This window comes from Trachypithecus francoisi, unplaced genomic scaffold, assembly GCF_009764315.1.
Source record: "Trachypithecus francoisi isolate TF-2019V2 unplaced genomic scaffold, Tfra_2.0 Lachesis_group9, whole genome shotgun sequence".
In the NCBI taxonomy this organism is placed as follows: Eukaryota; Metazoa; Chordata; class Mammalia; order Primates; family Cercopithecidae; genus Trachypithecus; species Trachypithecus francoisi.
The window spans coordinates 58,059,978-58,202,999 of record NW_022681474.1 but is presented as its reverse complement, the minus strand read 5'-3'; the positions used below and the strand labels follow the sequence as shown (position 1 = coordinate 58,202,999).

Sequence of the window (143,022 nt, the reverse complement as noted above, 5' to 3'; positions counted from 1 at the left end):
CACGAATCTTAATTGTACAGCTCAATGAATTTTTACTTACTTATTACCCTGTGGAACCACTAGATATATCAAATTATAACCGTAGAACATTTCCATCATCCTGTTTGCCTGTGCTTCTTCCAAGTCAGTTATATCCTTGTTTTCCCATCTGTATTCTAACTTCTCTTGTCAGCTTTTAGTTTTCTCTGTTTTGAGCTTCATGTTAATGGATTGCATAGTATTCTTGGCATACTGTTTGTGAGACACACCCATGCTATTTCATGGTATTATATTATTATTGTGTAATAGTCCATTGAATAATATGTGACTACTCTTCAGTTGATGGACATTTTTGTTCCCAATTTTTGTATGTGATGTATTTTGGATATTAAGAATACTGTGGGCCGGCATGGTGGCTGAGGCCTGTTATCCCAGAGCTTGCAGAGGCCAAGCGGGTGGATCACTTGGTCAGGAGTTCACGACCAGCCTGGCAAATATGGTGAAACCCCATCTCTACTAAAAATACGAAAATTAGCCAGGCGTGGTGGTGGATGCCTGTAAGCCCAGCTACTGGGGAGGCTGAGGCAGGAGGTGGAGGTTACAGTGAGCCAAGATCGTGCCTCTACACTCCAGCCTGGGCGACAGAGCCTGACTCAGTCTCAAAAAGAAAAAAAAAAAGAATACTGTGGACATCCTTGTAAATTAAATGTCTTGGTGAGCATCTGTATGCATTTCTGTCAGCTATAGAATGACTGAGTCATGACATAGGCAGAAAATTACCAACATGGAGTCATTACCAACCATACTATCATGAACCAAAGGCAGAAAATTTAACCAACATGGAGTCATCTTTTTTTTTAATGTAATAGAATTAGTTATTTTAACTAATATAACATTCAAGATTGGTTTAAAAAAAGCATAACTATTAAGAGTTCAAGATGTAAGTGATTCATTCATTACCACGTTATTATTTACCCGTTGGATTGCACATTTATGACCGTCTTCTGTCGGACTGTCATTGTTTGTTTAACTGTTAGACAAGTCTGTTAGAGCTGGTGAGGATCTGACTCTGAAGTTTAGCATAACATTTACGTAAGAACTGTGTTACTCAAGTTAGTGGTTTTTTAGAGGAAATGAAATACCAAAAGGATATGACTGAAAGTGGATTGAAGAAGCGTGGGACTGCAAGTCAAAGAACTTAACATTGTTATTGTCATGCTACACAAGCACTAGGTATAAGTGTAAAATTGAATTATAAGGCTAGTTACAAATGTGAATTTACAGCAGGAGTACAGTGATTTTCATATGGACTGAGATATTTACTAGCATATTTATAATGTGAACACACAACAAAAATCACTAAAAATTTGTGGGAAATCAGTAGCATCTAAGAGAAGCTTCAGACCAAACAAATACAAGAACTAGGCACTGAAGCAGTGGAGCTAATATAAGACAAAAGAAAACTTTAAAATAAGTATTAGTATCTTCAAATTTGTTAAGGTATTATGCCTACTGAACACATACAGGGTGACATGAAAAAAGCAATCAATTCTTGAATATTTAAACACGGAAAGTAGGAAAGAGCCAGGTGTGGTGGCTCATGCCTGTAATTCCAACACTTTAGAAGGCCGAGGCAGGAGGATTGCTGGATCCCAGGAGTTTGAGACCAGCCTAGGCAACATAGTGAGATCCTGTCTCTACAAATAATTTTTTTTTTTTTTTGAGACAGAGTCTGGCTCTGTTGCCCAGGCTGGAGTTCAGTGGCATGATCTCGGCTCACTGCAAGCTCCGCTTCCCAGGTTCACGCTATTCTCCTGCCTCAGTCTCCTGAGTAGCTGGAACTACAGGCACCCGCCACCACGCCCGGCTAATTTTTGTGTTTTTAGTAGAGATGCGGTTTCACTGTGTTAGCCAGGATGGTCTTGATCTCCTGACCTCATGATCTACCCACCTCGGCCTCCCAAAGTGCTGGGACTACAGGCGTGAGCCACCACACCTGGCTACAAATAATTTTTAAAATTAGCAGTATGGTAGTGCACACCTGTCATCCCAGCTGTTCAGGCAGTGAAGGCTGCCACTGCACTTCAGCCTGACAGTGAAACTGTCTCAAAAAAAAAGGTAAGAAAGAAAGAAAAAGAAAGTGGGAAAGACTAGCCATGACATGCAAAGTAGATCTAGAAGAGCCAATATACATCTAATAGGAGTTCCAGGAGGCGTTAGAAATCGGAAAAGAAGAAATAACCACAGAGATAACAGAGATCCTGAAGGTAGGAGTGTCCAGGCAGAGTCTTGGGCAGCCTGAGCCAGGGAGAAATAAGTATCAGGACAAAGGACTGGCAAATATAGATCAACCCTTCCCTCTCTGGTCTTCTTCATCTATACAGTGGGGATGATCAAAAAGTATGCATTTTTCTGAGAGCTTATGGAAGGATGTGTTAGGTTTGCTGACTGTTCCCCACTCTTCTTCCCTACCAGCTCACAGCAGGGATTGGGGTTGTGTGTCCTTATATGATGTTTAACCTTTTTATCACATGTATTAATTTTGTGAAATTTTTAAAGTGTAACAATTTTTTAGAAGTTAAAGCAGGGATTGCCAGTATGGCTGGCTACCTATTTTAGTATAGCCTGTGATCTAAGACTGGTTTTACACTTTTTATTTTTTTTATTTTGTATTTATTTATTCATTTATTTTTGAGACAGAGTCTTGCTCTGTCGCCCAGGCTGGAGTGCAGTGGCGCCATCTCAGCTTACTGCAACCTCTGTTTCCTGGGTTCAAGTGATTCTCCTGCCTCAGCCTCCTGAGTAGCTGGGTTTACAGGTGCACTCCACCATGCCCAGCTAATTTTTGTATTTTTAGTAGAGACAGGGTTTCATCATGTTCCTCAGGCTGGTCTTGAACTCCTGACCTCGTGATCCGCCTGCCTTAGCCTCCCAAAGTGCTGGGATTACACGCGTGAGCCACCATGCCCAAGCCCTACACTTTTTAATGCTTTGGGGAGAAAAAGAAAATGCTTCATGACCCATGAAAATTATATGAAGTTCAAATTTCAGTGTCCCTTGGAACACAACTATACTCATTCACTTACATATCATCTGTGACTGCTTTTTTGCCACAAAAGCAGAATCAACTGGTTGTGACATTTACTGTCTGACCTAAAATATTTGCTGATTCCTGGTTTACAGGTCAGAAATGGACTTATGCATATATAGGAATTTTGCTAATGATAAAGGTGGCATTTCAAACTAGTGACAAGAGCATGGATTACATGATAAATGGCAAGAATTAGCTGTCTATTTGAGGGAAAATTTACTTTTATTAGGATTACTTCGAGTAGGGAAGCTAAAATCAAGAAGTAGGAAAAGATTGATAGATTTGAGTCTATTACCACTACCACCACCAACAACAAAACTTTGCTTAATAGGAAATAATACCTAACACTTACTGAGCACTTATGCTTGTCATGTTTTACTTGAATAAGTGTTATAATTATACTCTAAGGTAGGTTCTGTAATTATTCCCACTTAACAGAGGAGGAAACTGAAGTTTACATATATTATGGAATTTGTCTGTAGTGAACAGTAGGAAACCATGATGCAGATCTTTGAATTCAGACCATCTGGCTCCCAAGCCTATTGTAGACAAGACAAACTGAGAAAAAATATTTGCAACATGTTAACACCATTTTGTAGGTATTATCTACATCAGCACATAAAGATGTATCTAATTCCTTTAAAATATTCTGTTGTATAAATGTCTTCAGTTAATTTAACCTTTCCTCTATTGATGAACTTTAAGTTGCTTCTGTTTTTATTTTGCTCTTACATATAACACTGATAAACATCCTATGTATGTGACCTTATATAGTAGTATGGATACTTCTGTAGTATAGAATCAGGAAAGTGGAATTGTGAATTGCTGGATTAAATGGCCTGTGCATTTAAATCAAGTTTTCTCTACAAAAATTGTGTGTGTGTTGGCGGGGGGGGGGAGGGGAGGGGGGGTGTTTAACTAAAGGAATCATAATATCTTGGAAGGAACATTGACTGTTCAGGCAAAACTGCCTCATTTTTTAAAGGAAGCCCCGAGAGGTAAAGTGTTATGCCTAAGGTTACATAGCTATTAAGTAGCTGTTAACACTTGACTCTTTTAAGTTGTTTTTACTGTGCCACAGTTTGGCACCTTTTTCTCCTTTGTCTTGCTGAAATCCAGGTGCCATGAGTATAGTTTTCTCCAGAAACACGCTGTCAAAAGGATCGATTTGATATTACTTCTCCTTGGTACTCAGCACAGTGCCTGACACACAGTAGGTAATCAAGTATTTGTTGAATAAGTGCTGCTTTCAGATGATCGGTACTTACAGATCACTTATTCAGTAACATATTGACAACCCATGCATCACTGTAATACTCATCAAGTAATCAAGAACTTACCAAGAAATAAAACATTCTAATCTCCTTCTTCCTAGATATTTACATTTCATAATGGTTTAGTTTTCTGACTGGTTTATGTTTTCCAAATAATTGTGTGACTTTGTTTTTGCTTTGTAAAAAATGAACTCAAAATTATAAATTTAGTTTTTGAAAACTTTAATGAGAAATTGTTCTTTGCAGAAAATTTGGGAAGATTATACAGAATATGTTTTATAATAGACTCAAATGGATTGTATCCTTCAGAGGGCAGTAGATTAGTCTTGCAGGTTAGCTTGACATACTGCAATGTACATGTCCTGGAAAAGATGCGTAACATTTGTGTTCGTAGTACCAAAAATTGTGTATAATCAAGATTGAGTAGAAACTCCTTAAGGGTCATATTATTATGTAAGGGACTAGTGCTGTAGAATTAACTATCTTTAACACTTCTCTTGTCTCCAAGTCACAAGGCAAAGAGAAAAGATATGGTAAGACCTTTGGAGAAATATGTAGTACTCTACTTTTGGGGAGATGAGGGGCTTAGTTTTGTTTTTTAAATGCAAACTTGTAATCAGTAGATCTTTATACCTCAGTAAACAAACTGGAGGATTTTTTTTTTAATTTTTTTTTACAAATGCCTTGTTGGCACTACTACTAAATCTGACTTGGCTTTATTTTTTAAACAGCTTCATTGAGGTATAATTGACATAAACTACACATATTTAAAGTGTGCAATTTGATAAGTTTTAACATATGTGTACTCCTGTGAAATCATCACTACAACCAAAGTAATGAACAAATCTATTACTCCCAAAAGGTTTTCCATCCCTTTTTATAATTCCTTCTGGTACCACCTCCCACAGGAAATCATTGACTGATTTACCTTCAGTTAACCACAAATTACCTTGCATTTTCTAAAATTTTATATAAATAGAATCATATAGTAAGTAACTTCTGTTGCCTGGCTCCTATTACTCAGAGTAGTTGTTGATATTTATCCATGGTGAAGCATGTGTCAGAGTTTATTCCTTTTTATTGCTAAGCAGTGTTCCATTGTGTGTCTGTTTTACATTTTGTCCATTTACCTGTTGATGGACACTGGATTGTTTCTGCTTTTGGGCTCTACACATATAAGTTGCTATGAACATTTGTGTACAGGTTTTGGTATGGTTAAAATATAAACTGAGGCAGAATAAAATTTTAAAGAGTTTTATCTGAGCAAACAGCAATTCATGAATCAGGCAACAACAAATCAAAAGTGATTTGGGACTCCACCGAAGGAATGTGAGCGGAAGACTTCTATAGGATGAACAAGGAAGCAAGGCAAAGACAATATTTGATTAAAAGGAAGCAAAGCAAAGACAATATTTGATTAATTGCATTTATATAGTTGCCTTGTTTAGTCCATCCTATTGTAAAGGCCCTAGTTATATAAGTTAGTTGATGGCTTCTAATTGGCATAACATAAGTTTGTTTGTTTCTTTTTCTTTTTTTTTTTTTAAGAGACAGGGCTAGAGTGCTTTGGTGTGATCATAGCTCACTGCAGCTTTGAAATCCTGGGCTCAAGTGATCCTCCCACCTCAGCCTCAAGTAACCAGGACAACAGGAACTACAGACATGCACTGCCACGCCTGGCTAATTTTTTAAATTTCTTATAGAAGCAGGGTCTCGCTAGCTATATTGCCGAGGATGATCTCAAATTCTGGTCTCAAGTGATCCTCCTGTTTCAGCCTCCCAAGGTGCTTACAGGCATGAGCCACCATGCCCAGCCTAATGTTTCTTTAATATAGGCACAGCAAAAAATAACCAAAGTTTACATTTGCAAACAGCCCAAATTAAGTTTTGCTTCTATTGCTTATATTTGCAAGGTCAGGGTTGTTTTAATGGCTTAACTGGCTTTGTCTGTTCAGGAGATTTACAGACCTAATCTCCATCTTATTTTAATAGTATGAATATGTGCTTTCATTTCTTTTGGGTAAATATCTAGGAATGGAATGGCTGGGTCATATGAGTAGGCTTATTAACTTATTAAGAAACTTGGCCTGGACTACATAGCAAGACTCTCTCTCTAAAAAAAAAATTTTTTTTTAAATTAGCAAAGTGTTTTAGGGTTCTCTAGAGGGACAGAACTAAGAGGATATATGTATATATGAAAGGGAGTTTATTAAGGAGAATTGACTCATTCCATCACAAGGTGAAGTCCCATGATAGGCCATCTACAAGTTGAGGAGCAAAGAGGCCAGTGGTGGATCAGTCTGAGTCCCAGAAGTAGGGAAGCTAACAGTGCAGCCTTCAGTCTGTGCAGCCAAAGGCCCAAGAGCCCCTGGAAAACCACTGGTGTAAGTCCAAGAATCCAAAAGCTGAAGAACTTGGAGTCTGATGTGCCAGGGCAGGAAGCATCCAGCATGGGAGAAAGATGAAGTCTGTAAGACTCAGCAAGTCAGCTCTTCCATCTTCTGCCTGCTTTATTCTACCCCCACTGGCAGCTGATTAGATGGTGCCCACCCAGATTGAGGGTGGGTCTACCCCTCCCAGTCCACTGACTCAAATGTTAATTTCCTTTGGCAACACCCTCAGAGACACACCCATGACCAATACTTTGTATCCTTCAGTCCAGTCAAGTTGACACTCAATATTAGCCATCACACCAGATGTAGTGGCTCCCACCTGTAATCCCAGATACTCGGGAGGCTGAGGCAGGAGGATCACTTGAGCCTAGGAGTTAGGCTGCATTGAGTTATAATATGATAGAGCCACTGCACTACAGCTCTGGTAACAAAGCAAGGTCCTGTCTTTTTTTTTTTTTTTTTAATAAGAAAGAAAATAATCTAACTTGTTAAGTTCATAACTTATTAACAAAACTATTTTATATTCCCATCAGCAGTGTATGAAAGTTCTAGTCCTTCCACGTTAACAACACTTGGTATAGTCATTCTTTTTAATGTTAGCTATTCTGTTTTTAGCCCTTGTGTGTAGTGGTGTCTCATTATGATTTGATTTGCATTTCCCTAGTGACTAACAATGTTGAGCATCTTTTTCAAGTGTATATTTGAAGTGTTCAGGCCTTTTCCCACATTTTAATTGAGTTTGGTTTATTATTTCATTTTGATCATTTTAAAATATATTCTTGGTACAAGTCCTTTATAAGATGCATGCTTTGCCCATATTTTCTCCAGGTCTATGACTTGTCTTTTCATTCTCTTAACAGTGTCTTTGAAAGAGCACAGATTACTAATTTTGATGAAATTCAATTTATCATTTATGCTGTTAAATATCATATCTAAGAAATATTTGGCTAACTCAGAATGACAAAGATTTTATCCTATGTTTGCTTTTAGTTTTATAGTTTTAGGTTTTCCATTTAGGTCTAAGATTCACTTTGAATTACATGCTAGTGAATGTGGAGTGGTATCTAATTGTGCTTTTGATTTGCATTTCCTTTTTGGCTAATGGTGTTGAGCATCTTTCATGTACTCATATGGGCTGTTTATTTATCTTTACAGAAATGTCTGTTCAGATCTTTTGCTTGTCGAGTTATCTTTTTTTTTTTCGCTTTAAAGTAGGACAGACAAATGATTTACAAATGTCCTCTAAGTCTGTGTGTTATTTCTTCACTTTCTTGATGATGTCTTTTGCAACACAAGTTTTTTTATTTTGATGAAGTCCGATTAATGTTTGTTTTGACTTTGGTGTCGTATGTAAGAAGCTGTTGCCTGATCCAAGGTCACAAATATTTACACATAGGTTTTATTCTAAGAGTTTTATAACTTTGACTCTTACATTCAGATCTTTGACCCATTTTGAGATAATTTTTGAATGTGGTGTGAAGTAGGAGTCTAGTTTCATTCTTTTGCCTGTAAATACCCAGTTGTCCCAGTACTATTTATTGAAAAAACTATTCTTTCACCCATTGAACTGTCTTGCCACTCTTGTTGAAAATCAACTAACCATAAATGTGATGATTTATTTTTGGGCTTTAAGTTCCATTCCATTGACTATATGTCTATTTTTATGCCATACCACATTGTCTTAATTACCTGTGGCTCTGTATTAATTTTTGGAATTGGGAGGTGTTTTCCTCCAATTTCATTTTTCTTGTTCAATATTGTTTGGGTTATTCTGTGTTTCTTGAATTTGTATAAATGTTAAGATCAGCTTGCCAATTTCTGCAAGAAGTCCACTAGGATTCTTGAAGAGGATTGTGTTTAATCTGTATATTAATTGGGGAACATTACCCTTTTAGCAATATTAAGCCTTCCAATCATGAGTGTGGTGTCTTTCTGTTTATTTAAATCTTAAATGTCTTCCAACAACGTTTTGTAGTTTCTGTGAATACAAGTCTTGCAGTTCTTTTGTTAAAATTATTACTATTTTATTCTTTTCAGTGCCATATTGTATACAGAATTGTTTTTGTTAATTTCTTTTTCAGATTGCTTATTGCTAATATGTAGAAATACAATTGATTTTTGTAGAGTGATATTGTATCCTACAACCTGGCTGAACTCATTTATTAGTTATAATAGATTTTTAGTGAATTCCTTAGGATTTTGTGCATACAGATCATATCATCTGCAGATAAGGATAGTTTTACTTCTTCCTTTCCAATCTGGATGCCTTTTATTTCATTTTCTTGCCTACTTGCTTTGGCTAGAACAATGTAAATAGAAGTGACAAGAGCAGACATGCTTGTCTTATTCCTGATCTTGGGGAAAGGCATGCAGTCTTTCATCATTAAATACAATGTTAGCTATGGGGTTTTTGTAAGACCCTTTTCTTATATTAAGGTCTCTTCTGGTTTATTGAATGGTGTTTGGTTTGGTTTGGTTTGGTTTGGTTTGGTTTTTTGAGATGGTGTCTCGCTGTGTTGCCCAGGCTGGAGTACAGTGGCGCAATCTCGGCTCACTGCAACCTCTGCCTCCCAGGTTCATGTGATTCTCCTGACTCAGCCTCCTGAGTAGCTGGGACTACAGGTGCATGCCACCACCACACCCGGCTAATTTTTTTGTATTTTTAGTAGAGGCGGGATTTCATTGTGCTAGCCAGAATGGTCTTTATCTCTTGACCTCATGATCCGCCCACCTCGGCCTTCCAAAGTGCTGGAATTACAGGTGTGAGCCACTGCACCCAGCCCCTATTGAATGCTTTTTATTAGGAAATGGTGTTTTTGTCCAATGCTTTTTCCATGTCTGTTGAGATGATCAAGTGAATTTTGTCTTCTATTGATATGGTATATTGTATTAATTGATTTTCAGATGTTAAACCAACCTTGCAGTCCTGGGACAAATCTTAGTCATGATGTATGATTCCTTTTATATAATGCTGGGTTCGTTTTGCTAGTATTTTGTTGAGGATTTTTGTATTTATATTCATATAGGATATTGGCCGATGGTTTTCTTTTAATGTCTTTGGATTTGGTAGTAGGATGATACTGACCTTATAGAATGCTTCCTCCTCTTCTGTTTTTTGGAAGAGTCTGTGAAGATAATTCTTATTTAATAATAATAATTCTTATTTAAATGTTTACTAGGCTGGGCGTGGTGGCTCATGCCTGTGATCCCAGCACTTTGGGAGGCTGAGGCGGGTGTATCCCCTGAGGTCAGGAGTTCGAGACCAGCCTGACCAACATGGAGAAACCCCATCTCTATTAAAAATACAGAATTAGCCAGGCATGGTGGCGCATGCCTATAAGCCCAGCTACTTGGGAGGCTAAGGCAGGAGAATCCCTTGAACCTGGGAGACAGAGATTGCGGTGAGCTGAGATTGTGCCATTGCACTCCAGCCTGGGCAACAAGAGCACAACTCCGTCTCAAAAAAATAAGAAGAATAATAAATAAATGTTTGGTAGATTCCACCAGTGAAGCCTCTGAGCCTGGACTTTTCATTGTGAGTAGTTTTTTTTTATTATTATTAATTCAATCTTTTGTCATGTAAGTCTATTCATATCCGGTATTTCCTCTTAAATCAGTTTTGTTTCTATCTTTCTAGGATTTTTGTCTATTTTATTCAGTTATCTTTTGAAGAGATTTAGATAATAATGAGCAAAAATCTTATGTTACCAATGTAGTTTAACATTAATGATGTTTTCCATTGCTTTGTATAAATCCATATTCCCTTCTGGTATTATGTTCCTGTGCCTAAAAGACTTACAGTACAGGTGTGATGGTGGTGAATTCCTTTAGCTTTTTATGTAGGGAAAGTATTTTGCCTTTTTCAAAGATAATTTTTCTGGGTATAGAATTGTAGGCTGGTATATTTTTCTTTTCAGTTCTTTAAAGATAATTGTTCCACTGTCTAATTACTTGCAGCTTTTAAGGAGTAATCTGTCATTATCTTTTGTTCCTTGTCTGTGATGTGCATTTTTCATGTGGCCAGTTTAAAGATTTTTCTCTTTACATTGGATTTGAGCAATTTGATTATCATGTGCCTTGCTACAATTTTCTTTATGGCTATTTGGGATTGGTTGAGTTTCTTATGTGTGTTTATAGTTTCCATCAAATTTGGGAAATTTTCAGCCTTGTTTATTTATTTCTCCTGACTCCTTCCCCCTTCTTTGGGGACTCCAATTACATGTATATTAGGCTGTTTGAAGTTGTCACAGAGCTTATCAATGCTCTGTTTAAATTTTTCATTCTTTTTTCTTTCTGTATTTTGCATAGCTTCTGTTGCTATATCTTTAGTTTACTAATATTTTCTTCTAAAATATCTAATCTGCCACTAATCCCATTCAGTGTATTTTTCATCTCAGACACTGAAATTTTCATCTCTTGAAGTTTAACTTGGATCTCTTTTATGTCATTCATACCTCTACTGAAATTTTTGAACATAAACGTCATTTTAAAAATACAGTTATGATAGCTGTTTTGGTGTGCTTTTTCTGCAGACTCCCACATCTGTCAGTTCTAATCATTGGTCAGTTTTAATCATTGATTTTTCTCATTATGGATCATATTTTTTTGTGCGTGGTAATTTTTGTTGAGATGCCAGATACTGTGAATTTTATTTTGTTGAGTACTGGATATTTCTATATTCTTATTAATATTCTTAAGGCTTGTTGTGCTATTACTTGGAAATAATGTGATCCTTTCAAGTCTTGCTTTTAAGATGTATTGGCAGGATTAGTGCCATGTTTAGTCTGGAGCTAATTATTTCCCACTACTGAGACAAGACTTTCTTGAGTGCTAGTCTACCCAGTGTGCCCTGGGAATTTTGAGGTTTTCCAGTCTGTCTGGTGGGAACATGCACTAATCCTGGCCCTGTATGAATGCTGGGTTCTGTGTCCTCTAATTTTGTGTGTGGTCCTTTTCTTAGCCCGTTAGTTGCCTCATAAGCCTTTACTGATCAGTGCTCTGCCAAATACCCATGGGATATCCTATTCAGATTTCTGGAGTTTTCTCTCTCTGCAGCTGTATCCACTCTGGTACTATTTGCTTTAATCCTAGATATCTTGGTCTCCTCAGACTGTGAGCTGCATCCCATCAACTCAGGGAATCTGCTGGGCTCTGCTTAGGTTCCCCTCCTTGTGTGGCTCAGAAACTAAAGCAGTAAGCTGGCAACCACTTGTTACTTGTTTCTCTGGGGATCACTATCCATTGTTACCTGATGTTAAATATCTTGAAAATCATTGTTTCATATTTTGGGTTTTTTGGCAGGAAGGGCTGTTTGTTTTTGGTTGTTTCAAGACAACCAAAGAGAGCAAATCTGAGAGTAAATCTGGCCCATTACTTCATCTTGGTTGTAAGAGGAAGTCAGTTTTTTAGTCAGTTTTAGAGAGTTAGAATTGATGGCTTGTAAGGTTTCTTTCAATCCTGAGATCTTTGGTTTCATGTTACATACCTTTAACAGCTTATTTTCCCATCTTCACGTTCGTTATCCTTTTCTCTCCTCAAAACACTTAACTATCTGCATTTGTGCTTAGAAGGCTTGTTGGGATTAACTCTGGGCTGTGAATGAACCGTATTCATGATACAAACACATTTCATAGAATGATGACAATCAAGATGTAACAACAGAAAAATGTTTCCTATAATATTCTTAACATAATTTATATGATAGAACAGTTATAATGTAATCTTCTAGATTATGGCCATAGAGTTCCTTTCAGGAACTAGGCAAATAAAATTTTGATTGAAATCTTTCATTTTTAATAACCACAGAATTATGCAACTAGCATTTACATTCTGAAGTAATTACAGTATCCTTTCATTTTATCGGAAAATATTCAACTGTAATATTAAGTAGGATATCTCAAAACCTGTATTTCCCTTAAAGGGAAGAGGAAGAAAGATGACCTTAGCTTTAACACTGCCACTGATATTTTCCATTCTATTTTATTGAAAAGTAAACCTTCAGTAGTGACCCATTGTCTGAGTTATAGCTCATTGTCTAAAATACATTGTGTATATAAAGAAAACGTATGAGGTACCATATTAATAAAAGATAGTGGTAGTTCTGTTCTAGTTTCACTTCAGTTTTGAGTATAGTATGCTTAAGTATGTGTATCTTTATTAATTAAAGTATGTATATCTTTATTATACAACATTATGTCTCCACATTTTCAGTTCTTTTTCCTAATAAATGGACTAGTAATAATAGTTAAAACAGATACTGCTAGGTTTTGAAATTCAAGTGTTTTCTTATGCTAGGGATTATGGTTTTGAGGTATGGTTAAGTCCTGGAAATAATATTAGTTTCGTGTTCTTATTTTTTAATTAGATAGTATTTCTTAAAGCCAACTATTTTTTTCTGTTTTTCTCTACATCACTCAAACAAGATTTATAATCAGTAAGAGAGATGCTGTCATAGTAAAAGACTCCATTTGGCCGGGCGCTGTGGCTCATGCCTGTAATCCCAGCACTTTGGGAGGCCGAGGCAGGCGGATCACGAGGTCACGAGATCGAGACCACGGTGAAACCCCGTCTCTACTAAAAATACAAAAATTAGGCGGGCGTGGTGGCGGGCACCTGTAGTCCCAGCTATTCGGGAGGCTGAGGCAGGAGAATGGCATGAACCCGGGAGGCGGAGCTTGCAGTGAGCTGAGATCGCGCCACTGCTTTCCAGCCTGGACGACAGAGCCAGACTCCGTCTCAAAAAAAAAAAAAAAACAGGCCGGGCGCGGTGGCTCAAGCCTGTAATCCCAGCACTTTGGGAGGCAGAGACGGGCGGATCACTAGGTCAGGAGATCGAGACCATCCTGGCTAACACGGTGAAACCCTGTCTCTACTAAAAAAATACAAAAAACTAGCCGGGCGAGGTGGCAGGCGCCTGTAGTCCCAGCTACTCGGGAGGCTGAGGCAGGAGAATGGCGTAAACCCGGGAGGCGGAGCTTGCAGTGAGCTGAGATCCGGCCACTGCACTCCAGCCTGGGCGACAGAGCCAGACTGCGTCTCAAAAAAAAAAAAAAAACAAAAACTCCCTTGTAGTGAACTAAATTTTCCAAGATACTTGGTTATCATTTGGTTTACTAAAATAATAAATGACTAAGGAGAGTTAAGACCATTATTTGTGGTATATTGGCCATAAGAAGTTTTCATCTGTCTTATGTTTTATACAGACATGTTACCAAAAAAAAACAATAACAACAACAAAAACATATTGCAGCATTTGCCACAGAAAGCATCCAGGTTTTTCTACTCATTAAAAAAGTGGCTAGGACTGATAATCTGTAGTGATCGTCCAGGTTTTGCTGCAGTGAGAAAACCATTACTGTTAAAAGCCTGCTGTCATATCACAGTATCCTTCTCAACAAGCACTTTGTTAGGATGGAAGTTCTCTTTGCAGTGGAGGCCTCCTTGCCTCCCTTGTCCTAAGTTAAACCTCTATTTCTAGAGTTAAGAATCATTAAAGACATGGAGGAGTTTGCACAACTGGTTGTGGCATGAACGATGGCATGTAATTTTATAAATGTATAAATGGTTTTTGAATTTTTTTCTCTGCTGCTAAGGATGATTAAATTCTTCATGTTTTTTCTTTGTATAGACTCCAAACCTTTCTAGACTTGTAGGAAATCTGTTGATGCATAATACAGTGGAAAGAATTATGTGATCTAATGTGCAAATAATCTACTGGAGGACATTGGATATAAAAATGTTTTCTTAATGTGTTTTTCAGATGTCTGTGAGCTTATGAAATTGTTCTTTCCCCCACTTAATTTTAAGGCTTCTAGATTGGCTGAGCTGAGCAGTAGAAATTAGTGAGGTAGAATGTTTGAGTTGAATAAACTGGAAGAAAATATCTCTCCCCAGTAAATCATTATTACTATAACAGAAACAATTTCTATAAACTCAGTTCCCAAATGGTCATAAGCTTTAGTTGGGAAATGGTGCGGTAATTGAAATACTATGTTAATAAAGAGTTATAGGCAATATAATTTTCAAAAAATTAGAGAATAGTAGAATATATGTAATACAGACTATGCTGAACGTAATTTTAATGTTTCTTTGACTCAAGTTATAGCCGTGTAGACATACTAGTTAAAAGTATTATACATAATGTATTGTTTTGTAATTTTTTTTTTTTTTTTTTTTTTTGAGGTGGAGTCTCGCTCTGTCGCCCAGGCTGGAGTGCAGTGGCGGAATCTCAGCTCACTGCAAGCTCCGCCTCCCGGGTTTACACCATTCTCCTGCCTCAACCTCCCGAGTAGCTGCGACTACAGGCGCCTGCCACCTCGCCCTGCTAGTTTTTTGTATTTTTTAGTAGAGACGGGGTTTCACCGTGTTAGCCAGGATGGTCTTGATCTCCTGACCTTGTGATCCGCCCATCTCGGCCTCCCAAAGTGCTGGGATTACAGGCTTGAGCCACCGCGCCCGGCCAGGTATTTTTAAAAATTCTCCCAGGCCAGGCTTAGTGGCTCACACCTGTAATCCCAGCACTTTGGGAGGCCAAGACAGGCAGATCACCTGAGGTCAGGACCAGTCTGGCTAACATGGTGGAACCTCGTCTCTACTAAAAATACAAAAATTAGCTGGGTGTGGTGGGCAGGTAGGTACCTGTAGTACCAGCTACTTGGGAAGCTGAGATGGAAGGATCACTTGCACCCAGGAGCCAGAGGTTGCAGTCAGCCAAGATCGTGCCACTGCACTTCAGCCTGGGTGACAGAGTGAGACTCCATCTCAAAAAAAAAAAAAAAAATTCTCCCAGTGTTTACTGAATATGCTAAATTATATTAGTACCTCTCATAGTTCTCTGCATGTAGTAGTCACGTAGCTAAGTTCACTGAAGCCACAAACAAATTTGATATCCTTAAGGGAACAAAATTCTGATTGATTCTGATCTGTGTCTTTCAGAAAAATCACTACCAATATAATGGATTTTATATGTCAGATTGCTTTATTCTGGATATCATGGTAACAATACATAAAGTATACATAACTTCCCATTTCTGCAAGTAGTCATGACTGCTGAAGAAAGAAAAACTTAAAGCTACGGCAGAATTATTTGGGTACCTTTTATGGAAATTCTGATTTTGTTTTTAATTTTTGATGACTTTTTACTAAAGGTATGAACACACAAAGAGCTTATTTTGTTAGGCAAATACACGTTAATAAGAATGCCTAGAAGAGGACTGATTCTTCACACCCGGACCCACTGGTTGCTGTTGGGCCTCGCTTTGCTCTGCAGTTTGGTATTATTTATGTACCTCCTGGAATGTGCCCCCCAGACTGATGGAAATGCATCTCTTCCTGGTGTTGTTGGGGAAAATTATGGTAAAGAGTATTATCAAGCCCTCCTACAGGAACAAGAAGAACATTATCAGACCAGGGCAACCAGTCTGAAACGCCAAATTGCTCAACTAAAACAAGAATTACAAGAAATGAGTGAAAAGATGAGGTCACTGCAAGAAAGAAAGAATGTAGGGGCTAATGGTATAGGCTATCAGAGCAACAAAGAGCAAGCACCTAGTGATCTTTTAGAGTTTCTTCATTCCCAAATTGACAAAGCTGAAGTTAGCATAGGGGCCAAACTACCCAGTGAGTATGGGGTCATTCCCTTTGAAAGTTTTACCTTAATGAAAGTATTTCAATTGGAAATGGGTCTCACTCGCCATCCTGAAGAAAAGCCAGTTAGAAAAGACAAACGAGATGAATTGGTGGAAGTTATTGAAGCTGGCTTGGAGGTCATTAATAATCCTGATGAAGATGATGAACAAGATGATGAGGAGGGTCCACTTGGAGAGAAACTGATATTTAATGAAAATGACTTCGTAGAAGGTAATGTGAAAAATACGTTGGTCAATATTATGTTAGTAAGACAAATGCTAGTATTGTATGCTGGTAACATAAGTCAGTCGTTATCCACAGTATTAAAACACTTAAAAGTTTTCGCACTTTATTCCACCAAGAATTTTAAGTGGCCTTTTGGAAAAAGGTATAATGAGATCATAATAAAATTGGAGAATAAGGACTAGGGAAATAGAATAAAACAGCTCTTGTTGCATGTGTATGATTTATATTACACACTTATCTGATCTTGGTTTTTTTAATGTTTTTAAAAATGTGTAAACTAAGACTCAAAACTTGAAAACCGTTTGATAAAGAAAATATTAGTAGACTCTTAGCTATTTTTCGTATTGGAGGAAGGAGAAGTGCCTGTCTGAACAAGGGGTCATACATAGTTTAAAAAGCATATTTGGCATTTGGAAAAGTAAGGAAATATCTCTTTTCCTCATACATATTTCAGAAAGGGTATGGGATTTTTATGTGTCAAGATGGGATATGACTCAGAGGTTGAAGAACACTGCTATAAAATTTAAGATACTTATTGGTTGATATTAACAGTAATAATTCTGTATCCCTACCCATCTCCTTTACACCTTTACACTCACTGCTAGACATTTAATTGCTGACTTAAACCATTTTGAAAATAAATGTTTCTTGAAAGTTCTCTTTGCTTGATTCTATAGACTGTGTATCACAGTGGTCCCCAGCCTTTTTGGCAACAGGGACTGGTTTCATTGGTGACAATTTTTCCATGGGATGGTGAGGATGGTTTTGGGGTGAAACTGTTCCACCTCAGATCATCTGGCATTAGTTAGAGTCTCATAAAGAGCGTGCAGTGTAGATTCTTTGCATGCGCAGTTCACAACAGAATTTGTGCTCCTTTGAGAATCCAGTGCAGCCGCTGATCTGACAGGAGGCGGAACTCGGGTGGTAATGCTTGCCAGGCTCCCGTCACTCACCTCTTGCTGTGCCGCCTAGTTCCCATCAGGCCGCGGACCAGTAGCGGTCTGTGGCCTGGGGGTTAGGGACCCCTGGTATAGCACATGTAGACTTTTTGACTCCAAATCATCGTGGCCATCACTTGCTGCACTGTAGCATTACTATAATACACCGAGGCCTTTGGAGGCCATCAGGGAGGGCATTATGGTTTGCAGTGGCATTGCAGCTGCCTTTCCTTGTGGCTTCCTCTTTTTTCTGCTGTCACTTCCTGCCATTTTTGATGGATTATTTTTCTCAAAACTCTTCTGATTTTTCTGCAAGCTCAGCTTTTTGTCTTCTCACTGTATGTTTGTAGCTTATGGCAGAATTGGAAGCTGCGGAGGAAATAAGATAACTAAGTAACATGCGTAAAATGTCCTCACATCAGCTCTACCTAAAAAGAAAGGGAGCTGTGCCAGTTTTATATTCTGCAGCTCCTGCTTTTGTCTTATAACTCTCCTTGGATTCTGATACTTCAGGATTTTTCTCTACATGGAACATATTCTGTTCCTCACATTTCCTCTACTGTGCCACTGTCTGCCCACTGCAGGGAGAGTAATTACTAATAATTAGTAATGACAACTAATTCCTATCCCTCTTCTAGACTTTAGCTCAGATATCACTCTTCTGAGAAGTCAACTGCAACCTCAAGTCTAAGACAGCAGTACTTCTGTGTGCTCTTCTCACCTGTACATTCATACTGCTTGTCACAGTATGTGGCGTTGCCCATTTCCTGGCTTGTGCTTCCTACTAAACTGTAAGCCTCAGGAGGGTTGGGACCAAGTCTAATTTATTCACCTTTTTATACCCAGATATGGACTGAGTGACTCACACATCTGTAAGTCTAACCTTCTCTCTCCTGAGTGCCACACTTAAAAATCAGATTGCGACTGGGCACGGTGGCTCACGCCTGTAATTCCAGCCCTTTGGGAGGCCCAGGCGGGCAGATTATGAGGTCAAGAGATCAAGACCATCCTGGCCAACATGATGAAACCCCGTCTCTACTAAAAATACAAAAATTAGCTAGGCCACGTGGTGGCGCATGCCTGTAGTCCCAGCTACTCAGGAGGCTGAGGCAGAAGAATTGTTTGAACCTGGGAGGCGGAGGTTGCAGTGAGCCAAGATTGCACCACTGCACTCCAGCCTGGTGACAGAGTGAGACTCCGTCTAAAAAAAAAAACAATCAGACTGCCTTGTAGATACTCATGCTTTTCTCTCAAAGACATCTCAAATCACTGTGTTTATGTCTGTACCAATTTTTCTTTGTCTGACTTCACTGTAGTCAGTGATTTTATATGTGTGTATGTATAGACACATATATATACAGATATATATATCACATAGTACTCTATTGTTATTATTTGTCTATTTTTCTATCTCCTTCACTAGACTGGCCCTGTCCTCAAAATTGAGACCACATGGCACTCTTTATATCACGTAACTGACAAGAAGGCACTAGATTTCTTTTAGTTGACCTAAACCAATAGAGATTTTGACTCTTGGGTCTAGATTTTAATATTGCTAGAAGTAATGTCTTTCATGGTTACCATATTGATAGGCTTTAGTATTTTTAAAAAGTCATATGTAAAAAGAAATAATTGTCATTTGTAGTATATTTTATAGATTGAATAAAAGAACAGAACAGTGAACTTTTTTTTTTAACCTTTCCTTTTCTTTTAAGGGAGTAATTGTTACTGACTGTGCAGTGGGGATAAATATTTTCACAAATAGGTGAAAATCCTGCAGGTCTGGTTTAATAATCTTGATGTTTAAGTGAGTAAAATCTGTCTTCCCATTGAATTTGTAAACTTTGACATGGAGATGTCTTTGTTCCTAACCTTTAGGTTATTATCGCACCGAGAGAGATAAGGGCACGCAGTATGAACTCTTTTTTAAGAAAACAGACCTTATGGAATATAGACATGTGACCCTCTTCCGCCCTTTTGGACCTCTCATGAAAGTGAAGAGTGAGATGATTGACATCACTAGATCAGTTATTAATATCATTGTGCCACTTGCTGAAAGAACTGAAGCATTTGTACAGTTTATGCAGAACTTCAGGTAACTGTCAGGGCTTAATGATTCAGCTACATTCTCCTAAAAAAATCACATTTTACTCAGATTTCCTTAATTTATCTTCACTGATTATAATTACTTAGAATAATTTTATAGGCTTTAGGGGAACTTTATTTTTTTATATTCTCTCTTTTTTTAAAGCATGTGTAGTGTATTGTGTTACAGACAATTTGAACTATGAAATAAACTGAGTGACACCTATTAGAAACTAAATTTGATGGCCTTGATAATTGTGAATTCATTTTAAGACAAGTTGAATTTTTAAAAAATCAACTTTACTAAGGTATAATTTACATGCAGTAAAATCCACATATTTTAAGGATATAGGTATCATGACTCTTTTTTTTTTTTTTTTTTTTTTGAGACAGGGTCTCACTCTGTCACCCAGGCTAGGATGCAGTGGAGTGAGCATAGTTCACTGCAGCCTCAACCTCCTGGGCTCAAGTGATCCTCTGCCTCAGCCTCCCAAGTAGCTGGGACCACAGGTGCATGCCATCTTTTTTATTCTGTACAACTTTGTAGAGAGGGGGTCTTGCCATGTTGTCCAGGCTGGGATTTAATGTCTTTTGACAAATGTACACACTTGCGAACCACCACTCCAATCAAGATATAGAATACTGGTGTCTCACAAGAAAATCCCCTTGAGAATGATTTCAGTTTTTTAACTGAAATACATTTAGAAATACAAACATTAAACTAAAAGTTGGAGAAAGTTATTTCATCTTGCAAAGCAGAGAATTTGTAAAGGTTTTTTTATGTTATCAAATTTGGATATTTTAAAATGCTGAAGGGTTAAATAATTATCTACACATGATGAAAACTGTTTGTGGAAAATGCTGCTTTTTGATTTAACAGTTTCCATGTTTTTAATACTTTAATATTTTTAATGTTTTAGATACTTTGATATACTAGTTTTAATGCTTTGTGATCCTAGTCTTTTTTCTCATATTGAAATTGTTGGATTTAAAGGTTAATTAAAACTGTTCTGCAACTGAATGTCTGGCAGTCATACTTCCAAGTGAGATTTACTGTTCCAAATAGCTCACATGAGATCTGATTTCCTAAAGCATTTTTTTATTGCCTTTCTTGGAATTACTTTCAAAGGCCACATTATTCTTTACAGTAAGTAATCTCAGTCATGGCAAATATTATTCCTTAATGATAGTTATAATTTTTGGAATTAGCCAGTCTGAAGACAAAATGACTCTTAATCCAAAAGGTCACTATTTATTTATTTGGTTTTGAACCAATTGAGTTTATTTCCTTGGACAGCTTGTGATTTGCTTCTGAAAGCAATCTAAAAGCAAAAGTTCAAAAAATGTTTTGAAATATGGCAACAATGTCAGACTGCTTCCATGGCCCTCCAAGGGGTGCACCCATTCAGGCATAGATCTTGTGCCTTCCATAATTCATCAGTATTGCCACTTTTATGTTTACTACTGTGTCAGTAATGTCTCGTTTTCTTGTTAAAGCTTCATGTGGTTGCTTTCTGAATAAATAGTGCCTCATGTTTTCTTGAATAAACTTTATTTTTCACTTCTGTTAGGGATGTTTGTATTCATCAAGACAAGAAGATTCATCTCACAGTGGTATATTTTGGCAAAGAAGGACTGTCTAAAGTCAAGTCTATCCTAGAATCTGTCACAAGGTTGGTGAACCACATCCACAGCGAAGTCCTTGATATATAATATTGCTAAAAGAGAATTTCAGATATGTAATGAGTTAATAATTTTTAGTAACTATTATTTAAAAGTTGGCTGAGCATGTGGGTGGTTGTGGTGATGATAAGTTCCTCATTTCACATGCAACCCTACATGACTCAACTTCCCTTCACTGCTTACAGGCAGCTTGGCATGATCAGGATGCTCTCTCTGGCCCACTCACCTTCTGTGTATTTGCTGCTGCTTTCCCTTTGTTTAAATCTAATTCCTTCACTTTGACATAATCATCTTCTGAACTTGTCTCTTTTTTTGTCACCTTTCTTTCCTTCCATTTCTTCAGGCTCCTTCTTCTCCCCCTGCTAACAGTGCCAAGGTCTCCCATATCCTTAAGAAACTCCCACTCAACTCTGAAGTGCTCAGCCGCTACCATTACATTTCTGTCCTTTCACAGCTCAACATCACAAGACAGTAGTTCATAACTAAGCAAGTCATATAGTACCTGGCACATAGTAGATGCTCAGAGGTTTGAATGGATGAATTAGTAATCCCTTAGTACTTAATTATTATTTAGCTTCTCAGTCTTTTTCTTTCTAAATCATGGGCCCAAAAATACGACTTAACGGCCAAATTCTTTTCTGTTATTCTTTTTCATTGCTTTTTTACCTTTGACAACCTAACCAGTATTTCCATCTTAAAATGTTCTTCTTATGTTTGTAAAATGTAACTATTTTGTAAATGTAAGTATGATGTAATGTAAACTATTAGGTTGATCATCATCTCTAACCGGTAACACCAGCTCTATATCCTTTACTTGCTTCTTTACCTTTCTGCCAGTTATGGCCATTTGCCAAGAGCCCAGATTTGATCAGCCATTCTTCTCAAATCATTCAACTAACATTCATTGAGTCCTACCTACTGTGTTCCAGGTACACTGCTTGGGAGTCTGGGGTAGTTGGAAGAAGAGTGGGCATAGATGGGTGAATCTGAGTCCCTGACCTGCAGGGATTCTCAGAGCCTTGATATATATAGACACGACTCACTGTCTTCCCCTTCCATACACCAGCTCCTCCTCCTGATGGCCCTCTTTCAGTTCAGAGTAAAACCATTTTCACCATCCCCTGGGCATGACTTCTGAGAGCCACAGTCTTTTACTTATTCTTTGCCTCCAGTTACCTCTAATTAGTTAGTTCCTACTTACTTCATAGGACCTCTTCTGTATCTCTTCCTTGCTACTGCCACCACCCTAACCCTGGTTCCCCATTCCTCCATTTCTTCCCTTCCTCTCCCTCCTTAGTGTTTTTAGATCACCTACTAAGTGCCACGAGCTCACACTGGTAATACTGAAGTATTGTCAAGACACTTCTGTGGCAAATGGTGTAAACCTACCTTGAGCTCACTTAAGGAAAATAGGAGCAGTATTGAAGAATCTTGCATACCTCCCAGAAATAAAGGGATTATTACAACCAAATTTGGGGAAGAAAATCAAAATAACTCTGGTTTCTCAGGGATTGGAACCAGAGACTTGAATACCATCAAAATTCTCTTGTCTCCTTGTCTGTTTTTCTCTGCATGTTGACTTCATTCTCCTGTTGCAGATTGGCTTCTTCCACATGGTGAGGGATATGACTGTTGGCGGCTCTGGGCTCACATCTTCTCAGCTTTGCCATCAGAGAGGAAAGAGCTTTCTCCCAGCTCCAGTTGAGAAAATCCCAGGGAAGAACGTTTTGCCCACTCTTGAGCCAATCACTATGGCCAGGTGGGGTGGGGGTATTGGGACTGGCCCAGCTTAAGCCTGGTCCCCACCCCTAGGAAATTACTGTGGTTGGGGTGGGCAGAGAGTGAGGAGTATTCTGTGATCAGTGCCTCCACTTGATGCTGAGTATGTGGGGTGGCAGTGGGCAGTTTTCACCCAACAGAGAAGAGATTTATAATCCTTAAGATGGGGGAAAGAGTCTTAGGCACTCAGAGCACTTGGAGTCCACTCTATGTACTATTTGAGCCTTTTTTCCATCTCTCCATTACCCATTCTGTACTGTTGTAAGCATAATCCTCCTAAAATGTTACTTTTTTGATTAGGCTGCAGTAAGTGGTTCTCCAACTTCAGTGCCAGAGTTACCAGGAGGACTTGTGAAAATGTAGAGGCTTGGCTCCAGCCCTAGCATCTGATTCAGTGGGTCTGGGTGTAGTCTAAGAGTTTGCTTCTCTAGCATGTTGCCACGGGAAGCTGATGCTGGGTTTGGGGGCCTCACTGTGAGAACCACTGCCCTAGCAGAAAAGCCCTGCTGATTCTCTTTACCTTTAGGATACTGACCGATTTCTTTAACCTTGCATGGGAGGTACTCTTCTGTCTGACTCTTCTCTCATTGTTCCCATTTTAAGATTCCTTTGACCCTTATCTCACTGTTCCCATTTTAGGGTCCCTTTGTACCAATCTGATTTGTCTGATCCCTTTTCTCTAAAATGCTTTCTACATTCTTACCTCTTTGCCTTTGGGAATAATTTTCTTGAATGACCTTTACACTCACCACTGAATTCAACATTTTAACCAAGGCATAACTCACGTTCCACTTCTAACATCTTTTCTAACTACTCCAGACATGAGCGATGTATTTTTTAGAACTGCTGTTCATTCATTCATTCAGCAACTATTTATTGAACTCCTACTCTATCAGGGGACACTGGGTCCGTAGTATCGAACAAAACAAAATCCCTGCTCCCATAGAGTGGAAGAGACACTGGAACAAACATGTCTAACAATATAAAGGAAAACAGCTGAGGAAGAGGATGGAGATGAAGGACGGGGAGGTCGGAGTTGCTTCTCAAGTAGTATTAGGGAGGATCCCTCTGATAAGGGGACATGTGGGCAAAGACCCAACAGATGCATGAGGAGAGTGATCTTTGTGTGTGTTATCCAATTAGAATGCATTATTTATTAACAGACATTACAGCTATTTTTCCATTTGTGTATTTTTCATCTCCCCAGAAGGTGTTTAAGATTCCAAAGGGCAGTGGCCACTTTAACACTTTTGGAGCCTCATACCACCAAAATGTGCCTCAAATGTGGGCATTTGGTGAATATCTCTCCCTGATGATAATCATGCACATGAAGCTGGGATTTTCTTTCCCTGTGTGAATGTAGAACCAATATAATCAAATATTTGAAGTGTAAAACATATTTTGTAAGCTGTGTTGAAGGAAGAAAGTTGGTAACTTTAAGTGGGACTTATCATTTGTTGTGTGTGCTTTCCTCATAGTGAGTCTAATTTTCACAATTACACCTTGGTCTCATTGAATGAAGAATTTAATCGTGGACGAGGACTAAATGTGGGTGCCCGAGCTTGGGACAAGGGAGAGGTCTTGATGTTTTTCTGTGATGTTGATATCTATTTCTCAGCCGAATTCCTTAACAGCTGCCGGTTAAATGCTGAGCCAGGTGCGTAAAATGTTGGTAGATGAGCTGACTATAGAATTTAGAACAGTGTCAGCATGTCCTGTAGTTTGAATCAAGTGATTTTGAGGGAGAAGTTTCAGTTAACCCCAGTTTTTTTTTTAAGTTACATTAGGCATAATTTAACTGGAATACTAAATAGGAAATTGAAAATCTGACCCTTTGAAATTCATATCTTTTGTTCTCTTGGGTCCAACTTCCAGTGACTACATTTGAAGCCAAATAAAGAAATGCAGAGGAACAGGATATCTACAAATTGATGAGGCAGGAGCAGTGCAGGTTGAAAAAGAGCTAAGCAGATGGTATGGAGATGTGTGTGAGAGTCTGAAGCACTCAACTTTGGGCATATAGTGTCCACACATGCAAACATACCCCCATGCATGTGCGCACACACACTCACATGGAAGTCTAGATGCAGATAGTGCTTGGTCTCCAGACTGCATTTTGAGGTGTTTTACTATATTTTGCTTTAAGTTGTAGATATTTTTTGAAAATGAGATAGCCAGGTGCAGTGGCTCTTGCCTGTAATCCCAGCACTTCGGGAGGCTGAGGCAGGTGGATCATGAGGTCAAGAGATTGAGACCATCCTGGCCAACATGGTGAAACCCTGTCTCTACTAAAAATACAAAAATTAGCTAGGCATGGTGGCACACGCCTGTAGTCCCAGCTACTCAGGAGGTTGAGGCAGAAGAATTGCTTGAACCTAGGAGGCGGAGGTTGCAGTAAGCCAAGATCGCGCCACTGCACTCCAGCCTGGTGACACAGTGAGACTCCGTCTCAAAAAAAAAAAAAAATTAATGAGAAGATGACATTTTTTTAAATCAAATTTTAAATGCTTTTTAGTTCATTTTAAAAAATTTAAAGTATTGCCGGGCGCGGTGGCTCAAGCCTGTAATCCCAGCACTTTGGGAGGCCGAGACGGGCGGATCACGAGGTCAGGAGATCGAGACCATCCTGGCGAACACGGTGAAACCCCGTCTCTACTAAAAATACAAAAAAAAACTAGCTGGGCAAGGTGGCGGGCGCCTGTAGTCCCAGCTACTCGGGAGGCTGAGGCAGGAGAATGGCGTAAACCTGGGAGACGGAGCTTGCAATGAGCTGAGATCCGGCCACTGCACTCCAGTCCGGGCGACAGAGCGAGACTCCGCCTCAAAAAAAAAACAAAAAAAAACAAAAAAAAAATTTAAAGTATTAAAGAGGCCAGGCGCTGTGGCTCACGCCTGTAATCCTGCCACTTTGGAAGGCTGAGGTGGGCGGATCATGAGGTCAGGAGATCGAGACCATCCTGGCTAACACGGTGAAACCCCGTCTCTACTAAAAATACAAAAAAAGTTAGCCGGGCGTGGTGGTGGGCTCCTGTAGTCCCAGCTACTCAGGAGGCTGAGGCAGGAAAATGGCGTGAGCTGAGGGAACAGAGCTTGCAGTGAGCCGAGATCGCACCACTGCACTCCAGCCTGGATGACAGGGCGACACTCCATCTCAAAAAAAAAAAAAAAAAAGCATTAAAGAATCTCAGCAGGATGAGTAAGTTTAGGAAATCTATTATACAAACGTGACTGTAGTTAATAATAATATATTGTATACTTACAAATTGCTAAGCCAGTAGCATTAAAAAAATGTTCTTACCACCAAAAAAAAATGTTAATTGTGTGAGGTGATGGATATGGTTATTAGCTTGATTTAGTCATTTCACAATATATGAATGTAGCAAAACATCATGTTGTACACCATTTTTATTAGTCAATTAGAAAAACATTGTGGGGGCGCTGTTGAGCACAGTAGCTCACACCTTAATCCCAGCACCTTGGCAGTCTGAGACAGGAGGAGCACTTGTGCGCAGGAGTTCAAGACCAGCCTGGGCAACATAGCGAGACCTCATCTTTAAAAATAAAATTTTTGGCTGGGCACAGTGGCTAAATGCTTTTTAGCTCATTTAAAAGAATTAAAAGTATTAAAGAGGCCGGGTGTGGTGGCTCATGTCTATAATCCCAGCACTTTGGGAGGCCGAGGCAGGCGGATCAGCTGAGGTCAGGAGTTCGAGACCAGCCTGGCCAACATGGTGAAACCCCGTCTCTGTTAAAAATACACAATTTGCTGAGCATGGTGGCTTGCTCCTGTAATCCCAGCTACTCGCGAGGCTGAGGCAGAAGAACTGCTTGAACCTGGGAGGCGGAGGTTGCAATGAGCTGAGATCGCCAGCCTGGGCAACAGAGCAAGACTCCATCCCAAAAAATAAAAATAAAAAAAATTTTTAAAATCTAATAGCAAATTTTTTTTTAATGTGGAACTATTCATATGCAAATGATTGCCTTCTTATTAATTAGATTAGAGAGAGTTTTCAGGAACTCTCTGAACCTAATGAATAAATGAAGGTTAGGTTTATTTTACAGCATGAAATGCAAAATGTGAAAGTTGAAGGAGACATATTTGCTTAGTTTAAAAGAAATATTTTATATCCAGAAATAGATTTGCCTCTGGAAAATTGAGCTACCCATCCCTAAATGTATTTGAACAATGGTAGAATGAACATCTGCTAGGGATCTTGTAATAAAAAGATCCCATGTTACTCCCACACTTCCTGACAATCACTGAACACTTCATGTGATCACATGTGATTGAAGCCAGCCATACTCTACTGAGGGAGATGGTCTAGTTAGCCTTTATGGTCCTTTTAGATCAGTCAGTTTGAATGCTGATGACAGGGTCTTCTCAAGGGCTATTATATCAAGTAATTTTATTCCTTGTCTTCTTGACTGTTCCAGATTTTGGTTCAGATTTTTTCTATATTTTAATTATTCTCTGCATGTCTATTCATTGTACAGTTTTTTTTGAATTTACTCTTTCTAATGATTCATTTTTGAAGGGTGGATTTAACAGACATTTCTAAGTTTCATAGTGATTATCAGAGGTTAATCTACATTTATTACTACTGATTAGATGAAATAATGAGTAATAAATGACTCAGGTAATGAATACACATCTCCCCAAAGTCAAAGGGAATAAATGTGAAGCACCCTTTAGTTTGTTTTTTCCTCTGTTCTTTTGTAAGGTTGTAGTGAACCTACTGATATGTTACAAAATCATCATGATATTCATCAAATTAACATGATGTTCTGTAGCCTGAATATTTAAAAATATAGATAAAATCATCTTCTATGATAAGAAAGACTTTGATAAAGCTTAATATATATTGCAACAAGGAACAGTTCTTCATAACTTCTTTGTATGTTACAAACCTATATTTTAATTTGTAGGTAAGAAGGTGTTTTACCCTGTGGTGTTCAGTCTTTACAATCCTGCCATTGTTTATGCCAACCAGGAAGTGCCACCACCTGTGGAGCAGCAGCTGGTGAGACTTTCACATTTTCAGTTATGAAAGACTCTAAGATCTTTTCTAGATGTTTGTTGTGTAAGTAGAAAACAAAGTTTCAGTAAAAAACTGTATTCCCATGAGCAAAGTGTTAAAGAAAAACTGTAGTTATTGTAAACACATTTCCATAGTTCCTCTTTATACCCCCAATAAAATGCTTTTCACATTTATTGCTTCAGAATTAAGTGTAAGGGGAGCAGAGTTTAGGTCATAAAGGAAAACCTCATGTCCCAGAATGTGGAAATTGTACAGTCATTTCTGCCAGCTTATTTTTACTAATACTAAAAATTTGATTTTAAAAACTCTACTAACTAGAAATATAAATCTACTCTGCTAAATAAGAGAGAATAGTATACTCTGGTAAATTACTTGGAAAGTCATGGAATATAAATGCCATATATCAAAACTTACAGTTATTGCCAAAGCTAATCTTATGTAAGCTTTTTTAAATGTTTAAACATTATTTTGTAATAATTTAGATTTAGAGAAGTTGCAAAGATAGTATAGAGAGTTCCATACTTCACCCAGTTTCCTCTAATGCTAACATCTTATGTAACCATGGTGCATTTGTCAAAGTGAAGAAATTAATATTGGTAAGTTACTGCTAAGTACTTAGGATTACACCAGTTTTTCTACTAACGTCCTTTTCTGTTTCAGAATCGAGTCCAGAATACCAAATTGCTTTTAGCGTAATCCTTTATTGTTAATACTAAGAAAAAGTAGAAATGATTAAGAAGTCACTTTAAGATGTTTAAAAAAAACGAAAAATAACTTCAAGGAAAGCAATAAAGATAAAGCAGAAGTTAATAAAACAAAAATAGATTGAGAAATATAGAAGCTTATGTTTATGTACAAAAAATACAATCATAAGGTAGACACATTTTGGGTAAAAAGGAAAACATTGGAAATTAGAATGTGAAAACATTGAGATAAATCAATTTTATAGGGTAAGTTTTCTAAATTCTAAATAAAATGAAAGATTTGAAAATTTATAAAATATGAACACAGGCTAAGTTCATGTTAGTATTTTATGAATAAAAGAGGTGGAAGTGGGCCGGGCATGGTGGCTCACGCCTATAATCCCAGCACTTTGGGAGGCCAAGGCAGGCAGATCACAAGGTCAGGAGTTCGAGACCAGCCTGACCAATATGGTGAAACCCCGTCTCTATTAAAAATACAAAAATTAGCCAGGCGTGGTAGCACAAGCCTGTAGTCCCACCTACTCGGGAGACTGAAGCAAAAGAATCGCTTGAACCTGGGAGGCGGAGGTTGCAGTGAGCCAAGATCACACCATTGCACTCCAGCCTGGGCGACAGAGCGAGACTCCGTCTCAAAAAAACAAAACCAAAGAGGTGGAAGCTCTGAAGAAATTAAGAGCCATTTAAAAAACAGTTATCAAAAAGTTACCCTGTAGGTACATAAATACAATGTTTTAATTTATGAGCTTTTCCAAACTCTCAAAGAGCAGGTAATATTAGCACCATATGATGTACTTAACATATTTTATGAGGCCACCATTATCTTGATAGCAACACTTGGCATAGTACACACAGACACACACACACACACACCCCTCTATCTTATCTGTAGGCCAGTATTATGAATATAAATATAAATAGGTTCAAAATGGCAAACAGCAACCACATGTGCCGTATCTGACAGTGAATTATTCTGAAGAAAAGAGTACATTAGTACTGGAAAATGAGAGAAGGTGTTAGCAGCCATAAGTTTTGAGAACTTTCTGTAAGACGATAGCAGCATAAGATTTCTGGAGGAGAGAACAGACTAGAACGTGTTCAAGAGAACAGTGAGTGAAGATGGGGCTGCTTTGTATCCTCTGAGCTCATGGCAGACAGAATGGAGGGAGCCTGGAGTAAACATGCTTCTCTAGGTGTGCTGAGAAGCAGACATCACAGGGATTGACCCTCAGTCAAAGACAGTGCGTGTGGTCCCTGGAGCTGGAGAGGCTGGTCGGGGTGGCTAGGGAGCCCCTAGACTACAAAAGTGAGCTACTGTTAGCACCTTCCCCCTGAGACCCTGTTCTGCCTTCCTTGACTGTGATTGGAGATAGGCCATTTAATCTTAGCTAACAGCCGTGGACTTCCGAACAATACTTGAAACAAAAATGAGTAGCAATTAACCAAGACTAACCAAACATTTGAGGAAAAACAATAGTGTGAAAGAGGGACCAAGTGTTAATACACAGAAAAATTAACACATGAGTATATGAATACAAACAGAAAGCAATTTTAAAATATATCTTTAGGGAGATTAGAGAAAATGTTAAGTTCATAAAACAGGATTTGTTGCTTTAAAAAATCAGAATTTGGGAATTGTGAAAATATTTTAAAAATCAGTAAATGGTCTGAATAGCAGAATGGTTACAGGTGAGCCAAATTTGTAAACTGGAAGACAAGCCAACTGAACACGTAAAGTTCACGAGACAACATGAGAGAAAAATTGAGACAAGGAGAATCAAGCCAGAAGCTCCCAAATTATTAATAGGAGTTCAGAAAAGGGAGAATATTGAGTGGAGGAAATGGAAGAAAAGTTTCCAGAGCTAAGCAGAAACAAATCTTCTGGTGTTTGGAGAACAACAGTAAAGGGACAATTCTAATAGCTTCCAGAGACACTAAAAATATCTAAACCCAGCTTGTTCACAAAGGAGTAACAATCAGATTGACATTCGCCTTCTTTTTGACAACACTGGTGTTAGAAAACAATAAAGCAATACTATGAAAATCCTGAGGAAAAGTAACTTTGATTCTAGAATTAATATTTGACCTACTATTTTAGGACAAAATAGACATTTTTGAGCTTTCAAGGACTCAGAATTTATTTCTCACAGATCTTTTTAATCAAGTCCAGCAAAATGATAAATGTATACATTGAGAGAGGAGGACTTGAGAATAAATAGTGGTGAACAACAAAAAAATTAAGTCTAAACATTTGTTGATGTAATAGTGTAAATAGTTATGTTGACATAATAAAAAGGCAATTAATAGCAATTTGGGATTAAGATGTCAGAGGGTTATGTGCATGGTATACTTATGTGTGTATTACCTGGCTGTCAGCTGAAAGGGCCTAGAACCAGTGACACCCTAATAGTAACAAGCACACTCAGCTTCCAGATCTTAGTTTCTAATACTGTTCTCCAATCAAAGGAGCCAGAGGTCCACGGAGAAATGGTTGATTCCAGGGCAGGGGCAAAAAATATACAGGAAGACCCTGGAGCATCTTACAGCGCCAGAAAGTAAGAAAGCACTCAACAAAAAGATGGGAGTGTGTCAAAGGGATACAGGAGCCAACAGAAAGAGCTCCCAGTGCCCAAACTGGAACAACCTGAATAATGACCTGGATTATAACCCAAAGCATCAAATAAATAGCCATGAGTCTATACAGATATAAATGAGTAAGTGAATGAGCAGATAAATATTAAATGACTAGACTAGATAGGAAAGAAAAGATAAATCTTCCTTACAGAATTCCATTTAACTTCCACCTCTTCCAGTAGGTGGAACTAGGGGACTCACTTTCAAAGAATATAGTATGGAAAGAAAAAACAAACTTTTCAAAGGAGAAACCCAGCAGACACCTTAACCAAGTGATACCATGTACCCCTGACATGATATAATGAGAACACTTTAGCTCGCAGTCCTCTTCCAAAAACGTAGAACCCCAGTCCAGTCACAGGGAAAGCTACAGCAAGCCCACATTGAGGAGCATTGTACAAAATACCTGACCATTCTTCCTCAAAACTGTCAGGGTCATCAAAAACAAGGAAGACGGAGGAACCATCATAGCCAAGAGGAGACTAAGGAGACATGACAACCAAATGCAATGTGGTGCCCTGGACTACGTCCTGGAATAGAAAAAAAGAGGGAAAGCTGGTGAAATCCAAATAAAGTCTGGAGTTGAGTTAAATAGTTAATATAGCAATGATGGTTCCTTAGTTTTGACAAATGTACCACAACAGTGTAAGATAATAACATTAGGGGAAGCTAAAACTGGATTGGGGTATACGGAAACTCTCTTTACTGTTTTCCAGCTTCTCTGTAAATCTAAAATTATTCCAAAATAAAAGGTTACATATTAATTGAAAGCAAACAAGAAGAGGTAAATAAAGTCAACATATAAGTGTGAAGGGAATGTAAAAGCTTGCTAATACTTTTTTTTTGGAGACGGAGTTTCGCTCTTGTTGCCCAGCCTGGAGTGCAGTGGTGCGATCTCAGCTCACTGCAAACTCTGCCTTCCAGTTTCTCCTGCCTCAGCCTCCCAAGTAGCTGGGATTATATTCGCACACCACCACGCCCGGCTAATTTTTGCTTTTTTAGTAGAGACGGGGTTTCACCATGTTGGCCAGACTGGTCTCTAACTCCTGACCTTGTGCTCTGCTGGCCTCTGCCTCCCAAAGTGTTGGGATTATAGGCATGAGCCACCCCACCCGGCCAAAGCATGCTAATATTCTTGCCTGGCTTGGAGGGTTGTAGGAGAAGAATGATTTGAATGCCAATTCATTCTAGGTGTTGCATAGCAACTTAAGTTTAAGCACTTCAAGTTCTAGTTTCACCACATTTAAATAGTCAGCCTTACTAGGAATAAATTAAAACAGCAGTATAATGCTTTTTTTCTGCTGTTAGGTCACTGCTTTTAAAAAGGAACGCCATGCGAGCAAGGCTGGGGGATGGGAGCTCCTCCATCGCTCCTGTTGGGGATTCAGGCCAGTTCTCTGGGTCGAGTTCTAAACAGATTCATCCCTCCAATCCAGTAATTTCCACTCCCAGCAATCTCTCGTGGGGAAATAATCAAGCTACACGATAGTAATATGCATAAATTGATAACATTAAAAGCAAGCAAAACTAATAATAAAAGGATAAATTGAATTCTGGTGCATTCTGTGGTGGATATTGCATATCGAGGAAAATGTGAAATGTAAATACAGCAATGTAAATGTAGAGGAAACTGTAAAGCTAAAAAGTGGGAAATAGCTTATCTATATTTTAGGTAACATTTGAATGATGATAATAGCTAATATTTTTATGAACCCCTTACTATGTGCAGGGTACTTGTTCTGTTTTGCCTACACATTAATCATTTAATCCTCCTAACAACCTCTGAGGTATGTACTATTACTGCCCCCTTTGTCACAGCTGTGCTGCAGTCGAGTGCCTGTCCCAAGTGCACACTGACCTGGGTAGGCCCAGGAGCCCGGGTGATATGGCTCCACAGCCTCCACTCCTGTCCACTGCACACACTGCCTCTGTTATATTAATTCATCAAATATTGAGGGTCCCTTTGATGCCAGGCGTTATCCACCACTGGCACCCTGACATCTAGACCCTAACAGATACGGCTATTGCTCATGAGGACCTTTATTTATTAGGAGGTGACAGAAAGTAAAATCAGATAATACGTGCCATATGGATCATTAAAACAGACTGAGTTGCCAAGACTGACTCCGTGGTTTCTGTGACTTGTTTGGTCAGAAAGACATTTCTGAGATGAAGCTGAGCAGAGCTGTCCAAAGAACAGGAAAGAACCAGCTAGGCTGTGATTGGAGGATAGTGGTTTCAGGCAGAAAGAACAGCTACTGGGTTTCCTAGGGTGTTTGGAGCACAGCCGGTGAGGGGCATATAGCTGGGCCAGAGCATGTAGAGCTTGTTAAGCCTCTAGAAGGCGTTGGGATTTTATGCTAAGTGTATTGGAAAGCCTTTGCAGGGAGAATGGATTGTGTGTTGCTCTGGCTGGAGATGATTGTGGCTTGGGCGACAGTGTATTACAATTACGGAGAAAGGTTTGGATATGATTCAGAGACAGGGCTGACAGAGCTTGCTGTTGGATTAGATGTAGGAAATGAGTAAAGGCAAGGAATGGGAGAGGAGAGATCAGGATTCAACTGGAGCCATAGTAGGCATGTGTTGTTTATCAAACATCCAAGGGGAGGTGCCAAGTGGCTAGTTGGCTTCAGGGATCTGGCATTCTGTGAGAGGCCAAGGCTTAGGTATCTAGGTTATGTGTGGATAACTGCATCTCCCACATGCTTAGGAGGCCAGATAAAACAGTGCAAGAAAATATTAACAATGAGGATTATGGACAATTTGAGTTTCCTTATACTTTCCTCTGTGAAAATGTGTTACTTTAAAAATCAAACAAAACCAATGATTCCTTTCTCCAAGTCTGATAATATTTGAAGAATTTTTAGAGAAACTAAGTTACAAAGTTATAGTACTTATAAAATCAGAATTGGCATGATGTAGAGATGTCAAAGTAGGTGTTTTGCTTTTTAATACTTTGTATCACAGTTATATTTTAACAAAGAGATAAGAATATTAGAGACAGGAGTGGTGGCTTACATGTGTAATCCCAGCAATTTGGGAAGCCGAGGCGGGTGGATCACCAGAGGGCAAGAGTTCGATACCAGCCTGGCCAACATAGTGAAACCCCGTCACTACTATAAATACCAAAATTAGCCAGGTGTGGTGGCGCACACCTGTAATCCCAGCTGTTCAGCAGACTGAGGCACGGAAATCGCTTGAACCCAGGAGGTGGAGGTTGTAGTGAGCCAAGATTGTGCCACTGCAATCCAGTCTGGGCAACAGAGTGAGACTCTATCTCAAAATAATAATAATAGAGTCTAGTCATAATTTTGCCACTAAAGTTTTGTCTCTCTCTATATTTATTTATTCAACATGTATTTATTGAAAGCTTGCCATGTGCCTTGCATTGTTCTAGGTGCTAGGGATACAGCAATGAACAGAATCCACAAGTCCTCCCCTCAGGGAGCTTTGCATTCTAGAAGGGGAAGAAGTTCTCCCCCTCAGCTCAAAGAAAAACAAATGGAAAAGAAAAATGCCAACCTCATCCATCAGCTCCAGTCTGAACTGAGCCCTCAGGGCTGCCTGGTTCATTCTATGTTTTCCTGTTGAGTCTCCTATTCTGTACAGCAGCAGTTTCAGGCTGTGCCCACTCTTCTCAAAATTTGTCCCCTCTACAGACCTTGATATTCCTGCTATCTGTGGGAATTTCTGTGTAGGGGACATACAGATCACTCAGATTCATTATGGCCAGAACCAACTCCATGTTGTTCCTCCTCTCTGGGCTGCCCCTTCCCCTGGGCTTCATCTTGGTGATGGCACCACCGTTCAGGACAGAAACCTGCTGTCATCTTGGTTGATCCTTCTCCTTCACTCCCCACTCCTGCCCATTCAATCACTTGGGGACTTCTGTGAAGTCTCTGACCTAAATCTTTTCCACATTCCACATCCATACACTATTTTGCTTTCTGTACATACCACAGTAGCATACACTAGCAACTTTCCATCCCTAGTTATAGCTGTTGCCTCTTTTCTTTGTAGCATGTATCACCACCTAAAATGTATATTTATTTATTTACTATTTTTCCACCCAAACAAAGGTGCTTTGATGGCAGGGACTTTGTCACCTCTGTTCACTGCTAAGCCCCAGTTACTAGAACCATATCCAAAAGATTAAACACTTGTTGAAAGTATGAATAAAATAAAAGAGGTTTATCAGGTTTCAACTTGTAAGTAGAAGTGATTCCAAGGACTCAGTGTCATCAATGCCCTGGTTTTATATTTCTTTCTCTACTTAGACTTCAGTGGTGACAGCTTCATATTAAAGCTGGTTTCTCGCATGGTAGAAAAGGACTTTGGCAGTTCCAAGCTTCATAGCTGCATCCTGCACTAGAGGTCAACAAACGTTTTCTGTAGAGAGCCAGATAAGAAATATTTTAATCTTTATAGGCCATACAGTTCTGCTGCAACTATTCAGCTCTGCCACTGCACTGTGAAAGCACCCATAGACAATTTGTAAACAGATCAGCACAACTACGTTCCGCTAAAATTATTTACAAAAGCAGGCAGCAGGCCAGATTTAGCCAGAGGACATCGTTTGCTGACCCTGCCCTACGACCAAGTGTCCTTTCTAGGGAGCTTTGTTTTCCAAAGTTCCCAACAACCCCCCTGGTTTACCTACTTGGCCTGATTTTTTTCAAGTACCTATTAGTGAGCCAGTTCCTATGGTAAGTGGGGAAGACTGTCTCACTAGTAGTATAGAGACTCATGGCCCACTGTGAATCTACTGGTGACAGCAGCTTCCCAGAATTCATGGGCTGCCCAGGGCCAGGTAATTACCAGAACAAAACTATACCAATCAGGAAGGGGGCTGGGGGAATGGATGCTGGGTAGGCACCAGAAAAGGTCTACTGTGTAAGGCTGATCATGTATGTTACAATTTGTTTATACAACTGTTGTCCTAGAATGTAAGCCCCTTGAAGTCAGGCACTGCACTAATTATTAGTAACCTCAGCTTGCACCTTGTACAGGCTTTGAGTTCTATTTTTATTTGTTTTGTAAAGATTTAATAACATAAGTGCATGTGATCCTTAATCAGTCACATAAATGACAGGAAAAAAGTATACATTAGAAAATAATTTGTTTCATCATTGATTAAAACTTCTGCTTATGGAATTAAATTGATTTTTTTTTTTTTTAACTAAGGTTCATAAAAAGGATTCTGGCTTTTGGCGAGATTTTGGCTTTGGAATGACTTGTCAGTATCGATCAGATTTCCTGACCATTGGTAAGTATACTTTACATTTAAGGATAGGACTTTATTTATTCCAGACTTAATGGTATTTTGCTAAAAGTTCTCAGATCTGAGTGTTTTCCTACTAAATTATGAGTGTCTAAGGTTAGCTGAAAAGAGAAACTGGATATACAAAAGGCAAAGTAAGTTTATAATTAATGTTTTGACTAGGAAAAAAGGTCATAAAGTATAATACTGTGCTTTTAAAATCAAAACACTTGTTTTTAAAAATATCTGTTTAACTTGTTACCTGTATTTGCAGTTGTTTAGGGTACTCTTACAAAAGCTTTCTCTATAACTTTACTGTTCTGCCCGTGGGTTGTTACAGTTGGAAGTAATCTTGGTTGTCTAAACCAAGGACTTTCACAGTTTTTTGAGATGAAACCTCCTTTACTTGTCTAGTGAACTGTTACACAAAATCCCAGTATTTAATACAAATGAAAGAAGACCTGCTCTCTCTAGCACTGATTGGAGTTAGCGTCTTGGAATCACACCTTAGTCGTGCATTCCCCTAAGTCTAAAGATGGCCCATGAATCATTTGTTCCAACCATCCTCCACGCCAGCTTCAGTCTTTCTTTCTTTCTTTTTTTTTTTTTTTTTGAGACGGGGTGCTCCTCTGTTGTCCAGGTTGAAGTGCAGTGGCGCGATCTTGGCTCACTGCAGCCTCTGTCTCCCAGGCTCAAGCGATCCTCTCACCTCAATCCCTAAGTAGCTGTGACCACAGGCATGCACCGCCACACCCAGTTAATTTTTGTATTTGTTTTGTAGAGGTGGAGTTTCATTATATTGCCTAGGCTGGTCTTGAACTCCTGGGCTCAAGCGATCTGCCCACCTTGCCCTCCCAAAGTGCTGGGATTACAGGCATGAGCCACCATGCCCAGCCCCCAGCTTCAGTCTTACCCATCAAAAAATAAAGTGTCAAAGAATAGTTTAATAAAGCAGGCTGAAACCTAATTCCATGTCTTCTGATTCATTTAGGGCTAGCTACCTTTCTACAGCATAGAAGTCATAGAATGTATTTTATATACATTCTAGGTCCATATCACATTCGTTTTTATAATCAACCTTTTGTTTTGGAAATTCCCCCCACCTTGTCTCCTTATCACTGTAACACGTGAATAATGGAAAATCAGGAAATAACAATAAAAGGGGCATTAAATTAAACTGATGCTTTTTTCCTTGATTTCTTGCTTAGTTAAGCAAGAAGCATTTCACTATTCCTCAAAAATAGATTTGTGTACATTTTTTTCAGCAGTATCTTAAATGCTTTGAGTTTCGTATCTCTTTTATGACAGTTTTATTGAGATATAATTTACATATCATAAAATTTACCAATTTAAAATGTACAGTTAACCAAGTCATGTAGCTATCACCACCATCAAATTTAGAGCATTATAACCCCAAAAAGAAACCCCATACCCATTAACAATCACTCCTCATATCCCACCAACCCTCTTTTCCCCCAAACCTAGGCATCTACAAGTCTACTTCCTATAGATTTGCCTCTTCTGGGAATTTAATAGAAAGCAAATTATACAATATATGGCCTTTTATGACTGGCTTCTTTCACTCACATGATGTTTTCAAAGTTCTTCCATGTTGTGACGTGTGTTAGGTACTTCATTCCTTTTTATAGAAAATGTTCTATTGTGTGGTTATACCACATTTTGTTTCTCCATTTGTCAGTTTATATGCATTTGAGTTGTTTCTGCTTTTTGGCTATTATAAATACTGCTGCTGTGAACATTTGTGTTTAACTTTTTGAGTGGACATAGATTTTCAATTCTCTTGGACATATATCTAGGAGTAGAGTTGCTGAGTAATACGGTAACCCTGTGTTTGACCTTTTGAGAAATTGCCACACCGTTTTCCAAAGTGGCTACGTCATTTTACATTCCCACCAGCAGTGTTTTAAGAGTTCCAGTTTCCCCACATCCTCATTAATACATGTTGTTATCTGTCTTTTTGTTTCTGGTATCACCCATGATAGTGGATGTGGTATTGGTTGTGACTCTGATTATAATTTTTCTTATGATTAATGTTGTTGAGCATCTCTATCACTCCTATCAGACTCCACTGACTGTTCACTAAGTGCTGTCTTGTTTTTGACAATGGGGTCATAAATTGCTCCATAATCTACCCCTACTAAATTGGGCCCTCTTGCAGGGATAGTTTTTGCAGCAAGTCTTTGATTTGTTCAGACCCTGGGAGGTATATTCTTACTGTCTCTCTCTGTGGTTCTCTCTAGTAAATTAGCTGGCCTACAGTTTAGCTGTTGCCCTCCTGGAGTTACCAGCCTCCTCTTAATTGCTTACTACCAAAATCTCCATTATTTTCAAGAGGCTGGAACTTCTCTAAACTCTGAACTTCTCTACATTCTATTTTAAATAAAGTCAATTCCTTAGGGAAGAACTTTGGAGCAGTTTGTTCTCACGGACTGCCTCTCCCCCTGGGAAAAAAATCCATGAGGTTTTGCCCTGAGGATGGGGACAGTGACATACTTATCATTAAGCAGAGTGGCCACCTGTGTCCTAATGAGCAGGACACTGGGTAGGGGCAGAAGGACCCCCAGTATTCTCAGCTGGCCACACCTGGAAGTGGAGCCTCCACCCTGTTGCTGTGGGCTGGGTGAAAAAGAGCTGTACCTGTTTGGAACTTAGACTCTTTATTTGGAGCTTCTGTTCCTTTCTCTGTTTCCTTTCCTCCTGGTATTCCCATTATGTGTATGTTACATCTTTTGTAGTTGTCCCACAGTTCTTGGATATTTTGTTCATTTTAGTTGCAGTCTTTTTCTTTGATTTTCTGTTTTGAAAATTTTTATTGTTATATCCTCAAGCTCAGAGATTGTTTCTTCAGCTAAGTCTGGTCTACTAATAACCCATCTAAGGCATTCATTTATTTTGCAGTGTTTTTGATCTCTAGCATTTTTTAAAATTCCTTCTTAGAATTTCCATCTCACTGCTTATATTACGCATCTTGTGTGTTATCTGCTCTTTCCATTAGAGCCCTTAGCGTATTAATCATAATTGTTGTAAATTCCCAGCCTGATAATTCTAACATCCCTGCTGTATCTGAATCTGGATCTGGTACATGCTCTGTCTGTTCATACTGTGTTTTTCTTATCTTTTAGTATACCTTGTCATGTTTTCTGTTGAAAGTTGGACTTGATATACTGGGTAAAAGGAACTGCAATAAATAGGCCTTTGATGATGTGGTGGTGAAGTATGGAGGGAGCGGAAGTGTTCTGTAGTCCCATGAGTCTCGGTCTCTTAGGGATCCTGTATCCCAAACTCGGAACTTCACACATGCTTCTCAATCTCCCCTCCTCTCCTGGACAGGATGACTAGAAGGGGCTGGAGTTGGGTATATTTCTTCCTCCAAGTCAGTTAGGCACTGATAAAACCCCAGCAGGTTAGGCTCTAGTTAAATAACTTCTCCTAAGGACAGGCCTTGTTAATATGACAACATGCTGTGGCATACTTTAAAATGATTACCTTTTCCCCTTCCCCACTGCTGGACGCATTAAGAGATTTTTCTCTGATCTTCACCATCGAGGACCTGGCAGAGCTCCTAGAGGTAAAACTCACATGAATATGGGGGTCCCAATATGACTGGGTCCCCCTGGAGTTTTTAACTCTCAGACTTGCCTCCCCTGAGCCTCCAGCAATTTGTCAATTACAGTTCGGGTCTTCCTACTTGGGTACTGGTTCCCACAGAGATTTCTGCTCCAGTAAGTTGGCATTCTTTGTATCTGCCTGTCTCACCAGTTTTGAGGGCAGCGGTTTACCCTGTGACCTCACTTCTTTGTGAGAGACCTAAGAGGAGTTGTTGATTTTTCAGTGTTCAGCTTTTGACTTGTTAGGATGGAGTGATGACTTCTTAGCCCCAGACATACCAGACCAGAAACTGGGAATGCCCCATTTGTTTTAAGTATATGTACCATCTCTAATATTCTAAGAGCTTATATCTACAAGGAAGAAAAGCTGATATGTCTCAGACATAGCATTTAGTAAAGCTCTGATTGTTTAATACTTTTCAGAGATCTCCGGATTATTGTCCATCCTGTTGATGTGAAATTAAGCGGGATAGAATTATTTGACAGGAGCCAGGCATGGTGGCTCGAACTTGTGGTCCCACTTACTAAGGAGCTGAGGCAGAAGGATCACTTGAGCCCAGGAGTTGGAGGCTGTAGTAAGCTATGATTATACCTCTGTACTCCAGCCTGGGCAACAGAGTGAGACCACATCTCTGAAAAATAAAAATTATTTGACGGGCCAGGCACAGTGACTCACACCTGTAATCCCAGCACTTTGGGAGGCCAAAGTGGGTGGATCACCTGAGGTCAGGAGTTCAAGACCAGCCTGACCAACATGGTGAAAACCCATCTCTACTAAAAATACAAAAATTAGCTGAGCGTGGTGGTGCATGCCTGTAATCCCAGCTACTTGGGAGGCTCAAAAAAAAAAAGTTGTTTAACAGATGGCAGGGCATAGTGACTAACACTTGTAGTCTTAATGTTTTCAGAGGCCAAGACAGAAGGGCTTAAGGCCAGGAGTTTGAGACCATCGTGGGCAACATCGTGCAAGCCTGTCTCTACAAAATTTTTTTGTAATTGGCCAGGTGTGGTGGCACACACCTGTAGTTCTAGGTACTCAGGAGGCTGAGGCAGGAAGATTGCTTAAACCCAGGAATTTGAGGTTACAGTGAGCTCTAATCATCCTACTTAACTCCAGCCTGGGTGACAGAGACCTTGTCTCTAAAAAAATAGAATTAATTTGGAAGTCTCACTCTTAAAGAATTTTTTTCTAGGTTTTTAAGAATCAGTTTTCTAGCTCTTCAAAAAACTATGGTTTGCATTCTCCCTGCATCTTTAAAACGTTAGTCGTTTAGCTTGAACCTGGCTTGAAAATAGTCTCAACTTTGTCTCCCGTTTTATGGGTCTGCCCACTCCAGTTAGCCTTCTGCCCCATCCACTCTATCAAAATTGTTCTGGGTAAATTTGTAAGTAACATTTAGGCTGCCAGGTCCAGTCAGTTCTTTTTAAATTCTTCACTGAATAGCACACACTTGACAACTTCTTCCTCAAGACACTTTCTTCACATGGCTACTCCAATGGCACCTTTTCCAGAATTTTCTCCCTCACCTGGGGCCACTTCTCAATCTCTTTTCCTGACTTTCTCTACCTCTATTTAATCTCTAGAAATTGGCATTTCTTAGTGTATTGACCTAGGCCGTGTTTTCCTTCCCAATTCCTTCAGTAATTTCATTCATTCCTATAGCTTTAAATAATCTATGGACCCATTCTCAAATTTCTATCTCCAGCTTGGCCCTTTCTTCTTTTTCCCCTCTGGGGAGTTTTTCTATAGCCCAGAAAAGCATGTGTCTCAAAGGATAGAAAATGTGGCTGGTCTCAGTGGCTAAAGCCTGTAATCTAGCACTTTGGGAGGCCAAGTGGGTAGATCACTTGAACCCAGAGTTTGAGACCAGCCTGGGCAACATGGTGATACATCCCCACAAAAAAAAAAAAAAAAACCAGCCGAGTATGGTGGCATGCTCCTGTGGTTCCAGCTGCTTAGGGGGCTGAGACGGGAGGATCACCTGAGCCACGGAGGTTGATGCTGCAGTGAGCCATGATCACACTACTGCACTCCAGTCTGGGTGACAGAGTAAGACCCTGTCTCAAAAAAAAAACAAAAGAAAACATAAAAATTTAATGGTGGTGAGATTATAGGTGACTTGTATTTTCTTCTCCTCTGACTTTCTGTAGATTTTCTACAGGACTGTGAAATTTACAAAGTGTTCTTATATATTTAACCCCATTTTGATACTCTCAACAACCAATCTTGAACTCCTTGAGTCCAAGTGTCAGCTCAAAACTGAACTTCCAGTGATTGGAAGTCACTCCTCCATGCCAGGTGTCTCATGCTATCTTTGTGCCAAACGATCCCATCCCTTTTGAAGCAGAACATTTAAACATTTATATATATATCCTTGTGCTCTGGCTAATAATAGGCAGATATTTATAGTGTCAGTTTTGATCTTACAGGTGGATTTGACATGGAAGTGAAAGGTTGGGGTGGAGAAGATGTTCATCTTTATCGAAAATACTTACATGGTGACCTCATTGTGATTCGGACTCCGGTTCCTGGTCTTTTCCACCTCTGGCATGAAAAACGCTGTGCTGATGAGCTGCCCCCCGAGCAGTACCGCATGTGCATCCAGTCTAAAGCCATGAATGAGGCCTCTCACTCCCACCTGGGAATGCTGGTCTTCAGGGAGGAAATAGAGACGCATCTTCATAAACAGGCATACAGGACAAACAGCGAAGCTGTTGGTTGAAATCATAATTAATGTGTTACTGTGTGAACCACAAACCAGCACTATTTATTTAGCCTTACTTCTACTTCCAGATGCAGTGCCTCTTTTGGAAAAGACTTGTTTACATTTTCATATTCTTTCTGACATTACTTTAGCAATTCAACTTGATGTAAGAAGAAAAAGCAAATGTTTCAACACAAAATCTCTGTTTTGTGAGAATACTGCACTATGGAATAATTGACAAATTGAAATCTCACATTTGTCCCAAAAGTTGTTTTGAGTTAGTTCTACCTGGTGCCCATGTTCTGACTGTGTGTGGGATTGCATGGTGTCCTGATTGCATCTAGGTGGAGCGGATGGAATGTGCTGGGCCGCTGTTGGGTGGAGAGCAGCACATTCTTACAGAGGAGATGGAGCATAGTGTGTGGACAGGTATCTTCACCTGCCACCCCTGAGTCAGCCTGCTTGATTTGATAGCTCGAAGAATCCTTTTCCACTGAAGTAGAGGATAATTAATTGACACATCTGAAATCCCCAATCAGTCAATCAAGAGAAAGGTAGAAATAAAAACTCCTTAACTTACTGTTGCTTACACCCCTGAAAGTCTGTTTTTAAGCAAATGGGTAATAGTAGAAAATAGGTTAGAATCTATGGCTTGATTTAAAATATAATGTTATTACATTATCATTTTCAGGATTAGTAGTCAGAGTTGCTGTAAACTATTTTGAACAAACAGAAAAGAACATGGAAACATTTTTAACAGAGCATTTAATTATGTTGGAGTACAGGATCCTAGCTGTGTCTGGGAACATTAGTTTATGTTAGCCATCTACATCAGGGTCTTCCCATGGTGGGTCAGAATAGATGAGCATAGCATGGTTTTGTTTGTTTTTGCTTTCAATTTTCTCATTTGGCATGGATCCATATGTATTTACTATCCTTTTTTCTAATGTATTAATATATGCTACATTTGTATTTGCATTACTATAATACTTTGAGTTGAAAAAGAGTTTCATTGTGGAGAGAAAAAGCAAATGTATGCCACCAGATCACTCTGATTTGAGAAAAGGGAGGAGGGGAAGATAGTCTGAATGGAAATCTGAAATATGGAATGTTTTAGAGAAATATATCACTTGTATATAGAATGTTTTAACTGAAGTATAAATTAATGAGACAAAGTGAAGAATAAATTATATTCACATAGGACTGCACTACATTATTTGTCACACATGGATCTGTTACCATTAGGTCAATTCCTAGTATGCATAAATTTTTTAACCTTTGACTTTTAAAAGAGACCTATGTTGAAAACCCCTGAAAATTCACTGAAGAAAAATCATTATTCTTTTTCTCAGTAAACCATATAATCTGAAATATTACAAATTTCAAAATTCTAGGTGCTATATTAATTCAATATTACAATAACTCTTACCCATTTATTCTTACAGATTTTAAGTTGTGGTAGTTTAGTGATTTTTTTTTTTTTTTTTTTTTTTTTGATACGAAGTCTTGCTCTGTCACCCAGGCTGGAGCGCAGTGGGGCGATCTCGGCTCACTGCAAGCTCTGCCTCCCAGGTTCACACCATTCTCCTGCCTCAGCCTCCCGAGTAGCTGGGACTACAGGCGCCCGCCACCTTGCCCGGCTGGTTTTTGTATTTTTTAGTAGAGACGGGGTTTCACCGTGTTAGCCAGGATGGTCTCAATCTCCTGACCTTGTGATCTGCCCATCTCAGCCTCCCAAAGTGCTGGGATTACAGGCTTGAGCCACCGCGCCCGGCCCGTGATTTTTTTAAAGATATGTGAAATGTTCTCTGCAAAATAATTCAGGCCACTGTCTCCTTTTATGTATTATTATAATTATTTATTATGAAAACCATTGAATTATGATATTTAAAGTGAGAGAACTTAATTATTTGCAAAGGTAAGTTACAGCTTGTTTTTTGAGAGAATCAAATGAGTTTACTTTCGTTCCTGTTGTTTTTAAACTAGCTTGTAGTTTAAAGATGGAAGCTAAGCAATGGAAATGTTATATGTTTTTGACATTTATTAAATGGTACCAATAAAGTATTTTATTATCAAAAGTTAAATGAAAATGTGATAAATTTATTTCTGTTGTAAAGTATAAAGACAGAACATTACACATAACATGTAATTGTGTACTTTAAAAATAAACAGCAGTGCCGCAGCTATTCAGGTTAAAATATGGGGCATTACCAGGGGACAGGTCCCTTGTGCCCCTTCTTGATCACCTGCACTCACCCTCTCCATAATAGTCATGCTCTGATTTTTGTGATAGTTTTTACTTGCTTTTCTTCATAGTTTTCCCAGTTACGTATCTCCCAACAGACTGTTTTGCCTGGTTTTGAATTTATATACATTATTACTTCATTATATATTCTCTTTCATTCAGTGTTTCTGAGGTTCACTCATGTTATTCTCAGAATTAGTTAATTTTTATTATTGAATAGTATTTCATTGTACTGTAGGGAGGGGGAAAACTCCTTCCCATCTTCTCAGGGTCCCAGCTGGGCTTGAAGATTAAATTGGCATAGGATAGATTAACAAGAGAAAAGCATATAAATCTATGTAATACAAATTTTATGTGGCGCAGGAGCCCTCATAAAGAAATAAAAAACAAAAGAAGTAGAGTCAGTTACTTAAATACTGAATTGGGACAAAGACTAGTAAACTGTGAAAATGTGACTATATTTTGTGGGAGGCTTAAAAAATAGTTATTCTAACAAGGTCTATACAATATTCTCCTGGTCTCAAACTTCTTGTCATTGAAGATAAAGATATCTGATGCCTTTCCTTCTAGTATAGTGTCTTTCACACTGGAATCCATCTCCTGCTCTTAAACAGCACGAAGGTCAGTCACCTTTTTGTACCTGCTGTTTTTCATGTGTCTTTAATTTAAATAGTATGCCAGAATGGCATATTTTAACCCCTTCAGTATGAATGTACTACTATACTAAGATACTTCGGTTGTTTCCAGTTTGTTTTTATATTCTCTTGTTGGTAACTCTTTGGGTTCTGTGTAGATTTTTGTGGTTTGCTTTTGCTGTTAACATGAGTGTTATCGTGAACATCTCTTTTAAGTGTACCAGAATTTCTCCAGGAGTAAAAATGCTGAGCCATTGGTTGTGTGCATGTTTAACTTTCCAAAGTGAACCACCTTCCAGCACTGGGTGAGTTCATTTTGCATCCTTGACAGTACTTAATTTTGTTGGGCTTATTAATTCTTGCCAATTTAGTGGGCTTTAGGCATGAACTGTAGTTACGATTTATCTCTAGTCTTTTTGTTCATTTTTACCAGTTCCTAGGGATTCTTCACGTATTCTGGATACCAGTTCTTGTTGGTTTAATGTTTGCAGATACCTTCTCCCATCAAGACCAATGTGGTTTGTCTTTTCCCATTTTTGGTGGTACTTTTTGATGAATAAAAACCTAACTTTATTGTGACTATCTTTTTTCTTTATGATTTCTGCTTTTTTCAATAGAATTTATTTTTTAGAGCAATTTTAGGTTCACAGAAAAATTGAACAGAAAGTACGTGGAGTTTCCTTACGTCCCCCTGCCCACACACATGCACAGTTTTTTCCATTATCTACATCTGCCACCACAGTGGTACATTTGTTACAACCAGTGAACCCACATTGCCACAAAATAATCACCTAAAGTCCATAGTTTACGTTAGGGTTCATTCTTGTACATTCTATGAGTTTAGACAAATGTATGGTGACATCCAGTGTTACAGTATGATACAGAACAGTCTCACTGCCCCAAAAATCCTCTAGGCTGACTATTCATCTCTGCTTACCCTCTAACCCCTAGCAACCACTGATGTTTTCACTGTCTCCATAGTTTTGCTTTTTCCAGAATGTCATATAGTTGGAATCATACAGCATGTAGCCTTTTCAGATTGACTTCTTTGACTTAGTAGTATGCATTTAAGTTTCTTCCATGCCTTTTTATGGCTTGACAGCTCATTTCTTTTTAGTAATGAATAATATTTCATTGGATGTAACCACAGTTTATCCATACACTATTGAAGGGCATCTGGGTTGCTTCCAAATTTTGGCAATTATTAATAAAACTGCCATAAACATCCATGTGCAGGTTTTTGTGTGGACATGTTTTCAACCTTTAAACATAACAAGGAACACAGTTGCTGAATCATATGGTAAGAGTATGTTTAGCTTATTAGCTTTGTAGAAACCTGCCAAACTGTCTTCCAATGTGGCTGCACCATTTTGCATTCCCACCAGCAATGAATGCGAGTCCTGTTGCTCCACATTCTCGCCACCATATGGTGGTGTCAGTGTTTCAATTTTGGCCTTTCTAATAGGTGCATAGTAGTATCTCGTTGTTTTACTTTACATTTATCTGATGACATATGATGTGGAGCATCTCTTCATGTGCTTATTTTCCATCTGTATATCTTTTTTTTTTTTTTTTTTTTTTGAGACGAGGTCTCACACTTGCCCAGGAGGCTAGAGGCTGGAATGCAGTGGTGCTGTCATGGCTCACTGCAGCCTCAACCTCCTGGGCTCAGGCAATCCTCCTGCCTCACCTCCTGAGTAGCTGAGACCACAGGCATGCACCACCTCCCCTGACTAGTTTTTTTTTTTTTTTTAATAGGAACAGGGGTCCCCCTATTTACCCAGGCTGATCTCAAACTCCTAGGCTCAAGCGATGTGTATCTTCTCAAGTGATGTGTATTTTCTTTAGTGAGGAATTGGTTTCTACTTTTCATTGATTTATGACCTCATAATAGGGAAGGATTTCTTTAAAAATACTGTTGTATATTCTCAGTATCTCCCATGTAATTTCGCTTTTCTCAGTTCTTTAACCTAAGTGGAAGAGATTTTTGTGTATGATGTAAGGATTGCATTTCACTTATTTCCAGCACTACGTACTTTACCTGCTGATCTGCAAAACCATTCTTATATCCCATCAGATGTCCCTGTATGCATGAGTCTGATTCTATGCTCTCTTCTGTTCTGTTAGGCTACCACTCTATCACTGACCATTAGCATTGCATGGTATAAGTTATTGTAATTTTATGCTAGTCAATATTTGGGACATGTAGTCCACTCAACTTGTTCTTAAAGATTGTCACGGCTATCACAGCCTTTGTAATTTCATATAAATTTTAGAATATACTTATTAGGTTTCATGAAAATGTATGCATTTGATTAGAATTTCATTGAATCTATAAGATCACTTTGGGGAGTCTTTATGACACGAAGTCTTCCAATCTATTCTATTTGGCTTTATTGTCTTTCAATTACGTTTTATAATTTTTCACACTGTGGACTTAAATGTGCTGTTTTTCAGATTCTTCCTAGTTACTCTGCATTTTTGATACCATTGTACCTTATCTTTTGTGTTACTGGTGTTTAGAAATCATTGATTTTGCATGTTAATTTTTGTGTTCAGAAACTTTGCCAAAAACTCTTAATTCTAGTAATTAGAATTCTTTTGCATTTTTCGTGTTTTACATCATATCATACATATGAATAGTGAGTTTTGTTTCCTTTCCATTTTTAGGTCTTTAGTTCTTTTTCTTGTCCTCCTATGCTTGGTAGGATTTGTTGTGCAATGCTGATGGAAGTGGTAATAGTGGGCTCCCTGCCTGTTTCTAATTTCAAGGGCACTGCTTTCAGGGTTTCATCAGTAAGTGTGATGTTTGTTGGAGGTGTTTTCGTAGATAACCCCATCAACTTGAAAAACTTCCCTTCTGTTATTACTTAGTGAGTTTTTATCCACCTAAGAGCATTTATCAGATACTTTTACTACATCTGTTGAGATGTTAATATAATTTTTCCGCTCCTTTAAAGTATTAAATTGATGAATTAATAGATTTTCTCAAGTACTTTTGCATTCTTGGGACGAATTTCAGTCGTGATGTGTTATTTTTATTTTACATTGTTTGATTTGGTTTGCTTACATATACACACATGTAAGTATTCACATTTACACATCTCATATGTATTCATGTCGGGGGTGTGAGTATGTATATACTTCAGGTATTTTTAATCTATGTTCATGAATGAGATTGCCTATGACTTCCCTTTCTCTTCCTTGTTGGGCATTTTTGTTTATTTGTTGTTTTAATTGACAGGATCTTGCTCTGTCTCCAAGGCTGGAGTGCAGTGGGGCGATCATGGCTCATTGCAGCCTCAACCTCCGGGCTTAAGTGATCCCCCTACCTCAGCCTCTCAAGTAGCTGGGACCACAGGCACACACCCCTGCACCTGACTCATTTTTGTTGTTGTTGTTGTTGTTTGTTTGTTTGTGTGTGCAGACAGGGTCTTGGTTTGTTGTCCAGGCTGGTCTCAAGCTCCTGATTTCAAGTGATCTTCCCACCTTGACCTCCCAAAGTGCAGAGATTACAGGTGTGAGCCACCATGCCTGGCCCTCGTTAGGCTTTTCTGTTGAGGTTATACTAGCTTATAAACTAAGTTACAAGTGTTCCTTCTTACTCTGTTTCTAAAAAAGTTTTGTAAAACTAGAATTCATTTCTTCCTTGAATATTTGGGACTGCCTGGAAGAACTGCCTGAAAGCCACTTGGGCATGAACTTTTCTATCTGGGAAGATTTTTGATCAGTTGTTCAATTTATTTAGTAATTATATAACTATTCAGACTTTCTATTTTTTGTAGAATAAGCTTTCATTGAGTTATTTTGGGTAAATCATAATTTTCTAGGAATTTATACTGATAAATTTGAAAATTCAGATGAAATCAATATCCTCCTATTATCTCTGTGATATGTATAAGATCTATAGTGATATCCTTTTTTTCTCATTCCTGATATATTTATGCCTTCTATTTTTTCTTGATCAGCTTTGCCAGGACTGGGCAGATTTTTTTCCATCCTTTTAAATAACCCTTACCAGCCATGTATGAGAGATCAGTTGCTTTACATCCTCCCCAACACAGTATTTCCAGTGTTTTTAATTTAAACTCTTTAATTATTTCTAATGGGTATGTACAGTTCTTTTCATCTTAGTTTATAATCAGGGAATGATATCAAGTACCTTAGCATATACTTATTGGCCATTTAGATATCTTCTTTTGTGAAATGCCTGTTGAAGTTTTTCTGCCTTTTAAAAAAAAAAAAAGGTTGATTTTTTTTTTTTTTAGTTGATTTGTGGGGGTTAATTCTGAATTTTGAATTTGAGTCCTTTGTCAGATTTGCATATTACACATACCTTCTCCTAGCAATGGCCTCTCTTTCACTATGTTAATGTTATCTGTCAGTAAACAAAAGTTCTTAATTTCAATAAAAACCAATTTTATTTTATGGCTAGTGATTTTGGTGTCCAATTTAAGAAACCTTTCCTACTCTAGAATTTTTTAAATTCTTTTTTTGACACTTCATTGCATTGCCTTTCATATTTAGGTCTGTGATCCATCTGGAAATCGTTTTGTATATGGGTTGCAGTAAGAGTCAAGATCCATCCTTTAGTTTTTCTTTTAGGGAAGGTCTGTGGATAGCAAACGCCATTGAGTTTGTCTGTAAATATCTTTATTATCTCTCATTTAATAAATAGTTTTAAAAAGTAGAGAATTCTAAATTGGCCATTATTCGTCTTTTTAGCACGTTGGAGTTACTACTCCACTGTCTCTTGGCTTCAGTTATTTCTGCTGTGAATCATCAGTGTAACAGCCATCATCCATTGAAAGTAATCCACTCTCTTCTTTTCTGTTCTGTGTCACTATGATACATCTGTGTGTGGGTTTGTTTTTTTTCTGGTCCTGCTTGAGATTCTTTGGGTTCCTTGGATTGTTACTCTGAAAAATTCTCAGCTGTTTTCTTTTCAAAAATGATTTCTGTCTCATTCTCTCTTTGCTTCTCTAACTCTGGTAACATGTTAAAACCGTTGTGCCCTCCATGTCTCAACCTGTTTCTTGTTTTCCAATGCTTTATGTGTTAGATTCTGGTAATTTCTTCAGAATTATGATCAGATTTGGAAAAGGACCAAATAGAGCATCTAGAAATGAAAACTACAATAATTGAATTTTTTAAATACAACAGATGGGTTGAACAAAATTAGACACAGCTAAGGAGATTTGTTTTAAAAAACTGGAATATAGGTCAGAATGTTTGTTTCTACTGGATGTTTAGGGGCAGTACAGGTTCAGGACCAGTTCAAAGAATTCTCAGCTTAAAGTTTGTTGGACCAGGGTTGATTTGTGCTGCAAAATTTTGTGAAGCTCACTGATTCATCGTTATCAATTATCAAGGTAAAATTTCCCTGCCTCCATTCAGTGCTGAGGTTCAAATCAGGGAGCTTTTCCTAGCTCCCTCGGTGGGGTTTGGATGGAGCGCCTTACGGCTGCACTGAGGGGTGGCTCTTTGAGATGCCAGCTTTATGGGCTGAGGTCTCCTATTTGGTTCTTCATCTTGAAGCAGGCCCTGGACGTTTTTCTCTACCCCTGTGGACCTGAAAACAGAAGTTCATGGTCCTTACCCTCAGGCAAAGCAGGCTCCAGAGCTTCCCTGACTTCTCTGGCTTCCTGCCTTCACTTGGATTTTTAAATTTGGTACAACTTTATCTATCATTTTCAGTGGGCACACACTTCATCTCTCACACTGCCAGAAATGGACAAGTGGTGCAGTTTACTTTCTTACACTCTTCCCTGCACTGTTGCTGAACCACTCAGCCCTGCTGCTGTAGAGTCGTACCTGAGCGTCTGCACCTGAGCATCCCGGTGCTGTGGGGTAGATACTTGTGAGGTGTTCGTCAGCCCCTCACCTTCCTCACAGTATCCTGACTTCCTTGCTGGGAGTAAAGATTGAAATTGTGTTAACATCATCTAAACTGGCCTGCAGTTTAGTTTTGCCTCTTGAAGTTTTGAATGCAAATTGGTGGGAATTCTTTCCCATTTATATTTCTGTGCCAGTTGGATTGAACAGTGACTATGGTGAATGCTAACATGCTTCGTATTGACCAGGACCCCAGGTGTTCTTTGAGAAGGGAGCCTTTGCTTCACTTTTCCCAAACGGTGCTGTGGCCTTTTGCAGAAGTGCTGCTTGGCGTCCCGAGCACCGGGGCCAGTCCACAGCAAGCACCAACTGTGCTGACAGTGGACCAGGTGCCCGTTCTGTCTGCCTTTGCTTCTTAGAAGACTTTGCTTCACTTTTCCCAAAAGGTGCTGTGTCCTTTTGCAGAAGTGCTGCTTGACGTCCCTAGCACCAGGGCCAGTACACAGACAGCACTGACTGTGCTGACAATGAACCGGGTGCCTGCTCTGTCTGCCACCACAGCCCTGCAAGGGAGATCAAATGAGAACATGGAGGCTATAAGGTGAACAGTTTGTCCAAGCTTCCCCAGCTGGGGGCTGAAGACCAGCGCTCACTCCAGGTTCCCCAGCTCCTTGCTCCCTCCCTGCTGCCTTGTGCCTCCCTGAGTAGCAGGGCCTATGTTCACGTATGGGCATAGCAGGTGTGTGTCATAAGCAACATGTGTCACAGAAGTCTCCATGGCTTAGTACGGATCTTTAGCTTATTCTGCTACATCTGACACTCTGACATCCATTTGTTCCTGAAACGTGTGTGAAGGGTGACATTCAGCCATCACACAGGGATGTGCTGGTCACAATGCATATAGACTGTCACCCACTGAGTGCTTCTCGCACGTACTGTGCAGCCCAGGGCTTGGACTAGGCCCCCACCATGTTGCCAGTTCAGGAGGTGTGTGGAGGGGCCTAAGAATGGACATTCAAACAGGTTCCCAGGGACCCACGCTTGAGAGCCACTGCCCATGGCAGAGGATGGCCCGCCCAGCTTGAGGCTGTATCCAAGGCCAGGGCAAATGATGCACTCCCCCTTCTTCAGCTGAGGCAGATGAACACCCAAAAATAACTTCACCAGGAAATTAGGGATGCCATTGGATTTAAAGACCTAAAAAATATCATTCACTAAAAGCTCAAGCATCATCTCCATGTCCCCATTTCCTCCACAGACACCTGAGCACCTGTCCTGTACTGCCCACTGCATGGGGTGGCAAGGCCCCAAGGCCCAGCTTCCATCCAACACAGGGGCCTCTGGCTGTCCAAATTCACATCCCAAATTCAGCCCCTGGGTCACACTGGCCACATCCCAGTGGATAGGACCCACATGTGATTGGCAGCTGCTGTACTGGACAGCACAGATACAGGACATGCCCGTACCCCAGAAAGGTTTCTGTGGGATGGCGCTCAGCTCGTGGGAATGATGACAGTCAGCGCATAGTGAAAGATGAGCTGAGTTATCCCTGGGGTGCAGTCCCCACCTAGTCCGGGCCTGAGAACCATGGGAATGGGCAGGTTGGAGGAGCAGATGGGAGTACCATGTCCTGGTTCTGGAGCCTTAGTTCTTTTTCTTCAATTCTTGAGCTCTCATGTGCCCCCCAAAGAACCCCTCTTCTCTGTTACTCTTGAGTATAACTCATGACACCAGAAGCAGCCCCTCCAGACCTGCTTTCTGCAGGCTGCCCTGCAGGATTGTGTCCAGGGGTTCCCCAACCTCCCCTGCCCCAGAGAGGCCATCTGACTCCTCTGCAGTAACACAGCCCATACAGCCTGGCTTAACTAGGTATCCTGAACTTACATGACCATGTGACCATGCAATACAGCAGCCAGTGACATCTTTTTGGAGCTCACATTGAGGAAAGTAGGACTAAACATGCCTCCTATAGCTTTTTTCGAGTCTTGCCTTATTCAGTGGAAAGCCCATTGTCAGAAAGTGTTGCCAACTGGAGACAAAAGTCCCTTGCCCAGTCCCTCCTGGGAAGGCCACAGCAGGCCTGGCAGCCTCACCCTCCTCCCTGCCCCAGAGGACCCACGTCTCCAGCCAGCAGCAGGGCTGCCCCCTCACCGTACACACATAGCAGGCAAGGGAGGGGAGTGACGTGTTCTTTTATTGAAGCAAGTATGTCCAGTCACACCAAAACTGACATCCTGCATTATGGTACAGCTTCATACTCAGAGTTCATCTTAAATACCAAAACATCAGATCAGGGTATGTATCAAATTGGGAAAATAAAGTAGCAAACATAGACACTGTTTCAAGTAGGTACTAGAACTGATCACCCGTGAAGTGCACGTGGATGTGTACAGAAACCGTTCTAAGGCTGTATTCCAAATATATATTCTCAAGTTTTAAGCCTGTCTCATCTCAAAGACATAAACAAAGCAATATGTACTATCAATATGCAATCTGTACTAGCTAGAACCTCAGAAAGTGCAAACACACTGTGACAATACAGTGGAACTATTCCTGCTCCACCCAGGACCAGAGGCATGGGCAGCGGGCCTAGGGCTGCCTCCTCCCCAGGCCCAGCCTCTCCCAGTGTCTTCAGGCTCTCCCAGGAGCTTTGGGAATTGGGACCTGGCCCATCCTCACCCAGGCTTCCCCATTAATCAAGGCTCCTGCAGAAGCCGGGAATGCAGAGAGCCGGGAATGCAGAGAGGGACGAGGGTGCGGAATTCCTGCAAGGGAGACGGTCTGCGTGGATGGACCTCACGCTTTCTGAAGGACAGCTGTCCTGCGCCATGGTCAGTAGGGCCCAGGGCTCACACCAGGAAGTCAGACATGGGAAAATGGAGTGCGCTCCTCTAGCTGGGTGTAGAAAACACCTCTTAGTATTGGGCAGTTTTATCTGAATGGGCTCCAGCAGTATGGCCTGGCGAATTTTGTTTCCAATTCCAATTAGGGGCGCTGCCCACCCAGGTGGGAGGAGGGCTGTTGGCTCCCTCCCCTCTGTAGGTAGGTTTCAAGACTAGCTCTAAATGTCACCACCCTGGAGTCAGCCGTGTATTTTTTTCATCACAGCTCAGTATGTCTTCCAGTCGCAGCCCAAAAAACTGACAACTCCATGCTTCCCTCCCTTATTTTAGATTTCCTGCTTTCTAAAATGTAGTTGAAGAATGATTTGCTGGACACATTGTCACAGAAAATATGCTGCCAGGTGCCCCCTGCCCCTCCCTGACCCCACAAATCCCTGAAAGGAAAATGAAAATGTAAACTTTGGACAGCTTGTACTCAAAGGCTCACTTCCAGAAGTGTGCGGACATGACCTCCCAGCCACAAGCCCTCCTGAGGGCAGGCGCCCAGATGGAGTGGGACTCACCACAGCCCGAACCACAGAGCAGGAAGACCAGACCCCAGTACCCTCTAAGGCACTAACCCCGACGTCAGAGACACTGTCTGGAAAGGCGTCCGAGCAGGCAGGGCTCACGTTGGTTTTGGTTGGGTTTTTTAAAATATTTTTTTCATAAGATGTTAATAATCAAAAGTAGAAAATAAAAATCTACATTTCATTAGAATAAGATGTTATCATGGATGCCATCTCCCATGATACTCTCCCCTCTCCCTCCCCAAAGCAGGGCCCTGCCCTGTTATTTAAAATAAACAAAAAAAACTTTGTAAGTGCCAAAGGTTGATGCATGAAATAATTACCATTTTTTTTCTCATAAAAGTTATATACAAAATGGACCCCAACCAGTGAGGCCTCCTCATCTCAACCCACATCAGTCGAAATTTAAACCCAGTTAGTGCGCGTGCTTCCTCTGGCGTCGCGGGCTGCATCCGCCTCAGGCTCTGTTCAGGAGGGTGGTCCTAGAGGGGGACAGGGGACAGGCAGCACTCAGGCCCGAGCAGGGCAGCAGGTCTAAGCCATCCTCAGCCTCCCACCAAACATGTCCGGCAGCCCTGCACCAGGGACGCGGCAGTGCCCAGGCCCCCTTTCCAGGAGGGTGACCCTTGTGCCCACCCTGAGTCCTCCCCCTTCCTCACAGACTCCCATGTCCCTGGCACTCTCCTACCTGAGGGTCTTCCAGCTGTCTTTTTCCATGTGGTTCTCAGGACCCTCACTTTCAAAGGAGGCGACGAAGAGAGCTGAGAGACAGGAAAGTCCCTCAGAGCCTGTGTCCCCATGCAGTGTCTGTCTGAACCCAGCTGTCCCTTCAAGGGTGCAGCCCAGGACAAGGGGACAGTGACCTCTGGCTGGGCTGAACACAGTTCTCTGCTGTGTGGGGCTCTCAGGCTGCCTGTTGGGGACTCTAGGAAGGTTCCTCGTGTTGCAGCTCCTGCCCTAACCCCATGTGACCCTCTCCAGTGGCCACTGGAAACTGAGTCTCTTGTCCTTCTCTTCCATCCATCCCACGACCCACCCTCATGCACACTCGCCCGTGCGAGCAGAGCCTGCCCTGTGTGGCATGGAGCAGCCAGCAGGCCACCTCCCAGGGCAACCCCAAAGGACACCGGGCCTGGACAAGGAGTCAGGTGGGGAGAGAGGCATGCTGCATTGGGAGGCAGCCCTCACCTTCCTCGCTGTAGATGGGCGCTGTGAGCAGGTAACTCTGAATCTTCTTGTCCTTCTCGAAGGGACACTCTACCTGTGTCCATGTCATGAACTCATGGATCTGTCTGGAGATCTCCCAAAATTTCTGAAGGGAACAAAACCAACTGATGTTCATCTGTCACCTTAAGCACCAAACACTCGGTCAGGGCAGGGGACGCAGGTTTTGGCCTCAGTCTCCTGCCCACTTCACTGGTCCCAGCGAGATGGGACAGTGGCCCTGCACGCTGACTCTGTGGCCATGGTGGCATGCCATGCAGCCTCAGCGCCAGCAGGTGTCCCCCAAGGCCACTCTATCTAGCCCTCCACCTGGGCCATCAGGCCGGCAGCAGGTTCTCTGCCTCTCTGTGCAGGGACCCAAAGAAGGCCCTACTGATGACTCCAGCCTGAGGTAGGCACCCCATCCACACCCAGCCCAGTGGCGCCAACCAGAACGTGTCATGATGTCCCTTCTCTGGGACCTTCGGACGGATCCCTGCTCCTGCCCACCCCTCACCTGTGTGAGGTAGGCATCCGGCAGCCCAGAGCCGCCTACACCTGCCCTGCCACCTATGTCCCACCCTCCCATCCTCACCAGGTGCCTTCAGGCCCACCAGGTAGGCTCTTCACTTCCATCTGGAATTCTCTGCCGCCTCCTCCCTACTCAAGTCCCTTCCTACCTAAACCCCTCCTGACCTCCAATCCCACAGGGGTGGACAGGGCTGTCTCCCTGTTGGGGCCAGGCTGGAACCACGGTCCTGGATAAATACAATTCCCTGTGACTCCAAGCTCTGCAACTAGGCCATCCATCCAGAAGTATAGACGGGTACACCTCAAACCTTGCAGTCAAACAGCACCTCTGACCCACCATAAGGCTTTCAGTCTTGAAAGCCCTTGTGAACCTCAGGCAGTGCTCAGGAAACCCACAGACCCTGACCCAGGGCTACTGCCTGGCAGCTCCAGTAGCTCAAGACAGTTTCCACCTGGCCTGCCCTGTGCTGGGACCCCACGGGGCTGAGCTCACCTTGAAGTTAATGTGCCCGTTGGGTAGGTGGTTGGTGTGGATTTTGTGCAAGAAGTAGATGTCCTTAACGAAGAGGTTGAACACAGGGATGACAATCTTCTCACGGCTGCTGTTGGCCATCTGGGACCTCTGCGTGGCCCCCTGCAGGGCTGTGCGGTAGTTGCAGAAGTTGCTAGACGGGTCCATGTGATGCTGTGGGCACAGGGAGACCTGGTGAGCATCACAGCCCCATGCCCCTCTGACCTGCTCAGGATACCCCTCTGCAGAGCAGGAGGCAGCAGACAGAGAAGGCACCTGGCCCCTGGGCAGCCTGGGAGTTAGCACAGGAGAGGGGACGCCCAAGGTTGCCTGGCTGAGCTCTGGGGCCAGGGCTTCTGAGTTCAGGTCCCGGCGTCCTCTGGAAAGCCATAAAGAAGTGTCATTGCCCTGCCTGCCAGGCCTGACCCCCTCGCCCTCCTTCCTTTGAGACTTCCCTTTGCTCCTCTACTTAGATCAACATCTCCCAGACCTGATCAGCTCTACAAGACACATGCTTTGCAAAAATGGACTCTGTCATCACACACATCTGAGGAAGGCTGCAGGTGATCCTGTCTGCCGGCCTCTGGGGCATCTAGACAAGGCAGGACCTGGAGACACTGACCAAGGAAAAGGCAGTGTCTTCCAACAAAACCCCACTCTTGTCAAATTCTTGCTTAACCGCCTTCCACTCTGGAACTCGCCTTAGGCGATGCCAGGTCCGCTTGAAGTAACCGAGGACACCTTAAGTCCCCACTGCTGGAGGACAAACACGCCAGGCCAACTCAGCCAGCAGGTAGGTGCTGACCCCAGGGAGAGGGCAGCAGCTCCCCACCCCCACTGTCAGGGCCCCCTTCAAGCCGTTGCGGGACAAAGTGGGTGCAGCTCGCAGCTGTGACAGGGACTCAGGTGCCTACCTCCAAGACATCAAACTTGGCTGTCTTGACCTTGGACCAAGTTTTCTTCAGCCTCGCCACAGGACTGAGGTTCATGCCAGCTGCAGAGGACAGCAGGTAGGGTCAGGGCTGGGGGGCGGGCCATGCAGCAGCCCCACCCTGGGTGCCCAGTCACTCACAGATGATGGCCATCATGGAGTTGAAGTTCCCGATGTTGAAGCACTCCCGGGCCACATCAATGAAAAACTCCAACATGCGGGTCCGGTGTTTCTTCTTCACCACCTGGAAGGTGGCAGGTGACCTCAGCACGGCGCTGCCAGGGGACAGCAGGAGCTGGGGCCACCGGGCAGAGGAACAGAGGGGCAGGGAGGACCTTGGGACTTAGCTTCTGGCCACAGTGGGCTGGTCCAGGTCTATGGCTGTGTCTGGGAGGCCCAGACATGCGCACAGCCTATGCTCAGGCTCCTCAGTCATCAAAGGGAGGGCACCATCTGCCCCAGGGGGCTGTGAGGGCCGGCAAAGCCTCACACAGGCGAGAAAAATGGTGCTGGGCATGGGGAGCACTCCATGGACAGGGTGTCTGTTGTCACTGAAGGAATCGCTGTATGTTGGGACTGGGGGACCACCAAGGCCCTGACAATGCAACAGGGACTTCATGCGTTCACTCTTAAAGTTCCATCATCTAACTTCTGGGGCAGGATCAAGGCCTCGCTGGGCGTGGGCACTTACCCGGCACACCTCAGTGGCCACCAGCATGCTCAGGCAGTTGAACCAGTTGTCGTAGGCCTCCAGGCTGTAGGTCTTGGTCAGGTCCCCTCGGCACTGAAAAGGACACAGCAGGTCATAGGGGGCCTGGAGGACCCTGGCTGGACAACTCAGTCCCCACAGCTGGCCCTGGTCCCCAGCCATGGCTCAGCCTACACTGCAGCAGCCTTGATCATGCCTGCCTGCTCCTTGCTGCCCAGTGCAGAGCTGGCAGGCCAGGCTGGCTCCCCGGCCCAAGTCTGTGACCTTTCCCAGCACTCATCATCCATGACCAGCACAGCCATCTAAGGCCTCTTGGAGCAGGTGCTAGGAGGGCCAGTGCCATATCCATCAGGGCTCATGGCCCAGCACTCCAGAGGCGCTCGGGGCATGCTAAGTGAGGCCCACACCCACGCTGCATGGAATGCAAGTGCCAGGCAGACAGGGCTGGCAGGGGTGCCACGGGCCTTGGCCCACTTACCCTGTGGTTGTCCAAGGAGTCCATGTGGCTGACGATCTGCATCAAGTCCTCAGGGTAAATGCTGCTGACCCTGTCCTGGGGTGGAAGACAGCAAAGGGAAGGTGACAAGCCTCCCCTGGAGAAGGGACAGCACTGCAAAGGCATGGGCACAGGGAGAGGAGGAGCTGCCCAGGGCATAGGACCTTCACCTCCTCCCAGGACAGTCCTCCATCCTAGGGCCACTGCAGTCCCCACTGCAGGACGATGCTGCTCCAGCTCCTCCCACTGACACAGCACTGCTGTGCTCCTGAGGACGTGAATGCCAGGCACAGAGGTGCCTGCCACTCAGATAGACACACACCTGGCATGAAGTGTAGCAGTTGGGACTGGCAAGCGGGCTTCCCTGATGGCTCAGTGTGACTAGCAGGGGCCTGCAGTGCTGTGCTGAAAGAGGCACTGTGGTCCCGCAGCCCCCGCCCCCCAGTCAGGGCATGAAGCAGCACTGACCAGCTCAATGTGAGTCAGCTGCTGGGCCAGCACCAGGGGGTCGCAGCACACGCCCAGGATGTCCTTCTGGGCGGCTGGTGGCTTGGTCTTGAGGACGGGCCCCTTGTCTACAGCCGGTGGCCGGAGCTTCTCGCGCAGTTCCTGGAGCTGGCTCCGGGCAGCCAGGGACAGCAACAGGCTCTGCGTCATCTGGGCAATGGCCTTCTTCACTGTGCCATTCTCCTGTGGGGTTGAGGGCAATAAGGGTGCCAGCATGGGCTGGCAGCAAGGCCACCACCACTGTGGGTAGGATCCATCTCACCTCCAGGGATGTGCCTGACCAACGTGAGCCCACAGCTCTTATCTAAACCTCAGCCTTCAGGCCTTCAAGGACAAAGTGGGGCGCAGTGTGGGCTCCTCTGAGGACTGCTGGGGAGGGGTCTCAGTGGGCTGTCCTGCTGCAGAACAAGGCCAAGGGCAGAGACAGGCTCAACGCTGAGCTTTTGGGTCTGAAAAGCATGACTTTTTCAGAGGCGGCCCACTGAGGTGCTTCCTGCAGCAGGAGCGGCCCATAGAACAGTTCAAGGCATGGGAAAGGCTTCTGCCAAAGCCAGGAGTCTCTGCCCTCTAGGTGGGGGCAGCCTGGGATCCCTGGCTCCTCCTGGAGTACTCTGGGTGAATAGGAGCTGCTAAGCATAGGGAATGCTTCTACTGTGGAGGCCCAGTTGGTCCAGGCATCTCCAGTTCTCTCTCCACCAAAGGCAAGGGTGAAGACATTTGAAAAATGGGAGGCCTATTTAAAGCCTTACCCCCACCTCCTCTCACTAATCCAGGACAGGCAGAATCTTACAAACTCTCAATAGGCTCCCACTCCAGGGACAAGAACAGCAAGGGCCAGGAGAGGGTTGAGGCAATGATCGCCAGGCCTGCAACTGGGCTGCAAGGTCCCTGTGTGCAGTATCATGAGTGACCCTGGCCCACTGCTGGCCTGCTGAGCTGTCATCTGGGGTAAGGGAGGTTGAATGTGGCCACCCAGCATCTCTCCTGCAGGAGTAACATGGAAGGGGACCACATACAGAATTATCCCCGAAGCCCCCACCCTCCCAAGAGCAGACCCTGACACACACCCAAGGACCCTGACCAGAGCCCAGGGAGCACTCACCTCGTCGCACTGGGTGACACGGTGTGTGATGGCTTTCAGCTCGGCCATGGCCTTCTCATCCTGGAAGTCATAGGGGAAGGCCTCCGTCCACTCCTTCAGGAGCTGCACGATCTTGGCTGAGAAGGACTTCAGCTTGGCCTGGGGCAGCAGAGGATACAGAGTGAGGCCCCACAGGGCAGAGCAGAGGACAAGATGGCAAATTGTGCAAGCTCCCCACATCCCCGAGCCACACCCCAGGCCCTGTGCTGGGCACAGCCCCCAACTGCGTGCCACCTGCAGTTTGGCCAGACCTGCACCACCACACGACTCCTGTTTGGTTCCTTCTTTCTTCCCCTTAAGTTGGCTTTCTTTTTCACTTAAATAAACTTATATTCAAAAAACCTACCTCATCTCTAAGGTGACAAAAAACTAATTCCATTTGCTATAATTAGAAGTCACCCATAAAAACAACACAGTAAAATAACCCAAGCCAAGCCATCTAGTTAGAGGAGAGCTCCCGTCTGCCCCCCGCGGTTGAAAGCAGGGCGACAGCGCTGAAAGGGGTGTGACCCTGAGGAGAGGCGACGCGCCCCCGCGCCCTAGTCCACAGGCACGCACGACCCAACCCCAGCCATGACCCCACCCCCTGGTACCACCCTGGACCCCACCCTACAACCCCAGCTAGGCCACGCCCAACTCTAGCCCTGGCCCCGCCCCCCCGACTCCACCCGGAACCCCGCCCCATGCCTCCAGCCCCTAGCCTTGACCTCACCTCCCGCCCCCTGCCCCGACCCGTGCCCCGGCCAGGCCCCGGATCACCTTTTCAGGCCCGGCCTCCAGCTGCTGCTTCTGCTCTACACAGATCTGTCCCACACGGGCCAGCAGGTCATGAGGGGGCATAAAGACCCGGGAGCTCAGGAGAAAGGTGAAGATGTACGTCCTCTGAAGGCAGGAGACGGAGAGAGGGCGGAGGGAGGGTAAGGCTTGGCGGAAGCAGGCCCCCCGGGGGCTCACCGCGCTGCTTCACCTGGCCCGGCTGCTTCCCAGGCCCAGCACCTCCCGTCCGGCGGCCATGCCTTCGCCTGCCCGGTTCCCTTCGCCTTGCAGGCCCTTCCTCCTCTTACTGCTACCTCGGCCCTGCCTACCTAGGAGGCACAGCTCGAGCCCCGCCTCCCAGCAGCTCTCCAAGGGCTCCTAGTAGCCTTCCTCCACTGGGATTCTCCCCCTCTCTGCCCCAAGCCACCATAGGGCTAACCCCACCCTGGGACGTTGGTAGGGCTCCATGGGGCTCACTGCGCCAGGATGCAAGCCAGCTGCTTCTTCAGATCCTCGCGGGCCGGGCTGGAGGTCAGCGGTGGGGAGGGTGGGGGATGCAGGGAGGTTGGCACAGGAGCGGGGCCTATCGGGAGCAGGGCTGATCCATGGGGCGGGGCCTCATCAGCAGGGCCGAGGCCCCATCAGCAGGGGCGGGGCCTGAGAAGCAATGGTGGTGGGGGTCCCTGCACTCTCTGACCAGCTCTGGGCCTAGACCCTGACTGCCAGAGCAGGGCCCCTCCATACCACATCCACATGCCCTCCATGGAGATCCTCATGGGCTGGGTTCTTGGGCCTTTTGTCTAATGAGGGTCAGTGTCTGTGGGAACTTCACTTTGGCTCCTGCTTGTGGACAGGGTAGACTTGCAGGTCAGGGAGACTGCCTGGGACTCCCTAGAGGGACTCTGCCCCACGTGGCTGCTGCAGGTGAGCTGGGCTGCCCAGGAGCCTCTGCCCCTACTCCCAGCCCAAATAACCCGGTTTTTCTTGCCCTAGCCAGAAGCAAGCCAGGTTGTATTTGCTGGGAGTACAGGCCTCCTGGAGCAGGACTCAGGGGCCTGGGCTGGCACTGCCCACCGCAGCCCTCCCTGGAGCACCGGGGACTCCTCTAACATCCTGTAAACTTCCCACGCCCTGCCCCAGGCTGTGCAGCATGGGGACTTGGGGGGTCAGAGCCAGCACATCTCTCAGGGTCCACCTTCTAAGGAGACAACCAAGTGATGTGGAGGAAAGGCCCGCCATGGAGCTCTTGGCCAAGGGCAGGGCACCCAAGGGGAGAGCCTGTGCATCTCCAAGGAGGAGCACAGAGACTGTGTGTGTGTGTGTTTGTGTGCATATGTGAGTGTGTTCAGCTACCCGTGCACATGCGGAATGGTGGGGTGGCGGGGGAGGGGTAGATGCTCAGCAGAGGAGCCAATGCCCAACTGGACTCTCCTGCCCCTACCATCCCTCTGTCCTCTCCTGGGAAGCTGGTCAGATCCCAGGGCACAGGGACCACACTGGGTGACTGCCAAGTTGGCTCCTCTGGGGTAGGCCTCTGAGAGGGGCGGCTTCTCCAGCTGCGGCATGAGGCCCATGTCCCACAGATGGTCCTGCCCTGGACTACTTCAGGGCCTTGGGCCTCTCCCCTGGCTCTGCCCTGTGAGCACTCACCAGCCTGTCTGCACTGCCATCTCCGGCCCCAGCCAAACCCTGACAGGGCTTACGGGACGGACAGAAGGACAGATGGAGGAGGAGGAGGAGTGGGCAACAGAAAGGCAAGGCCCCCTCACCCAAAGCCCAGAAGGCAGAGGAAGCCTGGCAGGTGGTGAAGCCAGGCTGACTGCAGCCCCGTTCATTGGAAGCTAGAGGGCAGCATCCCTCCTGCCCACCTCCCTGCAAGCTGACTCCCAGGCTGACAAGCAGGGCAGGGAGGGAGAGGGGGTAGCATGACGTGGGCAGGACTGGCCCTCCCAGAGGGTAAATGCTCAGCTCACAAGAGGGAGCTGGCAGGCCCAGTGCCACTGCTGCTAAGAGACATCACCCTCCAGGGGGAGGGAAGCCACACTTGACAAGGGAACGCTTTCTCTGTTCCAAGACTGTATCATGCCACCTTGAGGTGAAAAGGGAGGATTAGGGTTGTTGCCTAGGAACAGTCCCCGAGTCAGCCTGAACAGTGCTCTGCTGACAGGGCAGGGCAAGCCGGGCCATCTCCTCTTCATTCTGGACCACCAGGGTTTATGTACAAACCAGCTTCCCAGCTCAGCCCTGGGCTCCAGGACCTGGGCTGGGCGTGCCCTCGCCAGGACCCCAAGTGCTGGCTTTGCCCTTTAAAACTCCTCTTCCTCCTTGGAGGCCCTGCTCAGAACTCAGGGCCTTGCTCGGCCCTTGTGTGTTTCTGCTTCCTGTGTCCCCAGGATCATCTCCTCCTGCCTGGGGCAGCAGCAGGGAAGTCACAGCAGGTTCCCCCAGGCCCCCTGCTAGCTGGGGGTGTATGCAGAGCAGAAGGCAGAGAAGGCCCTGGAGGTGGGCCTGGGCCCTCCACTGCCCTGCCCCTCCTGCAGCCCCGTCCAGCTCTACCACTCTGGGGCCCTCCCTCCCACACCTGACATCTGCTGGAGCCCAGGTCGCCCCATTAGTCTCACTCCACAAGACCCCACGTACTCACATCGGGGTAATAATCCACTGTGGGAACAAGGTGCTCCATCAGGGCCTCCAGGGACCCAGAGATGAGGCGTCCATCTTGGAAGATGAGGTCCCCAGAGCCACCACCAGCCCCACCTCCACGCTCCCCCATGCCAGGCTGCACCTGTCCACTACAGCTGGGCCCAAGGATGCTGGAGAAGACAACGGACGTCTGGGGCATAGTTTCCTGGGAGAAAAGAGCAAGGACATGAGGCATCAAAGGCGCCTCCACAGCTCCACAGACCCTCCTCCCAGGCAGCCTGCAGCCTGCATGCATGTGCACAGGGGTGCGTGGCAGGGGCACAGCAGTACTGGCAGAGGGCACCCGCATCCCAGGGCAGGGGCAGGCGGGCTCCTCAGTGGTCCCCCAGCTGCTGCACATCTGATCACCGTGTCTGCAGCTCCCTGTGGGCCAGGCCTCATTCCAGGGCCCTGGACACTCAGAGCCAGCAGAGAAGAGAAACTCTGGAGAAATCGTCGGAGGAGGGACAGGGAGCCTGAGGTGGGCAGTCAGGGCCGCCTGGGGTGAGAGGGCTGTGAACAACTGATGGGGCTGGCCACGCAGCTCCCAGGATAAGAAAGGAACACCCTAGGCATGAGGGACAGCGGGTGCTGAGGTCCTGACCCAGAGATGTGTGCAGCCAGGAGCTGGGAGGGCAGTCTGAGAACTCCGGGCCGGACACACAGGCTGCATGTGCTGCTTCGTGAGGTGGGAGCCTGGGGCTGTGAGCACAGTAGTCTGACTTGTGGTGGCTGCTGCGTGAACGGTGGGTCTTGCCACAGCCCAGGGAGAGCTTGCTCAGGCAGGTGGTAGCAGGAGTGGTGAGCAGGGCCATTCCACACGGTGAAGGTCTGGGGCCGAGCGGCTGACCAATATGAGGTGGGCGGGGCTGAAGAGAGATATGGAACTGGCTTTGAGTGAATCTGAGTGCTCCTGAGATGCAGATATCTGAGCAGCGGGGCCTCCTGGCGGGCTCGGTGCCCACACTGGGACTGTCCTCCATGGCATGGCCCACTGTGACGGGGCTCAAGGTCTCACCACACCCTGCAGCTAGGAGTTCTTGTGAAGCCTAAGGGAGTCTGAAGCCCTCTGGGCCTGTTTCCCCAGTGCCCCAGACAGCCAACCATGCCTGGGAGGAGCCAAGTGGAGACTGGGCAATGCAGCATTTGCCAGCCTGAGAGCCAGGGGTGGCCTGCCTATGGCCTTGTCTGCACACAGAGCCAGCCTCACCCTCCTGGCCCTCAAGGGAAAGCAGCACAGGTGCCAGCAGCTGAGGTCAGGTGGAGGAGCCAGGCCCTCCTGCCATTTTGGCCTTAGTTTCCCCTCTGGGCAGAGCATGTTGCCATGATTACTTCAGTGCCATGACAGGACCATGGGCCCCTGCCCTGCAGGGGCCTTACAAGCAGAGAGCGGACCACCTGCCCACCGCCCGCCCCCCCATACACACACACACAGCACATCCCTGTCCCTGCCACCAGGGAAAAAAGGGCATCCGGCCCAGATGACACTGGTTTTCCCACCAAACGCCTAAAGGTTTCCTTGGAATTCTTAGAAAATCCTTAGCAAGGAGAGCAAGAACGCAACCAAAGGCCCCACAATGAGGCTGGGTGGAATCTCTAGGCCCCCAGGCTCAGTGCTGTCCCCATTCCAGGGCAGGGAGGTCATGGCTCAGACTCACACAATGCTCCCCTCAAACTCAGGCCAGCAGTGGTGCCTCACACAAGTTAGAATGCACATTCTCAGGCCTAGCCCCAGACCTGCTGGTCAGAAACTCGGGGTGGCTGCTTCTGTACTCCAACACACCCTCTACTCCAGCCCAAGAACCACTGGTGTGAGCCAATCCTTCATTTTTCAGATGGTGAAACTGAAGCACAGTGGGAAGGAACTCAATTAAGGAAATTCCAGGAGTTCCAAGTCCAGCCTAGGTGTCACCACCTCCAGGAAGCCTCCCTGGGTTTAACCTAGACTGTTGACCCACAAAGCCAGAAGTGGATATATCATTCACCTGTGTGTCCTATTGCTGGCCCAGGGTGGCACTCAGTGACCATTTGTGCAATGAAGTCATGAAGGTGGGCTCACAGACCTTTTGTTGCCCACAGCTGCTCAGCACTGTCTCAGGCATCTTACCTGAGGCCAATGCACTCTGAGACAACTTCCCCAAGATCACAGTTCTGGGTTCAAAAGGTGACCAGCAGGTGGTAACCTTGGTCAGTTGGGCCTCCTCACCCCAAGCTCTTGGGGTCATCAGAGAGGGCATTTGCCATGCCACTGGCCTCTCCCACTGCAGGCTGGTCTGATCAGGAGGTAGTATGTGGGGGATGCACTCTGACACCCCACAAACTCAGCCCCAGCCGATCCCCCACAGGGCAAGGCCACTCCACATCCAGCCTTCAGAGAGGCCTGCCTCAGGGCCAGGAGGCCTGCCTAGGAGCTGAGGAGCCAGCCTGGGGACCCAGCCCACTGGTCAGCAGCCAGAGAGGGGCTGGGAAGGCCACGTGGGAGCTGGTCACCTTTGAGGGTGGGGGCCTGGACGAGGAGCACGCAGGGATGTCCCAGGCAAGCAGGGGTTCTGCACATGCTCACAATCCTTTCGGGGAGTCAGCAGAGCCTGAGGGGGGCCGTGTGGAGCCTCACTGACCTGAGAGGTGGGGTGCTCTGGGTTCCTTCTGTCCTGCCTACCTGGAGACCCACCTGGGGACATGGCCCAGTGCTAGGTCTCCTGCATTCAACAGTTTTAAACCAAGACCTTGCAGGTCTGGGGGATGCCCCATGAGCCTCTACCCCCGAAAGCTCAAGCCTAGCAGGGCCCACCCTGCCCAGCCATGGAGCACTTCAAGGAGGGTCTCCAGGGCTCAGTGCCAAGTGGAGAGGTAGGTTCACTACATGGCTTTTCCCGGGCAGGAATCCTGGCCCCGCAGCAGGCCCACTCCTTGTTCCTGGGTGCTTCTGGCTAGCCCTCGACCTTCCCAGCTGTGAAATGGTGATGATGACAGCACTTCCCCTGCGGGGTCCCCTGCCGGCCACCCCCACCCAGCCCTGAGGTCACTTGTTCTTGCATCTGCTTCCTCCTCGCCCCAACAGCAGGGACAGGCACTTCAACATGCAACTGCAAACCTGTGTATCTGAACAGCTGTGTCTACCCCTAGGCAGCCCCTTCCTAGGGAAGAACTGCACACTGGGCCCTTGGCTCCAGTCACAGCAATAGCGATCACGATACAGTGATGGCCAGGGTGCTGAACACTGAAAACGGCAATGCTAGAGTTGAAGAATCCCAGTTACTCCTCCCAATCACCCCCTATGCTCCCAGAGAACCCTTTATTCCCTTATGCAGACGAGGGCTGAGTAACTGCCCCAGGTCACAGCCAGAGGGCAGCAGTGCCAGGATTCACACCGAGCAAGCAGCAGGGGCAGGCAGGGAGCCCAAGTCTGAGCCTGGCTCCACCACCTGTCTTGGCTGTATCAAGATCCTCAAACCCTCGGAGCCTTAATTTGTCTATAAAATGGGCACAGGGAGCACTACTTTAGGGGTTTGCAGGGAGGATCAGAGGAGCCCCTGTGTAAGGTGCTGGGCACCAGGTGCCTCCTCACCCCCAGGAGCTGACTCCCACCAGCATGATTGCTCAGCACCTCTCCAGCCCACACAGGAGGCACTGCTTATTCTAGACACACTGGCCCTTTGTGTCTGGGCACTGTGGAGAGCTCAGGAAGCCCCCCCAGGGCTAGGCAGAGACAGGGCTGTGGCGGGCCAGCTTGCTCAACCAGCATTTGTGGGAACCATCACTTCCACCCCAAGTCCAGCTGGGGCTGGCCTGGACAGAGCAGGCCACCCGGACCCCAGAGAACCAGACCCTGCATGGATGCTCTAAGGCCAAGTGTGGTCCCCAAAGCAGGAGCAGCACCTTCTCCTGAGCCAGAAACTGGTGGAATTGGGCCCAGTGCTCCCCCTTCAGGTAGATCATCTGCACACTAGAGTTCTAGACCCTTCCCCTACAGCCTCTCAGTTCCAAGTGTGGCCGCTGGACCTGCAGCTACAGCATGACCTGTCGCTTGTCAAAGTGCAGATCTCAAGTTCCAGGCCAGGCCTGCTGGGTCACATCTGCTGCTGAGCAAGACACCAGATGAATCATGTACAGGTGAATAGAAGGCCTGGGAAGCCACCTGTGTGAGAGCCTCAGCCTCCAGGTAAGCTGCACTGGCTAACCCAGGGCAGGGGCCGGGTACAGAGGCTCATGCCTGTAATCCCAGCACTTTGGGAGGCCGAGGTGGGTGGATCGCTTGAACCCAAGAGTTGGAGACAAGCCTGGGTAACATAGAGACCCCTGTCTCTACTAAAATTGAAAAAAAAAAAAAATAGCTAGGTGTGGTGGCATATGTCTGTGGTTCCAGCTACTTGGGGAACTGAGTCAGGAGGATCACTTGAGCCCAGGAGGTTGAGGCTACAGTGAGCCATGATCATACCACTGCACTCCAGCCTGGGCAACAGAACCAGACCTGCCTCAATCAATCAATCAATAAACAAACCAGGGCAGGCCCTCAGCTGTAGTACGTGCACACCAGCACCACGTGGCGACTTTTCAAAGACACCGTGCCTGACCCCCACCCCAACAACTCTAATTTAACTGGTCTCGGGGGCAGAAGAGGCACTGGCATCTTCCACAGACTTCCAGGAAGCACGGGGAGCCTCTCTCCTGCCTCAGCTGCTGCTGGCTGCATCAGACCCATCTCGAGGCAGCAGACCCTGTGAAGGGCTCAGGAAGCACCCTCCCCCTTCGCCTGGGATGTAGGCACAGATGGGGCCGGAGCCAGCCAGTGTGCCAGACCAATGTCTGTGGCAACCCTCACCTGGAAGAGCAGCAGCCCCTTGCAGGGAGTTGGGGACAGGCTTGCACCCTACACTAGCCCCTCTGACTCCCTGGAGCAGCAGGCCCTTGCAGGGACTGGGGGACAGGTTTTCACCCAGCAGTCCCTCTGGCTCCTTGCAGCCCCTCCTCTGTTCAGGCAGGAAGGAAAGCGCCTCCTAATTATAGAGCTAATCAACGCAGAAGAAACGTGCTCACAGTGAGGCGGGGGAAGAGTGACTCACTGTCTCCTGGAGGACGCGCCTCACTCCCTTCTCACCTCCCACGCAGGGCCGGTGGGCAGAAGGGCAGTTCAGAGGCCCAGCCTCCTGGTGAGAGGGGGGTCCTCTTCCATCTCGGGAGAGAGCCAGTTTCCATACTTGGCTTTACTTGGCTCTGTGGGAGCAACATTTGAGAAGCGGGTCCTCCCTGTATCTGAGCCCAAGTCGTCCTGACTGGGCCTTGAGGGTCACACCCTTGCCCTGCACAGCCTCAGCAGCACTGTGGGAGGCCTGGAGTGGAGGCTGCCTGAGAGAGGCTGAACCTAGAGGCCCCTTGCCACCTGCCTGCCGGGATGTGCTGCAGCAGGCCAGAGGGGAGGTGACAGACAACAAGGCACAGGGATCTCCCCAGGCCTCCACTACTCCGCCTGACTGTGGCTGTCCCAGCCTTTTCAGGCTTGACCCAAGGTGCCCCACCTGGCACATGTGCTGCTGTCCCCCAGAGGATGAAGTGACTCATGGGGTCCTGCTGCTGTCCCGCCTTGGTCTGCCACAGGTGATACTATCCTGAGAGGCCCCCACAGCGCACCCCGGTCTCTCATGCCCTTGTCTGCAGCCCTGCACACCTGAGTCCGTTCCCGCAGTTGCAGATCCTGGGCCTGGGACTGCAGAGCACACCAGAGAACAGGCTCTGTCCCCACACCTGCGGGAAGCCTCTGGGTGGCCCTGAGCCTGCTTCCTTGGCTGGACACTGGGTGTGGAACGTCTTGTCCCTCTTCCCTGCAGGGTTGCAGTGAGGTTGAAGTGAGAGACGGAAGCTAGTGCGGTTGTGTGCCTGGAGCGGAACCAGATATGTGGTTCTGTGCCACCCACATCTAGGCCTTGCCTCAATGGTGCCCAGTGGCCCAGCACTGGATGCCACTGCTTCTGACCTGTGGCCTCTGACCTAGGCCCTTAGGACCATGGGCACACACGACACTGCCAGCCCTGGGAAAGGCTGGGGCTGGGGCAGGTTAACACCTTGTAGGAATCCTCACCCCAGAGGCACTGTTTTGAGACACAGAAGTTTCACAGAGCCTCCCCAGAGATGACTGGGACGCCACCTGATGTTGGAACACATCCCGGCATCTCTCCACTCGCTCCCGGCCTCCTGCTGCCCGAGACTGTGCTTCCCAATAAAGCGAGCACAGCCAACATTTCCCTGAGCTCTGATCTCAGGTCTAAGATGGGCTCTGAGACCTTGCACACCACCCCGTAGAGTGAGTAGGGTAGAGGAAGGGCTGTCATCTGGTTTCTCAATCCCCTCTGACTCTAGAACAGCCACGTGCTGATGGCACCAAAGTGCCAAGAGGGGAGAGGCCAGGAGCCTGCATCCACATGTGGGCCAGGCCTCCCATCGGCGGTCAGCCTGGGGCAGTTCCGCCGTCTGTGTGAGCCTTAGTGGCACTCGCACCTGAACCTCATGGTGGCTGTGGGGAGGGCGGGGGTGGCAGGGAGACACGTGGAATGTGGCTTCCAGCCTAGCACGAGTGCTCATACACGGGGCGTGCTTCAGTGCAAGTGAACGCTGCTCTCGGGGCTCTGCTCAGCCTGGGTGAGGGACTGCGGGAACACAGCCCTAGATCTCTGGGACCTTTTGCAGTGGGTATGTTCTGGACTCGGCCTCAGTACAACTCAGGGGAGAGGCACTTTTAGGGGACATAGCCTAAAACTTTAGCTTCTGAATATTCACAGCTCCCCCCACAACACTCACACACACAGGTTCACACATGCACACAAAGATGCACACGCCCCTTCACACCAAGGAATAGACTGTGCCAAGCACGCAGCACTCAGAGTGGAGGGCACTATGTTAAGTGGAGCAAGCCAGGTACGGAAAGACTAATGCTGCATGTTCCCACTCAGGTGGGAGCTGAAAACCTTGCTCTCATGGAGGTAGACAGTAGAATAATGGCTACTAGAGGGCAGGAGCAGGAAACAAAGATAGCTTAGGCAATCAGTACAGACTCACGTTTAGATAGAATAAATAAGTTCTAATATTCCATAACAGACTCAGGTGGCTATAGTTTGCAGCAATGTACTATATACTTCCAAAGAGATAGAAGGCTTGAAATGTTCCCAACACATAGAAATGATAAATGCTCGAGATTATGGACACCCCAAATACCCTTCCTTGATCATCACACACCTCGTGCATGTAAAAAATACATGTACCCCATAACTATGTAAAATACTACATATGAATAAAAGAAAAGAATAGCCTGGGGAGAGGAAAAAAGCATAGAGAGCAAGAATGGAAGCGGCTAGACTAAGGGTCCAGGGTGAGAAGAGGGGAGGGGGCAGCTAGGATCTGAGAAACTCCAGCCTTTTAAGAAAGTAAGAGGAGGGACCCTATGCAGCCCCAGTGCCATGAGAGATCCTGGGAGAGAGAGGAAAAGAGGGATGTTTTTCCCAAAGAGTATGAATGACATTCATTTTTGCAGCCTCTTCAAGAGATGTTGGAGAGTTTTTTGTTGTTTTTTTTGTTTTGAGACAGAGTTTCGCTCTGTGACTCAAGCTTGGAGTGCAGTGGCACGATTTTGGCTCACTGCAACCTCCACCTCACAGGTTCAAGCAATTCTCCTGCCTCAGCCTCCTGAGTAGCTGGAATTACAGGTGTACACCACCATGCCCAGTTAATGTTTGTATTTTCAGTAGAGACGGAGTTTCACGATGTTGGCCAGGCTGGTCTTGAACTCCTGGCCAGTCTCAACTGATCTGCATGCCTCATCGTCTCAAAGTGCTGGGATTACAGGGTTTAACCACCGCACCCAGCCTGCTATCCAGTTTTCTAATGTGGCCCATGCCCGCCCCCCAGGCAGCACACAGAGAGAGGCCATCTGCCTCTGGCCTCATGTGTGCAAAAGCTGGATGCACTCCTCAGGAGGGGCAGCCACACAGCATGTACACCTTTCCTGAGCTGATGCACAGTCCTTCCCTCCACTCAAACTCCAGCCATGGGCTCTGAGACCTTGCACCCTGCCCCATCACCCAGGAGCCCCTGAGAGCTGCAGCTACGATGGAGTCCCAGTGGCTCCCAGCCCAAACCTGTGGCCTCACTGCAGCCAGGCCCTGATGTGTGTGTCGTCTTCCTGTGCACCCATTCATGTGTCCAGGCCTGGGCAGCAGCTGGGTCCCTTCCCACTCCCAAGTGTTCTTTCTGTGTCCTGCACTGAGGATGCCCAGCAATGAGGAGACCCAACAGAGCCACGGGAGGCCTGACACCACTGTGGCCTCATAAAAGACCCCCGGGGAAGGGGGATGCAGGGGTCAATGAGTATTGACCCACCCCGCCCCCCTTCAGGGGTGTGTGCACAGAGTACGTCTGTCCAGCTCCCCAAAAGGGACTATGGGAGGAGCATCAGAAGGTGGCCCCATGGGGTAACTGGCCATCCTCCAACACCGCCAGCCCCACCACAGCAGAGAGTGGGGACAACAGGGCAGGAGGGGACAAAGTCTCCTGCACAGCCGGATAGGAACAGGGTCAGGCCTCCATTTAATTTCAAAGGGAAGAGCGGTCTAGGGCAGGATTCTAGCACACTGTCGGAATTCTAGGACCCCTTCTGGATCCTGGAGTCTGCAGTTCTGGAAACTTCCAAAGCAGGGATTAGCCTTCACTTGACTAACCTTGCTTTGCTTTAAGTGTGCATCATTAGGAGTTAGAGTGAGCCATGTGCTGCCATTCCATGACTCATCTTAATGCAATTCTCCCTCATCCAGGGAGGCAGCCCGGAGAGGCCCGTTTTTCAGATGGGAACACTGAGGCTCAGCTCACAGGACCCATGAGGCCATAATGTGCAGGTCTGCCCAGGTCTGCCCTGCTGTTCAGCATTGCCCCTGAGAGCGCCTGGCGGGGGCATGGCCCCCTGAGCATCAAGTGCAGGCTGAAGCCCTGGCCCAGACATGTGGACAAGCACACATTCCCATGACCTTCTGCAGATGATTCTGGGGACCGATGAGCTCTCAGAAGCTCATCCGTGGACCTCAAATTAAGAAACTCAGCTTCCTGGAAAACTGGGACAAAAACAGCCCTCAGGGCCCATCATGCACGAGTCCCAGGGATCTGCCAGGAGGTGGAGGAGGGGCTCGAGCCAGCCCCCTGCCTCTGCCAGCCTTGGCAGGGGGGCTTCTTTCTGAGGCAGCACGTGGGCTTCTATTTTTTAACCTACTCAACAAAAACGGAGACTATTTTTAGCTCAGCAAGCTGCAGGGCATCACAATTAGCAACTGAAAATTACACATCTCGCCTGTCTCCCTCTCTTGGCTGGCGGAGAAAGCGTGCTCCTGGAGGGAGCTGGGGGCAGCCCTGTGCCATGACACTGGTGGGCCTCAGGAGGGGAGGGACCCACGCACCTACCTGGGCTGGGCTGGATGCATGCCATGGACCCAACAGAATGGGCCCTTTGCCCTTCAAGGGATAACCGGCCAGTTCTCCGAAATTATCGGCACTGGGCTGGGGAAGGAGGTGGGTGTTCCCGGAGCCCTATTCTTTGCCCATTCATTCATTCATTCATTCACAAGTGCTAATGATCCCTACTGGAGATACACCAGGGGAAAAAAAACAGGGCTCTCTGGCCCCAGAGAGCACCCCACAGAGCCTGTATGGTGCCACACATAATGGCCACAGATGGCAACATGATATTACGGGTTAGGAGAGAATCAGTGCTCCAACCCAGGAGAGAGAAGGTCAGGAATATGAGTGGGAAAGCAGTAACCTCTGCCTGGGCTGTGAGGTTGGCCTCCCTGCGGAGGTGAGGCCTCAGCCGACTGGAAGGAGCTTCTGGGAAAGGACTAGCGGAGTGAGTGGACAGAAAGGCTGGCGCCAAGGCCTAGGAGCTTTGGCCCATTAGTTCTCTGGCAAACCCTCCCTGGGGCACCTCCTGGCTGGCTCACTCGCTCCAAAACGTGCACTGACTGATGATGTGTGTGTCGGCCCTGCTAAACCTGGACCTGTGATGTGCCAGGGTCAGGGTCCCCAGCAGTGCCAGGCTGCCCCCCAACCTGGCCTGGTCCCCACCCTGCCAGGAGCAGGGGCGCTGGAGCCACCAGCACCCTGGGCACATTCCACCGCCACCACCATTGTCATCGGTACTCGGGGTCTATGCCTACAGTGGGTGGGCCGCCTGCCCCACTCTGCGAGGGTCTGGGCTCTTCCCACCAGGACATCGGGAATGAGGCTTTCCTCCCCAGGAGGCTCTCCCAGGATGCAACAGGTGATTCCTGATTCTCTTGGTGGACCATCTTGTGGCGGTCCTCACCTTACATAGCAGGGAGGGCTCAGCAGGGAGTCAGCTGCAATTTGTAAGTGAAGTGCTTGTTTGAGTGTATGGGAGGCAGACACCACGGTTACAAGATTCATCGTGCAAATGCACATCTTTTGCTAAACCTTCAATGGGCCCTTTGCCTCAGTGAGGATTTGACCCCCTCCTGGATAGGAGACAGTGCTAGGTAGCTGGCCCAGGGGCTGCCCCCACCTAGAGAAGGCCGTCGGGATGTGGCAGTGGGCCACATCACAGGGAAGAAACTGCCCGCCTTGAGGAAGGTAGAGGGCTGAATGTGCCCACTTGGCTTGAAGGCTCAGCCACCCTCGGGGAGGAAAGAAAGCGGGGCACTGCTCCTGATGGGATAGGAACCTGCATGGGGTGGCAGAGGAGGGGGAAGGAGGTAAGGGGCCTCCTCCCTTCCACGCAGCATGCAGCAAGGACAGACTTCACCCCATCTCCCTCCTGAGCTCCATCAGCACTGGTCAGATGGCGGAGGCAGCTGCACCTCCTTTGCCGCTCACCTTTCCCATCTTACACACCCTTCCCCATCCTCTGACCCTGCCAGTCCAGAGCTGCGTTCCCAGACCAGTAAAAAGAGGCCTCTGGGGTCCCACCTGCACTGAGAGGCACGGTGGAGGGAGAGAAATGAGGTAGGGGCCACTCTCACCTCCTGGATGTCACTCACCGGCAGGAGAGCCCAAGTGAGGAGAGCCGATGGCCCACAGACCCAGTGGGGCTGCTGCACCCTCAGCTGGCGGAGGGCGCTGGGAACCGGCCCATCCCAGCATGAGGCTGGGGGACCCGCATGGAGCTGAGAGGAGGGGTACCTGCCCCAGGCAGCTCCCAGCCCTTCCATCCCCCTTTGGCTCCCACTTCTCTATCACCCCTGTCCTGGTGACCTGTGTTCCTCGCTCATGCTCCCCCTTCCCACGCCAGGGCTACGGTGCTCTCTCCAAACTGGTGCTGCAGTCCCAGGCGCTGGACAACCCATATCAGCGCCTCCATCCCCACTGCACCTAGGCCCTCCCGGCTCTGTGGAAGAAGGCTGGGTGACCAGCCACAGACCAGCCCCTCCACCACACCCAGGTCCTCCCAGCTCTGTGGAAGAAGGCCAGGTGACCGGCCATTGCCCAACCCTTCTGGACATCATCTATCCACAATGCGCAGGTGAGTGACACCTGCCTGGGAGAGTCTGGGGCTTTGTCTCCACCATTTCTGAGATTCTAGTGCCTGCTAGAGGGACTAAAGCCAGGACTCTAGAAGCCACACCCTGACTCTGCCCAGGTTGGCCCCAGGCCTGCCCTCAACAGCAGGTGGGTCACATCAGAGCCCCTTCCCTCAAGCGGGATGCATCCACCTCCTACTCCCTGACCCAGGGCAGGAAGGGATCTCCCCCAACCACCCAGCCAACACTCATATGTCCTCCCCACCCCCAAACCCCAGCTCTCAGCCCGTCCTGACTGAGCTGAAACGTGTCTCCCTTGACTCCAGGGAGCCCTTGTCCCATCTGCTGAGGCCATGCACAGCAGATGGGCAGGGGCTGGCTGCAGGCCCAGGCTGGATCTAGGCATGGGCTGGGTGTCCAGTGGTAAGGGAGTGGGCCCCACTCCAGATGGGAGCCGGCACCCTCCTCTGTGAGATGCCACCTCCAGCACCTTCTTTCCAGGTGACCGTGAGCACTAAGTGAAGCCACGAAGCTCAGGACAGGCTCAATGCCTGGTGGGCTCTGATGGCATCGGCACTGCAGAGCACTAGCGACCCTATAGGTTATCCAGCTGCCTCCCTATACACACAGCTCTTGGGAGCTGGTGCCGCCCCCTCCCTCATCCCACTTCTGAGTCCTTCTCACCTCCCATGCAAGGGACAGCCAGTGCACCTGCTGCAGACAGCAACAAGCGAGGAGAAGCTGCCTCCTGCTTCTAGGCAGGTGGACCCATTGACCTGGTTGCACTGTCCTGTCCCAGGCATGGGGGACTCAGAGCTGGCTCTGGTCTAGGGGTGGGTGGCATCGGGGGTGACACTCGCCTGCAAGTCACCTCTCCAGTCCTCACCCTCCTCTCTCTCAACCCCTGTGGCCTCTGCAGCAGCACAGTCCTTGGGAGCACATGCTGGTCCCATTCCTGCAGCAGGGCAGGGAGCTCCCTACAGCCCCTGCCTCTCCATCCTCCAGGCCAGGCAGGCATCAGAGGGCAGGGGCCACACTGTTTCACATAAGCCAAACTTCAAGTACTGCGAAGAAGGGCTGGATTTACCTTGGTGAACCTTCCAGGCTGGCCAGGGCAGTCCCGGGACCTGGCCAAGGGCTGCCGGCCGGACTCCAATAAGGAGGCGGCTGCCATGGGAACCAACACGACAGCCCCTCGCAAGGGCACCCGCTCCAGAGGCCTGGCCACAGGCGGGACTCAGATGATTAAAGCTTTGTTACAGACACATGATTCATTTTTTCCTTCTGAATTCCCTTCTATTACCCAATACAATTTGAATTGACTGAAGGAATCTGGCTGTCTCCTCTTCACACTCCTCAGATTCTGCCCAGTCTGGGTTTCTGCCTCTCCCTTTTCCCTTTCTGTCTAGTCAGCTTCTTCTGGGCCTGCTCAGGGCACAGAACGTCATTGTCCACCAAGAACCATTCCATTCTTGAGACTCAATAGGCCCACGGATGTAGCAGGTGGGACTTCAGAGAACCCCTGCCCTTTCCCGGCAGGCGCTGGCAGCCTGGCTTCCCACTCTGGCTGCCTGGGGGTCCCTGTACCCCCTCCCCTTGGCCTCGCTCCCTCTTGGGGCAATACCATCAGATTCTGCAGGGGTAACAAGAGCCTCCTGCAGATGGGTGGGCAGCCCTGGGCCTCCCAGGGGCAGAGCTGGGCACAGGCTTGGATGGGGTCATGTGCAAACTCAGGCAACCTTGGTGGCCAGTTCTGTCCTTTCCAGGGAGACCCTCAGGGTGCCATGGAGGAGGGGGCTGGGAAGCAGCGTGCAGATTCCACCCCAAGTGAAATCAGCCCTCTGAGGTCCCTGTCCTAGATGGGTTGTCCACTGACGATGGCAAGACAGAGTAGGGTGTCCTGCTGCTCATCAGTTCTGGGCAGTGGCCAGGGCACCTGCCGGCTCCAGTAGGAAGGCACCAGCAACCTGTCCTGCCCAGGCCCACCGGGGCACACTGCCCACATCCAGCCAGCCCTGGGGTCAGCCCCAAAGCAGCAGCCCATGACCAAGAGAGAGGGACAGTGAGCGGGCAGGGTCAGGGCTGGGGGCCTCCAGAGGCGGGAAGGGATGGACAGCCGCGCAGGCCACACACAGACCTGTTCCAGGTGAACCACAGCCTCTGCCCTCCACAGCCACCTAGGGTGCTGGGATATAAAATAAAAACCATATGGTTCTTTTAAATGATAACTAATTAGGCTGAGCAAAGATCTTTCCTTTGTGTTTCAAAACAAATAAAAATCCATTTCCCTCACTTAAATTGTCATCCTCCTGGCAGATGACTGTGGGAGCAGGGAGCTCTCTCTGGGCCAGTCATGGGGGTAGGGGCAGGGGCACCCAGCTCCCTCCTGGGTCACAGAGCTATGGGGATGCTCAGCCCAGCAGCCTCTGGGAAACAGCACCCAGACACACGTCCTGACTGCCACCCCCATGCTGTGGACACAGGCAGCTCTCCTGTCACACGCTGTGTGTCTGTCCCCTGGCCCTGGGGGCTGGTAACCAGTGGTTAGACACTGGCCAGACCAGTACACAGGAATGTGTAATAATGTGTTGTGGTCCTTAGGGTCTCAAAATAAACGGCCAGGCACAATGGCTCACACTTGTAATCCCGGCACTTTAGGAAGTCGAGGCGGGAGGATTGCTTGAGCCCAGGAATTCAAGACCAGCCTGGGCAACACAGGGAGATCCCTGTCTCTACAAAAAAATTAACCAGGGGCAGTGGCATGCACCTGTAGTCCCAGCTACTCAGGAGGCTGAGGTAGGAGGATTGCTTGAGCCCAGGAGGTAAAGGATGCAGTGTGCCAAGATCGTACCACTGCACCCCTGGGTGACAGAGCCTGGGCAACAGAGCAAGACCTTATCTCACCAGGTGTGGTGGCTCACTCCTGTAATCCCAACACGATGGGAGGCCGAGGCAGGTAGATCACTTGAGGTCAGGAGTTCGAGACCAGCCTAACCAACATGTTGAAACCCCATCGCTATTAAAAGTACAAAAAATTAGCCAGGCGTGGTGGTGCATGCCTGTAATCTCAGCTACTCCAGAGGCTGAGGCATGAGAATTGCTTGAACCCGGGAGGTGGAGGTTGCAGTGAGCTGAGATCACACCACTGCACTGCAGCCTAGATGACACAACAAGACTCTGTCTTAAAAAAAGAAAGAAAGAAAAGGAGTACTTATGACAAGCAACTCAGCTTAGAGTGAAGTTACTGAGCCCTCAGAGTGCAGAGTGACAAGCACAGGTGTGGTGGACTGCAATGATCAGGTGATATCTGCTGTGGCCAGGCACCCCTTTGCCAGACCCAACAAGAAAGTGATGCCAAAAGCCAAAAGGCAGCTGAAGATGATGGCCAGGGACACTCCTGCAGAGGGCCATAAATACAAAGAAGCTGCTCATGACCAACTCCTTTCTGGGGAGACCCTCAGGGTGCCATAGAGGAGGGGGCTGGGAAGCAGTGTGCAGCCCTGCGGAAGCACTGCCCTCGAGAACTCTGAGGCCTCTTTTCCTTTGGAGGCCACCAGATGCCCTGCTGGGAGAAGACTAGAGATCCCATCCCTCCACCCGGGGGTCTACGTTCCCTCTGCTCTGAGGGAACATGGACCTCGGGCAGTCAGCAGCTGGTCTCCCCCTCCCCTGACACTGTGGTTCACTCCCGCCTCTCTTATGACTGCCTGGGTGTGTGGAATATATTTGCATGATTGTTGGTGTGTGAAAGCGTCCCAATAAACCGTGAATTTGTAAGCATTTAATTGGCTACTGAGTCATCCTGAAACCTCCCTGCATCAGTTAGCACCACTAGGCTGATTCGAACCTGAGCCAGACACAGCCACCTCCACGCCTCCCCAGGGTGGCTCTCCTGCTGCTCCCCCTTCTCCAGATGAAGGAACAGAGGCCCAAAGGGCCTCAGTCACCAGCGCCAGTCTGGGAAACTGGGATTGGAGGAGCTGGGATTGGAACCCTGTCTGACGTGCCACCCAGGGCAACCAGCGCAGGGCTCGAGGGGAGGGAGAATGGTGTGACATGGTGACAGCAGGGGGAGCCAGCCAGGCCTGTGGGATGGACAGGGCCTGATCCAGGAGGAGCTGCCCTTGCTGCATTTGCGAGCTAGGCTGCAAGTGCAGGGCAACAAGGTGGGATGGGGGAAATCTGGCCGGGGTCCAAGGGGCCTGGGCTGGATTCCAGCCCCCACAAAACTGCCCACAAGCCTCACCACTAATGAGTGCCGTGGGCAGAGGGCCTCCCACCTGCTGGGCCCTGTGACACCTTCTGGGGGCTTCTGAGGCCCTGCTTTCCACTTCCCAGATGAGATACAGGTGTGGGGCTGAGGACAGGGCAGAGCTGGAAGCAGCCCAGGCCTCCTGCCTGCAAGTTGGCCCTTCCTGTCTGTGTGGCCCAGCCACAGGGAGGGGCCAGGATACTGTGATTTATAAGAAGACATACAGTCATGCGTCCATTCGTGACGGGGATACCTCCTGAGAAATGCGTCTTAGGCGATTTCATCATTGTGCAAACCCCACAGAGTGACTTAACACAGACCAGGATGGCACAGCCCACTACACACCCAGGCTCCGTGGCACAGCCTATTGCTCCTGGGGTCCCAACCTGCATAGTGTGTGACCACACTGAATACTGGAGGCAAATGTAACACAATGGTAAGGATTTCTACAGCTAAACATAGAAAAGGCCCAGTGACAATATTGTATTATGAATCTCAGGGGACCACTATGTGGTGCATGATGCTGTCTTTTTTCCCAGCACACTCTCCTAACACTAAAGTGGTAAGTGTGTGCTGTGTGCTGATGGACTCCTGGACAGCCTGGCTCGGGGCTGGTTGTCAGGGCAACCAACCATGTGATGAGGACTTTCACTCCCACCCCAGCTCTAGGGAGGAGAGAGAGGCTGAAGGTTGGGTCCATCACCAACGACCAATGATGCAGTCAGTCATGCCCACGTAACGAGACCTCCACAAAATCCCAAAAGGAGCGGGTTCGGAGCTTCTGGATAGGTGAGCAGGTGGAGGGCCCTGGGGTGCAGTGCCTGGGAGGATGGGGAAGCTCCACGCTCCTTCTCACATTCGTTGCCCTGAGCATCCCTTCCTCTGACTGTTCATCTGTGACCACTGTAAAAACCTGTATAGTAAGTGGGTAAATGGAAGCAAGTACTTCCCTGAATTATGTGAGCCGCTCTAGTAAATTAATTGAATCTGAGAAGTGAGTCCTGGGAGGGCTGATTTGCTGGGTAGGTCAGAAGCATAGGCCACAACCTGACACTTGCAAATGGTATCTGAAGTCGAGGGAGGGGGGCAGCCTTGTGGGACCAAGTTCTCAACCTGTGGGATCTGACTCTGCCTCCAATATTGTCCAAATTGAATTACAGGGCACCCAGCTGCTGTCTTAATGTTAGAGAATCTGGTGTCAGAACGTTGTGCTGAATGGCTGAGAGTGGAGAGTAAGAAAAACACTTTATGGTTTTTTTTTTTTTCTCTAACCCTATTAGAGGTAAACTCCCAAGAACACAAAGCTATGCCCAGGAAATACAGTGAGCACCTCTTCATGCTAGATTCACAACCAGAAATTGCCCAGCAAGTGGTAGATGCCCAAGGGATGAAAATACTGTGGTTCACGCTCTCTGGATAGGGGACCAAGATATGTGAAAAACTGTGTCTAGAAACAGCAAGGCACATTCTACTGTCCAGAGTCTCTACCACATGGTCATATGTTATACCACTAATGAAACCCCATAAAGTCCCCAAACAGAAGTGTGCAGGTGAGAGAATGACATGAGCACAATGTACTATAGTTGGATATTAATACATAACTGATAAGCCAAAAAAAAAAATACCCACTTCATAAAAAATTCCCTAAATTATGCCTGTGTTAAAGATTCAAGCTCCAATTAGAGATGTCAGAAAAATAACCTTTATAGGAAACTCTGGTTGGAATTTGATATGGCCAAAGCTGTACTCAGAGAAAAGATCATAGACTTCAATAACATACTGAAGTAGACACTAAGCACTTGATTCAAAAAACTTAAAAAAGAGCTTCTCAACAAAATAGCGAAACAAACTGGAGGAAGAAACTGCTAAAAGGCAAATTAGATGACTTAATCAAAAAATAAAGTAGAACTCCTTATAAACTTCAAGAGCTGATTCTTTGAAAACACAGATTTCAAGGATAACCCTCTTGCAATTCTAATCAGCAAAAGGAAAGAAGAAAGGGAGGGAGGGCCAGGCACCCTGGATCATGCCTGTAATCCAGGACTTTGGGGGGCTCTAGTGACACCCTGTCTCTATTTCTTTAAAAAAATTATAAAAATTTATTTAAAAAAAGAAAGGGAAGGAGAGAAGGAAGAAAGGAAGGACATGAAAAATACATTGGGCATGAAAAAAGGAAATCTAACTCCAGATACATAGAAGAAAGTTTAAAACAAACAACTACCTAAATCTGTGGTAAATGATCTGCAAGAACTTTGAATGGTTATATTATCTAGAAAATATAAGTAACCAAAAATAGACTAAAAATGTTTAGAACCCAAAAAGACCAATAACCATAGTACAAATTAAGTTGACAGCCAACTAAGCCTCTAGAAAAAATAAAAGCAAGCCCTGGCTGAAATAGTTTCTAAAATGAATTATTTCAGGTCTTTGAGGATAAGATAATTTTATGATATATAAACTATTTCAGCTACACAATTCATATTGAAAAGGCTTCCTATTCATCTTATAAAGCTAAAATAGCATGAATTATAAACGTGACAAATGTCTCCTAGTAGAAAAATATGCATAAATTCTTACTTCTGAAAATAGTGAAAAATACCCTCAGCAACATAGCAACACATCAGTAAAATGCACTCAGCAGCATTTTTAAGCACAATAGAGCCTGACCCAGTGGGCTTTATTCCACGAACAAGAGGATGATTTAGCTCATAAGAGTTAATAAGTCAACACATTAATAAGTCCAAGGAGGAAAGGCATTTGATGATTTTGGTAGATATAGGAAAGCCTTTGATGAAACTGAATATCCATTCGTGGTGTGCACTCTTGGCAATTAATGTAGGATTCCAGCATACTGTCCATGATGACAAATACCTATTGGAAATATAGGGCCGATTTCAGACTTAGTAACACATGAACGGCCTCCTCATTAAATGAAGATCAAGCCAAGGACAACTGCTATTATTTAATGTTGCACCTTTTAGAAAACACAGTAAGATAAGAAAACTAAAGATACATTAGAAATAAAGAAGTTGGCTGTTCCTTATGTGCAAGTAATATAATTAATTTCTTGGGTTTTCCGGGAAGCCAAACTAAAAATCTGTTCAAACTAGTAAGATATCAATAATCAATTACCTAACATAAACTTTTAAAAAATCAATAGCTTACCTATCTACCTCCCCTGGGCATAGGTTTCTGCACATAAGTCTGTGTGGAGCTGGTATGGAGATGCCCACACCAGTGGCAGTAGGGGGAGGTGTGCCTGTGTGTCTCTGTATGTGTCCGTGTGTCTCTGTGTTAGTGTGTGTGTTTCTGTGTGTGTGCCTGCATGTGTCTATGTGTCTGTGTCTCCGTATGTGTCTGTGTGTGTGCGTGTCTTTGTGTCTCTGTGTCTGTGTGTGTCTCTGTGTCTCTGTGTGTGTGTGTGCCTGTGTGTGTCTCTGTGTGTGTGCGTGTCTGTGTGTGGGGGTCTGCTGAGGGGAGGTCTCTGTGTCTGTTTCTCTCTGTGTGTATCTTTGTGTATGTGTGTCTTTGTCTCTGTGTCTGTGTCTGTGTGTGTGCCTGCATGTGTCTGTGTGTTTGTGTGTCTCTGTGTCTGTGTGTCTTTGTGTGTGGGTGTCTGTGTGTGGGTGTCTGTGTGTGGGTGTCTGTGTGTGGGTGTCTGTGTGTGGGTGTGTGTGTGTCCAGGAATCTCTCAGCTCTCTAAGCTCCATCGCCATCACCCAGGAACACGATGTCCACAGTGGGCCTGCTCTGCCAACCAGCTCAGCTACCCTAAAGCCACTTTTCCTGGTCACCCACCCAAAACACCCCACACCACTGCCCCCTCAGGCTGGGCACTCTAGGAACATGCCAGTCCCTGTTTTAAGGACATCTGTTGTATGTGGCCCCAGGGATGCCCCCAGGGAAGTCATACTCAGGTTGGGGCCAGAGTTGAAGGCTGAGCCTCCTCACCCACAGGGAGGGGGAGGGAGAAGAGTGCAGCACTCACGCACACTTACCGGCCCAAGGTGGGGCAGAGGTGGCTGGCGGCAGTCACAGTGACATTTGGGAAATGCCAGGGGCTGGGTTCTGGCCCAGAAGGCGGGTGTGGGCGGTGACATGGCAGGGGTGGGGTTATTCCCCAAGCCTGAGACTGCAAGACACCAGCTTTGCCAACAAAACTCCACTGGGCCAGTGGTGCCAGGGGCCACAGGGCCAGGGCCCAGCCAGCAGCAGGGGCCAGAAGAAGAAACAGGAGGCCGGGTTCGGTGGCTCATGGCTGTAATCCCGGCACTTTGGGAGGCCAAGGCGGGCAGGTCATCTGAGGTCAGGAGTTCGAGACCAGCCTGACCAACATGGAGAAACCCCATCTCTACTAAAAATACAAAATTAGCCAGGCGTGGTGGCACATGCCTGTAATCCCAGCTATTCGGGGGGCTGAGGCAGGAGAATCACTTGAACCTGGGAGGTGGAGGTTGCGGTGAGATCATGTCATTGCACTCCAGCCTAGGCAACAGGAGCGAAACTCTGTCTCAAGAAAAGAAAAGAAAAAAAGAAACAGAGAAGCTGGCGGGGGGTCTTGGCTGCCATCCTCCTCCAAGACCCACACCATCCACAGACTCCCACCTGACTGTCCCCGGGTTCCCTCAGGAGCCCCCAGGCCTCGTGTCCCATCAGCTTCTGAACTCCCCTTGTCCTGGAACCCACAGGGACCCAGGCAGCCGAGAAGCCACACAGTGGAGCCCTCATGACCCAGGAGCCAGCTCTGACTCCTGACCTCCTGGCTGACCTCAGGCAAGACACAGCCCCTCTGGACCTCAGTTTCCCCAGATGTAAAGCAAGAAGTAGAGAGCCTATACGGGCCACTTCCTGCCCTCATCTTTGTTCCTTCCTTCCTCCTTCCTTCCAGAACTTGTTCAGTCAAGTCAGCATCCCTTGAGGCCCTTGTGGTCTATGCCACACATTCAGAACGGAACAGCCCATGGACCTTAGTGTCTGTGGGGAAACAGACACAACTCCATGGCATGGCATGATCTCTTCAGGATTGGGGGTCCATGCTGGGTGTCAGGGAGGCACAGGGGTGGGGAACTAACTCTGTAGGGAGTAGTCACGAGGGCTTCATGGAGGAGGTGATTCTGAGATCAGCTTCCAAGGATAACCAGGGGTTTTCCAGTGGGTTAAGGGGGAAAAGGGAGGTTGATATGATAGTTTGGTCTCCTTCCTCTGGTCATTCACCAGCAGTTCCCTGGAGGGTGAGGCCCAAAAGCCCAAAGGTGTGGGGGATGCAGGCAGCTTCCCCTGCACTAAGTCAATTCTCATGCATCCCACCAAAGCCAGCGTGATACTCTCTCCCCCAGGCAGCCCTTCCTGACTGCCCGCCCCTCCCCCTCCAACGGATGGCACTGCTGTGGCCCATGCATCTGTGAGTGTGTGACCCTGGGTTGTGCTGTCCCCAGTGCCCCCTGCATCCTGGCCAGGCCTGGACTCCCAACACACAGAGGGGGCGGGCTAACATAAGAGGCCATGGGGCTCTGCTCTCCTTCCCCTGGCCTATACCCCGCTGAGGGCTAAAGTCCTTATCTCACCTCTCCTGGGGGAGCTGAAAGAAGGTGGTTCAAGTTAGCAGGCCCAGCAAGATGGGCTTTGGGACTGGGCAGTCTGGGGCCCAGGGCTGTACTGTCCTGAGCCAGCAGATGCAGGTGTGGGCAGTGTGGCCAGGAGGCAGGGCAGCAAGGAACCTGCAGGGTGGAGCAAGCCAGGCTCTGCATGAGCACATGCAGCCTAGACCTCTCCCTGGACTCTACCCATACCCCTGCCAGGCAACACCTCCGGGGTTGGAGGTGTTGAACTGTCCCCGCTCCCACCTGCTGCACCTGCCATCTTGCCCACCTCTAAGGGCAACACCCTCCTTCCTGCACCAGCCTGACTCTTTCCCACCTCAATGAAAACAGCCTACCCAGCACGACCTCCAGGTTTTGCCTTCAGAATACCCCGAGAATCAGTCCTTCCCTTCTCCTCCTCCTCTGCCATCTCCCAAGGCTGGGACTGTCATCTGTCCCCGGACCACTGGGGTGGGACCTTGCTAGCTTCACCCCTCCCAGCAGCAGCCAGCAGTGCCATGGTAGCCCCATGGGGAGCACACCCTGCTCTGCTACCTCCCACTGCAGCCCAGTCACCCCGCTGGCTCTCCCAGCCATGCCACCTCGCTGACCTCACTGTCCCACCTCCTCACGGGCTCTGCTCCTGATGCCCCAGTCTCCAATCTGGCCCCAACATGCAGGCAGCTTCCACTTCAAAGTTCTGCCCTGGCCTTTTCCTAGTATGCACCCTACATAGCTCCCTCCCTCCCCTCCTTCAGCAGGTCCTGTGCACATATCTTCTCTAGCCACTGTACCTAAGGCACAGACAGCCCCCTCTTCACTGGTGGTCAGCACGCTGGGCACCAAGTGTGTCAGACCCCTGGTTGCTGGGGGAGCAGGACTGTCATTGCAGGTCCGAATGAAACTGGGTGGGGCCGTGGGGTCCACCTGTTTCACAGCAGTGACTGGAGTACTGGGCTGGGGTATTTAAATACCAGTGCAGGGCCCTCCCCCCTCCCCTACCATGTGATGCCGTCGGCCTGGGTCCCTGAATGAGGGTGGCCTGGACCAGGGCTGACACCAGTGAGTGGAAACTGCACCATGTTGTTGTGAGCAGAGGGACTTGGGGCTGCTCTGTTGCTGCAGAATGACCTGAACTACCCTCACCACTGAACTCCTCACAGGCCCTGCGGGCTCTCCTACATTGCTTCTTCTCTAACCCTCAGCACCAGGTGGCACTCCACCCATTTTACCTACCCATTGTGTTTGTTTCTTTCCTGTGTGGGCACCGTGAGGACAACACCCTCCTTCCTGTGGTGTTTGGTTCCCTGCTGAACCGCAGTGCCCACACACAGCAGAGGCCCAATAAATGCGTGCTAAGTGAAGGAAGAAAGGGACAGATGAGTCCTGCATCTTTCACGTGGCCAGGGCTGGCCGGGGCTCAGCTCCATGCTGTGGGCGCTCAGAACCCAGGGGGCTGCCGCACCCGAATCACACTGCCTTGCGCCTCTTGGAGTGGGTCTCCATAAACAGCGTGAGAAACGCCTGTGCTCCACGCTCAGGTCCTCTCCGGGGCCAGTTCTCCACCTGCGCCCCACAGCGCCCTCGCCCTGGAGCGCACACTCCTCAAAGCCCCACGCTGGGCTCCATTCTCCCTAAACGCACAGGCGCGCGTGGGGCTCACAAGGCACAGGCACGGCCGCCTCCCTCCCACGTGCCATGAATAAGCACGCCCGCGCTTCCGCAGCCCTCCCCCGCCACCACTTCACACAGACCACACACCGTGGACCACCCCTCGCCCGGCACATCCTTCTCGGAGCAACAGGTGGTTCTGCGCCCCTCAAGTAGTCCGGACTCTTGTACACCCGAAAGTGCCCGTCCCGGGCAGACCCCTCCGGTGCCTGCTGGGGCGCCTGTCCCCACCCCTTCCAGGCTCACAGGAGAGGCTGTGCTCTCAGCGTCTGCGGGCCGCGCCGCGAAGGGCAGGGCAGAAGAAGGGGCAGGCTGGGCGCCGCCCACCTGGCAGCAGGTGCTCCAGCGGGGACGCACAGAGGGAGGCGCGTGGGTCCTCAGGACGGGCTCCTTCCCGCGCGAGTCGAGATGCAGGGGACCGTCGCACCCCTCCCGAGCCCGATAACGCAAGAACCCTGCCCCGCGGTCCCGCCGCAGCCCTACCTGGGGCTCCAGGAACATTCTGGCCGCCGCGTCCAGCGAGCGGCGGTTCCTCTGCCCGCCAGTCGAGCAAGCGCCCACTCCTGCGCCAGCCCCTGCCGCCGGGCGCCTCCGCTGGAGGGGTGGGACCCGGGATGCGGGGAACCGAGGGGCTGGGCTGGGGACCGCGGGGTCCGGGCGGCGCAGAGGGGCCGCGAGGCCAGCCAGGAACGTGGGGCGGGGCTGAGGCTAGGAGCTCGGCGGGAGGTGGTGCAGGGACCTGGGGCGGCCTGGACTGCTGTCAGGGGGCGCCGCCTGGGCTGGGCGCGCGCCTGGCACTAAGGGTGGGGGCGTCGTAGGTGCCGGGGTGTGGGGCTGGGCGGGGCGTCCGGGGTCGGCTATGCTGGGGGTCGGTGCTAGCGCGCGGAGCCGGCGAAGGGGCGCAGCGTGGGTCGGCGCTCGGTTCGGGGAGGGGACGCCTCTCACCCCTCCCCGGCCTCACCTGATCGTAGACATCCACTATGGAACTACAGCAGGTGCTCCGCCAGCGTTCGGCTTGAATGCCTCCCCTGACGGGGAGCTCACCCCACACATCTCTGGCCTGAGACGTGCGTCGCACAGAACTCCCTGTCCTTCCATTTCCTTGGAACGCGGGGGACACGGCAGCTGCTTTTGTGGGAGGACTGATCTGAGCCGTGGCGAGGGGTGGGCCGGGCACATGGCACAGTGAGGCGCCTCCCGCCCCCAGAGCCCCAGCCTCAGAAGGAATCTGTCAGGTGACGGGGCTCCCCCTCCGCGAGTCCCTGTGGTGGACCCCACTCCCTCAGAGGATGTGGACGGGAAAGATTCGCAGAACCGAAGAGCGCCCTCTCCTGGGGTCTGGATTGGAGCATCCAGCACCTGAGCTGGGTGAGAGACCCACTGGCTCTGGGGTAGTCCGAGCCCGGCGGCGGGGCGGCCGCTAGGGAGGAGCTGGGTATGCTCAGGTTGGACCTCACAGAGAGGCTCTGACAACCCCGGAGAGCTCGTAAGCCACGGGCTGATGGACAATCGTGACCCTGACGACATCCGGCCTACCCGGGACGCCTATACCCTCACCCCATCTCCACCCCACAGCTCTTGCCCAGGCCTTGCCAGAGGCCCTCTGCCTCCCAGCTTATTTGTCTGCTCACTTACTAGCAGCAAGAGTACCTACCAGGCTGGTTGGATGGGCAGTTGTCTCTGTCTTGGGAAAGTAGGAGCTGTGCTGGGTCCATTCACTGGGCTCCCTCAAGCCAGCTCAAAGGCCTGGAGACAGGAGTTCTTCTCCTGGAGCACTGCCCTCTCACCCGCTCTTCTCTACCAGTGAGTGTTGGCCTGCCCTGGAACCACTTCCCACTGCTCAGAGCATGCACTATACATTACTGCGCGGTACGCAGTGCCTCTGGGTGGGCAGTGCAGGGAGTACGAGGCAACCAGGCAGAAATGGCATAGTGGTCCTCCAGCTTTCACAATGTCCTCCCCCACTTTTTCTTCTGTATCTTGTTTCAGGCCAGCCAGAAGATGCAAAGCTCATGGTGACCTTGGCAGGTGGACAGGTGGCATCAGGATGGTCTGGGCCTGCAGGGCCACCCTGTCCCTTCAGGTGGCTTCATGGAGAGCACCAACAAGGTGAAGCCTGGTGTCTTGCTCCTGGGGAAGCCTTCCAGGCACCTGCCCCTGCCTTCCTCAGCCCTGTACCATGGCCCTGCAGAACATCTCGGCCCTGGGGTGACCCCAGTGTTGTCTCAGGAAGTCTGTGTGAGCAGTTGGCCCTGCTGCCGCCTGACTCCAGAGCGAGCATCATCCCCTCTGTCTCCCTGAATGTGACACTCTAGAGGAGGTGGTGGATGGGTGGGCAGTCCCACAAGCCTTCTTATGCAGTCACAGGGTCACTTCCCATCGTGCTCATCCCAGATTGCACCAGTGTCACCCAAGGACCTTGATAAGGCAGACATTTCCCCAGGAGGAATGGGGCCCTTGCCCCCATCTCTGGCTGACACAGATGGTGCTATCTCCTCTACCCACCAGTGTGACCTCAGCATTCATGTGTGACCTGACCCACATCCTTCCTGGTGCCTGAGGATGCGAGGAGTCTGCTGTGCTGGGGCTGAGCCCTGCCAGGCGTCCTGCTTATATCCCTGCAGCTGGGACTGAGGCTGTCCTGCAGGGAGGGCCGGTGGGGCCCGAGGCAGAATCACACTGCCACTTCAGAAAGCAGAGAAGAAGCCAGGTGTGGTGGGGCCAGTGGCCATCTGCTGGGGCTTCAGGGAGACCAGACACACAGGAAGAGGCACTTTCTCCAGATGCCTCCTCTAGGGGCAAGGCACAAGGCCTGGAACAGGGCTGCCTCTGACCAGAGCAACAGATGCTGCTCTGAGGATGGCAAAGCCTAGAGCAGGCAAGCTGTCAAGGTTCTGAGTTGAGGGTCTCAGGACAGGAGGCTGGACTCCCATTGATATGATTTGGGTGTGTGTCCCCACCCAAATCTCATGTTCAATTGTAATCTCCAGTGTTGGAGGTGGGGCCTGGCGGGAGGCGATTGGATCATGGGGGCGGAGTTCTCATGAATGGGTTAGCACCATCCCCTCAGCGCTGTTCTGTTAGTGAGTGAGTGAGTTCTGGAGGGATCCGACTGTTTGAAATTGTGGGGCACCTCCCCCTTCTCTCACTTGCTCCTGCCATGTCAGACCTGCCTGCTCCCACTCTGTCTTCCACCATGAGCGAAAGCTCCCTGAAGCCTTCCCAGAAGCAAATGCTGCCACGATTCCTATACAGTTTGCAGAGCCATGATCCAATTAAACCTCTTTTCTTTATAAATTACCCAGTCTCCGGCTTTTTTTTTTTTTTTTTTTTTTTGGAGATGGAGTCTCCCTCTATCGCCCAGGCTGGAGTGCAGTGACATGATCTCAGCTCACTCCAACTTCCACCTTCTGGGTTTAAGCAATTCTCTTGCCTCGGCCTCCTGAGTAGCTGGGATTACAGGCACACACCACCATGCCCGGCTAATTTTTGCTTTTTTAGTAGAGACGGGGTTTCACCATGTTGGCCAGGCTGGTCTCAAACTCCTGACCCAAGTGATCTGCCCACCTTAGCTTCCCAAAGTGCTGAGATTACAGGAATGAGCCACCGTGCCCGACCAAGGCCCTTCTTTATAGCAGTGTGAGAACAGACTACTACACTCGCAAAGGCTCCCTCTCAGAGTCTACCCTTGCTGTCTCCACACAGCAGCCAGAGGGGATCTCTTAGAACCTGAGTCAGAAGCTCCGTGACTCCCACCTCAATCTCAATGAAGGCAGAGTCCTAACGAATAGCCCCATCAGGGACCTCAGTGCTCCCTGCTCAGCCTTGACATGCCCTGCCCACCCTCGCCTGAGTGGAATGTGCTCTGCAGTGTCTGTGTCCCCCACCCCGACAGGCCACCTTCCCACTAACACAGCTGCAATGCCACCCTCTGCCCCAGCAGGTTCCCGCCATGGAACGGTTTTCCTCAAGGTTACTGGATCCAGCAGAGCCTTTCCACCTCCTGGTTCGTTCATCTGCTCTCCTGAGAATGCGACCTCCATGAGGGCAGGATCTTTGTTTTGTTCACTGCTACATCCCAGTGACTGTAACATGTCTGTGTACAGAGGCACTCAGAACCTATGTGTGTGCACGTGTGTGTGTGTGTGGGTGTGTAGACAGATATAGAGACACAGGTGTGGATACGGATTTGGTTGTATATATCCAGCACAGGACTCATATTGAAAATATATAAAGAACTCACGTAAATAAAAAAAGTCAGAAGACTCAATATTTTACAAATGGGCAAAAGACTTGAAGACATATTTCACTGAAAGAAGGCTATCCAAGGGGTGACAGGCCTAAGAGAGCACCCAGCTCCATGACTCATCTGGGGAGGGCACTAAACTGCAGTGTGGCACCCTGCACACCCGGCAGCATGGCTACTATCAAAAGCCAGAAAATGCCACGTGCTGACAAGATGGCACAATGCAAACTCTCAGCTGCTGGCGGCACGGCAGGGTCAGCTGGTGCAGCCAGGCAGGAAAACAGCCCAATCATGCCTATGAACACCGACCACACCAGGACCAGAAATTCCATCCTGGATGGAGGCCGGGCAGAAACACTAGAGACTCACACCAAAGGACACACACAGGAGTGTCTGCAGCAGCCCTACTCACAAGGGCTTCCAACTGAAAATGACCCAAGCATCCCCCACAGGAGACTGGGTTTCCACCAAGCTGCGGTATGTGTCACTCAATGGAACACTCCAGGCCGAGGATAACCCGCCCAGACAACCACAGGCAAGGGCAGGGAGTCAAGGACACCATGCACAAAGAGCATCTAAGGTTGGCCCCACGCGGAGCCAGCTCAGGGCCAGAGAGGGCACCCCAGGGGTCTGGGGTGCTACCCTGGGGCAGGGGCTGAAAGGGGCTGGATCTGAGTGTCCCCACGGAGTCACCCTATGAAAAATCACTAAGTGTACACTGTGGCTCTGGCTCAGGCATGTTTCTGTGTGTGTTACACTTCAATCGCATGAAGAAAACTGAAGGAGAGAAAAATAAGAGAGAACATCTGGGCCAGGACAGGCAGAAGCTGTCGGCACCTCAGGGCCTATCTAGGTCAGCTGTGGCCACACCTAAGGGAAGAAGGGATGTGGAGGAAGGGGCCTAAGCCTCCCTCCGCTCATCCCCCCAAGAACAAAGGCAGAGTTGGGGCAAACCCTGCTCCCTCTTGTAAAAGGCACAGCCTACAGGGTCAAGCAATGGCAAGTGAGAGGCGTCCACTGGTTTTGGAGGATGGAAGGTGGCCTGAGGCAGGTGACAGACCTTGCAGAACAGAGAAGCAGGAGCCCAGTGCTCCACCGGGGCTGACGAAGACCACACCGGTGCTGCAGAGGCCCTGATGAGGCTCAGCCCACGGGGCCTTGGGTTCCAGGAGGAGGGTCAAGGGACAAAAAGGCTCTAGCCCCCGACCCTGCCCTGCTGGTGCCACCTCATTACCGGACCACACCACATTGTCCAAGAGCTTCAGGTCCAAAGCCTGAGGGTGATGGCGCATACCTCTCTATCCTCTCCAGGGCATGAAGTAGGGCCCATGATGCCAATTCACAAGGGTGCTGGCAAAACACGAAGCAAAATGAAGCAAGCCCTCAGTGAGCTCCAGAGGCTCCTCAGACAGCCCCTGCCTCCAGTGGGGTTTGAGGGCTCGCGCTGTCCCCAGGCTCAGGCCTGATGTCTGCCAGACTCAAGCCTCCTGCACACACAGCTACAGTCTGCAGAAAGGCCTCTCCAGGCTCCTCCAAGGCTGGTCAGCACCCCTGGGCAGAGGCCACTGATGGCCCCAGCCGAACCCTCACCCAAGCAGACCCACAGGCTCCAGGGAAGGTTGTCTGGAAGCCAGCCCTGTCCCTTGGGTCAGTGGGGAACCCCTAAGACTTCTGGAATTTCCCTCAGGCCATACCATTAGTGCTCCCTTTTGGAGAATAATGTTCCATGTACTGAAACACTCATGGCTTTAGGCAGAAGGCGTGAAGGAGCGGGTGAATGGGAGTCAGCTGAGCTTTCTGATGTGCAAGGCAGCATCCTTCCAGGCACCAGCATACCTGGGCAGGAGCCCATTGGCCACAGTGTCAGGCATACCTCTCCCCAGTCATCTGAGTCAGAGCCTCCACCCTCACACATGGGCACCTTTGAAAAGCACATCAAGGTACCATAGTGGATTTAGCCCTTCCACATCCTCTTCTGCCTCCTGGGGTCCATGAGTCTTTCCTGAGGCTCTTCCTGGGGTCCTGTATCCATGTGCCTTGGCCACCCCTCCTCAGCCACACTCAGAGCATCCAGGGTTTCAGCAACGCAGGAGTGTGGGAAAGGCAGGAATGCCAGGCTGGGAGGCTTCCTCCAGATGGGGCTCTCAAGCCTGACCTCATTGCCCAGGAGCTTGCTAAAAAGTCAGCGCACAGGCGCCGTCCTCAGAGATCCTTCCTGCCCCCACTGGTATGTGGGACTCAGTGCTCAGGGAGGTGGCAGCAGTCAGAACTCAGCTTGGGACGCAGGGCCTCTGGTCCAGGGGAAGGGAGCCCACCACACTGAGCGCCAGCCTGCCATATGCACAGGGGACAGTGGAGAATGCATCCAGGGATCGGGGGGACACAATGCATGGGGTGGGGACACAGCATCATGCCCAGCACAGTGGGACCCAACAAGGGAGGAGGCTGCAGCCACACAGGCAGGATGGGTGAGGGCCCAGGAAGTCACTTCCCCAAGATGAAGCAGGTCATGACCAACAGGGACCCCTCCCGTCACAAGGCTCTGGATACCCACCCCATCATATGAGCAGAGACCTGCACAAAGTGAGACACAGAAAATACCCCTGACACCCCAATGAGAAAGACAGAAGAGGGACAGCACATGGAAATAGGGCAGGCCCAGCCAGGAGCAAACTACTTCATGGTGACAAAAAGCTTGCAAGTTAAAGCCTTGAGTCATCACTTGGCACCTGTGAAATCTGCGAAACTAGTGTTAAAGGTAATACAGAGTGTGAGCTTAAGTGTCAGGGAAAAGCCAGGGTCACTGGCAGGAAAAGGAGAGAAATGGACAGCACCTCCCCAGAGCAAAGACATGGCAGCAGGCATCGTCTAGGGCACCATGCATCCATGTGTGTTTGTGTGACCTTGTGTGCGCACGTGTTCATGTGCTTGAGTGTACATGTGTATCTTAGGAGGTGTGCGTATGCACATGTGTGCTTTGTGCATGTGTGCAACAGGCATGGGTGTGTGTGTACATAGTTGCACGTGTGCATTACGAGTGTACATGCCTGTGCATGTGTGCATGTCTGCACCTGCGCCTATAAAACAAACAAGCATCCACACACCAAAAGTCTAATCAGGGTGCCTCCTTCCACTGGCCGGCATACACCCTCTCTCCATCTCTCCTGCCCTCCCTCCTCCTCTTCTCTCCATTTAGCCTTGTCAAGTGCTTCCCAAGTTCTCTCCAATTACTATGAATGGCTTCATGATAGCATAACACAGTGCATGCTCATCTTCTAAAACCAGGACATGAGGCATCCCTGCTCCCACTAAGACTGCACAAAGTTAAGGCTGGAGCAGCAGTGGCCCACTCAGGGCCTGCCCCTCCCTCGGAGCCCTTCACAGGCTCCTGGAGAAGGGAGACTCAGAGGAGACCCTGCCTGAGAGCCCACACCTGAGATCCCCTGGTGTGTGGGGAACAAAGCGGGGATGCTTAGGACCACAGGGGGGTCTGAAGGCCAGCCTGGCCTTGTGGGAGGGTCTCGGGGCCAGCCTAACCTTGTGAGGATCTTAAGACCAGGCTGGCCTTGTAGGAGGTCTTAGGACCAGCCTGGCCTTGTGGGGAGTCTCAGGACCAGTCTAACATTGTAGGGTGTCTCAGGACCAGTCTGGCCTTATAGAGGGTCTTGGGACCAGGCTAACCTTGCAGGGGATCTTGTGACCAGCCTGGCCTTATTGGGGGTCTCATGACCAGCCTACTCTTATAGAGGATCTCAGGGCCAGTGTGGCCTTCTGAGGGGGTCTCAGGGCCAGCCTGGCCTATGGGAACTAGAGGCACCAGGCAAGGAGAGGCTTCTGTCTCCCTGGGCCCTTGGTTTCCACCTATCCTTGGCCAGCACCCTTACTCCTCCCCAACCCCGAAGGCTCCTAGTCTGTTCTCCTGCTTCACCTGCCCTCCAATGGAGCCTCCGGCCATCATGGGCCCAGGCCCCTGAACTGATCCCTGACCCCACTGTTGTGCCCCTAACTGCCACTCTCCCCCTCCTCCCCTCCCTTCTACTCTTTGCCTCCATTTCCACTCAGCCTCTGCCCTCTCCAGACCACAAACACAGTCTTCCTGACCCCGACTCCTCCTGAGCTGCCTCCCAACCTCTCTTTTCTTCTCACCTACATTTCTAGAAAGAGTTGCTGCATCTGCTACTTCCCAGCCAATTCTGCCCCCTCCCTCCAGTCCCTGCTGTGTTCATTGGAGGTACCAGGCTAATGCAGGGCATGGGTTCCAACCAAGGCCAGGCCTGAACGCACTCATGCCAGGACGCCTCGCTAGCTCCACTCTCCCCAAACTCGGCTGCTACTCCTCAGGGACCCCATGACACCCAGCCCCATAGAAGTCCCAGGGACCCTCCCAGCATGGCCCCAGCACCTAGACCACAGAGCTTCTCTGCCTGAATGTCCCAGGACCGCCATGGGATGCCTCCTCTCCCACAGGGAATAGAGCCCTGTCCTGCAGACACTCAGGCACAGGCACATGGAGACCCAGCCATTGTATCTGTGGGCAGGGATCTGGGCTCAGCACAGCCCCTGACCTGCCCATCAGGGGAGTGTGCCGCACAGGCCAAGGTGGCCGGGCCTGACACAGGTGTGCCTGACACCCGCCTTCAGGAGGATTAGCCATCACAGATTGAGACCTGCCTTCAGGAGGTTTAGCCATCGCAGATTGCGACTCGCCCTCACGAGGGTTAGCCACTGCAGATTGAGATCTGCCTTCAAGAGTGTTATAGTGCAGATTGAGACCTGTCTTCAGGGGGGGTTAGCCATGCAAAGTCAGCACTGCCTTCAGCAGGGTTAGCCATTGCAGATTGTGTGGCTTCCTACCCTTGAGCTGCTCAGTGTACTTCACCGAACTGCAATACTTTGAATAGCTCTACTACTACTGTTTTTGACCGTTTACTTATATTTTATTTAAGTTTAGTGGAGAAAGCCTGGGTTCCTCTTCCAGTCTCCTCGTTCACTGCCCCAACCCCATGTCCACATACACTCCTGCAACTCTGCAAAGACACCAAGGTGCTGTGAGGGTCCCATGGGTTTCCCCAGCTCCTCTTTTGGCAGGTCCCTATAACATGTTGTAGGGCAGGGGAGAGGCTGGCTGTGATGGGCAGGGCCCCGACTGCCATTCGGGCAAGTGGGGATACTGGGGGACCCTGAAAGATATCAGAGTGAGGCTGGTCAGGCTGGTAGGGCATGTGGGCAGCAATGCATCTCAGGGAGTCCTGCCCCCTCCTCCCTGGGGAGGGCCCACAGCTGCCATCCCCATGAGCCAGAGAGGATGACACTCTAGGCTGGTGGAAAGGGACCTGATATGAAATGGAAATGAGGCAACCCACGAATACACAAGTCTGCACGTGCTTCTGTGCATGTGTCTATTCCTAGAGCAGACACAAATGTTCCAGAAGTTTCTTTCTTAGTCATTCCCAGAATCACAGGCTCTCGAAGGAGTATTATTCATTCTAATCGGTGGTACTTGGAATGATGCCCCTGTAGTTTCTTCCCTTGCCCCAGACACCTGCAGCTCCCTGGACAGAGCCCCTCAGTTCCTGGAAACTCCACATGTTCTGTAGCAGCTGCAGGATATTCCGCTGGATAGGTGGGCTGCCACACATGTAAGAGGTCCTGTAGCAAAAGACACCAAGGTGTTTTACAGTCTTTGGCAACTAAAAACACTCCTGCAACGGGCATTCTTGACTTGATGAAAAGTTTTTATTCAAACATGTGATCATATATAAAAGATGAACTCCTAACACTTGATGTGCTGGGTCAAAGGTTATAAGCATGGTAAGTTTAAAGAGACATCACAGAAGTGCTTTCAGTAGAGTCTGGCCAGGTAGTGAAAATGGTGGAGTAAGGACCTCTAAAAACCCTCTCTTCCATAAAAGCAACAAGAAAGCCAGCAAAAAACAAAAAGGTCAGAATCTACTTTTTTAGAACTTTCAAAATTAAGCAAAAGCTTGCAGAAATCTTAGGAGGATTTATTCAAAAAACAACCGAATCTCAGTAAGAACTGCAAACTTTGTAGCACTTGAACTTGCCCTAGTCCCATCCCTGACTCTGTATCCCAAGTGCCTTGAAAAGTAAGACCCCACATTCATCATGAAAACCACTAGCACAGCAGCCCCTGGTGGGAGAACAGCAATGGAACTCTTTAAGTCTTCATTCTCAGAAACTGTCATTATTTGACCTGTCCAGTAGTTCCCATGGAGACCCCACTTACCCCACTTAAGGATGTCTGTATTTGACCTGACTCAGAGGTCTCAAGCACAAAAACCATATTCCCCAAGGTTCATTGTCAAAAACAATTACTGGTATTTAATTTCACAGATGCCTGAAGCAGTAGATAACAGTGAAGTAAGCAATAGACTAACCAGAAAGCTTAAAAGGAAAGTTCAGGAATGACCTGATCATAGGGGTTTTGAAAAACTGCAGTGCATTCCTGAGAATCTAGAAGGTCAAGTGCACGCTCAGGGCTGTGCACATGCTCAGAAAAGTACTTGGGAAACCCTAAGCACTCACTTCTGGCTGACTTCAAGGCTCTGTGCAAGCAGGAAGAGAAGACTAAAGCAGAGTTATCAACTGCTTAGCTGAGAGCTGAAAGCATACCCAAGCACACAGAGCCCCTTAGCAAAGACTGAGAACTTACTGGCTCCGGGCACTTAAGAAAATTTCTTTCCAATCATTATTTGACCACTAAGATAACTGAGCAGAGATTTCAGTGCCACGCACAAAAGAATACAGGCTTTGCAGAAGTAATCCAGAGATGCCACAAAACAAATAACCATTACTACAATAAACAGCAGCAGCAACAAACCCCAAAAAGTGGGGAGAATCTGATTTCCAGACTTGACTTACTAAACAAAAACTTTCAATCAGCTACTTTAAGTATATTTTTTAAAGATTGAAGGAAATGATGTTTAAAGAACTAAAGGAAAGTATGGAAGCAATATATCAAACAGAAAATATCAATAAAGGAATACAAATTATAAAAAAGAACCAAGCAGAAATTCTGGTGTTGAAAACTAAGTAAATGAAATGAAACATGAGCAAGAGGGGCTCAACAACACGTTTGAACAGAGAGAAGAAAGAATCAGGGACGCGAAAAAACATCCATTGAGATTATCCAGTCTGAGACACAGAAAGAAAAAAGAAAGGAACAAATAAATAGAGCCACAGAGACCGTAATGGACACTGTCATATGTATAAGAAGAGTCTCAGAAAAAGAGGAGAGTGAGAAATAAGGCAGAAAAAAAATTAGAAGCAATAATGGCTAAAACTTTCTAAATTAGATGAAAATATCATCTCCATATCCTAAAAGTTCAACAAACTCCAGGTAGAGTTCTTATCAGAAACCATGAAGGGCAGAAAGCAGTTGGGATGACATGTTCAAAATACTGAAAGAAAAGAGGTGTGAACCATGAATTCTTTATGCAGCAAAACTGTCATTCAAATATGAAAGGGAAATTACCTGACAAATAAAATAGAGAACTCATCAGTAGAAGACCTGCCTTATAAGAACTACTAAAGAGAGTCCTTCAGGCTGAAACAATAGGACAATAAACAGCAACTTGAAATCATCTGAAAAAATAAAGAGGACCAGTAAAGATAACTTTACTAGTTTCATATTTATTGCTATATATTAGTAAATATAAAAGATAGTATAAACACATTTTTATGCACTTAACTCTATTTTTCTACTATTTGAATTAAAAGACAACTGGTCTATGACCATACTACCCTGAATGTGCCTGAATTAAAAGACAACTGCATGAAACAATAATTTTAAATACAGACTGATAAGCACACAAGGTATTTGTAAATTTTATGACAATAACAGCACAAAGGAGAGGAGAGGAGCAAAGTTTTTGCATACTATTGCAATTAAGTTCATATTAATCTGAACATTGATATGTACATATAACATATACATAGCTATATGTTAAGATGTTAATTATAACCCTACAGGCAACAGGTAAGAATATAACTCAAAAATATATAATAAAGGAAAAGATAGAAATTAAAATGGTATACTAGATAATATCTAAATATCTAACACAAAAGAAGAAAATAATGAAGAATAGAGGAACAAAAATAGCACAAGACATAAAAAACAAATAGCAAATCCTACCTTATCAGTATTTACATTAAATGTAAATGAATTAAACACTCCAGTTAAGAGTCAGAGATTATCAGCATTAAAAAAACATGATCCAACTATATAACTTTCTAAAACAGACCCACTTTAGAGAGAAGAACACAAATAAGTTGAAAGTGAAAATATGGCTGGGCGTGGTGGCTCATGCCTGGAATCCCAGCACTTTGGGAGGCCGAGGTGGGCGGATCATGAGGTCAGCAGATTGAGACCATCCTGGCTAACACAGTGAAACTCCATCTCTACTAAAAATACAAAAAAATTAGCCAGGCGTGGTGACCGGCGCCTGTAGTCCCAGCTACTCGAGAGGCTGAGGCAGGAGAATGGCGTGAACCCAGGAGATAGAGCTTGCAGTGAGCCGAGATTGTGCCACTGCACTCCAGCACTCCAGCCTGGGTGACAGAGCAAGACTCCATCTCAAAAAAAAAAAAAAGAAAGAAAGTGAAAATATGAAAAAAGACATTCCATGCAAAAAGTAATCAAAAGAGAACCAGAATGGCTATATTAACATTAGAGAAAATAGACTTTAGGACAAAAATTGTTACTAGAGACAAAGAAGGATATTTACAATGATTAAAGGGCTAATTAATCAACAAGATATAACAATTACAAACAAATATGTACCTAACAACAGAGCCCCAAGATTCAAGAAGCAAAAACTGATAGAATTGAAGGAAGAAATAAGACAATTCAACAAAAATAGTCGGGGAATTCAACAGCCCCACTTTCAATAATGAAAAAAAACACTAGACCGTAGATCAGTTAAAAAAAAAATCAAAAGACTTGAACAACACCATAAGCCAACTAGACCTAACAGACATCGACAGAACACTCCACTTAACAACAGCAGAACTACATACTCTTCTCAAGTGCACAGGAAATATTCTCCAGAATAGACTTTATGTTAGGCCATAAAGCAAATCTCAATAAATTTAAAAGGACTGACATTATACAAAGTATGTTCTGTGACCACAATAAAATAACAGAAGTCAATAGCAAAAAGAATCTGGGAAATTTACAAATATGTGGAAATTACACAACATATTCTTAAACAACCAATGGAAAAAGAAGAAACCACAAGGGAATTCTCAAATTTACTTAAGTAAAAATACTGTGAAATAAATGGCCATGAAAACATAACATGCCAAAACTTATGGAATGCAGCAAAAGCAGTGCTGAGATAAAAAATATATAAAACTATAAATGTCCATATTAAAAAACAGAAAGTTCTCAAATCAATAACCCAACATTCCACCTTGAGAAACTAGAAAAAGAGAAGCAAATCAAAATCAAAAATAACAGAAGAAAATACTATAGAGTGGAAGTAAATGAAATAAAGAGTAAAAAAATTTTGAGAAAATTAATGAAAAATCAAAAACTGGTTCTTTGAAAAATAAAATTGACAAACCTCTAACTACAATGAACAAGAAAAAAATAGGAAGATGGCCGAATAGGAACAGCTCCAGTCTCCAACTCCCAGCGCGAGCGACACAGAAGACCGGTGATTTCTGCATTTTCAACTGAGCTTCAAAGAGAGCAGTGGATCTCCCAACACGGAGGTTGAGATCTGAGAATGGACAGACTGCCTGCTCAAGTGGGTCCCTGACCCCTGAGTAGCCTAACTGGGAGACATACCCCACTAGGGGCAGTCTGACACCCCACACCTCACAGGGTGGAGGACACCCCTGAGAGGAAGCTTCCAAAGTAAGAATCAGACAGGTACACTCGCTGTTCAGCAATATTCTATCTTCTGCAACCTCTGCTGCTGATACCCAGGCAAACAGGGTCTGGAGTGGACCTCAAGCAATCTCCAACAGACCTATAGCTGAGGGTCCTGACTGTCAGAAGGAAAACTATCAAACAGGAAGGAAACCTATACCAAAACCCCATCAGTACGTCACCATCATCAAAGACCAGAGACAGATAAAACCACAAAGATGGGGAAAAAGCAGGGCAGAAAAGCTGGAAATTCAAAAAATAAGAGCGCATCTCCCTCTGCAAAGGAGCGCAGCCCATCGCCAGCAACGGATCAAAGCTGGTCAGAGAATGACTTTGACGAGATGAGAGAAGAAGGCTTCAGTCCATCAAACTTCTCAGAGCTAAAGGAGGAATTACGTACCCAGCGCAAAGAAACTAAAAATCTTGAAAACAGAGTGGAAGAATTGACAGCTAGACTAATTAATGCAGAGAAGGTCATAAACGAAATAACAGAGATGAAAACCATGACACGAGAAATACGTGCCAAATGCACAAGCTTCAGTAACCGACTCGATCAACTGGAAGAAAGAGTATCAGCGATTGAGGATCAAATGAATGAAATGAAGCGAGAAGAGAAACCAAAAGAAAAAAGAAGAAAAAGAAATGAACAAAGCCTGCAAGAAGTATGGGATTATGTAAAAAGACCAAATCTACGTCTGATTGGGGTGCCTGAAAGTGAGGGGAAAATGGAACCAACTTGGAAAACACTCTTCAGGATATCATCCAGGAGAACTTCCCCAACCTAGTAGGGCAGGCCAACATTCAAATTCAGGAAATACAGAGAACACCACAAAGATACTCCTCCAGAAGAGCAACTCCAAGACACATAATTGCCAGATTCAACAAAGTTGAAATGAAGGAAAAAATCTTAAGGGCAGCCAGAGAGAAAGGTCGGGTTACCCACAAAGGGAAGCCCATCAGACTAACAGCAGATCTTTCGGCAGAAACTCTACAAGCCAGAAGAGAGTGGGGGCCAATATTCAACGTTCTTAAAGAAAAGAATTTTCAACCCAGAATTTCATATCCAGCCAAACTAAGTTTCATAAGTGAAGGAGAAATAAAATCCTTTACAGATAAGCAAATGCTTAGAGATTTTGTCACCACCAGGCCTGCCTTACAAGAGACCCTGAAGGAAGCCCTAAACATGGAAAGGAACAACTGGTACCAGCCATTGCAAAAACATGCCAAAATGTAAAGACCATCGAGGCTAGGAAGAAACTGCATCAACTAACGAGCAAAATAACCAGTTAATATCATAATGGCAGGATCAAGTTCACACATAACAATATTAACCTTAAATGTAAATGGACTAAATGCTCCAATTAAAAGACACAGACTGGCAAACTGGATCAAGAGTCAAGACCCATCAGTCTGCTGTATTCAGGAGACCCATCTCACATGCAGAGACATACATAGGCTCAAAATAAAGGGATGGAGGAAGATCTACCAAGCAAATGGAGAACAAAAAAAAGCAGGGGTTGCAATCCTAGTCTCTGATAAAACAGACTTTAAACCATCAAAGATCAAAAGAGACAAAGAAGGCCATTACATAATGGTAAAGGGATCAATTCAACAGGAAGAGCTAACTCTCCTAAATATATATGCACCCAATACAGGAGCACCCAGATTCATAAAGCAAGTCCTTAGAGACTTACAAAGAGACTTAGACTCCCATACAATAATAATGGGAGACTTCAACACTCCACTGTCAACATTAGACAGATCAATGAGACAGAAAGTTAACAAGGATATCCAGGAATTGAACTCATCTCTGCACCAAGCGGACCTAATAGACATCTATAGAACTCTCCACCCCAAATCAACAGAATATACATTCTTCTCAGCACCACATCGCATTTATTCCAAAATTGACCACATAATTGGAAGTAAAGCACTCCTCAGCAAATGTCAAAGAACAGAAATTATAACAAACTGTCTCTCAGACCACAGTGCAATCAAACTAGTATTCAGGACTAAGAAACTCAATCAAAACCACTCAACTACATGGAAACTGAACAACCTGCTCCTGAATGACTACTGGGTACATAACGAAATGAAAGCAGAAATAAAGATGTTCTTTGAAACCAATGAGAACAAAGATACAACGTACCAGAATCTCTGGGACACATTTAAAGCAGTGTGTAGAGGGAAATTTATAGCACTAAATGCCCACAAGAGAAAGCTGGAAAGATCTAAAATTGACACTCTAACATCACAATTAAAAGAACTAGAGAGGCAAGAGCAAACACATTCAAAAGCTAGCAGAAGGCAAGAAATAACTAAGATCAGAGCAGAACTGAAGGAGATAGAGACACAAAAAACCCTCCAAAAAATCAATGAATCCAGGAGTTGGTTTTTTGAAAAGATCAACAAAATTGACAGACCGCTAGCAAGACTAATAAAGAAGAAAAGAGAGAGGAATCAAATAGACGCAATAAAAAATGATAAAGGGGATATCACCACCGACCCCACAGAAATACAAACTACCATCAGAGAATACTATAAACACCTCTACGCAAATCAACTAGAAAATCTAGAAGAAATGGATAATTTCCTGGACACTTACACTCTTCCAAGACTAAACCAGGAAGAAGTTGAATCCCTGAATAGACCAATAGCAGGCTCTGAAATTGAGGCAATAATTAATAGCCTACCCACCAAAAAAAGTCCAGGACCAGATGGATTCACAGCTGAATTCTACCAGAGGTACAAGGAGGAGCTGGTACCATTCCTTCTGAAACTATTCCAATCAATAGAAAAAGAGGGAATCCTCCCTAACTCATTTTATGAGGCCAACGTCATCCTGATACCAAAGCCTGGCAGAGACACAACAAAAAAAGAGAATTTTAGACCAATATCCCTGATGAACATCGATGCAAAAATCCTCAATAAAATACTGGCAAACCGGATTCAGCAGCACATCAAAAAGCTTATCCACCATGATCAAGTATGCTTCATCCCTGGGATGCAAGGCTGGTTCAACATTCGCAAATCAATAAACGTAATCCAGCATATAAACAGAACCAAAGACAAGAACCACATGATTATCTCAATAGATGCAGAAAAGGCTTTTGACAAAATTCAACAGCCCTTCATACTAAAAACGCTCAATAAATTTGGTATTGATGGAACGTACCTCAAAATAATGAGAGCTATTTATGACAAACCCACAGCTAATATCATACTGAATGGGCAAAAACTGGAAAAATTCCCTTTGAAAACTGGCACAAGACAGGGATCCCCTCTCTCACCACTCCTATTCAACATAGCGTTGGAAGTTCTGGCTAGGGCAATCAGGCAAGAGAAAGAAATCAAGGGTATTCAGTTAGGAAAAGAAGAAGTCAAATTGTCCCTGTTTGCAGATGACATGATTGTATATTTAGAAAACCCCATTGTCTCAGCCCAAAATCTCCTTAAGCTGATAAGCAACTTCAGCAAAGTCTCAGGATACAAAATTAATGTGCAAAAATCACAAGCATTCTTATACACCAGTAACAGACAAACAGAGAGCCAAATCATGAATCAACTTCCATTCACAATTGTTTCAAAGAGAATAAAATACCTAGGAATCTAACTTACAAGGGATGTAAAGGACCTCTTCAAGGAGAACTACAAACCACTGCTCAGTGAAATCAAAGAGGACACAAACAAATGGAAGAACATACCATGCTCATGGATAGGAAGAATCAATATCGTGAAAATGGCCATACTGCCCAAGGTGATTTATAGATTCAATGCCATCCCCATCAAGCTACCAATGAGTTTCTTCACAGAATTGGAAAAAACTGCTTTAAAGTTCATATGGAACCAAAAAAGAGCCCACATTGCCAAGACAATCCTAAGTCAAAAGGACAAAGCTGGAGGCGTCACGCTACCTGACTTCAAACTATACTACAAGGCTACAGTAACCAAAACAGAATGGTACTGGTACCAAAACAGAGACATAGACCAATTGAACAGAACAGAGTCCTCAGAAATAATACCACACATCTGATCTTTGACAAACCTGAGAGAAACAAGAAATGGGGAAAGGATTCCCCATTTAATAAATGGTGCTGGGAAAATTGGCTAGCCATAAGTAGAAAGCTGAAACTGGATCCTTTCCTTACTCCTTATACGAAGATTAATTCAAGGTGGATTAGAGACTTAAATGTTAGACCTAATACCATAAAAACTCTAGAAGAAAATCTAGGTAGTACCATTCAGGAAATAGGCATGGGCAAGGACTTCATGTCTAAAACACCAAAAGCAACAGCAGCAAAAGCCAAAATTGACAAATGGGATCTAATTAAACTAAAGAGCTTCTGCACAGCAAAAGAAACTACCATCAGAGTGAACAGGCAACCTACAGAATGGGAGAAAATTTTTGCAATCTACTCATCTGACAAAGGGCTAATATCCAGAATCTACAAAGAACTCAAACAAATATACAAGAAAAAAACAAACAACCCCATCAAAAAGTGGGCAAAGGATATGAACAGACATTTCTCAAAAGAAGACATTCATACAGCCAACAGACACATGAAAAAATGCTCATCATCACTCGCCATCAGAGAAATGCAAATCAAAACCACAATGAGATATCATCTCACACCAGTTAGAATGGCAATCATTAAAAAGTCAGGAAACAATAGGTGTTGGAGAGGATGTGGAGAAATAGGAACACTTTTACACTGTTGGTGGGATTGTAAACTAGTTCAACCATTGTGGAAAACAGTATGGCAATTCCTCAAGGATCTAGAACTAGATGTACCATATGACCCAGCCATCCCACTACTGGATATATACCCAAAGGATTGTAAATTATTCTACTACAAAGACACATGCACACGTATGTTTATTGCGGCACTATTCACAATAGCAAAGACTTGGAATCAACCCAAATGTCCATCTGTGACAGACTGGATTAAGAAAATGTGGCACATATACACCATGGAATACTATGCAGCCATAAAAAAGGATGAGTTTGCGTCCTTTGTAGGGACATGGATGCAGCTGGAACCATCATTCTTAGCAAACTATCACAAGAAGAGAAAACCAAACACCGCATGTTCTCACTCATAGGTGGGAACTGAACAATGAGATCACTTGGACTGGGGAAGGGGAACATCACACACTGGGGCCTATCATGGGGAGGGGGGAGGGGGGAGGGATTGCATTGGGAGTTATACACGATATAAATGATGAATTGATGGGTGCTGACGAGTTGATGGGTGCAGCACACCAACATGGCACAAGTATACATATGTAACAAACCTGCACGTTATGCACATGTACCCTAGAACTTAAAGTATAATAAAAAAAAAAAAATAGAAGACTCAAATTAGTAAAATCAGAGAGGATATTACCATCAGCTTTACAGACATAAAAAGCACTATAAGGGAATACTACGAACAGCTGTTTGCCAAGAAATTAGATAAACTAGATGAAAGGGGAAAATTCCTAGAGAAACACAAACTCTCAGACTGAAACTCAGGTCAGAATAAACCTATAACTAGATATTGAATACTAATCAATACTAATCAAAAAATGAATCAATACTAATCAAATACTAACCAAAAAACTTCTCACCCACAAAGAAAAGCCCAGGGCCAAAGTCACTGGTGAATTCTGCCAAACATTTAAAGAAGAATTAACACCAATCCCTTACAATTTCCTTCAAAAAATAGAATACAGAGCACTAACCAACTCATTCCATGAGGTCACTATTTGCCTTCATACTCAAACCAGGAAACAAAATCACAAGGAAAAAAACTATAAATCAATAAAAACCATCTATAAATATAGATGTAAAATTCCTCAACAAAATATTAGCAAATCAGATCCAACAGCATATTTTGTAAGTATTCATCATGACTAAGCTGTAAGTATTCAAGGAATGTAAGGTTATATCAACATACAAAAATCAATGTAATATACCATATCAATAGACCACATAATCACAATAGATGCAGAAAAATCATTTAATAAAATCCAACATCCTTTGAAGATTTAAAAAAATGTTCAACAAACTAGCAATTGAGGGGAACTTCATCAATCCAATAAATAAGGGTATCTGTGAAAAATCCAGAACATCATACTTTTTTTTTTCTTTTTTTTTTTTTTGAGACAGAGTCTCGCTCTGTCGCCTGGGCTGGAGTGCAATGGCCGGATCTCAGCTCACTGCAAGCTCCGCCTCCCGGGTTTACGCCATTCTCCTGCCTCAGCCTCCCGAGTAGCTGGGACTACGGGCACCCGCCACCTCATCCGGCTAGTTTTTTTGTATTTTTTAGTAGAGATGGGGTTTCACCGTGTTAGCCACGATGATCTCGATCTCCTGACCTCGTGATCTGCCTGTCTTGGCCTCCCAAAGTAGAACATCATACTTAATTGTAGAAGATCAAAAGCTTTCCTTCTAAGATCAAAAACAACAAATATATCTGCTCTTGCCACTTCTATTTAACATTGCTCTGGAGGTTCTGGCCTGGGCAATTAGATAATGAAAAGATATAAAAAGACACCCATATTGAAAAGAAAAAGTAAGACTATCTCTATTTGCAGATGATCTCATATATAGGAAGTCCTAAGGAATACACACAGACACACAGACGCACTATTAGAACTAATAAATAAATTTAGCAAGGCTGCAGGATACAAGATCAATATATGAAAATCAATTGTAATTCTATATGGTAGTAATGAACAATCTGAAAATAAAATTAAGAAAACAATTTAATTTGTAACAGCATCAAAGAGAATAAAATAATTATAAATTTAACAAAAGTATAAGACTTATACACTAAAAACTACAAAACATTGTTGGGAGAAATTAATGTAGACTTAAATAAGTGGAAAGACATCCCATGTTCATGGATTCTAAGACAATATTCTTCAGATGGCAATACTCCCCAAATTGACCTACAGATTTAATGCAATCCCTATCAAAATTCTAGCTGGCTTTTTTTGTTGTTGTTTTACAAACTGACAAGCTGTTCCTAAAATTCGTGTGAAAATGAAAGGGACCTGGAACAACCAAAAGAGTCTTAAAAAGAAGTACAAAGTTGGAGGACTCAAATTTCCTGACTTCAAAACTTACTACAAAGCTACAGTAACTAACTGTGTGGTAATGGCATAACAACAGACCTACAAATCAACAGAATAAAGGTGACAGTCCAGAAATAAACGCACACCTCCATGGTCACTCAATTTTTGTCCAGAGTGTCATAATAATCTAATGGGGAAAGAATACTCTCTTCAACAAATAATGCTGGAACAACCAGAGAGCCTCACACAAAGGAACACATTTGGACTTGTACCTCATACCACATACAAAAATTAATTCCAGTGGATCAAACAAATAAATGCAAGACCTAAAACTATAAAACTCTTAGAAGAAAACAGGTATAAATCTTTGTGACCGTGGATTAGGCAACAGTTTCTTAAATATGACACCAAAAGCACGTGCAGTAAAATTTAAAAAGAGATAAATTGGACTTGATCCATTGAAAAACGTGTGCTTCAAAGGACACTATCAAGAAGAAATGGAAAACACTACCCTCGGAATGGGAGAAAATATTTGCATACCAAATATGTTATAGCGTCTAGTATCCAGAATATATGAAGAACTCTTACAATTCAATGATAAAAAGATAACCCAATTAAAAATGGGCAAAGGCCCTCACAGACATTTCTCTAAAGAAGATGTACAAATGGCCAATAGGCACATTAAAATTGCTCAAAATTATTAGTCATTAGGGAAATGCAAATCAAAACCACACCGAGACACTACCTAACACCTACTGGGGTGGATATAATAGAAAAGACAGTAATAACAAGTGGTACTGAGGATGCTGAGAAACTGAAACTCTCATACTTTGCTGGTAAGGATGTAAAATTGTGCAATCCATTCAGAAAATGATCTGGTATAGTTGCTTAAATTGTTAAACAGAGTTACCATAGGACCCAGCAATTCCACTCTTTGTATTCCACAAAATATTTAAAAACCTCTTTCCACTCAAAAACGTGTACACAAATGTTCGCAGCAGCATTCTTCATATTAGCCACAAAGTGGAAACAACCCAAATATCCATTAACTAATGAGTGTGGTTTATCCATAGGATAGAATATTACGCAGCAATAGAAGGAATGAAATACCAACATGCTACAACAGTGAAGAACTTGAGAACAGTATGCTAAGAGAAGGAAATGAGACAAAAAAGGCCATGTTGCATGATTCCACTTATTCAAATATCCAGAATAGGCAAATTTGTAGAGTCATAAAATAGATTAGTGCTTACCAGAGGCTGGTGGGTTGGGGAAGGGGCAGTCTGGGGGATAATTAAAAAGTTCTGGGCTGGGCGCCTGTAATCCCAGCACTTTGGGAGGTCTAGGCAGGCAGATCACCTGAGGTCAGGAGTTCAAGGCCAGTCCGGCCAACATGGTGAAACCCCGTCTCTACTAAAACTACAAAAAAATTAACCAGCTGCGGTGGCGCATGCCTATAATCCCAGCACTTTGGTAGGCTGAGGTAGGAGGATCACTTGAGCGCAGGAGTTTGAGACCAGCCTGAGCAATATAGTAAGACCCCCCAGTTCTATTTATAAAAAATAAGATAATTAAATTAAATTTAAAAAAAAAAAAAAAAAAAAAAACGTGACCGAGTGCGGTAGCTCATGCCTGTAATCCCAGCACTTTGGGAGGCTGAAGTGGGTGGATCACTTGAGGTCAGGAGTTCGAGACCAGCCTGACCAAAATGGTGAAATCCCGTCTCTACTAAAGATACAAAAATTAGCTGGGCATGGTGGCATATGCCTGTAATCCCAGCTACTCGGGAGGCTGAGCCCACAGACTCGCTTGAACCTGGGCGACAGAGGTTGCACAGAGCCGAGATGGCACTACTACTGCACTCCAGCCTGGGCAACAGAGTGAGACTCAGTCTGAAAAAAAAAAAAAAAGAGTTCTGGAATTAGAGATGATGATTCCATTTGTGGATACACTAAAACCCACTAAATTGTGCACTTTAAAAGGACAAAATTATGTTATGTGAATTATATATTTCCACTTCTTAGAAGAAAAGATGACGATGGCCAACATCCCACTACCAGGACAGCACTCAATGCCCCTCACAGGCACCACAATCTAACAGGTGAGAATGGTCTCACTGCAGGCTTAATTTGTATTTTGTTAATTATGAGTGAGAGTGAGCTAATAAGGCATTTTTTTCTTGAATGGTGTGTTTGGGGTTTCCCCTTTATTCAACTAGTCTGTAGATTTTTTTCTTTTTCATTTCTCTTTGGCCTGAGTATAAGGCTAGGTAATGGTATTCATTCATCCAATAACTATATCTTGAGGGCTCAGGGTTGCCTCACTCTGTTCTAGGCAGTGGGATATGGTCATAAACACGACCCACAGAGTCCTGGGCCTCATGAGGCATAAATGGTCAAGGGGAGACACAAATACTAAACAGGGAAACACATACCAGCTGGCAACAAGCGCTGTGGAAAAAACTAGAGTAGGTGGGGAGAGCCAAGAGTGGATGGGGGCGGGGCTCTGTTGGTGATAATATGAGCCAGCTGGAGAAGGCTCCTCAGATGCAGTGACTTCTCACCCGCATGAAGCAATCCACGTAGGGAAGAACTGACCCCAGAGGAAACAGACACTCCAGGCAACAGAAGAAAGCATAAAAAGCAGTTGTGAGGGAGAGAAACCTAGGCAGCTGTGTCCATCTGAGGAGCAGGACGCCACGGCTAAGAATCAACCAGACTCTAAGAACAGTAGCCAAGACCCGCAGCCATCCCCTCACTGCCCCACACCTACGCCATCGCCAGCTCCCACCTGCTGGTATGCTACCCACTTCCCACGTCTGACCATCTGTCTGTCCATCCTCCCTGGTAAGCCCTCATCCAAGGGGCCATCCGCTCTCCAATGCGGGGGTGTAGGGCCCCTACTCTACCCCAGCTAACCATGCTCTCCTGAGTCAGGGTCCTGGGGGAAAGGGGGTTCTGTTGGCCTCAGCTGCTGAAAGCACTTCCGCGGCTCCAAGAAGGAAGACAGTGCTTGTGATTTGGCCAGCAAGGCCCAACCTCACTCTCCCTCCCCATTGCTGTCGGCTGACTCTGCTCCCCTAGGCACACAGCGGCACAGGGTCCTGCCCAGGTCAGCTGACATCACTGCCAAGATGGGACTGAAATGTCAGTTAATGTCTGCACACAGCTCAGACCAGCAGGGCGTCCTGGCCCCTGGCTGGCCCTGGGGTTTCCTGTTCCCCTTACCTGCCGACCAGGGCCAGTTCTGTGTCCCTCGGAAGGAGCCAGCTGGGAAGACCCGTGGGCAGGAGGGGCTAGGCCCCAGAATGTCCCCCGATCCTCAGAGTCCAAAACAGAGAATGCTCCTGCCCCCACCACCGGCCCCCACACCAGGAAGCTGCTGCAGCCACCAGGGTCTGACGCTGCCTAATCAGGGAAGGTGTTCCTGCAGGGACTTTCACGTGTGTTTAATGTATATTTAAAAGCAAGATTATTCAGTGCCGTCCTTCTGGGAAAGTCTCCGGGGGAGAGGGCACAGTGCTCACAGCAGGGTCCAGTGGCCAAGGCAAGCACGCCACCTCTGTGTCTCCCAACGAGGGAGCTGGCAAAAGTCCTTCACCTTTCTGAACTTCAGTTTCCTCTTCTAGAAAATGTGAATGACATGCGCCTGAGGGACCAGTGCAGCTCCCTGCGGGGCACCTCCTCCGGCACTGTGTACCCTTGGCCAAGGCACAGTCTCTCAGCTACGGAGGAGCACTGCCTGGGAGCCAGCTGCCCAGACACTGGTTTCACTACATCTGGGAAGAGGAGAGCCGCCTGGAATGGGGGAATGAGGAGAGCCCCTGTCATGGACACACCTGAGCAGCTATGATGGCTTCCCTGTTGGGGGACGCAAAGGCCACCTCCCAGGTCCACGTGCCATCACCAGCCATAGGACACAGTCTAGCTGACTGTGAGTTCTAGCTGACTCAGGACAGTGCCAATTTCGCCTATTGCTTGACATAAGTCACTCTCAGAAAGTGCCCCACCCCACCCAAGACTGCTAGAAACACATTCCTGGGCTCCGCCCCCAGGCCAACAGAATCAGAGTCTGGGGGTGTGGTTCTGAGGTTGGAATCGTCTGCCAGCTCAGTGGGAGACCCCAGCACACAGCTAGACTTGAGAACCCCCAAGTGTGGGGTGTACCGAAGGGGTGGGGGTGGGTCAGGCACCCTAGGGGGTCCCTTCCATGCTCCATTCCACAGAGTCTCCTTGCTTACATCTGCCCCTCACCTAGGCCCAAGGTCAGGTCAAATGTCAAAAGCACATGAGGGGTATCGTGGCTCCGCTGTTTTCCCACCTGTCACCTGGTCAATGGCGGCTTCCCAGCTGAAAGGGGCAGAGAGGGCTGGAGGCTTGGGGGTGGTGGTCCTGGGGATCAAGGCTCAATGGACTCAGGCACCGACCGGCAGCCCTGCTGAAGCCAGAGTCTCCTGGGTGGAGGTGGGGACGTGCAGGCAGGAGCTGCCCAGGGCCAGGCAGAGGCTCCAGCAGTGAGCCTCACAGCTGAAGGGAATGTGTGAGGAGGCGCCTGGGCCTCGCTCTAGGGAGCGCCTCTGAGGCTGCAGGGCATGGAAGGCAGTGCCTGTCCCCTGATGGAGGCCGGGAAGGTGCCAGAAACCCAGAAATCCAACAGGAAGGGCTGCAGGAAGAGGCCTGCTCTGCTTGCTGGGCCCTGATGGCACTCTTCTGCAACCCAACTTCTGAGACTCAGTTTACCTTCCTGCCGCAGTCCCAGCATGCAGCACTAATCAGCCAGCAGCAGCCGCCTGGGGCCCTCACGAGAAGCACCCCGTGGGTTTGGCACTAGGTCCCTAATATCCCCCCAACATGAGGACTGCGTGCTTCTCATCTGCACCCCGCTGCTGCCTGAAGCATCTTGTGGGGCCCCTCACCATCCTGGGATTTGCCCTTCAGCTGGAATCCCCTAGGAGGCACAAAGGCTGGAGCAGGAACAGTGTGGCTTCCAGAACACACCCAAGCATGCCCAGGAAAGAAAAAGACACACAGATTGATTTACTGCTTCTGCTTTGCCACTGAGCACAAAGTGTCAGTGTGTGTAACGGACGCAGGCCACTGTGAAAATTGAGATGTCAGCCCAGAGCCCACAGCCACACCACCTCACCTCCAGACACAATCAAGGGTGGCACAGTACTGTTAATTGCGAGCCCCGAGCAGACTGCAAAACATGCTTGTTGAGCGCTAGCTGGGGAGCTTGCACTGTCCGGCCTGTCAGGAATCCGCACTCTCTGGCTCATGGGACACCTCTGCTTCTGCCTCCCTGTGCACAGCCACTCCTCCAGGACTATGAGGGGGACCAGGTACTGCTGGACAAGGACCGGGCCTTCATCTGGCCCTCACAAGTACCAGTTCTCTCCTTGCTGTTGTCAGGTTCGGAGGGGACAGGTGAAGGTGCTGTGCCACAGGGAGTCTTCCCAACAAGACGGAACCCTGGTGATGCAGAAGCAGGCAGACGGAGAGGCCCTGCTGGATGGTAGCGGCACCCTGAGGATACACAGGGTGGTGTTGAGCTCCCACCTGGCCCTGGCCACGGGGAGTGTTGTCAGAAGGGGAGGACACAGAGGGCACCTGTTGCCACTGATGCTGGGATGACCAAGGGCAGTGCCTGGGACAGGCCCCCAGAAGCAGAGGGGGCTTGGGGGCATAGAGGGCTGACCCAGGCACTCCTGTGTGTACACAGCACTGCCACCCACCCACATGGGTGTGTATACACAGGCACACTCCATATCATGGACACATCTTTAGTTTCAAGGGTGTCAGCAGGCAGGGCACAGAGCAGGCACCCCAGAAGGAGCAGACAGACCAGCAGACCCACCTCTCCACAGCCAGGCCTAGGTGGGCAGGGGAACCAGGTCAGGAGTCAAGGGCCTGGCCAGGCACTTGGAGTTGGAAGGTAGGGAGGAAGGGGTGGGCTATGGGACTGCAGGACAGGCCGGGGCTCAGCGTCCAGCAGCCCTTTCTAGTAGGCAGGCCTGCCTGGGAAGGGATGGCAGGGCATTGAACCATGGTCAGAAGACCACCAGGCAGGCCACTGAGCAGGGGGACCCTCCAGTGGGGCACGGCAGCCCAGGCACACAGCCAGAGGCAGGGAGGGTGGATGGGAGGCCTCGGTCTGCCACCAGGCAGGGCTCAGATCCCACATCTGCCATCTGCTACCTGCTGTGAGTCCTGAGTCCTGCTGTGTAGTCAGTGGTTCTGCCTTCCAACCCCAAGTGCCTGGCCAGGCCCTTGACTCCTGCTCAGCCATGGACTCCCAGGAAGGGAGGGGGCCTGACTGTGAGGCAGGCACAGTGCACTTTCTTTTTGGAAGGTCTGATTTCCCCTCACCTGTCCCAAGCTCAAGGGCCTTTAGCAGAGGCAGAGGACCCTGTTTCAGTGTTCGGCTGCCAAACTCACCTGACTCCCACTGGCAACAGAGCCCCTCTGCAGAGGCTTGCAGGCTCCCTCTGCTGCATGCCCAGTGATTGGCTGGCAGGGGGAGGCAGGACCCGAGAGAGGCCCCTGTGTCTCCTGCTCAGCCTCAACACACACCCACTGGGACCAACCGCTCCCCTGCACCCTGGCACTCATCATCCGTACCCCACTGGAACCCACAACCTGCTGCCAACAACCCCAGCTCTCCTCACAGAGCACCACACCCCACGCCTTCAGGACCATCAAGTTCAAAGCAGCCCATCATGGGCAGACCCCCATGGTCTCCTCTGTCCATGCCCCAGACAGAGGGGTTGTGCACACCCAACCCAGGGAGGGCCCACAGGCAGGGGTGCCCCCAAACACTCCCATGCCTGCCATAGCAAGACCACCTGCAGGAGGGGCCCAGCCAGGTCCAGCCTCCCTGACACCCACCCCCACACTCCCCACCACCCCATCCTGATGTGTTCAGTGGGTGCCGCAACCTCCAAACTGCCCTGTGTGTGGATCTGGGGTCCTTGTAGCTCCCCAGACTGTAAACCCCTGGGGAGGGCTGTCTTGCTCACCTCATGTGTGGGGTTAGGCTCTCAAGAGTGGGTATGACCCCCAAAGATGCCCACACCCTGATCTCCGGAACCCGGGAATGTTCCCTTATTCAGCAAAAGGGACTCTGTAGGTGTAATTAGGCAGAGGCTCTTGAGGCTGCTGGGAGATTCTCCTGGGTGGGTCCAATGTATTCACAAGTCCTTAAAGTTGAAGAATCTTTCCTGGCTACGGTCAGAGAAAGTGTGACGACGAGGCAGGGTCAGGGAGATGGTGGCGTGAGGGGACCCAACACCTGTGGATGGCTCGGAGATGTGCGGAGCCTCACATAAGGCCCAGAGGGAGGCTCTAGGGGCCCTCAGGGGCCAACAGCCCACAGGGGACACAGACTTCATGGAATGAGATTCTGCCTGGAGCCTCCGAAGAGGCAGGCCAGCCAGCGCCTTGACCTCGGCCCCTGAGACCCGACCCAGCCTCTGACCTGCTGGCCAAGATAAGCAGCATGTGGTGTTGAAGCAGCACGGCCAACCCCCACCCCCAGGCCTGGTCTACTCTTGTAGGCCCCGGAACTGACACCTTCACACCCAGGTCCCAGCGCACTGACACCCGGCCTCTGGGCCTCAGCTGCAGGCGGAAGGCTGGGTGGGGCTGGGTGGGGGCTGGGAGTTCATAAGGCTGTGTTCCCTGAGCAAGTGTCTGTGGTCACAGGCAAGGATGGAAACCACTGCTGTAGCTCAGAGGTAAAACAGGTCTCTGTGGGGTGAGCTCCAAGCAGGGGTCCAAGCAGGGGTTCCTCCTAGGGTCCCCAGAATCTGCGACTAAAGGGAGGGAACAAAAGAGACAGTCCCTTTATGGCACACAAGCAATGACACCAGTGACTCCATTGGGTCTGACACTGGGACCTCCTTGTGTAGCTGGTGGCCCCAGGGCCCACTGGAGAGCCCTCTATCCCTACACTCCTGACATACTTAGCTGGGAAACTGGGGACTTTCCTCCTGGGCAGAGGCTCCCCATTCCCAGGCATCTGGAGAGGAAACCAGGAAGTGTGAGGTTTCCAGCACCTCCAGGAAGCCCCAGCCACCACCTGGTCACTACCTGGCAGAGTTCAGCCCCACCCAGCCCTACCCCTCTGGCCGGTGTCGGGCTTGGCTGCAGTGGGAATGCCCAGCAAGAAGGAGAGCAGGATCCAGGCAATCTCCCAAAGTCACTACGCTGCATGGCCCCACCCAGGCCCTGGCGCCCTCCAGGCCCCTCACACCACCTGGGCCAAGCTGCCCACCTAGGCTGCCCACACAGCATCGCTCCTTCCTGCCTGGCCCACTGCCATCTGGGCCTAGACAGTGGAGCAGGCTGAGGTGAGAGAGCTGACCACCGTCCTGACCCAGCCCCAGGGCTGCACCCTCGTCCAAAGGCTGTGGACAGTTGCCCCCACCTCCTCTTAGGCTGCAAGCTCTGGGGGCAGGCACACTCCTCACTCCTTGTCTCACAGCCCTACCCAGAGCCTGCACCTGGAGTAGGACAGGAACATCACAGCTCTGCCGTGTACCCTCTGCAGCCACCACTCTGAGGAGGTGAGGAGTGCCACTGGCATTTCATAGCAGCACAGACTGAGGCCAGAGACTGTAATTGTCTGTCCAAGGACACAGGACACTGGTCAGGGCCAGAGTTAAAACCAAAACCCAGACTCCCATGTCAAGGGAACCCTGGAGCAAGGGATGGGGATGCTGGGGTGGGAGTAGGCACCAGTGTTGGCTCAGGACCACCAGGTGGTGGGTGTGTGGCCCTTCCTGGGCACCCGTCACCCTTGGCTTCTCTGGGCTGGCTCCTGGCCCTGTCTGCCCACTGGTACCCCACTCCCCCAGAGGAGGACCAATCTAGAGTGGGGGCACAGTGTGGTCTGGGCTTCTCCGATGCCCTCCTTCCTTTCTGGTTGCCAAACAACGTTAAAGCTGCGCATCTGTGATCAGGGAGACCATCTCGGCTTGACTGCTCTCTCCTGCCCCCTAGAGCTGCCACAGTGTTTAGACAGAGGCTGTCCCCAGCCTAGGGGGAGCACTCTGCAGGAGGAGGCCCCTGGGGACCCAGAGTGAACTGTCTTCAAGGAGCCCACGCTAACGACTGTCCTGGTCACACTGTGCCCCACATGCCACAGGTGGAGTGAGGATGCTGAGGGGCCCTGGAGCCAAGACAAGGCAGGCCAGGCAGGGGCAGGTGCGGTAGGTACTGCTGGAGGCCCCCCGGGACACACAGCAGCCTGCATCCAGGCAGCCAGTGGAGAGCTTGGTTCTTGATCTGGCTGCAACTGGCTGTGTCCTCCCTGGACCATGTGCTCAGGGATGGGACGAGGGCTGAGGGGCTTGTCACAGGCAAAAGAACGGGAATAGGAACCTCAAGGAAAGAAAGGGCTGGTGGGCTGGGGGGTGGGGGTGGGGGGGCATGGGGAATCAACAGCCAAGGGAGGTGGGTGAAGAAAGTGAGGTGCAGCAGGTCAAAGACGCAGACCAGAGTGGCCTCTCCGGGGTCCCTGCCCATGTCATAATGCATGGGCTACCCCTCTCAGCTTCCAGGGCACTGCACACTCAGTGCGACTCTGGACCTCAGTCCCTTCCCCCACCCAGTCTCCCGTCCTTGGTTCTCTCCACATTGGGGCTGAGGATGTGTTTGGTGTGGACCAGCGCACACCACGGCCATGCAGCAGTGCCCCCACTGGCACCATCTGCACACTGACACAGATGAGTTGTGAAGGTGGCATGAAACCCCAGGCCTGTGTCCCCCGGCTTTCTTGCCATTCCCTGGTTACTGGCATGAGTCCATCTTGGGGCCCAGCTGGACCAAGACAGGGTTTCTCTACGACCAGAAACCCCCTTCCTCCTTTCAGAGTTTTGCTTGAACCTGGCCTTCCCAGGGTGGCTGCTTTCACTGCTCCCTCCTGGCACCTCTCCCTCCTTCCTATAAGCCGAGTCATTAGGCTCGTTTCTGCCTATTTTCAGGTTGTGTCTGCACTCCCAGAGTCTGGGCCATGCCTGGCGTGCATGGCCTACAGCAGGTGGGATTGTGATCTGACATATCTCTCCAGGTCAACTTTCCGCTCTCCAGTGGTTCTGCCTGAGTCCATCTCTCAGGTGGAGGTGAGGATGAGTGGCACCTTGCAGAGTCCCTCACATGGCTCCAGAGGTCACAGCAAGGGGGAGGAGCCATGAGGCCTGGGTCCACACCCTGGACTGGCCACTCCTTGGTTATAAGCACCAGCAGGACTCTTGACCCCTCCAAGCCTCGCTGACACACTGGTGACAATTTGCATGCCCGCCCTGGGCCCACTTGTGTCTAGACACCGCTCACCAGGTGGGCAGCTCATCAGCCACACAGGGCCTTGCCCAGCAAGTCCCACCAATGCGGTGTTTGGTGGGGAAGGAGGAGCACAGGTCTCACCCAGGAGGCAGGATTCTGGGACTGGGCATGCCTCTGCCCCCCGGGGGTGCCTCCATGGGCCTCTCCACACCTCAGTCCCATCTGCCCTGCAGGCAGGTTCCACCAAGTGACATTCTCCTTCCTAGGAGGGTGGGGATGTTCTCGGATCCCACAGTCCCCTGCACTTCCCCCAGGCCTCCCCAGGGGTTAGTGACTGCACACAGCGATGGGAAACAACAAGGTCCAGGGTCCCATCAGCAGCGCCCTCCCTGTTCGAAAGCAGGCCTGGGACTCACATTCTGCAGAGCCAGCCCTGGCACTGCATTACGCTGCACTGACCATTCTTACATGTGCTGTATAAAGTCTGGTTGAAGCCAGGGGTTCTCCCCTGGGCTCCCACAGGGGTGCATGGCTGTCCCCACTAGCCGGGGAAAGGTGTGCCCCCTAGGACTGACAGACACTCCTCCCACCATCCAGGCGGCCAGTGCTCTGGCCAAGGCACACAGCTGCAGCCTGGAGAGGGCAGACAGGGTGAGGCAGGGGAGGGCAGCTGGCTGGGCCATGATATGAGGGCCTCCAGTGTTACAGTTATGGAGGCTCAGAGACCAACCAGGCTGGGCAGGTTTCCAGTGGGCATCTGGGGTGAACTCTTTCCTCACTCAGGATCCCAGGCGAAAGCTGCCTCTATACTACGTGGCTCACTGCTACAGGGAGGGGTACCGTCATGGAGGCCTGCATGCCGGAGCCCCTAGAAGCCTGCACCAGTCAGCTCTTCATTGAAAGATAGGGAGGCACAGTTTCGTTTAAGCCTGCATCATCTGAGTGGGTGGGTATGGAGTGTCTCATCTTGAAGTGAGGGATTCTGTGAGCGGGAGGACCCCATGGCTGGCCTGGCCAGTCAGGAGGCTGAGGTGAGGGGGCTGTGGAGGGTGAAGTCACCCCTCCTAGCAGAGCAGCAGGAGGGTGAAGTCCAGCCTCGGTCACCACTTCCCCTGCCCCTTGCCACCTGTCCTCCTCTTTCATGGCCAACCCAGTGCCCCACCTCCCTCAGGGCCACCTGCCAACTCTGTGCTTAATGCCAGAGGGCAAGTGCATTTCCTTGGGGCAAAGCTGCAGGCCACACCAGGTGGCAGGCCCTTTGGGAGGAGGAGAGCAGCTCAGTTTCGGTAGGCCGAGGGGCACCACCCGCAGGGAGCCTCAGAGAGCCTGGCAGTCTTGGGTGAGCTGCTGAGCTGCAGGCTTGCTGGATGGATGCCCCACAGGCCAGCCCCTAGGAACGGGACCGCCTCTGTCTCCTCTTTGTGCCACCCACACCCACCATCCATCCACTCAGCACAGCCTCTCCGTGCCTGGTGGGCTCTCTGGGCAGCTCATGTGCTGCCACCTGGGCTGGCCCTCCTGGCAAGCTGAAAGAGCTCACTGGGCACATGGGCCTCCTGACCACCAGGCCTGGGCAGGACAGCTGGGGGCCAGAGTGAAGAGAGGGCTGTAGCAGGGGCTGATGTGCAGGCCCCAGACTCCCCGGACAGCGCTCCCCACCCTGCACTGCCTTCACTGGCCTGGGGTTGGCCCTGGTCTCTGGTTCCCCCATCTCAGGCCCATCCAGCCTGAGCCCAGGGTTGACAACATGACCATCAGTCAGTCCTTCCCTGGACAAACAGACAAAGCTCCTCTGTGCGCCATGCCAGCACAGCACTTGGTCCCAGGGCTGGCAGTCAGGAGCACAGAGAAGAACCCGCAGACACTCACAGTGACCCCAGGAAGACAGACATCCATGCAGGGTGGTGATGCTGTGGGATGCAGGAGCAGGCTGGACCTGAAGTTGCATTCCAAGCCCCCCAGGGACCGGCTGAGGGCCTGTAGGCACAGCAGGTAGCCTCTTGCCTGGGGGTAGTAGCAGCGCCCCCTGGGACTTGCAGCTGGGCCCTACCCAGACTTCCCTAGGGCTGTGCAGCGGCCATCCACACTTGCAGCATTCTGCAGAAGACTGGAGTGCCAGCATCCAAGGGTTGAGCAGTGCACAGGCCTGACTCCAACTCCCCTGCCTCAGAGGGAGGCTGGCTGTAGGGTCAGTTGACACTCCGGAGTCCCCATGGAATCAGGCTAGACTTCCGCTGCAACTGCACCTCTATCCAGCCTCCTCCCCTCCCTGCATGGTGCTTGTCATTCCCACTCAGACATCTCCTGAGAGCATACCCTCTCTAAGCCCCTTCTATCAGAATCTCCAGCCCAGGCACTAAGTCATAGCCCTCACAGGCAGGAACGAGATGAGAGGACACAGAACAAGCACTCAGAAGCCAGGTGCCGCCGCTGCACGTTCAGGGGCTCAATAGCCCAGAGAAGGAGGGGTGTCCTCAACTCCAGGAGGTGGAGGTGCTCCCCACTGGGGCCGTCCAGCTGAGCCCCAAGGCGGCAGTGTGGAGGGGAAGGCACACAGGGAGGGAAACCACTCACAAAGGCAGGAAGGGAGATGGCCAGCTCAGGAGCTGGACGGAGGGGCAGGGCAGGGACAGCAGGAAGGCTCGGGGAGATGAAGGGAGGCACCAGAGAAACACACCACCTGCTCTCTAACATGCTCCCTAGAGCACGGGAGCGACCTGGCCTCAACCTCTGCCTCCGCCCCTCTCTGCAGACCCCAGAGGCTCATTGGCAAAATCGGTGTAATGATGCTGGTATCAAAAAGAGGTGCATTAAGTCACATGTCAGTGAAACGCCCAGCAGAGCCCTTGGACAGTAGGCTGGTCAGGGGCCCTCCCAGCACCTGGGTGTGAATGCACACACCCGGAATGAATGTGTATACCCAGAGCCCCCAGGCACGTGACTGTACACCACACCCAGGCCTGGGCACCAGCAGGGTGGGCCAAGGGCACCGGCCTCCCCACACCTGCTGCTCCTTCCTCTCCACTCTGTAGCCTGGGCCCTGCCCTGCCTGGCACTGGTGCTGTCCTGGAGATCCCCTCCTGTGTCTTCCCGACAGCATCCCCAGTCGCCTCACATAAGACAGCTCTGCACTCGGTGCACCTCCGGATGCATCTGGTGTCCTGCTCTGCAGGGCTGAGAACACCGTGCTGCCCTGGAGTCCAACCCTGGGCGCTATGGCAGGCCAGAGAGACACTGTGGAACCCCAGTCCCCATAGGCAGGGCCAGGCGGCTCCCCAGACCCAGACCCCATGGAGAAGCCAGGATCCACCCCCGTCTCAGGACCCCAGCAGGGAGACTCCCGTGCCCACAGGAGGCCTGGCCACTGTCCTGCCCCCTCCCACCTTTCCCACTGTGGGAGCCAAGGAGGGCACCTGGGTGTGGACTTCTCCTGTACAACTGGGCTCTCCAGAAGTCAGCAGGCAGCAGGGCATGTAGCCCTTGACAGCCATGACCCAGAGCGCACAGCATTCTATTTTTTATCATTTAACCCCAAACTTTCGATTCCACTGTTTCTTTGACCCATCATTCAAACATGCGTTTCAAATTTTCTAAATATACGCTCTTTTAGAGCTATCCATTTTGTTATCACTTTCTCTCTTAATTGCACTGTAGTTGGAACACTTGGCCTGAACAGCAGCTTCTTTGACATTTGTGCAGGCATCTCCGAGCCAGCACTGACTGTGCAGCCTGTGCGCACCTACCAGGCTTGGTGGGTGCCTGGTGACCACAGCTGTGGGTCTCCCCTCCAGGCCCCACCAATGTGAGAGTGTCCTCCCCCTCGGCCCCACCCCCTCTTGGAAGTGGTTCTGGCTGCCATGGCCTTTCCATGAAGAACAGCTGAGACCCCTGGCCACACCTGCCAGGGCAGTTTATTATCAGCCCTCTCCACCACCACCACTCCCCATAGGGCAGTCGATCTGGCCCAGGTACCCACAGCTCACCTCACAGCAGGTCCAACTCACTCCAGCTTGGTTAAGGTGAGCTCGGCTCCCAGAGACAACCAGGCCAGAGGAGGGAGGGGCACGGGGCATAGAAGGCCCTGTCCCCCTAGTGGGACCGAGCAGGAAGGGCCCTGCCTGCAATGGACAGTGTGGGCAGGACCTGGGCTCTCCCAGGTGCCACCAGTGCTCGCCTGGCCTGGCCTGGCCTGTGGGGGACTCCACTCCTCATCCAGCCACCCACTGCTAACAGCAATAATAAAATGAATAATTGATGCAGCCCCCTACCTGCTCTGAGTAATTAACTCATGAAAGCATCAGGGCACCACCAGAACTCCCCAAGCTCCAATCTCATCCAAGCCCCATCCTCCCAGCTGGTCCACTTGCACTGCCTCTGACCCATCCTTCCTCCCCCAGCTCTGAGGGCAGAGGCTTGGGTACCAGCAACTGGGGCCAACCCTCCTCTGCTCAGCCAGCAAAGCTGGGGCTGCCCAGCTCTCACCCAGAGCCTGGCTCAGGGCTGCACATTACCTCCATCCAGACCACAGCCCTGGGAGAAGCAAGGCCCAGAGGGCATGCTCAGAGCACTGGTCAGAAAAAGCTGGGCACAGAATTAGCCTGCAGAGAAGTCCAGGCAGGAGAAATCTGGACCTTGGAGTCTGCATCTGTACAGGGACAAAATGCAGATCCTCACCCTGGGAAGTACCTGGTGCTGTGGCTGGGCATGTCTCCCCAGGCCCCAAGGAGGAGGCCTGCCCCAGTGCCCCAGCTGTGGCTGGGGACCAGGACACACCCGGATGCACTCAAGGCTGCCTGACATTCACATTCAGTGGGTCAGGGTACCAGAGACCTGGAGAGCCCCATGGGTGGAGAGGGTGGGGGAGGGTCCACCAGATTTGGGCAGCCTTGGTGGGGGTGGGGAAACAAGCCCTGCTGGTAAACCATCAGAACGCGCCCCCTCTCCTCTCCCAGCTCCCGCCAGCCTCCTCCACGGAAGCTACTCTTTGTTAACAGTGTTTCCATGGTAACCAGATCCAGGGAGAACTCTCTCTTCAAGGTAGAGTCTAAGGGTGACACTTGGAGAAACAGAAGTGGTGGTGACAACAAACAGGGTGCTGGCCTCCCAGCCCCGCCTCCCAGAATTCCTTCCTGGTCCTGGACCCCAGACACCATCCCCCCAGACTGTCCCAGGGCTCTCAGGTCGGCTTCCCTCTCCTCTCCTCTCCTCTCCTCTCCCTGGTGTGGGCACAGCAACATGGCCCAGGCCAGGCATCTCTGCCCCACCACACACGGTGGCTCAGGCACTTCCGTGCACCTCCCATGGATGTTCACTGAATCTGACAGCATAGCCACTGTCTTGTGGCTGGGCTGCAACAGGCCTCGTGCAGACTGGACCCCAGGAGATCATAGACAAGTACACCCAGGGCGGCTGCTGCAGAACAGCCCCAGGCCCCCTGCACAGCAGGAAAGTTCAGGAAGGCACCCAAGGAAGACTGGGAGCCTCCTGGGAGGAGGGAGTCCCAGCAGAGGCCATGTCCTGAGTAGGGGAAGAGCCTGCAGGGTAAGGAGGCCACTGCAAATGTCCTGGCCAGGGAATGGCGGCCCGGCCCCTAGAGGTGGCAGTGAGCAGCAAGAGGCAGAAGAGAGATCTGGAGTGCGGTGTGCCAGACTAGCTGACAACTCCAGGCAAAGGGAAGCTGGCAGAAGGGGCGAGGGAGAGCCAGCTGCCCATGTGCTCAGATGGGGAACCTGGGGCAGGCAAGGTTAAGGGGCATGATGATGTGCATCGTCACCTGGAAAGCGTCCAGCAGGCTCACACCTGACAGAGCCCAGAGGACAGGTGGGGGCTGATGGGAGCTGGAACCGGATGAGCACGGAGGAGGGAACAGATGCTGTGGCTGGGTAAAGGGTTTGAGCCCAGGTCCTGAGGAACAGGGACTTTGAGTGTCCCGGGACAGGAGGAGGAGAACCAGGGGCCAGCCAAGCCCAGGAAATGGGTGTCTGGGAGCAAGGCAGTGGACGTCCACGGCCTCGCAAGAAGACATCTCTGGACTGAAGGAGGTGTGTGCAGATTGGCGTGGGTGGGAGTGAGTGGGAAGTGAGGATTCAGAGTGAGCAGAGAACATGTCTTCAAAGTCAACCCGCACAGGCAACCAGGGTGGGGACAGCTGAGCAAGTTTCTCGTTGTTTTTAAAAAAGGAAAAGCACCTGTCAACCGAGCAGCCACATCTTTGCATCCCACATATGAAGTGCCCGCCCTGGCCTGTTCTGTCTAGAGTCCCAGCCCAGGCCTCTCCTCTTTGAGCCAGTGCTGGCCTCTGCTCCCTGAATTCACAAAGAACCCCACAGCCAGCTCACAAGAGACAGGCAGGTCTTGGAGCCCCTGCTGGCTGCCCTGGGCAGCACAGGCCCACAGCCCAGCCCCTACCCCAGCCCAGGCAGCACCCAGGGCAAGGCAGAGGAGCTTCCCAGAACAGGATCACTGGGTGTCATCCTGAGTCATGCCCAAAGGCACCCATGTGCTTCCTGGGAAGCGCTGCAGCAGAGCTGGGGCCACCTGACTACTCTCCCTGCCTGACCTCCCTCTCCACGGTCCACCAGGCAGGGATGGCCATAGCAGCAGTCACACCCCCACCCCGTCCATCACAGCAGAGGCCCCACTTGGGTCCTCAGACCTGTCCACTCCTGCTCGGACACTCCTCACAGCCTTCTGTCATGGTGCCTGGAGCAGCCTCTACCCGCCTGTCCCAGGTGGTGAGCCCTGAGGCCAGAGCCCCTCTCCCACTCTGAGCAGGCCAGGACCCCGAGGGGCTTTCAGGCTTCCCTTCACACAGTGCTCACCAAGCCACTGCTGGCCATACCAGTTGACCTTCCCAACCCCTGCTCCCAGGCTGCTAGCTGGGGAATTCCTGGTGTCCCAGCGCGCAGGGACATTCTACATGGGCTCCTGGCAGCTTGCCACTCTGGGCCGGCCCAGAGCCCACTCTCACACACCCACAGCCCCAGGTTCTGTGCCCAGGAAGTAGCAACAGGGATACACCCAAAAAGTGGGCAGTGAGCCCTCTCTGGACCCCCACAGGTCAGGCTGACAGCCATAGGGAAGGGCCTCTGACACCCCCAGCAGTCCACCAGTGGGTATCAGAGGCCCTCCTCTATGACTGTCAGCCCACCAGTGCCACTTCAGTCCCCTCCCTCCGCACATCACACCCTTGCTAGGTAAACACTCATCCTCCCCAGCAGGGAGTGGGCAGGGGAGGGCAGAGGAGCCGAGAGGCAGGCTGGAGTGGGTAGGAGTTCCAGGAGGCAGATTGGAAGCTCCAAAAGAAAAACAGCCAGAGCGCTGGGCCCAAGCAGATGGCCTCAGGAGAAAAAGGGGGAAGGGGAGGGAGGGGCCGTCAAGGGGCAGCAGGGAGGGGTCGGGGAGATGCCTTGAGTCTCCTCCCCATCTGCTATCTGCTTGCCCTGGGACCTACCCCAGCAGCCCAGCGCCCCTCCCCTGGGGTGGGCCATGCAGAGAAGAGCATCCCTCCACCAGCCCCTCTCCTGAGGACAGTGGGGGGGCCAAACCCCCTGCCCCCATCCCTGCCTTGGCACAGCACCTTCACTTGACCTATTTGACAAATATGGCTTCTGTGAAACCCACGGTTCTATTGCCAAAAACCAAAGGCCAACCAAAGCTGTCCCATCCTGCCCCGGGCATTGTTCTACAGGTGGGGACCGGCATGCTCAGGGGCTCCTGGCCATACTGTGTCCCAGTGTACACTCACTCTCATCCCTGGCTGGCCCCTCCCACTGCCGGGGACCACTGTGTGTGTGGCTCTCCCCACACCAGCCACTGTCCAGCACAAATGCCATTTATCCCTCCTCCTCCTCCTCCCGTCTGCAGTTGCTAAGTTACACCAAAAAACCCCTCTGCTCTGTGTGAACTGTTCCATTTCCACGATTTGCCAGGTGGAAGGGAGCCATCCGGCTGGCAGATCGAAGATGTCTCCCAGAGAAAAACAAACTCGCTGGCTGGCCTTCAGGCCAAGGCACACCTGGGATACCTGCTTGGTTCGCAAACCCAGGGGCATGTGCAGGAGGACACAGCTTCTCCACTTCGCCAGAGAGCCAGTGGGATCCACACAGCTCATATCCTTCTCAGGAGTAGGGCCTGTAGGCCTGCTGCACCCACCTCGCTGGGTCACTACCAACCACAGCCCTAAGGACACGCACTGGCTGGAGGGGCAGAGAAACCACTCACGTGTCCCTGTCCATCCAGCCAAGGTCCTCCATGTCCCCCAGCTCTGGATCTCCCCTTCCTGGGCTGGGGTCCTGAGGTTCCAAAGCAAGGTGTCACTGGACACCAGGGTGGAAATGTCCTCAGAGGTCATCAAAACTGTGTCAGTCTACAGATGGGGAAACTGAGTCTCAGAGGCCTGCAGCCTGCCCGTGGTTCACTAATCAAGACCTGTGGCCTCTCGGGTGGAGGCCCCCTAGAGCCCCTTAGAGTCCAGGGCACCGAGCTGGACAGGCTGGGCTGGCAAGACTGCATCCGGAGGGGGCAGGAGAACCCTGGGAGGGGGCAGAGGGAAGCAAGGCCTCCGGGAGGCTCCCCTGCACCCAGCCTGACTCCTGTGTTTTGGGATCCTGCGGCCGAAGGCCATCGGGGCCCTTCCTGCGCAGGACAGTGGGAGAAGAGTGGCAGTGGTGGGGAGGGTGAACCAGGGAGGTGCTCGCTGCTCTGAGCAGGAGGGAGAGAGCGCTGACCACCACCAGGTCTCTGCCCCCAGGTGGCTCCCAAGAGGCAGACTGCCGCCTCCCTGTAAATATCCCCCAGGTCCAGCACCCAGAGGCAGCCAGAAATGCAGGGCACATGAACCTGCCAGCGCGTCTCTCCACACACAGTAGGGGACTTCCGCCCCCACCTCTCACTCACCTACCCTCAGACCAGAACCAGCTGCACCTGCCCCGTCCCTGGGGCCGACAAGGCCCGGGGCAAAGAGAGCGTGGTCCTTCAAATGACCCTTGCCCATCAGGGAGAGGAAGACACCTGGCATGGCCCTGGCCCTCTCCCCCAAATGCAGAGCTCAAGCCCCAATTCCTCGCCAAACAGCAAGGGCGTGAGATACCACGGCGGGGCCCAGAACGCAGAAGAGCGAATGGAAACTTCCAACTGCGCAGCCCTGAGCTCCTCCGATTCCCCAGCCCCCACCTCCACGCCAGGCTCCGGGCAGCGGACCTGCCCGCAGTGCCCACGCCCGCCCGCCGCGTGCGCTCCTGCCACGCCCGGCCCGGCATGGCCCGGCCCGCCGGGTGCACTGCAGGGGCGGAGGGAGCAGGGGGTCCTGGCGCCGTCCAGCCACGGGCGGAGTTCTCAGCAACTCCGCGCGCCGGGCTCCCGGTCGCCCTCCCCCGCGCGCGTCCCCCGCCCCGCGCCCTGAGCCTGCGACCCGGCCCCACGACGGCCGCGCCGAGCCGGGACCCCGGGCCCGCGCACGCCCCGCCCTGCCCGCGCCGGCAACCAGAGGGCACGGCCCCGGGCGCGGGCGAGGGCTCCGAAGGACTGAAGGTCCGCGGCCGCTGCCTACCTCGGTCCGGGCCAGCGTCGCTCCCGCGCCGCCCTCGCGCCGCAATCGGGCCCCGAGCAGCGCGCGGCCGGCGCCGGCGGCGGCTCATGCTCGGCGCCCGGGCCCGCGGCACCCGCCCACCCGCGGCCGCCCCCGCGCTGCGCCAGCTGCGGGCAGAGCAGCTCCCTCCGCAGCCGGCGCCGGGGAGCGCGAGCGAGCGAGCGCGGAGCGAGCGCCGAGCGGGCACGGAGCGGGCGCGAGAGCGCGGGGAGCGGGCGAGCGCGGGACGCGGGGCGCAGAGGGAGGAGGGTGCGGGGCAAAGGTGCAGGGGGAGGTAGGGCGCGAGACGGGGCTCGGGCAGAGGGCACTGGGACAGGGCAGGCGCCAGGAGAGGGCGGCCAGGCTTTCATTTAAAAAGGATAAGGTATCACGCCTGTAATCCCAGCACTTTGGGAGGCCGAGGCGGGCGGATCACGAGGTCAGGAGATAGAGACCATCCAGGCTAACACGGTGAAATCCTGTCTCTACTAAAAATACAACAAAAATTAGCCGGGCGTGGTGGCGGGCCCCTGTAGTCCCAGCTACTCGGGAGGCTGAGGCAGGAGAATGGCGAGAACCCGGGAGGCGGAGCTTGCAGTGAGCTGAGATCGCGCCACTGCACTCCAGCCTGGGCAACAGAGTGAGAGTCCGTCTCAAAAAAAAAAAAAAGAATAAGGCAACAGACAAACTAGGAGGCGATGCGGCCACCGCATTTAAAAGGCCCCTGGGGACTCCCGCAGAGCTGACAAAATTTTTGTCAGTGGCATCAGACCGTGAAAGTCCTTCTGTGGGCAAGTCCTGGCCCCTTGGGTTACTCCCCTTAACCATCACAATCGCCCTGTAAGATCGGTGGCGGATTTGTTCCCATTGGACTGGTTAGTAAACTGATGTACAGGGAGTGCGGTGACCCTGCAGGGTCTCAGAGCCAGTAAGTCGCAGAGCAAGGCTCCAAAGCCACCTTGAGAGATTTCAGAACCACTAAAGCAGGACACAGGTCTTCTGGCGTCCAGTGGAACTTCCTGTCACTCTGAAGGGTCACCTTCTCCTGAACGGACTCCCCGTGGCCTGACCTGAGGGTAGCCCGGGGTGACTCTTGTAGGCAGTAAGACGAGAGCCAGTGTGAAACAGGTCTGGGGCCACGAAGCCCCCAAGTGGAGGGGTCTGTGTGAAAAAAATGAGGAGGAGCCCTACAGCACCCCTTGAAGAGACTGAGGACCTTGCTTACTCAGTCTTGTGTCTTGAACACCTGTATGCCAAGTGTAAGATGGGGCACTGGGATTCGGCTGTGAATGTCTCTGTCTGGTTGGAGTTTGCATTCTTGTGGGAAGTAGGCAGTGAATAAAAACACACATAAATAGTCCATGTGTCAGATGCTGCAGATCCCAGAGAGAGGCCCAGCGGGGAGAGGGAGCTAGCGAAGAGACAGGGAGGGGAGTTTGTAGGGTGGGGGATTCTTTTTTTTTTTTTAAGGGGAGGTCTCACTGTGTGGCCCAGGCTGGAGTGCAGTGGCTATTCACAGGTGCAATCACTATGCTCTACAGCCAGGGACTTCCTGACTCTAGTGAGCCTCCTGCCTCAGCCTCCTGAGTAGCTAGAACTGTAGTCTCTCACCACCCGCCTTCTCTGCTGGGTTGGGGATTTTATTTTGGGTGATCAGGGAAATCTTGGCAGAAAGGATCATATTTGAGCTAAGACCTAACTGAGGCAAGCTATGCTAAATCTGAAGAATGAACATTTTCAGCAAAGAGAACAGCAAATGCAAAGGCCCTGAGGTGAAGGATGCCTTAGAAGGAGGCCAGGTGGCGATGAGTGAGTGTGGTAGAGAGGAGCCTGCAGGAGCTGCCAGGTGGACCATATCGCGAAGAGCCTGGCCAACCATCAGCCCTCTGTGGTTTTGACTCAGAGGGAGGTGGAGGGTTTGAACAAAGTAGTATGATCTTACTATTTTTTACAAAAAATATTTTATTCGGGAAGATTTCAAACACTTATAATAGTAATGGCTAAAAAGGTATATACAATAAACTCAATGGCCCAACTTCAACAATTATCAATACATGGCCAATTCTGTTTCATCTGTATGCCCATCTACCACTCCCCATATTATTTATTTGTTTACTCATTTTAAGTAAACTTTTATAGCTTTTTTATTTTTTTGAGACAGGGTCTCACTCTGTCTCCCAGGCTAGAGTGTAGTGGCACAATCATAGCTCATTGTAGCCACGAACTCCTGGACTCAAGCAATCCTCCTGCCTCAGCCTCCCAAGGATAATTTTTTGTAAGTATAACATACATAGACAAAAATCATAAAGTTGTGCTCCATGAATTTTCAATAAGAATACACCCATTCAATGAGAATATTAATAGCTCTCTGCACCTGGATTTTCACTGTAGAAAGGTTTTTAATGACAGATTCATTTTCTTTAATATATATAGGACCATGTAGATGATTTGCTTCTTCCTATGTAACTTTTGGTAAATTGTGTTTTTTATGGATTTTGCCCATTTTGTCTAAATTTTCAGATTTTCTGACATCCTTATGTTGTTGTTCATAACATCGCTATATTAACCCTCAGATGTTTGTAGAATCTGTAGCTATGTCCCACTTGCATTCTGGTATTGGGGACCTTTGTGTTTTTCACTCTCTTTTTTTTGATCAGTCTTGCTACGGTTTTGTCAACTTTATAATTTTTTTAAAGAAACAACTTTTGACTTTGTTCAGCTTTCTCTGTTGCACTTTCTATTTCATGAATCTCTGCTCTTAGTTTCATTGTGTTTGTAGCTCTCCTTTGGGGGAGTATTAACTGTCTTTCTATCCTTCCTTCCTTCTCTTTTTTTAGTTTCTGAAGTTGGAGGGTAGGTTCATTGGTTTTCAGCTTTCTTTCCTACTCTATGGACTTAAAGCTATTTATCTTCTTGTTAAGCACTGCTTTACTCTCTCTCACAGTTGGTGTTTTTTTCTCATTATCATTTTGCTAAAGAGACTTTTAAATTTCCTTTTTAACTTCTCTTTTGGCCCATGACTTATTTGGGAGGACATTCCTTAGTTTCAAATATTAGGGGATTTTCTAGCTACCCTCCTGCTACTGGGTTCCAATTTAATCGCACATCAGGCAGAGAGTGTACTCTGTGTGATTTCAATTTTCTGAAATCCGTTGATACATTCTTTATGGCCCAGAATATGTTCTGTTTTGGCAAATGCTCCATGTGCCCTTGAAAAAGAGTGAATATTCTGTATATTTCAGTTAAGTCAGGTTGGTTCATCAAAGCCAAATCTTCTATATTGTTGTTAATGAATTGGATCTCATATTCTATCAGTTCCTGAGAGAGGTGTCTGAAAATCTCCAGTATGGTCCCAAACTGGAAACAACCCAAAAGTAGCTGAATGGATAAACTAACTGTGGTACTTCCATACAATGAACAACTGCTCAGCAGTAAAAAGGAGCAAGCCATTGTTCAATGCAACAACTTGAATGACTCTCAGATGCATTAAGCAAAAGAAGTCAGACTCCAAATAATCCATTGGATTTTTTTTTTTTTTTGAGATGGAGTCTCGCACTGTCTCCCAGGCTGGAGTGCAGTGGTACAATCTTGGCTCACTGCAACCTCTGCCTCCCGGGTTTAAGCAATTCTCCTGCCTCAGCCTTCCAAGTAGCTGGGATTACAGGCTCCCACCACCACACCCGGCTAATTTTTTCTGTATCTAGTAGAGATGGGATTTCACTGTGTTGACCAGGCTGGTCTTGAACTCCTGACCTCATGATCCACCTGCCTCAGCCTCCCAAAGTGCTGGGATTACAGGCATGAGCCACCACACCCAGCCCATTGGACTTTTATATGACATTCTAGAAAAGGCAAAACTGTGGAGATAAAGAACAACTCAGTGGCTACGAGGAACGAGTAGTAGGGGAAAGTGTTGACTAGAGTATTGGGAAATGTTTAGGCACCATGAAGAGTGTCCCTGTATCTTGATTTGTAGTGGCGGTCACATGACTATGCATTTGTCAAAACTTAAAGTAGCTGCACAGCAACAAGAATGAATTTTACTCTGTGTAAATTGAAAACTAATTTTTTTTTTAGATGGAGGCTCATTCTATTGCCCAGGCTGGAGTGGCGTCGTGCAATCTCGGCTCACTGCAACCTCCGCCTCCTGGGTTCAAGCGACTCTCATGCCTCAACCTCCCTAGTAGCTGTGATTACAGGTGTGAGCCACCACACCCAGCTAATTTTTTGTATTTTTAGTAGAGATGGGGTTTCACCATGTTGCCCAGGTTGGTCTCGAACTCCTGACCTCAAGTGATCCACCCACCTTGGCCTTCGAAAGTGCTGGGATTACAGACGTGAGCCACCATGTCCAGCCGAAAAATAATTTTTAATCTCCCATATAATTAGGGGCTTTTGTGAATACTTTCTCATCGCTTTTCGTTCAGGTGTTGCCCTTGAGTTTTTGGCTTGCAACTTCCTTTTGCCACCTCTATTTTTACGGGGCAGGCACTCTTCCGCAGGAGGGTGTTCTGGCCACCAGATCCAGGGAAAGTGGGGCTGGGAGGCACATCTCCAAGGATGTCTCCCCAACAGGACGCAGCAGTACTTTGAGTCTTGCTTCCTTTGGGTCTTGAGATAGAGGAACTTCTGCAGGCTATGGAAGCTAAAACCTGTACATCAATGACACTTCAGACACCCACTGTTTACTGTGACACAGACATTGTCCTGCCCAAAATGTGTTCCCCCTTCAAGATCTCTCCAAGGTAGACCCATCACCACCATGGCACCAGTTGGCAGCATGGATCATTGATCGTACCAGGTCCTCTAGATTGCTGAGCCCCCACAAACCAGCTCTTCCTGGGATTTCAGCTTTCCCCCTCTTGATTCCACATGCCAGTTCATTCAGCTTTGTTTCCACAGAATGGATTTTCAGTTATTCCATACCAATACCCTACATTTCTCTGTTCCTTTTACCTTCATGTCTCCCACCTGGCAGAATTCCTGTAACAGACGAATCCAACTCTGCCTTCTCCAGGTCTCCCATTAGGTTTTCAGCACTGTAGAGCAGTGGTCCCCAACCTTCTTGGCACCAGGGACCAGTTTCATGGAAGACAATTTTTCCACAGACAGGGCAGTGTGTGGCAGGGGAGTTGGGGGTGGTAGTTTCGGGATGAAACTGTTCCAACTCAGATCATCAGGTATTAGATTCTCATAAGGAGCGCACAACCTTGATCACGCACATGCAAAACTCACAATAAGGCTAGCACTCCTATGAGAATCTAATGCCCCCACTGATTTGCCAGGGGGCAGAACTCAGGCAGGACTGCTCCCTTGCCTGCCCACTCACCTCCCACTGTGCGGCCCCGTTCCTAATAGGCCACAGACCAGTACCAGTCTGTGGCCTGGGGGTTGGGGACTCCTGCTGTAGAGGATATCATAGGGTCCTGCTATTATGCCAAATTCACGATAAATTCTTTAGTGGAACTGAGAACTCAACACTACTCTGTCATCCTGCTATGCTCCTGTCTCTCTCTCTCTCTCTCTCATTGTAAAATGTGTCCTACATACTGAAGAACTGTGAAATGTAGATGTGCAGTCTCAAGAACAAACCCACCACTGGGGTGAAGCAGTGAGGCACAAGCCCTCCCCACCGCCTCCTCCCAGAAGTAACCACTATCCCAATGTTTATTTCCCTAACCCCTTAAACTTCCACCCCTAGATAGGTATGCCGGGTTTTGAACTTTTGGAAGTGGAATCATACTCTTTCTACTGTCACTTGTTTGTGTCGTCAATGTTACATTTGTGAAATCCACACATGTTGATGGGTGTAGCTCTTGTTCATTCATGCCAACTGTTGTTTGGTACTCATTGGAAATATAACACCTCCCCCCGCCCCCACATCCAGGGTTTCACTTTCCATGTTTTAGTCACTGGCAATCAACTGGAGCCTAAAGATAGGTGAGTATAATACAATTAAGATATTTTAAGAGAGAGAGACCACGTTCACGTAATTTCTATTTTGGTATATTGTTATAATTGTTCTGTTTATTATTGGTGATTGTTGTTAATCTCTTACTGTGTCTCATTTATAAATTAAACTTTATCATAGATATGTGTGTATAGAAAAAATAGTATATATAGGCTTTGGTACTATTTGCAGTTTCATGCGTCTGCTGGGGGTTTGGAGGGGACAGCTAAGGGGAGACTACTGTATTCTGTAGTATCCCACCACCAAAACAGTTGTATATGAGGTAATGCATATGTTAACCAGCTTGATTTCACCATTTCGCAATGTATACATATTTTAATACAACACATTGTACACTATAAATACATACAATGCTTATTTGACCATTTAAGCAACTAATTAACTTTTAAAGGCACACTGTAATAGATTTATCCAATCTGCTGCTAATAGACATTTGGGGCATTGACACATTTTTGCTATTATGAACAATGCTGTTATGAATATTCATCCGTCCACTGAACAAATGTTTCTTGAGTACCTACTGTGAACTGGCCACTATTTTAGGCATGGGGATACAGCAGTGATCAAGACAGATGAAAATTCCTTCCCACAGGGGTATTCTAGAGGTGGCTGACTACAATGAGCAGGAAAAAATAGGGAAATTGTGTTTTATGTTAGAGGATGGTAAGCACTCACTGGGAATGAAAAGCAGAGAAGGTGAAAAGTACCGGGGTAGAGGCTACACAGCCCTGAGTTGATATATAGGCGGAGACTTGGGGTGAGGACAGTGTTGTGCAGCTGTCCAGTGATAGCTCCAGCAGAGGGAGGGGCCTGTGCAAGGAGGCAGTGGGTGGGGCCACACTGAGACCAGTGGAGAAGGGCCTGGGCAACGCAGGGCAGCCTGACTCCCCAGGCCGAGGCCAGACCTCACAGGTTAAGAGTGCCCTCACTGAGATACACACCGCAAACTTGGAGGCCCCAGGCCACCTGCGCTTCTGACCAACTGGCTCCAAATTTAGCAGATCCCCCTCGAGTGGAATTCACTGGAACATGCTCGGAACTCAGTCAGCACTCTGCTCACGACGACAGCTTCACCACAGCAGAAAGGGCCAAGTCAGGACCAGCCACAAGAAGAGTCTCAAAAAAAACGAAGAAGTCTCAAAGGATGAGGTCTGGGAGGGTCCCAGATGCAAAGCTTCCATGGCCTCTGCCAGGGAGTCAAGTACATCACCGTCCTGACACATCCATGGGTAACAACATGCAAAAGGCATTGCCGATGAGAGAGGTTCATCTGAGCTTGTGTGTCTAGAGTTGGGTTTCTGCGTCCAGGGCTTTGTTGCACAGGCATGACTGAGCGACCAGCACCACGTGCTTTGCACTGCAGCTCCTCTCCCCAGAAATTGGGATGATAACGTGTGGCTCCAAGGCCCACCCTCTAATCACCGGGTTGGTCTTTCGGGCCCCACTCTGAGCCATCTTGGCATAAATTCAGATGTGGTCCGAGGTGCCCACCAGGAATAACAAAGATGTGGTCCGAGGTGCCCACCAAGAAAAACAAAATAACATTCCTGTCACTGGGGAAATTCCAAGGATTTAGAGGCTCCCATCCAGAAACCAGGACAAAAGCTGGCCCAATTCCTCATTCCACAGCAGCCTGTATGGCTGGAAAACAGTAAGTGTGGCCAAGAATAAAAGGAGGCGAGATCAGAGGGTTATGAGGACTAGACCCAGGAAGTACTGGGTACCTGTCTCCTGGTGCCCAGGTGCAAGAGTTCCCCAAACATAGGCTGGAATTTGCAACTCCTGGGTCATAGGCAATACACATGTTCAACTCTTGGGAAATGTCCCATTGTTTTCTGTAGAATAAAGACCCCCCCAAAGTCTGTGTCCGAATCCCTGGAATCTGTGAGTATGTTTCCTTATATGATAGCAGGGACATTACAGATGTGATTAGTGGAGGATCTTGAGATTATTCAGATGGGTCGTCTCATCTCAAGGGTCATTACAAGAGGGATACAAAGGGGTCTGAGTCATGGAAGGAGATGTGATGACAGAAGCAGAGGCCCAGAAAGAGTGAGACTGGGTGCAGTGGCTCACACCTGTAATCCCAGCACTTTGGGAGGCCAAGGTGGGCATATCGCTTGTGGCCTGGAGTTCAAGACCAGCCTGGGCAACATAGTGAGACCCTGTCTCTACAAAAAAATACAAAACTTAGCTGAGCATGGTGGTGTGCACCTGTGGTCCCAGCTATTCCAGAGGCTGAGGTGGGAGGATCACTAGAGCTGGGGAAGTTGAGGCTTTAGTGAGCCATGATTGCATCACTGTACTCCAGCCTGGGTGACAGAGCAAGACCCTGTCTCAAAAAAAAAAAAAAAGAAGAAGAAGAAAGAGAGAAAAAGTTTGAAGTTGCTCCACTGCTGGCTTTGAGGATGGAGGAAGGGACTAAAGCCAAGGAATGCCTACAGCCTGTGGAAGGTGGAAGAGGCACGGAGACAGCTTCCCCTCCAGCCTCCAGAAACAACCAGCCCTGCTGACACCTTGGTTTTGTAAGACTGATTTTGGACTTCTGACCTCTAGAACCATAAGATTGTGGATTTTTGTTGTTTAAGCCACAAGATCGTGGTAATTTGTTACAGCGGTAGGAAACTAACACACAATCTTTGCCCACCCCTCTAAGTGATGACTTCCCTACTTTGGCCAGTCTGTTGGTTGAATTGTATTGTCTCATTGTGGATTTCATTTTTACTTTCCTGATGATGAAAGATGTTAGGCATCTTCGCAGATATCTATTAGTAATTTGGGTTTACCCTGTAGCAAAGTGCCTGCTCAAGATTTTTGCTCAGTTTTCTTCCCCCACGGTTTTCAGCATGTATACAGAGTTGTGTAGCCATCACAATTTTAGAACAATTCTGTCACCCCAAGAGGAAACCCCAAACCATCTAGCTGTTCTTCCCACTCTTTCACCCCCTCCCAGTCCTTTGCAACCATTGATCTACTTTGTCTTTATAGATTTACGTATTCTAGACAGCTCATGTAAATAAGCAGCATACGACATGTGGCCTTTTGTGTCTGGTTTCTTTCACCTTGCGTAATGATGATTTTCACTTTTTTTAAACTGACAAATTTAAATTGTATACATGTATTGTGTACAACGTATTGTTTTGCAGCATATGTGTTAAGATGTTATCAAGCACAATGCGTGCCTGCCCGAAACTTCATTAGCAATTTTAATTTCACCTCATCCTGTGGTCCTGTGATCTTGGTCCTGTGATCTCGCCCTGCCTCCATTTGCCTTGTGATATTTTATTACCTTGTGAAGTATGTGATCTCTGTGACCCATACCCTATTCGTGCACTCCCTCCCCTTTTGAAAATCGCTAATAAAAACTTGCTGGTTTTACGGCTCAGGGAACATCATGGATCCTGCTGACATGTGATGTCTCCCCCAGACACCCAGCTTTAAATTTCTCTCTCTTGTGCTCCTTCCCTTTATTTCTCAAACCAGCCGAGACACTTAGGAAATAGAAAAGAACCCACGTTAAACATCGGGAGCGGGTTCTCTGGATACTTCCCATCATAAAGGAGCATATGATCTCTTTTTTCTCATGGGTCACCCTATCTCCCTCTGCCCTGGATACCATCCCCACCACCCCATCCTCTTTAATATTGTGCCATTAAGTATACCTTTCTAGGAGAGGGAAAAATAGTTTTCCTCTACCATTTTATGTTCTCAGCTGGGGCCCCTATTACAAAAGGCAGATTGACAAAAGAAAAACAGACAGAGGCTGATTAACATGTACATCTCATATATACATCGGAGATATATATATACATATATGCATTGTATAGATATATACACTTATTGTGTGTGTATATGTGTGTATATATATACACACACACTTACATACATTGGAGAAACTCAGGGATGAGTAAACTCACAGAGGTGGGTAGAACTTGGGCTTACATACCATCTTCAGCTAAAACAAAGGAAGAAGAGTGTCAAAGAGGCTAGTTATAGGGATGTGACCAGGAAAAGCACAGTAGCAAGCATAAGGTTTGGTATGCAGATTTAATTCAGTGCCTCCTCCATTGATAAGAGTCTCATGATTTAGAGCCATCCTTTTCTTCCTGGTATAGAGACACCCTTACAAATTGACATTTTTTAAAAATAAATTTCCCTTATAAAGAGGTAATTATTTTATTATTTATTTATTTATTGAGATATGGTCTTGCTCTGTTGCCCAGGCTGGAGTTCAGTGGCGTGATCTCAGCTCCCTGCAAACTCTGCCTCCCCTGTTCAAGCGATTCTCCCATCTCAGCCTCCCGAGTAGTTGGGATTACAGGAGTAATCCACCACACCTGGCCAGGATTGTGATGTTTTCCATAAAGGCCGATACATACATACAACAATTTGACTGGTTACAGCTTGCTGCATGCCAAGGAAGATTGCTTGAATATTCTGTGAGGAGGGGTGATGATCTGCAGGGGTCTCATCTCTGGCGCAGCAAAGCCTTTGCTAATCACTTACAAGAAGAAGCAGAGGCCGGGTATGCAGTCCTAATTTTCCCCCCCATCCCTTTTATCATTGCTGTCATTCATTTCACTTTTTATTTTATCTTCATTTACCTTCAATTTTTATTTCACCTTCATTTATTCATTCTCCAAGGCTCTTCTTTTCTTTCTTTCTTTCTTTTTTTTTTTTTGAGACAGAGTCTCACTCTGTCACCCAGGCTGGAGTACAGTAGTATGATCTCAGCTCACTTCAGCCTCTGCCTCCTGGGTTCAAGCTAGTCTCATGCCTCAGCCTCCCAAGTAGCTGGGATTACAGGCACACCTCACCACAGCTGGCTAATTTTTGTATTTTTAGTAGAGGCAGGGTTTCACCATGTTGGCCAGGCTGGTCTCGAACTCCTGACCTCAGGTGATCCACCTGCCTCAGCCTCCCAAAGTGCTGGGATTACAGGCATGAGCCACCACGGCTGGCTCTAAAGGGGTAATTTATTTTCTGCTTTTAGAGCTCCCCTTGAGCCTGCAGTTTCTCAAGGTAATGAGCTCAAAGAAATCCTCATGCCAAAGAAGTATATTTTGGGGTGTGTGAAATAAAATAATTCAAACTTAAAGCTGTTGGAACTTTAAATTATTTTGGGCCTTGAGAGGAATGTGGCTATGCAGCCTGAGTCACATAGCCTGCAGCTGCAACATCTGCTTCTTCTTTTTTATTTTTTTGAGACGGGGTCTCCCTCTGTCGCCCAGGTTGGAGTACAGTGGCGTGATTTGGGCTCACTGCAAGCTCCGCCTCCTGGGTTGAAGCCATTCTCCTGCCTCAGCCTCCCCAGTAGCTGGGACTACAGGCGCCCGCCACCACCCCCGGCTAATTTTTTTGTATTTTTAGTAGAGATGGGGTTTCACCGTGTTAGCCAGGATGGTCTTGATCTCCTGATCTCGTGATCCACCCGTCTTGGCCTCCCAAAGTGCTGGGATTACAGGCGTGAGCCACCGCGCCCGGCCAGGACTATTTTATTTTTATAAGGTACTTGAACTTCCCATGAAACGATGTAGTGTTGTTGTTTTGTTTTGTTTTGTTTTGTTTTGTTTTGTTTGTTTGAGACAGGGTCTCACTCTGCAGCCCAGGCTGGAGGGCAATGGCACAGTCATGGCTCAGTTCAGCCACCATGCCCAGTTGGCTAATTTTTTATTTTTTGTAGAGATGGGATCTCACTATGTTGCCCAGACTGATCTCAAACTTCTGGGCTCAAAAATCCTCCTGCCTCGGCCTCCCAAATTGCTGGGATTACAGGCATGAGCCACTGCACCTGGCTAGTACAGTATTATTTGAAAGTGGTCTTGGACTAGCTGAAAGTATATAGTACAAACTCTAGGGCAACCACTAAAAAAAAAGTTTACAAAAAGAAGTATAACTAATATACTAAGTATAATTATCAGCATAACTGATATACTAAGAAAAGAGAGAAAATAAATTGCTCAGTTAAAACCACAAAAGGCAGAAAAAGTTTAGTAGGCAAAAGTAGGAAAAAATAGAAAACAGTAGCAAGTATGGCAGATATTAATCCAACTATATCAATAACTACTTGAAATGTCAATGGTCTAAATACTAACTAAAAGACAGAGATTGTTGGAGTAAATTAAAAAACAATTCCCAACTATATATTGTCTATAAGAATTCACTTCAAATATAAAAACACATATAGATTAAAAGAGATGGAGAAAGATATACCATGCTGGCACTCATCAAAACAAAGAAGGAGTCGTTAAATTAATTTTTTTTTTTTTTTTTTTTTTTGAAACGGAGTCTCACTCTGTTGCCAGGCTGGAGTGCAGTGGTGTGATCTTGGCTCACTGCAACCTCCGCCTCCCTGGTTCAAGCAATTCTCCTGTATCAGCCTCCCCAGTAGCTGGGACTACAGGCACGTGACACCACACCCCACTAATTTTTATATTTTTAGTAGAGATGGGGTTTCACTACGTTGGCCAGGATGGTCTCGATCTCTTGACCTCATGATCCATCCGCCTCAGCCTCCCAAAGTGCTGGGATTACAGGCGTGAGCCACCTTGCCCAGCTGAAATGGACCAATTTCTTGACAGATGCAATCTACCAAAAATCACACAAGAAGAAATAAACAATCCGAATAGGCCTATATTTACTATAGAAATTGAATCTGTAATTAACGACCTTCCAAATCAGAAAGTACCAGGTTTAGATGGGTTTCCTGGTGAATTCTACCAAACATTTAAGCAAGAAATTATATAGTCTTTTTCACAAGATAGAAGCAGAAGGAACATTTCCCAGCTCATTCTATAAGGCCAGAGTTACCCTAATATCAAAATCAGACAAAGACATTACAAAAAAAAATTCAGCTAGTTAAGAAAATATAATCTATACATATCCTTAGCTGGGTTCATGGAAACTACAATAAGTGCAAAATTCTGAAAGCAAGAAACATGTGGGTGACCACTGCCCTCTCTCTGCAGTGGGGTCTCCTGCTCTGACCCAGTGGGTGGCCTTTACCAGAAAAAAACAGAATCCACCTGACATTGGATTGAGGCAGGTGCCAGGGTCAGTCTGCAAATTAGTTATTAGTAAACCTGAATTTCTGTATTTTGAACAAATAGATGCAAATGGATCATCCTGCTTACCCAACATTGGAAACCGCTGCTATATTTGGGAACAAATAGTCACCAAATACCAGCCCAGTGCTGAGTCTGTAACTTGAATTACTTTATTTAATTATCACAACTCTATGAAGTGGATTCTAAGATACCACTCATTTATGAATGAAACTGGTAGCTGGGCATGGTGGCTCACGCCTGTAATTCCAGCACTTTGGGAGGCCGAGGCAAACGGATCACTTGAGGTCAGGAGTTCAAGACCAACCTGGCCAACATGGTGAAACCCTGTCTCTACTAAAATACAAGATAGGCATGGTAGCGGGCACCTGTAATCCCAGCTACTTGGGAGGCTGAGGCAGGAAATCACTTGAACCGAGGAGGTGGAGGTTACAGTGAGCAGAGATTGCACCACTGCACTCCAGCCTAGGTAACAAAGCAAGACTCCCTCTCAAAAAAAAAAAAAAAAAAGAGAGAGATATACACACACATATATATACACACACATATATATATATACACATATATACATACACACACATATATATATGTATATACACGCCATGACAGCCATAGCTGGGGCAGCATCCCCGTTCTTAGTGCAGTCACTCTTCTTATTGGACACAAATCGAGTGCGACCTTATGCCCCACCTTTGCAGTGACCCAAGGCTCCAGTCCCTTCTCAGAGGGAGGGTAGAATCCAGAGATGCCCCAGCCGTCTTGCCTCTAGTTCTTGGATCTGAGCAATAAGCGATGATCGTGGGCCTCTGCTAGTGGTTGGTCAGGATTTCTTTCTATTTGGTGTTGTCCCATCCTTTTCTGGAAGAATATCTTGAATATCCAAGTTTCCGATTTGTCAATGTCACACCTCTCCAATTTCTGGCATCGAAGCATGCTTTTTCTATTTCTGTGTTCTGTTCTTGGCCATTTCAATGGAAATTTGGAAAGAACTTAGAGGTGCATGCAAATGTAGCCATTTTATCTGGAAGTCTCTTGCATCAAGTACAAAAGTTAAATGTTCTTCTTACCTCTAGAATGTGATCATGGGCAAATTTTCTGAACTGAGGCATGATTTGTCTCATCTGGGCTAATGGCTTGTATCTGAAACTATTGTCTAGAGTGTACTTCTGTCAAATTAGTGGAGGCAGGAGGAGCTGGAAGGTAGAGGAAGGTAGGATCTTCAAAATGCTCCCAGGATGCACTTCTCAGTTCACCCCAGAAG

General features: G+C 47.8%; 2 protein-coding genes and 1 long non-coding RNA gene across 17 annotated transcripts in view; 2 read left to right on the top strand and 1 right to left on the bottom strand.

Moving 5' to 3' along the window:
* The window catches only part of CSGALNACT2 (chondroitin sulfate N-acetylgalactosaminyltransferase 2), a 45,337-nt gene extending 1,091 nt beyond the window's left edge, over window positions 1-44,246 (top strand). The window contains exons 2-8 of one of the 7 annotated variants that reach the window (XM_033209801.1): window positions 15,672-16,595; window positions 19,427-19,643; window positions 21,205-21,306; window positions 24,574-24,752; window positions 28,022-28,116; window positions 36,657-36,738; window positions 42,792-44,246. In XM_033209801.1, coding sequence (XP_033065692.1) covers window positions 15,935-16,595; window positions 19,427-19,643; window positions 21,205-21,306; window positions 24,574-24,752; window positions 28,022-28,116; window positions 36,657-36,738; window positions 42,792-43,084 — 1,629 coding nt within the window. In that variant the 5' untranslated portion in view covers window positions 15,672-15,934 and the 3' untranslated portion in view covers window positions 43,085-44,246. Of the gene's footprint in view, window positions 1-15,671; window positions 16,596-19,426; window positions 19,644-21,204; window positions 21,307-22,914; window positions 23,076-24,573; window positions 24,753-28,021; window positions 28,117-36,656; window positions 36,739-42,791 lie in introns of those variants that run through there. The other 6 variants (XM_033209802.1, XR_004436780.1, XR_004436781.1 and 3 more) reach the window with 6 other exon arrangements.
* Window positions 44,247-53,956: 9,710 nt separating this feature from the next.
* On the bottom strand, window positions 53,957-128,923 carry RASGEF1A (RasGEF domain family member 1A). Of its 8 annotated transcripts, none has more exons than XM_033209892.1 (14): window positions 89,324-90,453; window positions 88,631-88,797; window positions 64,623-64,826; window positions 61,982-62,104; window positions 61,184-61,321; window positions 60,043-60,264; window positions 59,557-59,631; window positions 59,061-59,153; window positions 58,511-58,613; window positions 58,353-58,432; window positions 57,421-57,612; window positions 56,382-56,505; window positions 55,882-55,954; window positions 53,957-55,675 (listed from the first exon to the last, which is right to left on the bottom strand). In XM_033209892.1, the coding sequence occupies exons 1-14, from the start codon at window positions 89,382-89,384 to the stop codon at window positions 55,651-55,653; spliced, it is 1,680 nt and encodes a 559-aa protein (XP_033065783.1). In that variant the 5' UTR covers window positions 89,385-90,453; the 3' UTR covers window positions 53,957-55,650. The 8 variants fall into 8 exon arrangements, with proteins under 8 accessions (XP_033065783.1, XP_033065787.1, XP_033065790.1 ...); XM_033209896.1 differs by lacking the exon at window positions 89,324-90,453 and adding an exon at window positions 87,235-87,353 and having other exon boundaries at window positions 88,631-88,770; XM_033209899.1 differs by lacking the exons at window positions 88,631-88,797; window positions 89,324-90,453 and adding exons at window positions 87,235-87,353; window positions 88,153-88,376.
* LOC117082843 lies at window positions 88,900-90,969 on the top strand. 2 transcript variants are annotated; one of them, XR_004436795.1, is made up of 2 exons: window positions 88,900-89,037; window positions 89,659-90,969. It is a non-coding gene; the product is annotated as an uncharacterized LOC117082843 (long non-coding RNA). The 2 variants fall into 2 exon arrangements; XR_004436796.1 differs by lacking the exon at window positions 88,900-89,037 and adding an exon at window positions 89,343-89,472.
* Window positions 128,924-143,022: the final 14,099 nt, after the last annotated feature.

Coding starts and splice junctions, on each gene's coding strand:
- RASGEF1A (XM_033209892.1), bottom strand. CDS start 89,384: ATGGACCCAGCACAGCTCCTACTTTCCCAAGACAGAGACAACTGCCCA. Junction 88,798..89,323: donor CTGCCCATCCAACCAGCCTG/GTAGGTACTCTT, acceptor CTCCCACAAAAG/CAGCTGCCGTGTCCCCCGCG. Junction 55,955..56,381: donor GCCCATCTACAGCGAGGAAG/GTGAGGGCTGCC, acceptor CCTGTCTCTCAG/CTCTCTTCGTCGCCTCCTTT.